General features: G+C 49.5%; 2 protein-coding genes across 2 annotated transcripts; both read right to left on the reverse strand.

The window, feature by feature from the left end:
- Positions 1 to 31,657: 31,657 nt before the first annotated feature.
- On the reverse strand, positions 31,658 to 96,450 carry FGF18 (fibroblast growth factor 18). The gene is made up of 5 exons (XM_054288021.1): positions 96,297 to 96,450; positions 95,985 to 96,021; positions 73,970 to 74,150; positions 47,409 to 47,515; positions 31,658 to 32,378 (listed from the first exon to the last, which is right to left on the reverse strand). The coding sequence occupies exons 1-5, from the start codon at positions 96,326 to 96,328 to the stop codon at positions 32,112 to 32,114; spliced, it is 624 nt and encodes a 207-aa protein (XP_054143996.1). The 5' UTR covers positions 96,329 to 96,450; the 3' UTR covers positions 31,658 to 32,111.
- Positions 96,451 to 106,576: 10,126 nt separating this feature from the next.
- Positions 106,577 to 118,422, reverse strand: NPM1 (nucleophosmin 1). The gene is made up of 11 exons (XM_054288091.1): positions 118,293 to 118,422; positions 117,533 to 117,612; positions 114,622 to 114,741; positions 113,788 to 113,881; positions 112,996 to 113,096; positions 112,472 to 112,533; positions 111,974 to 112,028; positions 110,898 to 110,987; positions 109,933 to 110,034; positions 107,897 to 107,971; positions 106,577 to 106,925 (listed from the first exon to the last, which is right to left on the reverse strand). Exons 1-11 carry the CDS (start codon positions 118,354 to 118,356, stop codon positions 106,887 to 106,889), a joined length of 882 nt encoding a protein of 293 aa, XP_054144066.1. The 5' UTR covers positions 118,357 to 118,422; the 3' UTR covers positions 106,577 to 106,886.
- Between the last annotated feature and the right edge of the window lie 25,113 nt (positions 118,423 to 143,535).

Genomic DNA, 143,535 nt, shown 5'->3' on the forward strand with positions numbered 1-143,535 from the left:
GCATGAGGGGCACAGGGCACGAGGGGCTCAGGGCACGAAGGGTATGGGGCATGAGGGGCACAGGGCCCGAGGGGCACGAGGGGCTCAGGGCACGAGGGGCACAGGGCACGAGGGGCTCAGGGCACGAGGGGTATGGGGCATGAGGGGCACGGGGCACGAGGGGCACGAGGGGCACGAGGGGCACAGGGCCCGAGGGGCACGAGGGGCTCAGGGCACAAGGGGCACAGGGCATGAGGGGCTCAGGGCATGAGGGGCACAGGGCACGAGGGGCACGGGGCACAAGGGCACAGGGCACGAGGGGCACGGGGCACAAGGGCACACCCTGTGCCCTCCTCCCCCTTCCCAAGGTGCTCCCAGAGTGTGCAGGGGCACGGAGGGAGCCCCTGCTCCCTGCCCCTGCCCCGGGGAGCAGAGGTGTTTGCCACGGCTGCGGGAGCGGCCGTCTCCTGCTCCCAGCCCTGTTACAGGCAGTAGCAAAACTCCCGGAGTTCAAAGGCATTTCATGCTCACTGAGCATTTTTCAGCAAGAAATCTGAGATTAAATAAACTTGAATCCACTCTGAGGAGAAAGCAGAAGATGGAGGGCGAGGAGCTGGCTCTCAGCTGCACAGCACGGTCCCGGTGTACCTTGGAAAGGTCCCAGGCGAGGTGCACCTCAAACCCACATCTGCAGGCCGGGGTTGTGCCTGTTGGCAGCACTGTGGGTCTCAGTGCTGGTGCCACGGCTGCCAGCCTGCTGCACACCCACAGACACCTGAGATGCCTGCCAGGCTTTTATCCCAGAGGATTGCTGAGGGTGGGGTTTACAGTGATTCAGATATTTTCTCTGTTTTCATCCATAAAAGATGACCAGTTAGCTTGTCACCAACAGAAATATCCAGCTTTCAGTGAGTACAGGCACGAGACCCTGCCTCTCTGGAAAGAGCTGAGCTATTCACTAGCAGAAGGCCACATTCCCCCCTAGGGCTAAAGAAGTAGGGCCCTGAGCACATCAGCACCCTGAAAGGTGGCTGTGAGCATTGCTCATCCAGGACTCAGCACAAAAAATTCAACTGTTTGATATTTTCCCTCTCCCTAACAACTCTGCCTCTGCGGGAGAAAGAAAATATTTGGGTCACACAGCTGACTGAAATGTCATTCCCACAGATGAGAGCTGTTTGTGCAGTCTCTGTGATGGAGGAAGCTGGAAATGCCTGTCCTGGGCAGCCCCCAGACAGCAGTTGAGTGCAGGTGAGCTGGGAGGTTTTATTCTGGATTGAAAGCATTCCCCAGAGCTGGGGTAAGGTGTGTGCTCAGCTTCCAGGCTGGGATTCACCCTCACCAGGCTCCAAAAGGTGCTGGTGCTCCTGCAGATGTGTCCAGGGCATGGAGCCCTCTGCCCCAGTGTGCCTCAGAGCTTAACTCCACTGACTTCCTGAGACAGACACCAGCCCAGTGTGGTCTGGAAAATCCCGTTAGATACCATTCCTCATCTTTAGGTGACCAAATACTTCTGAAATCCCATCCCAAACACCCTCAGAGACTTTGGATAGTCTGCACGTAAGTCTTGCCTGGGCTGCCCAGTTGAAAGTCACCATGGCTTTGCTGGAAAACTTTCTAGGTCAGGTCTGACTTAGGCCTGTACTTGAAAAAGCCATGGAACTGTGGAGCTGAGAACGCTGCAGTGGCAATTAGCACATCTCTGCTGTAGACAAGACAAGTCCAGGACAGATCTGAAAGCTTGAGAGACAGACATACAAGAGTGTTATGTCCTCTGTCTGAGAGCTGAATTCCAGGGAGGGTGGAAACAGCAATGTAGGACAGCTGTGAGTTTGCTTAGTATTAATATAAAATATAATGGTAATTCAAAACAGAGTCTTTTGGTACAGATCTGAACTACACGAGCCAAGTTATGAAATGATACTAGCAGCTGGATCTGAGGAGCAGCTGAGAGTAAGCTGGCCAGCAATTGCCATATGTCTCATCTGCAGAGAATATTTAAATAAGTAAACACAATGAGTTAATAAATACATGAAATAACTGTGCAAGATAAGCACCTAGTGGTGTGGCAGGTCATCAGAATGATCACATCCAGGGGAAACCCTGAAAGGGAAGAATGTGTATGGCACAATGCTGGATATTTTTTGAGTACTCAATTGACTGAACAGCATAACCCAGAATGGTGAACACTTATGGTGATCCTTATCTGCTGGCAGGTGAGAGGATCCTGTTGCCATTGCCAAAGCCTTAACTCATCTTGGAACTAAAAGCTGAAACCTTTTAAAGACCTTCTAGCTACATCCCTGTGTAGGCAGAAGGGGCTATCATTTTACCAGCATCAAAGGTATAGAAAGTCATGCTGCTTTCCAGTAATTCCCTGATAACACCTAGAGGGTGAAACAAACCTGCTGGTGGTCTACTCTGAACTGGAAGAACAAAAAAATACTAAACACTGACTCTGGGAAAGAAACTATTCCTTACAAACAAGCCAGACAGATCCAGTGTCCTGAATTCATCCTAATTTGTGCATGTTTCTAAATGTCTTCAGCAAGGGCTTAACCTACACAGGATTTCAGGATTTGACCCAAGGGAAGCTCTTGAAGGACCACCAGACTTCAGGGGTTTTATTAAGAAATCTCCCCCCCTTGAGCAGCAGATTGAGGGCTTGAGCATGAGGTCAATGGCTTCCAATTGCTCCACATCCACAGCTCCCAAACACATCCAACCCCCTGAGCAGTTCCCTCTGACTCTGAATCACATTCTTCTATTGACAGAGGAGGCAGAATATTAATTGCATACCAAGGACATTTTTGCACAGAATTTTTTTATAATCTCAGCATCTCCCTAGAAGATGTCAACAATTTGATTCTAATAGGCTCTGGCAATGCATGAACTATCAGTTTATCAGCCTCAGCTTTTTTGCTTTGGGTGGTACAAAATGGTACTGAAAATTAACACTGCTATTAATAATAGGTGCTCAAAGTGATACTTGCAGTCGTTTTAGAAAAGTTCAAAGCCCAAGTTTATTTTGGCTCTCTAAACTAGATCACATAACACTGTTTTAATTTAGAACAGGACCTTGCTTCAGTTCTTACATGGGCGGGTTCAAACAGGACTGACCATCTCAAAGATGCACAAGCTGAATCCTCCTGACTTCATTCTTGTTTGCTCTCCTTTCATGCAGGACAGGATAAATTTTGTCATTCAGTAGAATCAAACCACATCTATTCAGGTTTCCTGGGGTTTACTTCCAACAGGTGTAAAATCCCTGTTTTAACGTAAAGCAGCAGTGCCTCTCTCCAGCAAATCTTCCACCAGTGAGAAAGGTTTACTCCATGAGGGCAAAGAGCTGTGTCAAGACCTGATACATAAAAGCAGGTCTAACCAACCATCAGTATCACTTTTTCCTTGCCCCTTGTGAGTAATTAATGAACAAAGTGAAATTTTATAGAGGCTGGGTTGTGATGGAATTTTATAGATGAAATGATTGTGATGTTTGGAGGATAAGTTCTTTAGGATTCAGTCTGACTGGCAGAAGCTGCACAAAAAAATTCTGTTGCCACCCCATCATCCTCTCCCCAGTTTGCTCCCTCGTGGGCAGCTGCACATCTGCCAGGCAGGGGAGGCAGAGGAGCTCTGCACCGTGGGGCTGTGCTTGGGTTCACTACACCTTCCCACCTCTCTCAGCCCTGAGCCAATAACATGAGGGCTCCACACCCCCAGCAACAGCCCTCAAAGGTAATTTGCACTTTCACAGCCTGGTTTGAAGTTGCAAAGCATATTGAGGGAGTTAGTTAACGATACAGACAGGTATAAAATATATGCAAGTGCATAAAACAGAGGAGTAAAATGGCTCGAACCAACCAGCCAGAGCAGTCAGCCCAAGAGCACAAACACAGAAATATGATGGGTATGAAATCATTGGGAGCCAATCAGTAAGCTCCAACTTCTAAAGCAATTTCATAATTGAGTAATGGGACACAGCAGGGTCTGAACTATTGTGTATTATAATCTGAATGGAATGCTGTGAGAAGGCTGGAGCAATCTGATCGCACCGAGACCTCGCTCACAAGAAATGCCTTTGACATATTTCCTTAAAGCGCAGCAATAAGAGCAGAATAACTGCTTGTTAATGACACCCTGATGGGTTGTCTGCAGCACTGAAACTGAGATAGCATAGATTGGAAAGCATGTGCCTCTCCTTGGCTGGAGTTAACACAGCAGCCCCCACAGACTGCCCACCCACTGCAGCCCTAATCGCCGGCGTGCCTGTACAATCACCAGTTTCACTTCACTACATATTTCCTCCCCCAGAACCTTGCTTATAAAACAAGAGGCTCTAATAATCTGAGATGATCCCACGCCAGCCTCCTGTCATGGCACAGTGCTCCTGCTCCGTGCTGGCCAACCCATGGCTATCTGCACAGCTATGTGAGCTGGGCTCTGCTCCTTTCCAATGTTCTGTCCTTCCTTGGACACGTGTGCACTGACTCCACCAAGGAAATATAACCTCTTTCTGGTTTAAAAGACATCACCCATTCTGCCTTCTCTTCACCCCTTCCCTCTGCTCTACTTGCAGACAAGCCTGGAAAGAGGCAAAGCTGAGCTGTGAAGAGTTTGACAGTAGGGATGGGTTTGGGTCTGGATGCCAGGAGGTGCTGGGGGAAGCAGGGCAAACCCTCAGCCTGCTGTTGGGCAAAGACTGGAACACATCTCTGCCATTCACATCTCCTTCACAGATGTGCTCCAGTGTGACAGGGCTGTTCTGGGGCAGCAGACCTTGTCCTGCTTCCTGTGCTCCACAGTGTGGAGCGTTCTGGGAGCAGGGACAGGCTTTGTTGGAGAAAGCTGAGTGGGCGCAGCAGCTGTGGCAGAGTTTGCATCACAATGGCAAACTGGGAGGCTCCTGAAAGGGTCAGGAAGTGTGACTGTGGTAGGAACAGACTCACAGCCAAGCCTCAGAGGTGACACAAAGACTGGGAGCCAGAAGAGATCTGTGCAACCCATTGAGCCAGCCACTGAACCTTCTTTGGTTGCAAGAGACCCCCTTTTCTCCCTCAGAGAGCAGTTTGTGCTTTCAGTGCTTTCTCTTTTTCAAGAAGCAGCCTTGAGCACTCTTGCTCTTTTACAGCATTTCCACACTCTGAGAAGACATCAAATGTTGCTGCAGTTGGGTTGAGGGCTTCAAGAGCCTGACATGCTCCATCAGCCAAAGCCCCAGCAGGTGAAGAACAGGGAACGAGGGAGATTTTCAAAGAGTTGAAGTGCTCCTGGGGACAGCCAAAGGAATTCACGTTGCAGAACCAGATTTTGTAGGTCACTGAAGATACAAGGAGGCTCCAGCTGGGAGTTCATAAATGGGTTTCTAGGCCTGGGAACTGATGGCAGCACCACAGGACTGAATGTGCCAGGAGCTCCACTCTCAGCACCTCCCTGTGACAGGTGGCACCTGTGGCCCAGCCAGACGTGTGGTGGCTCTGGGGGAGAGATGGGCAGCTGGGTATTGCCAGGGCTTAGCAGGCAGGAACAGAGCCAGCAATGAGAGCTGCAGTGGGCAAACCAACACAAGAGAATGAAAAGAAAGTGGGAATTGGGCTTAGAAACTGGAAAGGCACTTTCAGAAAATTCATCCGACATAATTCTAGCCCTTTAAATACCAGGCTGGCTTCTCTCCTCTGCCCAAGAAGCTGTTTTCATAAAACCTGTTAAAAATCCCTTGCTAAATGCTGAGCTTACAAGGATGCAGCCCAAAGCTCAGTCAGGCTTGTTGCCAGAGGAGTTACTGGACAGGTTTGTTCCCTGAATGGACAAATGTTGAGCCAATATTGAAGAGTCTCAGCAAGCATGATGAATACCTATAGCCAGGAGCAAACCTATCCCAGAGTGTTCCTGTCCTTTCCAATGAGGAAGGTCCTCTCCACGGACCTTCCAGGGCCTGCCAGTGCCAGCAGGAAAGCTCCCTGGCTTTTAGAGGGATTTAATCAGGCCCATGTGAGCTGTGTGCACGCATGCAAGACAGCCTGGACTTGGACTATCAAACACTAACAACAAACTACTCACGAATAAGCTCCAGACCAAGATTTACTTTCTTTTCAGAGATTATTTTTTTTAAAAACCTTCCAAATAAGAAGTTTCTCAAAGAAAAATCCAACCTTTTCATATAGACAACTCACATACTGGAAAAAAAGGCATCATTGCTATTTAGATTGCTCGTTACAAATTACCCACCTATTTCTTGCTACCAGTGGTTCTTCTTGTATACCTGGAGCTGTGGAAAAGCTAGGGTCACCTCAGAGAAGGGTCACTAAATACAGCCCTGGAGTATCAAGCCAGAGGAGGATGATGGTGGGACCTCCTGACCTGGCATTTGTCACACGTGCACCAAAAATCTCCTTTTTAGCCCATCGGTTGTTTTTCTGCCCAACTCTAACTTTCAATCCACATAAAAAGGCAATCAGGAGAAGTTATCCAAGATGTTCCCAGCAAATCATCATAAAAATTTTAAAAAGAGAAAAAAAAAAAAAAAAAAAAAAAAAGAGCACCTGTTTATCTCCTAAGGGTCAGCAGAAGTAAACAATAGAACTTCACTGCAAAGCAGAGCCTTGTGGGTTTCCCTCTTGCAGTGTACGCTCTGTGTGAGTGGTGTCCCCACATGTGCTGGATGCTGCTGTTCACTGTCCATGCCCAAGGGCTGTGACTGGCAGGGCACAGCTTCCATCTCCCTCTCTCCAGATACTGACACCATGTCCCAGCCCACGGCGTGGCCAAGCTCCAGCACAAACCCACCCTGATCTCCCTGGGCTCACAGCGCTACAGAGCCTTAGGGCTCACAAATGAGCACAGCTCGTGTCATTGCAGAGTTGCATTCTACCTTCCTCAGGCATTCAAACAAGGTCTCACCTCCTACCATGAATCTGTCACACATCTTCCAGCTGTGAAACTCTTCAGACAAATCCTCCTGTTGTGTGATACTCTGAATGCACAACACTTGAAGAAACCACAAAGCGGGGGGATGTGCTACCTCTGTTGTCTTCCTACATTTTCCCAGTGTAGCCATGGCCAAACTGGGCCATGCACGTGGGTACCTGTGGCAGCTGCAGCTCCTCAGCTTGGGCTGAGTCTGGTTGAGTTTTTCCACCTAGAGACAAAGCACCACATGCTTATGTACCCAAAAACAGGGCACACATTTTTGTGACTGACAGCTCTTCTGAAGTGTTACATTATTATTATTTTTTAGCACTTCAGGTATATAATTTGACTAGTTTACAAGGAATTACAGGAAGTGAGGCAGTTGCGGAATTCAGCACGTTTGTTTCCTCTCGCTCTGAAGCTGACCACAGAATGAAATAGGCTTTCAGACTTAGCAGATAGTTAAGAATCATGTGCCATGGATGCACATGGAATCACCTAAGAGGAGATCAAGTGTCAGTTTGAACCAGCAATTCCTCAGCTCTGATGCTCTCCTTTGGTAGACGCGTGTCTAGCAGAAGACACGAGCTCGTGTTCCAGGAGGTCTGTTCCAGAGAACAGCTCCTCTCACTATCTTCCTCCTGCTTCCACAGCTTACATCTGCTCGGAATTTAGAGGCTGATTTGGGACCTGACTCTGGCTCCTGGCGAAGGCACCCTGACTTGTCAGTGTCTGTGATGGCTGTGAGAAGCCTTGACATCAGCTTGGGCTGTGTGCACTCCGCAGAGGCAGCGCCCGGTGCGGGGCCATCCCGAGGTGCCAAACGCTGCCGTCCTTGTCCAGCCCGGCCTCCTGCTCCAGGCCAATGGTGTTTGATGAGTGGCTGCCCAAGCGCTGGGGTTTGACCCTCACGTGTCTCCAGCCCTCCCCAGCAGTGACATGGTCTGCTCATCAGCTGTTGACTCAGTTTGCAAGAGAGCCAGCTGAAAATTTTTCAACAGAGCGATTTCTCATCCAGTAAAGTCTATTTAAAAATCAAAATATTTCTCGGCAGTTTGTCAATTTCAATGAAATTTTACACCAGGAGAATGTCAAAACACGGCGTTTCATCACCACAGCGCTGGTTCCTCTCAATGGCATTGACATGCTTCGTTTCATTCTAGTCTTTTTGCTTCCACTACTGCATAGAGCTGAATATTGACCCAAACCTTCTGGAGATTTTACATTTCTCACTGCCTAATGTCTTAGTTTTTCCTGATTTTGTACAATAGGAAAGTAGAAACAAATCACTTAAATGAGACTTTCTTTTCTGAACAGTTCCTAAATTTACATTTTGTGGGAAACTTCCAAATTTCACCTTTTTATCTTGATTCAATAACAAAAGGAGCTGGGGAGTGTCAGAGCTTCTCCTACAGGAAATTCCACCTTCTGAGCAACTCCCATTAACACCAGCCTGACCCAGCTGCAACCCTTGGGTCTGTGGGAAGGTCCAGGGCAGATTTGCTTCCCAAGCCCAGCAACAACCAGAGAACACAACTGGCAAATCAGCCCTTTGTGAATCATCACAGCTCTGATGGAGCCTGTCCTCCGTGCAAGGAAAATGTACCTCAGCAACAGAAATAAAATCTTAAATCAAATCAGACGCAGCTTGAAATATTTATCTACTGTTCTGGGAAGAGGGATTGTAGTGGAACAAATCCTCAGAGTTATTCTACTCCTAAGATGGAAAGAAGAAAAGAAAATCTGAATGCAGTTTTACCAAAAATGAGGGAGATGACACACAACTGTGAAGAAACTCTGGCCACTGAAGTGTCATATGAACTGAACAGGCAGCCTCCCCACAGGCTGAGGAGCTAGAACCCACACAAGATACCTCCAAAACCAGAGGAAACACTTGCTGGTGTAAGTCACAACACAAGTGCTTGTGAAGCACGAGGCTGCTCAATGCAGAGTATCAGATCTGGGTGAGATTCAGCCACTCTCCTCTTCCAGAACAGCACTCTTGGGACAGAGATGCTCCATTCTTTCTGAAGGTGCCCAGTGACTGATGGAGCTCATCTGCCATCTGCCTCAGCCCTGTTTCAGATGCTGCAGCTCCTTGCTGTGTGTTTGGTGATAACCTGGCAGGGCAGGAAGCAGAGGATGGGGGACATGCAGGCTGTGGCACCATGGGTGACAGTCATTTACAGAAAGACAGAGGAGCATGAGCTGGCAGGATGAGACGTGATCTAAACCACTGGTTCCACGCTTCTCTAGAGGAGCCATCCCAGAAACCCAGTAGCACCCATGGGATTGTTTGCCTCAAAAAGGGCTTCAATCATGTTCCAGGGGCAGTTTCTAAGATCACCCATAAAATGACTTCACCTCTGCAAGGCAAACTGAGGGTTACAGTCCTAAGAGATGAAGAACCTGGCCTGTAAGACAATTTAAAGTATCAGCTTCATTGATCTTGACCAAATGATTCCAGTTCCCTCAGCCTTTGCTCCTACACTCACCAGCATTCTGTTGCACCTAAGCCGGTTACAGCCTTTGGATCCCATTCAAGAGAAATGTGTCCAGTCTGTGACTTGCTCTTCTCTCCCCTTCCCTACAGCCTTTTCCCTGCTCATCCAGCTGGAGACGAGTCCAGCTGTGAAATGACCACACTCCCAACACAAAGCAGGGGCAGTGAGTTTTCCCTCTCATGGGTGCCCATTCCCAGCCAGAGGTTAGATCATAAGTAAAACAGGGTGGGAACTTCCTAGCAGAGTGAGGAAGCCTCTCAGAGCAGTCCAGTGCAGATAAACAAACAGTATATTTCAAACGTGACTGATGTGGAGCCCCAAATATCTGAGGCTGGGTACCCTGAAGCAGAGCCCTGAGGACCAGAGGCCCCTCTGAAGTGCAGTGATTGGATGTCATGTGAAAGCAGAGCGCAAAGTGACAGAGCCAGGCTGTGGTTTTGCAGCTGCACTGGCCTGGGCGATGAAATCAGGCCCAGACAGGAAGCAGTTTTCCTCAACAGTAAGCTGCTATTTTTACCCATCTCAGTTCTCCAATCAAAGAGACATTTGGAGTCAGTGGACTCTGTTCTGCTGCCTGTCAGGACAGCACCAATGTCTGGAGTGGGGCTGGGCAATGAGCACTGCTGGCTGCCCTCTCTATCAGTATCCCTCTGCTATCTCAACACACCCCTGATCATCTCAACATCCCCCTGAAGATCTCAACTGCCCCCTGGTCATAAGCGTTGCCTCCATAGGTCAGACCACTCAGGCCTGAAGCCCAGTGGCTGCATCTGCCCTGTGGAAGAGCACAAGTTGGATTTTCCATGGATCAAAGAGCCCAGGGCGAGCACAAGAGGCTGCAGCAGCCTCACCAGCCACTGACCCTGCTGCTGCACCACCCAACACACAGTGTTAGCCTCCAGGAATTACGGAGGAGGAGCTGCAGGGCATGGATGTGTCCAGTGCTTTCCTATCTCAGCTGCTATGTGAGGCTCTCATGTTGTTATTTATACTTGGAGGCGATGGTTTCCTTCAGCTCCTGCGTGTCCTGGCCCTGGTCACAGCCCTGGCTCCCACTCGGGGCTGCAGCTGGGTTGGGCAGTGCAAGCACGTCCATCTGCCACTTTGTGCAAGGTGACAGCTCTGTTTATTCCCCAATTCTCCTTCTCCCCACCCCACAGCAGCGATGTGGGCTGAGGGAGTGGCAGCACTTCCCAAATCCCAGAGCAATAGATCTGGAGTGAAGTCACGAATAACTGCTGCTTCACAGGAACGAGCTGGAAAATAGAGCTCGGAAGGGGGAACAAGCTGTTTATGCCAGAACCGCTGACATCCAGTAACACCAAGAAGCAATGAGGGGGAACATTACCGTCCCCTTCTCCAATGGCTGATTTTCTCCCAATTTCAGTACTTGTCTGTGGGAAATGTGAGCTCAGCTGGAAGAAAGTGAAGTGAGACAGGCAGGGGTTTGCAGCTCTGGCAGCAAAGAGCCCCTGGCCCCGAGTCCCACCGAGGGTGAGGCAGCTCCCTGCAGATCTGTGCCATCCTCCTCCCCACCAGGCACCATTCTGGGCTCTATTTCAGCTCTTTGCTTGATGTCTGTGCACATGCAGTGACCAGAACATCCCATTACACCTCCCCAACACTGTCACTGTCCTTTTCAGCAGATGTTTAATAGCAGAAAATGCTCTGTTTCCAGCTCTCTCCAACACTCCAGGCCCAGCTCTGTCTCCCTTGCTCACTGAGGACCCTGCCACACTGCATAGACAAATCGGGAAGCTGAAGACTAGACTTAATGAAAACATATAAATTAACATATGCCTCCTAGGGGGGTTGTTAGGCTCAGCTCATTAGTGGTTTAAAGCATATCCAATGCTCTAAGTTATTTATTTGTTTGTATTTTTGCAGCTGTCCTTAGTTTTCTTAGGTCAAGTAGAGGTGTGAGGTCCAAAATAGCATCGGGATGGCTGAGCTTATGTTTCCAGCCCTGAAAAAACAATGAAGTGCTAATAAAAAAAAAAGCCTTGTGAGAAAGATTTCACTCCAAAGTTCTTTGCAAACAACACACACAACAACATGGAAATGCAGGAGCCTTTGCTCCCCGGGGAGGGGAGCTGCTGCCAGCTGCTTTGGGAGGAGAAGTGGAATCTGGTGGCCTGGAGAGAAATTTTGGACACGGATACCAGAGTAAGAGAAGTCAGTGGATCTTTTCTCTCTGAGCATTGCAGCTCAGCTGGGCAACTGATGGGGTCAGAGGAGCCCGTCCATCCAGCCCTGCTGGTCACTGGCACTGAAGGCAGCTCTGCCTGCAGCAGCGCCCTCGGCTCCAGGAGCAGCCCCAGCCCCTGCAGTGCCTCTCTCCAGCTGGCACTTTAGCCCAGGCTTGTTCTCTCAACACAAAGCAAGGGGTGCATGTTCCCAAAACACAGGGACTGTGCTTGGGCTAGGGGAGCAGCTCTTCCTCAGGGGAGCTGCTTTGCCTCCATACCTTGCCCTCAGAAACAAAGAGATGCTTGAAGCAGACCTGTCCTGTTTTGAAGTGCTCCTCCCTTTCCCAGCTGAGCACAGCATTAGAAATCTGGAAGTGCAAAGGAATAAGTAGGCTTAGAAACCTCAAAAAATGCTAGAAGAGCTGTCACCCCTCTCTGGAGTGCACTGAGCCCAGCAGTTCCTGCACTTCCCTGTGCAGGCTCTGAAAGAGAGAAGATCTGACTTCTCCTCCAGTAGCAGTGTTGGAGGGGACCTGCACATTTGCATCCTGGAGTGGACAAATACTGAACAGTGGTTGAAGATTCCCATTTCTGCAGGGAGCTGAGACAGTTCTCCAATGGGCTTGGTCTCATTTGGTGAAACACCACTTGTTTGAGATCTGCTGGATGTGCAGCAGCACTGAGGGGTGCAGGCAGCATGAAGGTGGTGTAAGGGCAGGGCAGCACATTCCCCTTTGGGTGACATAAAATCAGACTGATGGTTCAGACAAAGCCTGCAAACCAAGTGGGAGCTTATGAGAGGACCTTTTCACTTGTTTTGGTTAACTCCACCAGGGACATGCCATCACTTTTAAGCAAAGAAACTCCACTAAAAATAAATGACACCTCAGCTTGTGATGCCTCTCCATTCCTGTGTATAAACACTGCTGGGAGGTGATGGAAGAACAAACCATCAAGCAACACTCTGATGGAAACTTTATCCCTAAAAATTGCCCTGAGCACAGCAGGAATTACTGCTGAGTGTCCTACCTTTGAGAAGAGGTCAGGGAGAATCTTCCCACTAGATCACTCTCTTTCTACAGCAGTCATTAATTGCAACCCTCTTTGCCATCAAGAGAAAAAACCCACATCTTTAGAGCCTCAGAGGTAGAAGCAGAGGCTTTTTCACAGTGTCCAGTGATGGGGTGACTTTTTGAGCAACACTGGGGCAGTTGGACTGTCCCTTCCATTTAACAGGAGGCTCTTAACAAGCAAAACCCTTTCCTCCCCTGGCGCTCCTGTCCCCACTTCCACCTCACAAATTTAATCTTAAAAGTCACTAACAGTGGTCTCAGCCCAGGCAAAACTATGACTCTGTGAAAGCCACCAGGATTCCCTTTTTTTTGGTAGAGCCAGAATCCCACCAGCCAGATTTCAGATGGGCAAGAAGAGGTTCACTCTCAAGTAGGAGAGATGCTGTTTGGCTGCAGGAGCAGTTGAGGAGACCACAGGCAAAGCTGCACACCCAGGCAAAGGCTGAGCCCCAATCCTACAGGCAGGACAGGAGCTGGGGCAGCCTTATCTCACACTGCTCAAACTCAAGCTCATTTCTGGAAAGTGTTGTTGTTTTGATCCTTCTTCGAGGGAATGAGCTCAGATGAAATTGAAGCAGGTGCTAATTAAAACCAGAACTATTCTTCAAACTGGGATTTTAATTACTGTAAATATATGTAAAGGAAAGTTGCAAAGAAAAATAGCAATTTCTTGTGCTACCTGCCATTTTCACTTGATTACCATCACACTTTTCTGTAGAGCAAAAACATCAGTCCTTCATAACAAACTCCTCTCTTGGGGGCTAGTGTGAATTGAGAGCTGTGAGGCCCTGCCATGGGTTCCAAAACTAGCAGCATAATGTCTGTAACAGACATGCTACCTAATTAAATTGTTAGGGAACAGGATTTTATATCTTTAACACCTAATTTACTATTGTTTCTTTGAAAGTGTTTGGCTTCCCTGTGGTTTTTTGTGCCTCCCTTCTCAGTTTTACGATAGCTTTTAAGTTTTTCGTGTGTGTTTCTACTAAATAACCATTTTGGAAGTTTTGTTAGGGTCCCGGCTCGAGTCGGACCGAGGGAAACAGGGGCCTGTTTTACTGTTGTTCATGCTGGGTGAGTTACCACTACTGTGCTAATTATGTAATTACCCTATTTTAATAGCTATTGTACACTACTTTATTGCTCACAAATCTGATTTCCTCTTTCTTTGCTCACTGATAGAACAGTAAAGACACAGGGACACACACAAACATTATACAACCCCATAAACATCAGCACCAGAGCTGGCAGGGCTCTAACCATAAACAAGCATCTTCAAGGCAGCAGGTTTAGCCAAATCTACTTCACACTAATGACAATATAATTCTTGCTTATTGGGAAGACACAAAATTGAGTTAATTTCCCAAGAGCCAAGTGCTCCACAGCTGTTGCTCAGGGAGTGTATAATGTGCTTGCCACAAAAATCAGGGGCTATACCTGATGTTTGGACTGTGCTGTACCAAAAATGAGTAATGAATGTGTTAATCAGCTACTTCCTCCCTTGTATTTGCGGGGGGGGAAGGAAATATTTGGTCCCAGAGAGGTGGGGGAACATATGTTCCAAAATATTCCTGAATTCTGCACAGTCATTTGGAGACCATGGCTGACAGGACAAGGTAGGGTACTCAGGGATATCAGAATGCAGATAGGCGGGATGAAAAGGGGAAATGTTACCCAATGTCTATCCCATACAAAATTCAATCATAATAGCAAAACCTTATTTTTCTGCTCTCCTTGTCTTTGCCCACAGCCAGACCCAGCTCTCATTCCCAGTTTATCTGAAGGAGAACCAGTCTCCAGGCAAGTAAAACATACATTAAATTCAGCTGGACTTTCAGCAATAAGTCATTTTGCCTGCTCCTTTCCACTGACACTGATGGGCCCCAGTGCCCTCCTCTGCACCAGGAAGATCCCTGCAAACAGCAGCAAGCTCTGACACTTCACATTCCTCCTTAAATCCATCCATTGCCAGCATATCCACCAAAAAACTGACAGCAAGAAACATTGCATTAGGCTGCTGGTGTGCTAAGACCACTGTCTATCATAGTGAGCAATATTGGCTCGGCTCTCCCTGCGCTCGCTCTCTGTCTGCACCCATCTGCTGCCTTTCCTCTCCTGCTCGTCACTGGGTCAAGGACAAAAGCTTTGGGATGCTGGGAGGCTACCAGTGAATACAGAGAGGCACACACATATGTGTATGTGTATGTGCAATGCTGTGTGTGCCTGTATGTATGTGTTTATGGATGCACACGCATGTATATGTATATATTTCTATATATATCAATGTCATGCATCAAAAGCAGTGTGAGCAGCAGGGCAGGGGGGATTCCCTGTGTCCCTGTGCTCAGGTGATTTCCCACCTGCAGAGCTGCCCCAGCCCTGCCCCAGCACAGGCAGGAGCTGGAGCTGCTGGGGCCAGGCCAGAGGAGGCTCCAGGGTGATCCCAGGGATGGAGCAGCTCTGCTGGCAGGAAAGGCTGGCACAGCTGCCATTGTTCACCTGCACAGGAGAAGCTTTGGGGGGAGCTCAGGGTGGCCTTGCAGGGCCTGAAGGAGCCCCAGGAAACCTGGAGAGAGACAATTGACAAGGGATGGAGGGACAGGACACAGGGAATGGCTCCCACTGCCAGGGGCAGGGATGGATGGGATATTGGGAATGAGGAATTGTTCCCTGTGAGGGTGGGCAGGCCCTGGCACAGGGTGCCCAGAGCAGCTGTGGCTGCCCCTGCATCCCTGGCAGTGCCCAAGGCCAGGCTGGACACTGGGGCTGGAGCAGCCTGGGACAGTGGGAGGTGTCCCTGCCATGGCAAGGGATTGGAATAAGGTGATTTTTAAGGTCCTTTCCAACTCAAATAATTTTGTGATTCTCTGATTCCAGGACTCTGGACTATTCCACAACACCATCATGACAACACTGACTGAGATCCACCTACAACCTCTGCCTTTCAGACCCCTTGTTCATTTCTCAGCCAGGCTTTTAGGGTGTCCTTCAGAAAGGTCCAAACCTGATCACTTGGTCACAGGCTGTGCTCCTCAGGGTTGTACAGATGTCAGGTTGCTGAGAGGAGATACCATGCACAAGCTCCATTCCACCAGCTTCTGCCTCACACCCTGAAGGAGTTAAGCAGAACTTACAGCATTTTTAACTTGTATTACTCACTTGTATTGAATTATTCTTGGATCAGATATTAAATGGAGATTTTCCATATTATATCTGTCACAGATGGAAAAAACCCCATCATCTATGGATGAGTGTAAGCCATTCATTGGTTTACGGATACAGTCCTCTCCAGGGATTGTCAGAAATAAACACGATGTCCCTGTTTGCTGGATTTTTGCATTTGGATTGCTGAGCTAGCTGAAAAAATGTGTGAAATCGCATGAAAGCCGACAGCTCCCTATTGACTCGGCATACGAACAAGCTCCCATGTGTTATTTATTCCAGCAAGCCCATGGACTGTGGCGTGTACATGAAATGCAAGCCCGCTCTGAAATTCGAGGGGATAATAATCAATAATGCTTTGTTTGGAACGCAGCTTTCATCTGCAGAGCCCGGAGCGGTGGGAGGGAGCTGGGGGAGAAGGGAGGGGCAGGCACACAGACCCTCACTCAAAAGACACAACTGGCACCTGTCTCTCCACCCTGCAAACCCCAGGGACGAGCTGCCTGCTGACAAGGCACCTTTGGCATCTCAGACACGCTAAATCTGTGGATTTTTGTTTGTTTGCTTGTTTTTTAACAAAACAGTCTCTGCCAGAGCAGCTTTCCAGTTACCTGTAAAGACCAACTGCGGTGGTTAAAAACTACTTGTTCTTTTGGGAATTCCTGGGAGGAATTAGGGATATCAGTGTGCCCAAAGCAAGGGTACGGCAGGATGGGAAAAGCCAAGCCTATTTCCAGCCCTTGCTTTGATTCCTGAACACGGAATTTGCTGCAGCATCCTCTTGCCAGGCTGGTGGCATCTGGGTCACCCGGGACGGGCTCACCCCGCTCCCTCGGCAGTGCTGCCTCGTGCTGAGCGCCGTGGCACAGCTCCAGGACAGCATCACCCTCAGCACACAGCTACCACTCGCTCGGGGATAATTAGTATTTCCCCCATCTGCTAGATGAGCCTGGGGAGGGGAGGCAGGGGAGCGCTGCCAGGGTGTGCTTAACTCTTCCATCCTCAGGCGTTTCGCTGCCGCTCCCACTCCCAGGCTCGTGGCAAACCCAGCTGGAGCCTCAGGAGGGCTGGGAAAGGTGGCTGGATCCTGCCTCCCACCTGAGCCTCTGAGGGGCTGTGGGAAGGGGAAGGGTCTGTCCTGCTCCCACGGGAGCCATCACCAAATCCCTGCCATTCCCTGTGTGTGGCAAAGCACCCACTGCTGTGCCCAGCACGGGCGGCCTCCAGATGAGCAGGTTTGAGTTCCTCAGCTGCAAAGCCCTGCCCTGCTGGCCCTTTCTGCCCTTCCCAGCCACGGCAGGGGCCCTTGTGCCCGGGACAGTGTGTGGGCACCCCTTGGAACGGGGCCCTCAGGTCCAGGAGACAAAGGAGGATGTTAACAACCACAGCCCAAAAGGCAGATGCAGGATTAGTGCTGCTCCCGGCAGCAGGCTCCTTTCCTGCATTAAAGTCAACACATCACCCGACACTTACTTCCCACCTTCCCTGGGGTGGCCAGAGAGCTCCCTTTCTAAGGTTAATGCCTCCTCCTCCCCCAACACCCTGAAAGAAACAGGATTATTTCCTAGCTAATTTGTATGTGTCTAATTTTCATATCAAAAAAGCAAAGTCATGATGTGAGGCTTTTTCGGCTTTGCTTTCTTTCTCACCACATTCCCGCCCTTACTGAGGCCGTTTCCATTCCTCCACTCCTTTCCCAGATTTCAGTATCCACAGGTTTCTGTGTTAACAACAAAATAACACAGGCTGGAACCTGTTCAGGTGACTTTTTTTATTAATTATTTTTATTTTCTTGCTTGGAAAACCTTTTCCCCTCTCTTTCACCCTCCCCGCCAGGGAGTTCAAAGGGACATGTTCGCAAACAGGGGCAGGGCAGCTCTCCACACCCACACTTGCCACCTTGAGGGAGGGAGCGGCATAAAAACTCTCTGGTGAACATTTGTGCAAATATTCATTTGGCATCTGCTAATGTCAAGTCTAGCTGGATTGGGGCTCAGAGCTGCAGAAAAGCATAAATGAGTCAGGCAGACAGCAAAAGCCGAGCTCCTCGTTATGCAAACAGGAGCCTCTCACAGCAGCTCTTGTGCACAGGGAAGGGGCTCATGCTCCTCGTCATTTCTGTCGTGCTTTGTCCTGCTCTTCAGTTACCATGACTTTTCTCATGCAAAGCTCCTGATGTGCTAAATGCTGGCCAAACCTCTAGCCCCAAAAAGCACAGCCTCATTAAACCCCGGTCCGACACAGAGCTTGGCAGGCACGGGCAGCAGCAGCAGCAGGGACGGGGGCTGCTCTCGCTCCTGCCCTCATGGCTGTTCTGCTTCATGGCTGTTACTGCCACAAAACCCTGGCAGGACTGAGCTCCTGGGACGTACACGGAGCTCCACAAGCCTTTGGTCCTGCCAGCTCCCTGGCTATGGCAAACGCAGCAGAGCAGGTAGCAAGGAAGGGAGGGCTCCCTGCCAGCATAAGCAAAATGCTCAAACAAGTGCAAATAACCCGCTCGCACGACGGCAGCCACAGCCGGGGCGTGTGGCTTGTTAGTAAAGCATCCACATGCAAAAACAGACCCAGCCTAAAGAATGGAGTCAGTTCCCACTCACTTACATGGTGACAAAACCTTCCCCGAAATCAGCAGGACCTCATGGGGCACAGCAGAGCTCCCACAGCCACAGGAGAGTTTCACTGCAGGAACTTCATCCGTCCCTTGTAAATTCAACAGCACCAATGCAGTGGCTCATGGACCACATAATCTATAATTTAGAAGTAAATTAAACAAGGAGCAGGATTGCCTCCTGGAAATGCTGCCTCCAGCACCAGGCACATGGATCCTGGGAAGGAGGTCACCGCACACCTTGCTCTGGTCACAAACATTTGGATGGCAAGAGCTGAACTGGCCATGTCAATACAGCCGCGATTAACCAAGCAGCTGACTTCCTCCCTGGTGCCCTGCTCTGGCTCAGTGCTGCCCTGCCATGGGTGACAAAGGGCTGGAGCCAGCAGGAGAGGGCCTGGCAGTGCACTGTTAACCATTGGAAAATTGAGCACTGCCATTTCAGATCTTATGAACTGAATAATTAGTGTAAGAGCTGGCTGGAAATCTCCACACGTTTACAGGTAAGCAAAAATGTTGCGTTGAAGGAAGCCTCTTTTTTTGTCAAAAGCAGAAAACCTGGGACCCGAAATGCATTCTTTTCACTTTTCAATATTTTCAGATTTTGTTTCTAGGCTGGAAAAACACAAAGAATTTTTCAAGAAAAAAAAGGTTTTAAAAATGCAAAACTTAATCCATTTCCTTTAGCTATACTTTCCAAGGCACAAAGGACAAAATTCCCAGTCATATTTCAGCAGACCCCGGGCTGATTCCTGATTTAATGTTTAGTCCTTGTTCAATCATCCCAGCCCAGCCCCAGGTTCAGCATGGCCTTGGTGAAGGTGTCCCCTGAGGTGGTGCCAGGACCAGGCACAAGGGAGGGTGTCCCTGTGTGCCCAGGGCAGGTGGTCACTGGTGTACAGTAGGGAGGGAGCTTCTCCAAGGCCCCAGCTGCACCCTCCATCCTTGCCTGGGTCACACCATGGTCAGAGCACAAAGGGGCACTGACTCTCCCAGCAGCTCCCACCGAGTCTGGCTCCCTTCCTGCTCCTTTAAACAGCTTCCCACTGCCACAGGGCAGGGTTAAATTAGATAGCAGGAGGAAATTGTTCCCTGTAGGGGTGGGCAGGTCCTGGCACAGGGTGCCCAGAGCAGCTGTGGCTGCCCCTGGATCCCTGGCAGTGCCCAAGGCCAGGTTAGATGGGGCTTTGAGCAGCCTGGGACAGTGGGAGGTGTCCCTGCCATGGCAGGGGGTGGGACCGTATGAGCTTTAATAACTGAACCAGTCTGTGATTCTGTGACACATCCTGGCCAGAGAAGCCCTGGGAGAAAACCCAAGCTCCCCCAGGGTGGAACAGTGTAGCTGTAGGTGTTGGTTGCAGGTCTTGGGTGTAGGTGAGCCAAGACTAGTTCCTTAATGACACAAACAGCTGATGAGTCCATGGAGAAGGGCAGGCAGGTGAGTCAAGTCTCCTGCTTTCTCCATTGCACAAACAGCCTGAGCAATGATGCCAGGATCCCCAGCAGCATCCCTCTTCACTCCCAGAGCAGCAGGGTTTTGAGTTCCTGGGTTTGACTGAAAACACTGGGGAGATGAAACTAAATTCCTTCTCATCAGCCTAAAGACTTCCTTATTATTTATGACTGGGAAAGATTCCCACCAGAAATGTGTAGCTGGTTATAATTTAAATGTTTCTTCTAACTCGGGAAATTTCCAGGAAGGTCTAGCAGTAAACACAATAACGTGGCCACAAGTTACAAGCCAGATATTCTGTTTTTTATATTCATTTGCCCAGAAAAATAATGAATACAAAATTGATGATGGTTTTTGTTTGTTCCCTAAAACAATGTTATTGGTACCTGCTCTGGTGCATTTTTACTGCAATTAAAAGGGTTTTTCCATCTGGAAAGTGAGCCAGCTTAACTTTCTTCTTTTAAACTAATGACCATTTAATGTCAGATAAAAGGTTTAATGGAAAGGATTAAGTACCACTTTCAACAGAGATGGTGGGAGATAATTGACTCAATTTACCCCAGATATCCATGCAGGACACTGAATGCATGTCTGAGATCCAGCAGAGCAAGGGACCCCAGCGGAGGGAGGTCTGCACTCCCCCGTGGAGGTGGGTGTTCACATTGTCCCCCTCATCGTCCCAGCACACCCAGCACTCCAGTGGGTGTCCCTGCACCCTCCAGGAAGATGCACTGCCTGCCCAGGAACCAGCTACACCTTTCAAACAGCAGAGATGTTGCTTGGCAGATGTGAAGCTGATAACGCACCCCCAAAAGAAGATAACAGAACAAAATGCTCCAGATATTTGTCAGCAGACAGAGGCACAGCCCTCCCCTGATTCTCTAACCTCCAGCCACAGTCACATTTTCACCTGCACCCACCACCACTTCTCTGGATACCAAATGACTTTTAATCTTTCATCCTGTGCACTCCTTTGATCCATTTTTTCTGCCATTTTCAAGGACTTGGGGTAATTCCTCCTGGAGCAATGATTTTCTGACCTCTTTGAGCAGGATAGACCCCACCAGCAGGGCTGCTTCAGGTATCATTGATCCCCTCTGCTCACAGCCAAACCCGCCCTGGAGCTGGCTGTCTGTGTCCCAGGTGCAATGTGGCCTTTCCCCTGTGGCTGTGAGGCTGCCAGGAGAGGCTTTGATTGCTGCTCTGGTGTAGGAACCTCTTGGCTCGGGTGGAAAGGTGTTTAATGAAGCACAACCGTAAGGCATTCACTCCATCACTGCTCCCTCCCTACAGAGAAGTCACCTATAAATTTACATGTCATGAATTCCACCTAAGGGCAGGGTTTTGGTTTATTTGCCAAGTCAGTCACTTCCTGAGAGCGATCCCTGCCTCCTGAGGTGGCTGGGAGCTGCCTGTGGGATCTGGCTTGCTCCCTGCCCTTGGAGAGTGATGCCCTGAGAGGAAGAAGGGCTTTGCTAGCTTGTGGCTCAGCTGCTGACAGGTGGCCCCAGCACCTGAGCGAAGCCACCCCATGTTTGGAGGAGCCACCTGGAAAGAGTGAGGGTCTGTCCTTGCTGTGTTGTCTCACAGGCCACGGTCTGGGTTCACACCTTGCACAGGTACGAAGCAAACCTCCAGCCCTGAATCATTTGGCTGCTGCAGCAGATCAGAGATTAGGGCACCTTGGGCCGCGTTCAGACCACCCACGGCAGCGTCTGCCAGCAGCATGTACAGCCGGGCTGAGCCCACAGCAGGGCCCACAGCCAGGCTGAGCCCACAGCCAGACCCATAGCCAGGCTCACAGCCAGGCTGAGCCCACAGCCGGGCCCACAGCCGGGCTGAGCCCACAGACAGGCTCACAGGCAGGCCCACAGCCGGGCTGAGCCCACAGCCAGACCCATAGCCAGGCTCACAGCCAGGCTGAGCCCACAGCCGGGCCCACAGCCGGGCTGAGCCCACAGACAGGCTCACAAGCAGGCCCACAGCCGGGCTGAGCCCACAGCCAGACCCATAGCCAGGCTCACAGCTAGGCTGAGCCCACAGCTGGGCTGAGCCCACAGCCAGACCCATAGCCAGGCTCACAGCTAGGCTGAGCCCACAGCCAGGCTGAGCCCACAGCCATGTCCACAGCCGGGCTCACAGCTGGGCTCATGGCCGGGCAAGGCCCACAGCCAGGCCCACAGCTGGGCCCACAGATGGTCGAGGCCCACAGCCACGCTCAGAGCTGGGCCAGGCCCGCAGCTGCGCTGCCCAGCCCAGCCCCTGCTGCTCCTGGAGAAGACACCAGCCACGGCAGGGCCCAGAGCTCTGGAGCCAGACTCACTCCCGCCCAGCAGCTGTTTGTGGTGCTTCCCAGCAAACCATGCCATGCAGCCATTTAGATTCCCAGAGCAAAGGGCCTGTCATGTGCAAGGATCTCCTCCTGAAATCATGGGAGAAATCTGGCTGTAAGTTGCCAAACAGATGGGACTTGAGCACCTAAATCCTCCAGGCCACAAAAGATCTCAGCCCAAAGGTGTGCAAGGAACTTGTAGGATCAGGCTGTGAAACATGGAGAACAAAAGTTGCCATGTTCAAGAAAAACAAGTAATCCCAACTTCTCCACCTCCACAATGGGACCACTTGTGCTCAGTTTTCTGGCTGGCTGATGTGAAAGGCAGTGAGGGCTGGGCAAAGTCTGGGTCACCCTGTGGAGGGGTAGGACAATTCTCCTCTCCAACTCCATGCAACACACGGCCATACATCCCTGCCACATCCCACACTGGAGCTATCTCAATGGTGAGCAAATGGGATGGTCCCTCTTTGACACAGGAAGGGCCTTGGAATCTAAAAAGCACCGAGAGAAAAAGCAAGGGTAGGGTTTGCAACCAGGATTGCCACATGGGCAAAGGTCTCAAAGGTCTCATTGGAAATAGGTGCCTGTGGAGCTTCTTGTGGGGATGGCAAGGTAAAAGAGTGAGGATGGACCATACAAGTGTCCTGCAAGGTCATCATGGAGCGTCTTTGCTGCTCCTTCAGGCAGCACAGGAGTGTGAGAACAGCAGGCCTCTGTGACACAGGACAGGGCAAGGACTCAGAGTCCACACATGTGGAGTTATTCTTTCTCCAGAGCTATTTAACGTAGGTGAAGCAAGGTTGAGCCCCAGTGGTTTTCACTGGGTGGGATGGGTGACGCACCAGTCTGTAGGGGGATGTGCTGCCCAGCACCCTGCCCCTCTGAGGCTGCTCTCCAGGCTCCCACTGTCTGAACCCAAAGCTAATTTCCATGCTACATGTTAATTTTCCCCAAGTCAAGAACCCCTCTCTTTCAGCAGTTTTGACATTTGCTGCCTTTCTTTTAATTTCTCTGCATTGGGAGGGCAGGTGAGTGGGAGATCCCAATTTACTTTCTCTGCAGTCTAGACTATTCATTACTTTTCTGTCTCTAAATGAAGCAGGCACAGTCCTTTCAATACCTACATAAAGCATTCCCCCACCAGGCCTCTAAGTATTTTCATTGTCAGCCTCTGAACACTTATTATTTCCACTATATCCCCTTTTGAGATCAGGTATCCAGAGAGAAGCTTGGTGTGTTAGCAAGGGTCTCCTGCGGATCTATGCTGTGAGCAGACAGGAATTAGGGAATATTTTACATCCCTCTCTTTAACCATCCTCATATTTTGTTTTACTCTCACAACAGCAAAGAGGGAAAAAAAAAAAACCAGAGTGCCTGTTATTGCACTCATTTTGTGAGTATAAATGATTACAATTAACGTGGAACCCGACAGAGTGCAGGCACAGCTCGAATTATTCTTTGCCATGCCTTGCCTTGCAGTTATCAGGGGTGAATTTTATCTGCCATTGTGCTGCCCATTCACCTAGCTTTGTGTGGTCTGACAATATCTCAACCCAAGGTGGTATATGGTTGCAGGCACTGCCGCTCTCGTTATTTACAATGGCTAATTAAGATCCTGCTACAACCTTCATCCCACCCTTAATTCTTATGAAGCAGCCAACAAAAGGTTTTGATTTCCTTTTTGGCTGGAAGACCTTTTGGCTTCTGCAAAAAGGGGATTAAGAATGAAAGCACATAAAGGTATGTGCACAATCACAAAGTCATAACAGCTCTCCCAGTGCAGTCTCCCAGGAATGAAACGCAGCATTAGCAAGAAGGGCTAATTGGGACCGGTTTAAAGAGTGCACATTGTGTAGCTCAGTCCGGTAACACTTTTGATCAGGCAGACAACACAGCCACAAATTGCTTTCTTCCCCCTCCAAAATATCTGACCCTGCAGGAAACGGTGTTTTACCTTTCCCAAGGAATCCAGACAGGCAGGCAGACGGATGGTGCACATGGAGCTGTGTGATCACCCAGCTGCTCTGCAGGGCACAGCCTGCACCAGCCCAGCTCTCTGCCAGCTCTGGGCAGATGCAGGGTCCCTATCCCTCGCCCTCAGGGTCCCCAGAGGCTGGTGCTAGCTCTGATGGTGATTGCCACTGTCACTGTCATGGCAGCTTTAAGATCAGATGGAGTCACACACAGGCAACTCACCCAGACTTTCCCTCTAGGGAGTGCTTCAGGCACTGCCATCAGCTGTGGGTTTCCAAGCAATTGCTCTCCATCACCTCTTTGCCTTCCAGATGAGTTGGGTCTCAGATCTCTGGTTTCAGGTTGCTTCTAGAGAGCCTCCCCATTGCACACCTTGCTTCAGAGCCTCCTCACTGCCCACCTTGCCCCATGGGGATCAGCCCTCCCCACTGAGGCACCCCATGCAGGCTCTCCTGTGGTGCTGTGGTCCTCAGAGCCTGTCCCCAGCCCAAAGGCCTTCACTCTCTGTCCCTGCATCCCCAAGCCAGCTCTGCAAGTCAAGCCTGGGAATCTGGTTCGTTAACTCTTGGCAATGCCACCCCCCAAATGTCATGGCATGCAGGCATCTATGAAAACCAGAGGCCTGGGACATGTGTTTTTATTTGTTTGCATGTGCCAACATTTCCAATGGCTCAGAAATGTGTGCCTGTGAAAGCTGCATGTGTGTTATTCATTTAGGATTATTTTCAGTCCTCATAATAGGAGGCTCATTTTATCCTTTTGAAAGCTCTCGAGCAGAGATGATCACAGCCCGAAAGCCTGCCATGGCTGTGAACATCTAAGCTCCACATAGCTGTCTCTCCTTGGAAAATGGTCCCACTAAGGAGTGGAAAGGTTTTCACTTTGTGCTCGTGTCAGATACACATATAAAGAGCAGCTCATTTCTCTAGACTCCTTTGTAAACCCCAGCCAAGATTTTTACATTCTGATTCATGCAAATCCGATCATCTGATCAAAGTAACGTGCTACCTCCCAGGAACTCAGGCCCTGCTAGCTGGGCCATGGCCCATCCCTCACACACCAATGCCTTCCCTCTGCTTCCTGGCTGCTCCTCTGGCCTCACACACAAATCCCTCTGGCCAGCAGCAGCTCCAGGCCTGTGCCGTGGTCACCTTCCAGCTGGCCATGGTGGGCTCTGCTCCTGTCCAGCTCCAAACTGGCCACCACAGGAGCTGCTGACTCTGCACAGACTCACAAGACACTGGGACAGCCTTTCCCTGCACCCTCGCTGCTCCACCCATGCCAGAGTTTCTGGTGGCACCTCTGTCCTGGGGAGTCAGAGGGGTGTACCCCAAAATGGGCACGTCTCTGAATCCTCAAGCTGCAAAGTTTTGAGGTGAAATTTCTCAATTACTAATTTCTCCCATGATTGCCATTGCTCATTGCATTCACTTGGGACAAAAGCAGGTTCGGAATTTCCTCTTCAGCAGAAAAAACCTGGCCCTTCCAAGACTGGGATTGCACAAGCCACTGCAAACACATTCCAAGGGAGGAAGAAGCCCTCAGCTGGGAAGGGGAACATCATCATCACCTGCAGTGCTTCCCCCAGCTGGGCCACACTGTCCTGCATGCAGGACATCCCTCAGAACACACCGCGAGCCTCAGGATGCCTGCGCTGCTTCACCCGGGAGGAAACTCCCATCAGAGGCTTTGCTGCGGTTACATCTTCTGTTATTCCTGGCCGCTGCGGTTGTTTTTTTCAAAACAAAGGCAGTGTTTTCTATCCTTTAGGCCTGAGCAGACCAATTCATCTCTCTTTAGATGGGTTTGATGTGGCTTGGGAAACTCAACCGGTTGTTTTCCAAGCCCAGCATAACTCAGTTATGCTTCCTGTGGCTCAGCCACGGGTCCTCCAGCCTGGCAGCCACTGGGATGCACAGACAGCTACCCTTTAGTCTGTTCCAAGGCTGGGAATCAGCCCTTGCCCAGGCAGGTGTCAGCCACCTTCATGCTGTACTGGTTGGACTAAACTTTCCACAATTTTCTGAGTAGAAACGAGTCCCACCCACAACAAACAGTCAGGGACTGGTGACTACAAGCCCAGAGCTCACAACTTGGCTTGTCTGTGTCAGTAACCACTAAATTCACAGGTCTTGATGGCCATGGAGCCCCCAGCATGTGCCAGACCTTGCTGAGGGACGGGGACTCTGGAGGATGCTCACAGTGTAGATCTCCTTCAGTTGGCACCTTAACACAGGCACTTCAAATGCCACGGGAGAAAGAAAACAGTGTTCTGAGCTTTGCTCCCATCAGCCAGGATTCAGCCTCTTATAAAAGGTGGGGAGCAGAAGGAGGGCAGCAGGAATGGGTGGGACAGGGAGAAGGTCTGGGCTCTGCACCCATCCGTGGGCTCCAGAAAAGGTTCCGCAGCGAGTGGAGAGAGGCAGCATTTGCTAAAGCAACAGAAAACTGCCAAAGGACTGAACGTTCAGTGGGGGGCTCACATCAGTTTCAACTGACAAATAGGCAGGGGAGACTATTTTACTCATCACATAATTGTTTTTTACCTTCGAAACTTCTATTTCTCTTTTTTTCCCCTATGAAATCACATGTATTTAAAGAAAGTAAATAAATCCTTAATAACAGTGAATTAAATGTCTCTGGTAAACCCAAATCACTCCACTCAGAACTTTGTCTCACTTAAAAAGAAAAAAAGGAAAAGTTTCAGTTTGACCTGGTTTTTCCTCCCTAATTTTTCAGCTCACACTGTTGGAAATAACAGTCTACATAGGTTACATCATTTGTGAGGAATCTCCTCTCATCTGTCTCCAAATGAATAACAACAAACATTCAAAAAATAATTGAAGTTTTATATATATCCCTTGGCCATTCAGGTGGTATGGCTGGCACAAGACATAGGCACTTTAAACAGCTGTTGTGAATCTTAAGTATAAACTTCCACCCTTTGGCACAGCACCAGGAAATTCTGCATAGGAATATACCTGCTCTGCCTCACAGCAGACACAACCCATGGTGTTTAATACCTTGAGAGTGGACAGCAGAGAAAAGCTGTTTTCCAGGGGACACCCCTACTTTGTGTGACCCTTTTCCCTCTGTTGGATAAGCATGACTGAGCAGTGCTTGAGGGAATGTACAGACCCCCTCACACACAGAGCTCCTCTTCCTGCTGCACCAGCAGATACTTGTGTTGTGTTACAGAGTAATGCAATGGCCTAAAAAAGCCCAACCACCACTACACACACACACACACACCCTATTTCACATACACGTTTCACCTATTCCAACCTTATTTCTCAAAGGCAGGCATGGTAACACAGTCTGCTCTGGGAGCCAAAGTAACCCATGTTTTCTGTTACCCAACCTGTCCCACTAGAGCTGACTTCGATTGCTCAGTCAGATCTTCCTTGGTGGACAAACTCTTCTAAACAACACAAAGACCAACTTCTCCAGCTGGAGTCTAAAATCATGGCTGAACTCCCATTCCACTGCTTTTGTGAAAATACAGAGACACCAAATTGAGCAGAGAATCAGGGAAAGCTGATGGACGTCACCAGGCACATGGTACAGAACACCACCCCTATGGCTCCATGTGTGCCTGTCAAGCCTGGCTTCAAGAGCTGGTCTAGGCTGGTACTTTGCCTAAGCCAGAGCTAACTTCCACCTTGCCATGTTTCCATAAGCAGGTAAATAAACTGCTGCAAAGACTGAGGTGGTGCAGCAGGCAAGGCCGGGCTGAGCTCAGGCCTCACAGCGCTTTGAGGGTCCTCCCCAAGCTCTGCCCCGCTCCAACACCCACCCACAGACACACAGGGCTCACAGGCATGAGGGCATCCAGCCTGTTCAGATTATGGCTTTAACTCCACAAGCCAAGGACATAGAAACTGGGTCTTCTTGTGGTTTAACTACTAGGGCAGCACCCCCTCCCAAAACTGCATTATTTTGACCTGACTGCTTCCTTCTCCCCTTGTCCCACCTCATGACACTTATTGGAGGATGGATCAGCCATGCTCCCAGAAGCTGTTATCATTACAGCTGCACAGATATCACACATATTGATGTGTAAGATGTGCAGCTGAAGAGATCAGTTTCTATCACAGGTAAGCTACACCTGGGCAGGTGCAGTAGGGCAGGGCTAAATCTGCAAACATGCTCCTGGAAGAGGCTGCCCCACTGCTTCACATCTGTGAAAAGTTCATCCAAACCGTCTGTGTGACCCAGCACCAGGGGGGTGATCCTGAGCTAAAGACTGCAAGGACAGCACAGGGAAACAAGCACGGGTTTCCCATGCCTGTGCTCCCAAGGGATTGTTGCCAAAAGCCAGCTGCTGGCCCAGAGGGGCACATCAGGCTCTGTTGGGCACTTCAGGTCAGAGCCTGCCATGGCACTTGCAGACACAGAACAGAACAACTCTGCTGCTAAGCAGGAAAGACCACACCAGCTTCGGGGCTCCAGGATGTGAACTCAGTCACCCACTGACAGCTCTGTGGCAGGGGGCAGGAAGACCAGGGCAGCTTGGCAGGGGGTTGGAAGGCACCTTGCACAGGGACCAGGACACTCTTGTCCTCTTGGCCAGTGGTAAGCCGCAGGCAGGGCACAGCACCACCATGGTTGGTTGTGGGGTGAAGGGTTTGCCGTGCCTGGACCAGACACTGGGCCTAGCTGAGTTGCGATCACTGACCCTTCACCTTCACAGGGATGGCACAAGAGATCCAGCACCCAGAAGGTCTCATCAAACAGTTCTGGTTCGTGCAACATGCTCAAAAAACTTGTACTCACAAAGCTTCCCTCCTGGGCTCAGTGGCTCCTGCACTCGACAAAGCCAGCCTGGCATTAGCAGCCCGTGCCTCTCTCTGATCTCAGCTATCAAAGCAGTGTGACTAATCCAGCAGTGTTTCTGAGGCAGTATCTCCAATACACTTGTATTAATGCCAATTAAGCAGAGTATTGGTTAAAGTGTGCCCGCTCAGAGCTCCATGCACATTAATGCCATCAGAGTGTTACGTCCCTCGCTCTTGAGGCGAATCCCAGAATAGCAATTAAATCCTCATTAACAATCTTCAATTATAAAGTAAATCAAATGCAAAGCCTCCATGGGAAATTTCAGCTCATATTCAGGGTGACTGAAGATTTTATGAAAGGACAAAATTAGGTTAAACACCACAGACAAGCTACTTCTCTGCTCTGGATGTCAAAAAAGGACCTGTCCAGCAGGGCTGCTGACAACCACCTCTAACCAGCTCCAGGCCTGACCCCTGAGCACAGCCCAGGCAGGAGAACCATGTGCCCCATGCACAGGGCTGTCCCTCACTGGGCACAGGATGGATTCCTCCTATTCCTGTTCAGTCTTTGAATGTCTCCTACCCAGAGCACCCTTCTGTCCAACATGAAGGTCCTCTGAAGGGGAATTCTCATCTTTGCCCCTGCTTTTGTTGTTAATAAAGCCTGAAAGCAGATGTTCAAATACAAACACTTAATGAGCACCATTAGCCAACAAATCCCTCCAGCATCACCTAATCCAGGTGAGCATCAATCTCCTCACCACACTGCCTTTCCACAGCCTGAGGAACCTGTCCCACTGCTGTCCAGGAAATACTCCTGTAAAGCGATGACATGAGAGACAGAGGCCCCAGTTGTATGCCAGTTGTATGACCCCTCACTCCCATGTGCCAATTTCGCATTGTAGGACGGGGAGCAGATCTTCCCTGATTGCTCCCAGCCTCAGTCTAGAAGAGGAGATCCCTTCTGCCTGCACTGCTCCAGCCGTTACTGCCCCCACCCCTTTGAATTTCTCCAGGAGCAAGTAAACCCTGTTGTTCTGACAGTGAAACCATCAGGGCCATGGCAACATTTCAAGAAGAAAGGCACCCATAAAACCTTTCTCACTCTGGAAATCGACTGGGTGTCTTTTCTTGGAGGTACTAACACATCAAATCTCCAGTTGCTCCCAATCTTCCACCCCAGCACTCCTCTGAACTTTCCCCAAATCCTTCCCACATGAATCAATCTGGAGACAAAGCTGGCAAAGCCTTCCAGCCCCCACCAACCAATTCCACCCTTGGGTCCCGCTCCTGTGCTTGTCTCCAGGTGCCCCAGGAGAGCAGCTCCCAGTAATGCCCTGGGACAGGGCCTGTTGAGTGACCTCCCATGCTCAGCTGGCATGAGGCATCACCTGCACAGCTGCCCAGCTCCTCCTGGAGCAGTGTGGAGTGACCCTGCTTAGCACTGCTCATTTTTCTCCAGGCTTGCAAGGTTTGGAGATTGGTTCAGATAAGCATCCTCAAGCTTGCATGCTTATCTGCCCCATCTCCCAAACAGCTTTGATCTGCAGGATTTGGCTGCAGCTCTCAAAGTTATCTTGGGAAAGCTTGTTCTGGGGAGAGTCATTCTCCTGATTAACAAGAAAATCTTTCTTAGTGGCTTTGAGCATTTCCAGCCCTGGCTGTACCCAGGGAATGTAGCCATGTCTGCAGACAGAGAGAAGGAAAAGCCAAGCAAGCTTCTCCTTAAAACTCCACTGGGGCTCCCTCAGCATTCCAGCTAAAATCTGAGGTCAGATATTTCATCTTGCTTCTTGTTCCCATTTTCTGTTTGTGGGGCACTTTACATCACCCATATCCTGTGCAAAATTCCTGGAAGGAAAGCTGGCTGGACTGACCAAGGAAACAAGTTCCTGGATGAGCTAGGTGAACCATGCAGGACAAGGAAGAGGGATTTATCTGACTGAGGGCAAGTTTTAAAAGGCACAATTTTGAATTAAACAGCTGAAAGCAGGAGCCCCTCTAAAAGCTCTAATGAAGGAACCACAAGCCACACGTAAGTATGTGTTAATGCAGTCAGATACTCATTTTCCAGTTTACTTTCTGCTTGGCCACAGCTTTAGGAAATATTCCTTGGACTGCAAGGTATCAAATGTGCCGCTCTTGAAAAACGCTGGCGTGGATTCCCTCACACTCAGCCCACCACCATCACCCTACTGAGACTGTTCCTTGTGGCAACAACCAGGGAGGAAGAGGAAGATGGTATTAAGGAACAGGAGGAACTACAGAATCAGCAATGAAGTTTATAGTGGGGAAACTGCCCCGAACATTTCCTGCCAGCCTCGCATAAAGGATAAATATGCATTTAAAAAACACTACTCAGGGAGGGGAAAGAAGTGTGAACAGCAAAAATATGTACATATGTTTTAAATAATTTTTTTTAATTGTTGAGGCAGTAATACTTGGTTCATGGAACTGCAATATACAGAGAGGTGAAATAAATAGCTTATATATATATAATATATATAATATAGCTGGTTTTAAAATATTCCCTTATCATTGGTGTACTAGGTCATCTTGTAGTCACTTGAATGTAGTTAGCAGCATTCTCCAGAAGTGAGCGGGATGCAGGATCACGGAGCCGTGACTCCCAGTGTCGTCAGGAGGGTACAGAGGGTCGGTGCGCCGAGAGCTCCGCGGGCCCGGCCCCGCAGCCGCCGCCTGGCCTGGCGGGCGCAGGCAATAAATACATTACTGCAACCGGCACTTGGCGGGGCAGGGTCTCAGTAACTTTGGGAAAGAACTTGGGTTTTCTTTGGTTTTATTTCTTTATTTTTAATAATTTTTTTTTTCCCTCTGGGGATATGCTTGAGAAGTTGTCCTTTCCAAAAAAAAGCAAAAGAAGCACCTGTGTGTCATCAACAACAAGAAGTCAATTTAAATAGAGCAGTTAATTTCATTTTTCAAGTCACAATAAATCCCGAACAGCTTTCCCCAGCATTTGCCATCTAGTCTTTTATTAATTTTTTTTATTTTTATTTTTTTTAAACACAATGTACAAAAATAGAGCTTCTTCCTTATTTTTAATGTAAAAATATTCCTCTGGTGCAGTTTTTTTTTTTTTTTCTTTTTGTGGTTTCTTATTGTGACACTATTTTTGTCTGTTTAGCTGGGGTTGGTGGGTCGTATTCTCTTAGTCCTCTTGGTGACTGTTGTGTACTTGAAAGGTTTCTGTATCTCCATTTGCCCCTTTGGGTATCTCTTCATAAAGTGTACATCTTGCTGATTTTCCCGGGTCTTGGGCCCTTTCCGTGGCCTCCCTTTTTTGGTGAATCCAACATACCAGCCTGAATATTTTGCAGACATCAGTGCCGTGTAGTTGTTTTCTAGGACTTTTTCAATGAAGACACACTCCTTACTGGTGCCATCAGGCTGAAAAAGGCAAAAAAAAAAAAAAAGAAAGAAAAAATAAATAATCCAAATGCAAGCTCAGTGACCAAAACCCAATTTGGCATAAATAAAATCATCACATCTGGACCTCTTTTTTGGTTCAAACATTCTTAATAAGAGCCATAACAAGCATCAGCTAAAATAGATTTTTTTTTTAAAGCATGAAAGCGTGAGGTCATAATTTCTTTTTTTTAAATGCTCTTATCCAAGGGGAGAAAACTTTTTCAAAGACAACAGTTAAGTTTATCCAGTCCAGTGCCTTCAACTGCAAGCAAAGCAAGACATCCAGCTTTGCTTTCTTCCCTTAGGGAGAGAGGATGAATTGAATTCGTGCCAGGGAAACATCATACTTAGTCAGAAAAAAACCAAACCCCAGAATCTCACATGGCCCAAACAACAGTGTTTGCCCTTCTACCCCTCACTCCTGAAATACCTCATGGGCTTTCACCCCCAACTACTCAAATCCCACTAAAATTATGACAAGCTTCAGTCTAAGCCTCCACAGCAATTTTAAAACTCTCCTCCATGTGATCCCAGGGCACCCCCTGGCACATGGACCACACATGGTGCTCCAGGGCTGCTGGAGCCACTGGGGACCCCAGCACCACTCCAGTGCCTGGGACCCTGGAGAGCCCTGAAGCCAAACTGGGCTCAGCTCAGCCTGGAGATCCCACCAGACCCAGAACTGGGCTTTGAACACGGCAGAACAAGGATCTCTGCATTCAGGATTCTCACCCAGCACAGGCAGCACTGGAGGGAGTGACAGCATCACACAACTGCATCTTCAAGTCCTTGAGCATAAAGGAAGTTCTTCTCAACCATAACCTTCTGCCAGAAAACATTTTGCCCTTTAACTGCTGAGTCACTGGTACTGTACTTAGAATGTCACATGATTTGATTTATGCTTCAGAAGATATTCAGGAGTAGATACAGGATAAGTAGATATAAACCATCGCACAGGACTTCATTTAAAGCTCAGCAAACTCAAAGGAAGGATTTCCATCATAGCCCAATTCAGCTTCCCACTGATATCAGATGAGTTTTTTGGAACTACAGGCCTACATACACTACTATGAAACCCTGCCCACCCAAACTAAACACTTCACCCATCATATCCTGGGGGGCAGGGAAGCTGCAGCAGCGTGAGCTTAGGGGCCCCTCTGGGCACAAGGCTGGGGTGAGCAGCCAAACCCTGCATGGTCACCATCCTTCCCCCAAGGGCAGCTCAGCCTGTCCTTCCAGTCAGCCATCCTGAAATGTGCTGCACAATCCCTGTGGAGTTTGCTGCAGTTTGTGGAAGGGCAGGGAATCACGGAACAGGAGGGAACCCCTCCAGGCCATGCCGCACAGGCTTCCCTGCAGCCCTGAGCCCCAAACACACACGACAGGGGAACCATCAGGCACAGTGACCCAGGCTGGAGGCAGCAACAGAGGAAAGCCAGGATGGCTGGTCATCACCAGCCCCCAGAGCCAGCCATTCCTCCAGGACTCCATGCCTTCAGCAGAGCTTTGGGTCCATCTGTGTGACAGAAGGTGATGTTTGCTCTGAAGTCAGCACCTCGAGGCTTTCGGCACCAGGGAAGGTCTCGTTAAGAGGGCAAATTCTGGCGACTCTTCCAACAAATCTGCCAATCCAGGGCCTGCACAGGGGCTCTGCCTTAGGACCAGCAGTCTCCATCCAGGACAGGCACAAAGGTCCTCATTTTACCATCCCCAACTGGAAGCTCACAAACGCTTTAATGAACAGCAGAACTGGGCAAAGCTCAGTGATTCCAGTTCCTGGGGGTGTCATTCTACAAGTCCTGGGTTTGATCAAAGCCACATGAGTGGCAAAGGGGGAAATCAATCAACACCACAGGGTTCCACCAGAATTCAATGGGAAGCCATAAAACCAGCTCCAGGTTTCTCAGGGCCCAGCCCACTACAAACCCTTCCCCAGTGAGTGGAGAATTTTTAAACAATACCATGGCTGGGATTCAAATCCACCCAAAGCCAGGTGCCTGTGAACCGACCGGATCTGTACCGCAGGTAATTGGAAGGGTTGTTCCCCCCATGCTCGTGGGAAGGGACTGGATTTGAGCCCTGACCTTGTTGCTAGGAGAATTAAGGGTTTTTCATGCAATTTGGGAGGGTTCCGCTTCTACTGCAATGTCAGTTTTTCACGGAAAATGAAGACTGGAATGAAAAGAAAACATGTGTGTAGGAGGGGGGAACTTATTCTATTAATAACAAAAAAGTATTTACTTATACCTTCAAATTTGCCGACAGAGCCTAAGACGGAGACAGGAGGTGGAGGAATAACAAGGTGCAACTTCAGGCCAACCTCAGGGCTAATTTGAAGTAAACAAGGTGCATGAGATAAAATAACTTCGTTCTGGAAGAGGAAGAGCTAAATGGTTTGATAACATGAAATTACAGCAGCATTTACAAGTACCTAGAGATAAATCAGGATAAGGACCTCACTTCCCCAAACAGAGCATTCCTGTATGTGCTAAGACACGTCACAGACACACAAATGATTTTCAAATACTGACAAGATAATTTTACAGTTTCTTTTATAATCCCCAACAGGATAAATCATTCACACAAGTTACCTACACCATGAAGAACTGTACTCACAGCAATCTATTAGGGGAAAAATCAATTTGTGAGGGTTTTCAGTAATTTTTAAGCATCAGGTGCCCAACGTTTAAAATTTAATAAGTTCCCTACTTGAGCCATAGCAAAACACTTCTTGGGTCGGTCAGCCATCCCCTCACTCCTCCAAAGAGAGGGGGGTGAAAGAGAAAAGGGAGACAGCTTTAGCCAAGCATCACTCCCTGCTCCAGCCACGGGCTCACCCTTCCCCAGGAGCTCCTGGTGCAACCGACCCAGGGCTGCACCCTCGGTCACCAACGCAGCTGGGAGCTGCTGCCAAGCCACATTTCATACACACTGCGCTGGCAGGGATGGGCCCTGCAGAGCACTCACTCTCCAAAACACGGAGCTTTGCGTTTTCAACTGATTCTTGACAATAAAGAAATTCTTGAAAGCCTCAGAGCTGCACAGGGGCTGTCTGGCCCAGTGCAATGGCCTGGCCACAGGACAGAGGAAGCCCCACAGCCAGCCCCACATCCCTGTCCCCTCCACAGCAGGAATGAGGGCTTCCTGTGCCCCTCATGTGCCCCACTGGCTGCTCCTGCCTTTTGGTCTCATCATCCCACTGGCAGCAGCTCCAGCCACGCTCCCTGCTCAGAGCAGGACACAGCAGAGGCACAGCCCTGCTCCTGCAAAGGCTCTCTGCAAGTCAGACACCAAATTGTTGGGGTTGGCCAAGGGGCTGCTGCCTGGCCATGCAACAAGGCCGTGCCACCTGGCAGGTCAGTTCTTTGCAAAGAAATCATTCAGAGATGTTTTTGTTTAAACACAGCCCAAGAACTTTGGGAAGATGTGGTATCTGTTAGCCAAATTTCTGATAAATGCCTGTTTTAAATGCCACCTTTCAGGGAAAGCTCTGGGGCGTGGCCCAGGTCTGTGCAGAGTGAGGGGAAAGCGCAGCCTGAGAGCCTGAGCAGCGCCCAGGGCTGGCTCCAGCAGAGCATCTCCTGAACGAGGGCTGGGGAGCAGCCCCGCTGGCACTGGGGCAGTGCCCGGAGCAGGCAGGGAGCTGGGCGGTGCCAGGGTTTGTGCAGGGCAGGGTTAGAGCAGTGGCAGCCCGGGCTCACCCTGCACTGAGGGGTTCGAGGAGGGTTTGTCACCGTGAGCCCGCTCCAGCCCAGCCGAGCCCAGGGCCGCGCCGGGCCGGGCCGGGCTCTCCGAGCACACCGAGGAGCAGCCCCGGATTGTTTGTGCAGAGCATTTGGTGAGGGGCTCTCCAGTCTTAAACGTGAAACGTTCAACTGACACTAAAGCAGAATTAAGTGCCAAAGCATTTGCTGCTTCTACAATTACACTCCGGAGCGCTTTGGTGCTCCTGCTCTCCTTTTATGACCCAACTTGGTCTTATTGTAGTTTGGCTTTCTCGTTTTAAGTTCTCCAAATGGAAAGGATCAAAGAGCTCTTTGTTGTCGTGGCAGGAGCGCTCCTCGGAGCGAGGCATTCCTGCCACGAACAGCTTGCGGCTCAGGGGGGATTCGCGGCCGCTCTGTGCCACCAGCCCGAGCCAAGGCATCAGCAGGTGCAGCCCCCGCGCTCCCCGCAGCCAGCCCAGCCACCTGAGCAGCTCTGCGTGGCACACGGGGCCGGGAAAGGTTTTCTCATTTACGCTTCACAAATCTGGCACCGGGAAATCCAAACTTCCCTCGGCTCTCGCAGCAACAATGAGCTCCGGCAGCAGCTCGGGTAACAGCGAGGAGCGGGGAGAGAAGCCTCCAGGACGGAGAAGTTTCTCTGTTTGCAAAGATCGGGGTTAGCTAAGCTTAGGTTAAAACACTTCCTCTCCTCAAGTGCTGCTGTATTTAGGAGCTGTCTGGGTGAGCGACTGACTGGTAATGTGCTGCAAATAACAAAAAACCCCAAACACCACCAAACGCGTCCCTGACATCCCAGAAATGCCGGCTTGGCACAGGGCACAGCGAGTCTCAGCACTCCAAGTGAGAGGGGGCTGAGGCTCTGGGTTAATTATCACCTTTTCGGCAGCTCAGCCCCCAGGCTCGAAGTCAAACTGTGGTGACACCAGCCCTCCGTACTATGGAGAGCATCTCCCTCTGCGAGGGAAGCAAGACCCCGCCTCCCAAAAATCCTGGAGTAGGGAAAGCTACCACCCAAGCAAAAGGTTTCCAAGAGGTGCACGCATCCAGGCTTTTACAAGGAAAACCGCTGAAAAGGGACCCTTCCTGCAGCCATCCTTCTCTCTCCCTCCACACATGCCCTGGTACCTCACTGTGCTGGTTTTCATGCCACCCCCAGGTGTGAGGCACACCCACTGAGCTCAGCAATCATTTCAAAGGGCTGCTGAAATCCCCTCGGACACTGACACTGTTAGATTCACCCACTGCATTACACGGACAAAATCCCACCTTGTGTCTCCTAAATTTCACAGCTGACAGCAGGGAAGGCTCGGGTTTCTAGGAGCAGCACGGCTCAGCACTCCCCGTGAGCTGCTCCTGAAGGATGCCCAGCTGAGGAGCCAGGGCTGGTGCCCCAAACACCACTGATAACCCCTGGCAGCCCCAGAGCTGTTCCCCCAGCAGTGCCCAGAGACAGGAGGCTTTCAGGAAGTTCCATCTCTGCAGTTTTGCACAAGCTCAGCTCAAAGCCAGAGGGCCAATGCTCGGAGTCTCCTCTAGACTTGCTCCACATGGCTTGGAAAATCCCAAGTGGAAGGAGGCAATACAGGAGCAGGGTTAATGTCACAGCTTTTAGCACGGCCCCTCTCCCCCTTGACACACACACACACCTTCTAAAGGCAGGTCAGAAAACACGATGGGGAGGTGAGCACAGCCCTGCCAGAGCTCACAGTTCTGGGGTGGCAGAACCTGCTCACTCACAGCAGAGAGCCTGAGTGCTCAGCCATCCCCTGCACTTTATGGCATTATCAGGACAGATCCATCAGCAGCATCCTGATGCTCAGCATCTTGGATTTATGACAAAGCATCCTGACCACAGAGACACCTCTTGACCCAAATGCACATTCCTGCTCCTAGAGCAGGCTGTAAATCAGGGAAGCTGCATCCATAACTGCCAAGAGTCGCTCAGCCTCATGCGCGTTTCCTCCAGCTTTCTGCCCTCTGAACCTGCACAATCCTCCGAGGAAAATACTTAGGAGTCATGATGGGCAGTTCAATAAAAGTGTCTGCCAGCACAGTGGAGAGGTTAATTATGTATACAGGACATCTAAGTGCATTCACGAGGCAGGGAAGTAACACAAAACCTCGCGGAGGAGATGCTCCGTGGAGGGCACATCTCCCTCCAGAGGCCCCGTTCCAAAGCAGCCCTGCCCACGTTTGCCCCCAGCTGCCCCCATGTGCTGGGAACACCCCATCCCTCCCCAAAACAGGCAAAAATGGGCACGGTCCTGCATGTGCGGGTCAGGACATGCAGGCCGGGCAGAGCCCTGTGCCTGTCTGTGCCAGACACAAGCTGCAGGAACTGAGAAAGGAAGAGAACAGTTTAAAATTTTTATTTCCTTCCACCTTCCCTTCCAAAATTCCCTTTTTCTAACTAAGTTCAGTAATCCCCACATTGCCCTGGGAGAGGTCTCTGTCACAGGATGAACTGGAGGACACAGACGAAGGGAGTCTCTGTAGGCTGGACCAGGCAAGGCTGGGGTTACACCAGGACAGGCCTCCTCACCTGCTCCTTCCGTCACTGCCACAGCTCCTGCCAACGCTGCAGCAGGGTGGCCACAGCCTGAATTAGGGCAAACCAGGGGGCTTCACCTGGGAAGATGCACATTTACTTGACAGACATTCCTAACTGCATCTCAGAGAGCTGCATGTACTTAATGAGGAGAAATATCAACTGCTTTTAAAATGAACTTTATTAAACCAAGAGAAAATGTAGGAAACTCAAAACTGCAGGTTCCCTGGAGCAGGAAGCTGTTGCTCTTCAGGAGGTATGAATCCCCAGGCAGGTTTCAGATGTGATACCTGAGCAGATCTATGGCATCTGCTGTTATCTGCACCCACCAGGTCCAGTTCCATGGGAGCTGGGAGGGGCTGCACGTGGTAAGGGATGGGAAGGTGTTTTTACCCCTCTGTACAAAGCACAACCTGCTGCTGAAGGGCTCTGCTGGGAGCTCTTTTCCAGCAGTCATTTCCAGCCTCCACAGGCCAGTCCTGAACTTTCTAGAAAAGCCATCTAAGAGCAGCCGCATATTTCATGTAGCATATTTCATATTCAATTCAATATATAATTGGAGCAAGGTGGGGGTCACTCTTCTCCCTGGGAACAAGCGACAGGATGAGAGGAAAGAGACTCAGGCCTGGGGGAGATCCAGGCTGGGCATCAGGCGAGATTTGTTCAACATGGGAAGGGGCTGCCCATTAAGGTAGAGTCCCCAGCCCTGGAGTAACAAAGGAAGGCCTGGAGGTGCTCTGGGCTGGGGACAAAGTGGGCACCAGGCACAGCTTGGACTCAGTGGTCTGGGAGGGCTTTTCCAACCTCAGTGATTCTGTGATACAGAGAGTTGTGCCACTACAGGAAATGTTTCCTTAAAAATTTGTTTAAAACCCAGGTGTAGATGATGAGTGGAGCAGCATAACAAGACTAGAAGAGTTGCTGACCTCATAGCAAGCTGTGTTTGTCTCAGATTTATTCACATTAAACAAACACGCACACTTACTGTAAGTTATCATTTCAAACAAATGCAATTTCATCCAGCCAAGATTCCAGTAGTGACACCACTTTCCATGGAGCAAGCTTAAATGGGGGGAATTTAGAACCAGAAAGGTCATTGTTTGTATGCAGGATGGCATTAGCTCTCTTCATGTCAAGTCATATTACTAAGAAAAGAGAGAAATCCATCATCAAATCAAGTGCCATCCATAAAAAATTATCATCCAGATTTGTTCCAGCCTGTGAGTGACCAGCTTCCATCCCTATGCAACAAATGCAAGGCTTGAGACTTGTCCTCCCTAGGGAAAACTTTGTATCTTTGGGTATCCAAAAGATAAGGCAAGAGGATCTCAAGAACAACAATGTATTTAAGCAGAATCTACTTTTCTTGGACCTTAAATATAGTTCAGTAACTGACATATCAAATAGACTCTATTTTGCTACTGTTAGAGCACAGGTTTTATTCTCCACTGCAGAAATAGCCTCTGTCTTCTCACCTCCTCTCCAAAACCAAACTGCAAGCCAAGGAGAAACAGTCCTTGAGGAGCAGGAGTGCCCTGAAGGTGATCTCAGCTGCACCCATTTGAGAGAGACAAGGCTGCACTGCTTCCTTCCTTCCTGCAGTTAAATACATCCATATATTTGCTAAGCAGTGCTTAGAAGAAACATCACCCTCAGCTTAAGAGATGCTCAAGACCAACAAAAAAATTGCACTTAGGAGATGAAATGCTGTGAGGAAAGCAGTTAAATCCAACTTGATAACTGTCAGCACAAGATGCATTCAGCAGCACCCTCTCCACCCAGACAGGACAAGGCATGACCTGGGCTCAGGGATCCCCATCAGTTATTTTAATTAACATTAAACCTTTGGGAACTGAAATAGTCCACCAGGACACACAGCTGCAGCCACCACAAAACAGGGGACAGGAGGTCAGCAGCTTTAAGGTGACACTTGCTTCCTGAGGACAGCAAGGATTAAATTAAATTATCACACAGCTTTCAAGAAGATGGTTTTCTTCCCTGGAAGGGCATGGACACCTTCCAGCCATGGGATAAGGAAACCATTCAGAGATCAAGCTTACAAGCTTGGGCTGCAAGCGAACCTTGACTTTGCAAAGCTCAGTCTGAGAGAGAGCTGGGGCTTCTTAGAAATATCCAAAGGAAACATGACATTTCCCAAAGAGGAAACACAGTAAACCTGTAAATGTGTTACTCAGCTCTCTGGTGCCCTGACACAGCCAGGATACACAGTGCTCACGTCCCCAGCAGAGTACCTGCGAGTCCTTATCATAAAAATAATACTATGAAGAATGTTTATTTTTTTTTTTTAATAAAAGGACCATTTGCTTTATTTCAGAGCAAACACTTGAAAAATTAGGGCTGTGCTGAGAAGCTTAAGTTAACTGGAGATGTTCACATACAGATAAAAGTAGTTTTGGGCACCCAAACTGCCCCAGCCCTGGAGGTGAGGCTGCCCCAGCCCAGAGCAGAGCAGGACAATCCCTCCCTTGCCCCTGGTGTCCCCAGGACGGGGATGTCCCTCCTGGCTCCAGGGCACTGCTGACTCAGATCCAACTGGCCACGGACCAGGACCCCCCAGATTCCTTCTTGCAGCTCATCTCCAGCTTCTCAATGAAATTTGGGGTCTGAGAATGGAGGAGGGTGGTTTAGCTTCCACTTTTAATTTCATGAGACTCTCAGCTTCTGAATTTTCAGAAAAATAATTCAATTTTTTTTCCACAGGTTGCAGAGGAAAAAGCCTGATCAGGTAAATGCAGAAGATTCTGATGGCCCAACCGAAATAAAAGTGGTTTTGTCATCTGATTGCTTTTAAGACCTTTGCAATCCTGCAGGCTCTGATTCCAGATTTTTGGACACTTGAGACAATTCTGGATCAGGTCTCCCTGTCCTAAGTATGGCAATGTCCAAAGCTGCTTGGTTTCAGGGTCCGGTGCATGTGTTTATTTAGATGACTTAAACTAAAAAAATAACTCACAGGAGAGTGAAGACCCAGACTGCACTTCCAAACGAGATCTGATCTGCAGCAAAAGCCATGGCAAGTTCTGCTTTTGCATGAGATGCCAAGTTGGAATGGTTTATGGCTGAGCATGTCACAGAGAGATCCACAAAACACGTGCTATTAAACCTGACACCCCACCAATCCTGCTCATGTTTATGTTGCAAATTCAGCATTCAAAAATGTAAGGTTTTACAAGCCCCTTTCAAGCAACCCGAATGCTGAGCAACTCCTGGAAAAATCCTGGATAAGCATCAAACTCCAGTGAAACTTAGAGTTCTGCCCCAAATCCAAGATGCAGTTAGGTGTGGTTTTAAATATACAAGCTGAGGAGGGCAAACACTTCATTTACTGCACCAGAGTTCCAAACTGCAACCCCGGGGTGCCCCTGCCCTCTCCACACACTTCCTGGCACCTTTACAGCAGCCCTGGCTGCCAGGATGGCCCTGGCACGGAGAGCTGGCACCCAGATGTCACACAGGACTGGGGCATGTGGAGGGCACTGGGCTCGGGGCTCATCCTGGAGTGTCCTCACCTCAGCCCCCGGCCCTGCAGTGAGGAACTGCTTCTCCACCAGCAGCTTTTCAAAGACAGCTTTCCAAGAAAGCTTAACCTCACTCCCAGCCAAAGCCAGCTGATGAAAACCTGCTCCGGGTACAGCAGAAAGGCTTTGGAGGATCCTGGGGTGTCTCCCACCCAGATGAGTCTCCTTCCCTCCTGCTGAAGCCTCCACAGCTCCTTCTCCCATGGGGCCAGAGGGTTTCAGGGGCCCAGAGCACATTTACAGGCCACAGTGGGCACCTTCAGGCTTTGATGCTGTCAAGAGTTTTTTAGCCAACTTTCCTGACTAAACACACACATGCCTCAAGAAAACCCCTATTTTAAAGCTGTAATGTAAACAACTTCAAATTATTACTATCCCCTAAAGGCTACTGCTGGCAGGCATCAGTGATAAAGCTCTGCCAGAGCAGTCTGGCATCTAGCAACAATTTGTTTGTTGTCCTGCAAAAATACAGAGAGCCTTGCCATATGGTATTAGCAACTTTCTGGTAACATTAAGAAATATATTGGCTTGGAAAGCAGTTATCACACCAGCAAAAATGCTGTGTCTGAGAGGCAGGTCTCTGCTGTGAGTGGCACCAGCACAGTGGTGCTGGTCAGGCTGGGAGAGGCACTGGTGGCCAGCCTGGCCGTGCCACCTCCTGTCCCCTGTGCCAATGACATGGCCCTGGCACAGCCAGGCTTTGGCTGGCACAGCTTTTGTTCAGGAGCTGGGCTGTGCCTGGGGCCAAAGCTCAACACTGCAGTGCAGGGAGGGCCCCAGTGCTGCAGACGTGGTGCCAGGGACACATCCCCAGGAGGCACCCAAAGGATCTGACACCTGCCTGGAGCTCTGCCTCAGCCTCAGCTGCCCACAGCCTCCTGCCCTTCACCAAACAGCTTTTCCCCTCTGCTCACACTCAGCTCAGAGAATGGAGGAATAAAATCAAACTCATTAAAATGCTTTTACAAAAATAATGCCCCTATATGCCCCCAATACTACCTTGATTTTGAGAGTGTGTGGACACCAGATCACTGAGGATCTTTGAAAGGAGGTGGGGTGTGAAGAACCCTCCCCAGGGATACCTGCTGCAGCCTGAGCACCAGCACTCACCAGATTGCCTCATCCCACAGGGGGTGTCAGGGAACTTCCCTGGAGGCAGTGCTGGGCTCAGGAGATGCTCTGCTCTGTTCCCCATGCAGCAGCCACCCACCCTGGCTGTGCCCAAAAGAAAGGCAGGCTCTGGCCATCCTTTGGTGCTTCAGGCTTCACACAGACCCCTGACTGCAAATGTTCTCCTGGCAGAGGATGGCACAGGGCAGGGAAAGGCAATCTCTGCAGCATTCTGCAGTTCTAGGGAGCTGGATGTGTGTAAGGACAGGCTCAGCAAGAGCAGCTGGAGCCCAGCTCAGGTAGGAGCCACCTGCTCAGCCCAGGCTGCTCCTCACTCTGGGAGACTTCAGTGACTTAGCCTTGCCCTTCAGCAAACACAAATCATCCCAATGCTAATGCATGAGATAAGAGAAGCTGAGGCAGAGAGAGAAAACACAGAAGGACTCCCCAGGAGAACCAGTTAGAAGCTCAAGAGCACCTCCAAAGAGACCATCAGCTCCTCTTTGCCTCTAACAGTGAATTATTGCCAATATTCAGAGTTGTTGTGTTCTAGATGACTTGTCACAAGTGGACAAGTCACATTGTGCCTCTCCTTTGAAGAACTGCACTTTTGAGTCCTCTTCCCCTTGTGTTTGTAAAAAGCCTGATATAAATAAACAGGTTTAATAATTTTTTTTAAAGACAAAAAAGTTTCTCAGAAAAGCAGCTGGCATTCTTGTTCTGAATTTTCATATTTTCCTCTCTCTCCTGATTCCACCATAGTGTGATTCCACCATAAAGCCTGGAGAAGAGAGGGCTCTAGGAAGAACTTATTGCAGCCTTTCAGTATTTCAAAAAGGTCAAAAAAAACCAGGGACAAACCTTTTAGCAGGACCTGTTGCAGTAGAACAGGGAGTAATGGCTTTTACTAAAAGAAGATAAATTTGTACCAGATATAAAGAAGAAACTCTTTGCTTTGAGGGTACTGGCACAGGGTGCCCAGAGCAGCTGTGGCTGCCCCTGGATCCCTGGCAGGGTCTAAAGACAGGTTGGACACTGGGCCTTGGAGCAGCCTGGGACAGTGGGAGGTGTCCCTGCCATGGCAGGGGTGGAATGGGATGAGATTTAAGGTCCCTTCCAACCCCAAAAATTCTGTGATTTTATAATAAAGTTCAATGGTCCACAGAAAACCTCAGGAAGACCAGATAACTCAGGACCTACAATTTTTATGTAGCTCCAAAACACCATGGTCTAAGAAACAGACGGGCAGAAGTAAAAAGAAAGAAATTTAAATGTTTCTTGGGCCTTCTCCAAAACAACACCAAGAATCCACAAAAAACACACTCTAGTTTGTTTTCCCCAGGCACTGCTCACTTGTAACAGAGAAGTGACTGCTGTACAACACATCCCCTGTCTCGTTTTCCAAAGCATCCCAGAGTGCCAGTGACCGCAGCAGCTGCTGTTCTAACAGAGTCAGGAGCCTGCCCAAACCAGCTCCGAGCCCTTTGGTCACTGCTGCCTGTGGACACACACAGCAGCACCTGAGACAGGCAAAACCCACAAGGTTTGGGGCTCCTGAGCAGGCTCCATCCGAGGGCTGTGCTGGGAAATCATCAGAAATAAGGACACAAAGGCTGCTCTTTCACCCCCAGGGGGCTAATGTTAATCTGCTTCCCTACAGCACAGCCAGCTCCAAGGTGGGGAAAAGCCCTGTCCACCTCTGGAGCTCTTGTGTTCATCACCAGTTCCAGCTGAGAACAACAACCTGCTCCTGACCGTGGCACTCTTTGTAGGTGATTATGGGACACAAAAGGGGCTGAATTCAAAGCAGGTTTTCAACTGGGGGGGATCCAAAACTGCTGAGTGAGGAGGAGAACAAAGCCAGATGGCATGTGCTGGTCTGGTTGGGGATTCTGCAGGGCAAGGCAATAGGAAACGTGCAGAGGAAAGGCCCAGGTTGGTCCCATGGCTCCTCTCCTGCCAAATGAACATAGCAGGACAACCATGGAACAATCACTCCGTGGGCTTCATTCCCCTCCACCCCCAGACTGAACTTAAATATTTGTATAAGCCCAGGCATAACTTTTATCTCATGTTTTCCTTGGGGTTTACTGGCTGTTTAGAGCATTCAGGCTAAAAAGCATTCCCTCAAACTCTTGCCACAAAGAGAGCTGAAACCATGACACTAATTAAAACCACACTCTGGTATCAAGAAGACATGCTATTGTTTTCTTTTGTTGCTCATGAGGAGCTGTTAATATGGGCAACACCTCTGGAACATTTTCCTGCCCAGCGTTCCCTCCAGCCCAGCTCGGCTGCTTTGGGAAATTGTCACAGCCTGGGCTGGGAGGGCAGCAGTATTTACAAGAACAGACTTATTTATTCTTTGTAACAAAACATTTGCCAGCTTAACACCATGAAAAGCATGAAAAGCACACGGGGGGGCGGGTAGAGGTTCACGCTGCCTGAAAGGTGACAAGTGAAACAAGTGTCCTGCCTCAGTGCCCAGTGGGCCAAACCAAGGGATGAGCCTTAAATACACATTCCATATAAATATATGGTATGTTTGGAAAAACTGAGTGCCCAGGAGCATCCTGACTTTGCCAGGATGCTCCAGGGCACTCCATTCAGAACAGGAAAGGCTGTGGGCTGCCCTGTGCCACTGCTGACTCACCTGCGGCAAGGTCTGCTGAAGGAAAAGGATTTTTCTAAGATTTTGTGCTCAATTTACCCCACCTGAGTGCTTCTAAGGTCTCCATGACTGGCATCAGCACCTCATAAACATTAACAACATTATCCTTACAACATTTCTGGGGAAAATGCTCAGATCTGGGGAAAATGCTATGAGCAGATTTAAAGGATGGAAAATTAGGGCACAGAAAAATCTCAGGTAGGTTTGTGTCCAATGCAACCTTCAAAAGCATCCAATATGGTTTAAAACCAGTTAAAATAATTTCCCTGTCCAAGACCAAACAATGGGGTCCCATGCAGGGTGGTAACACAAGTGCAGGAAGCAGAGACAATTGGCTGCTTTCCCCCAGCCCTCTCAGAGTGCTAATTTCCATTTCTGCCTGATTTTAAGCAGTGCCCTGGATGCCTCCTGCCTCGACAGGTAGCTCCAAAGCAGGTGAGGCACAGGGCCCTGGCTAGCAGCAAATAACCTGATCTTGGGCTCCACAGAGCATCTGATCCCCAAGGAAGCACAAGTGGAAGAGGGAGGGGTCCTCCAGGAAAGGCAGTGTCCCACAGGTGTCACTCCTGGGACCACAACAGCAAATAATTTTTCATCAGAGCCATTTGGTCTCTGGTTTCTGTTTGGGAGCATGGCTTTCACTGCCTTGACTAAAAACAAAACTCTGCTTCCATTTTTCACAGCCACAAAGATGCTCGATTGGAACTCCTGGTGGTGCAAAGTGAGCACAGCCGAGGTTTGAAGGCTGGAATATTCTATTTGACATTTTTTTTTTGGTGGCAGTTCAGCTTTGCACAAGCCTCTTCCTGGTTAGCAAGCCTCCAGCCTTTCCAGCAATAAAGAAGGACTGTGTGAATTACAAAAATACTACTTCAGCACACAAGTTGGGCTGAAGGGTGAATACAACTGTTAATAACATGTAATTTGTTACATGCTTCCATTGGGGAGGCATCCCCCAACGTCCAGATTCCAGCCCTGGCTGTGCCATGCCAGTCCCTGGCTCCTGGAGGGCAGGAAGGAGCTTTCTGCTGCCCAGCACAAACCACAGCACAGTGCTCTGCCTGCCCTTCTACTCTGAATTTGTCCCAAAAGGAGTTCTGGGGGAAATTCATATTTGAATGTCCCCCCAAAGAAAGGCCAGGTGAGGAAGGTGCTGTGGAGGTGGCCATGCACTGGGATGCTAAGGTGACATCTCCCATGAGGCACAACCCCATGCACACCTGCAGCAGCACTGGAGAGCCCTGTGATGCTGCAGGGCTCCTCTGCAGCGTGGGGGGACTCAAGAGCTTCCCTGCAAACTGTCCTGCTCCTCATCTGAGGCTGGCAGACAGGGCTCAAACACAGCATTACAGCCTTGAGGAGGCTGCTCAAGGTAACACTCAGGTTACAGATGAATTAATAGGAAACACTTACCTTCCCCACTAGCTTGCCTTTCCTGTTCATGCAAAGGTAGAAATCTGTCTCCTTCCCTTTGATCCGGACTTGACTTCCGAAAGTGTCTGTTTCCACTAGAAGCTGGGCTTGGAAAGGAAGAAGAAAAGAAAGCATTTACCCGTGTGGTCCATGAAGGCACAGGGTGCAGAGCTCCCTGGGCACTGTCCCAGTGCCCAGCTGGACCACACCATGCCCAGGTGCCCTGCAGGGCACAGCCCCAGGGAGCACCAGGGGCCGAGCTCGTGGCTTGGTGCAGGACTGACACCTCTCCACTCACTCCCACATAGATACCCCAGATTTAAAGCTGCTTTACCACAGAATAACCAACAATACACACAATATAACCACACGTGTGGGCTCCATCTGTCACACCAACCCCACCACCACCAGCAATATTAACTCAGTGTTAATACAACCAGAGAATTGCTTATGTTGGAAAAAACCTCTGAGATCATCAAGTCCAAAACTGTTCCTCCAGCACTGTTGAGGCCACCACTACACCCTGTCTCCAGGTGTCACATCTACATGGCTTTTAAACACCTCTGGTGATGGTGATGCCACCACTGCCCCGGGCAGGCTGTTCCAATGACAGCCCTCTCCTTCACACTGCAGGAGGGTTCTTGGAGGCTAAAATGTGGATTTTATTCTCATGAAGATGAAAGATTAGCATGACGAGAAAGAAAATCCTTTCCCCACAGCCAGCAGCCCTCAAACCCTGCACAGAAGTGGTTCAGCCACACACTCCAGTGCAAAACATCACAGTGACCTCCTGAAGGTCACCACAACAGCCAGCAGGGAGAAATTGGGCACTGCTTGTTCTGTCTGATGCACACCCACCCTGCACAGGTCCTCCATGCATTGTTGTGCATCCAGGAGGTCAGAAATTTCTTTCTGGCAGTCCAGACCGAGATCTCCAGCTCTAGCTGGGAGAAATGTGGCCAATCTCAGTGTCTTGCAGGGTATTAGTGCCAGAGCTGGTTTGCAGCAGGAGCCAGAGTAGAGGACAAATTTCTGCTGCATCTCCATAAATGCCCTGTTCTGCCACAGCTGTACCTGCAGAAGGGGCCAGGCTGCCACCCAGACAAGCAGCATGCCATCATCATCATCTCAAAACCCCAGACAGATCCAAATCCAGCCTTTTACTCCATCTCTAATCTAAACACAAATTCCAGTCATGCTCAAGATTCAGATTCCAGGAATTTCCCCAGAGAGGCAGGAACAGGCAGACTGGACATTTTGGTTCAGATCCATCCCCGCCATGGAGGAGGAGAAAGGAGACATGGTTGAAACACAATGCAAGAATGTGTGAGTGTCAGCGAGTGCAGCTCCACGCTCCTGCTCTGGAAATACTCACGCCTGTGAGTGCTGAGCCCCACCGTAGAAATACAGCTTTTGCCAAACTCTGGAGAATGTTTGATCTGTGCTGCAAAAAGTCACATTCTTTTTGGCATTCATATTTCAAACTTTAAAGCCCTCTAAGAGCAAATATGTTCATTGTAAGGATTTACCATGGGGATAGAAATAGGAGTTTGTTTCATTTAAACACATTAATATTTTTCCCACTTGTAAAGTCAGCTTTTGGCTTCTGCAGCAGTGCAAATATCACAGACCTTTAACTCACAAGGGCCCTAAACAATTTTCCCCTCACAGCTCAGTCACATCTGTAAGTTCAGGGGTTTCCAGTTACTAGCTGCTTATATTTATTTAGATCTATTTGTTGAACCTGTTATCACAGGGGATATTTAAATTATAACTGCTTTCTGACAGCAAGTGGAATTATGTCTGTATTACAGCAGGATATCCCTTGCAATCATGCACAGATACGGATATTTATGGAAGTTTTTCAGAAACACCTCATGGGTTTAGGTACCTGTGATGGAGAGCAGCCTGAAGCAACAACTGGGTGCTGCCCACTTTGTCCCTTCACCTGCCAGGGCAGTACCCAACCTGTGACCACTTCTGTGAGGAAGGGCCCTGAGCCAGAAATAACCCCTCAAAGGGAGGCTGTCAAGGTGAGCCAGCCAGGAGGGAGTGATGGCACAGGGCCAGGCCAGCTCCTCCAGGGCAGGCTGGAACCCGGTGAGTGCCCATGGCTCCAGGAAGCTCAGGGAGGCTGCTCAGGTGCAATGCAGCATTAACAGACAAGGGAACAGCAAAGGTGGGACTGTCTGCCTTTAAAGAGGTGATTCTGAAAGGGCTTCTCCTCACATGAGCAGAGGATGGAGTTCAGCCTCAGAGCGGGAGTCCAGCAGCCAGCACATGAGCAAAGGTTGTGGAGCCAGCAAAGCCTGGTCCAGGAGCCATGGCCAACACCCAGAGCACCAAGGAGCTCCCCACAGATGTGCAGTGGCCAAACCACCCGGGCATGAACACTGGTGTGGGGCCACCCAGCACAGGGCTCAGACAGGGCTCCACACAGGCCAGAACAGGAGAGCACAGCTCCCTCTGAGCATGCGGGGCATTCCCTGCCCACTCCAGCCTCAGAGCAAAAAGCTGCTGAGAGTGACTCTGAACATCAGATACAGGCTGTGGCCAGCCAAAGGAGGAGCCAACACCGACAAAACCCTCCACATGAGAGCTGTGGTCCCACGGGACTGGCAGCAGCTCCCACCCTCTGACGCAGGTCCCCGTGGCAGCCCCTGCTCAGAGGGACAACACGGGGCACACTGGCTCGTGCTCCCCACCCCCTCGCTCTGCAGCCAGTATGACTAATATCCAAGCTGATTTTAATTTGAAAAATATCACCTTAAAAAGATGCCGGTTCCCTGCTGTGAAAATTAAAACCATCTGGATGGAGTGATTTCAAATAATTAATGTAGGACTCCTTTGGCACCGCTACTAATTAAAATATGATACCTTCCTCCCCTTTTTTAAATAAAAAATTTAACTAAAGTTTAAAGATCTAATAAAATAATGTCATAATTTAGAAGTAGATGGAAGTCACCTTTCCTGCAGGCTGCAGAGGTTACGGCAATTACGGAGGTTATTCCTCCCAGGCAAGTGCCACAGCACAGCCTGAGCACTAGAGGATAAGCAGGCGTCCAGGGAGATATTTGTGCTGCAAACACAGCAGCATCCATCCCAGGGCCCTGAGAGCCAGCCCAAACCCCCAGGGACCAGCCTGCACCCCGTGCTGAGGAGTGGGAACAGAGGCCAGGGGGGTTCAGCAGAGGATGTCTGATCCCTGCTGTGACCTGAGCTGCCCCAGGACAGGCCAAGGCCTCACAGAGGTTTCCCACTTCTGCAAAATCTGAGTCTTAAGATGTAGGAAACATCTTATTTCTAGGGATCCCTGACCCCCTTTTCTACAAGAGAGATCAGTGCAGCTCTAGGGTGGGTTACAACCTATAACCCAGGGATCTGCAGCACCCCTGACACCTGATGCTTCCTTGTGCAACAGGCATCTCCCTAAGTTCTCTCAGAAGCAGGGACAGGCACCTTAAACAGCACATCTGAAATCCTCTGGGATGAATCCCAGCCCTGAAGGATGCAACCAGAGTTCCTAGGGGGTGGAGGCTGACCCAGCACCCAGGGGCTGCTCATGTCTCCCCTTCCACTCACACACAGCAGGAGAAAAGCTCAGCCAACACATTTACATTAATTCAAACTGGACTTGAATGCTGTCCTGTCCTGTGATAGGTATGTCATGGCACAATGGAAGTGCCAGAGAAAATCCAAGAGAATGTACAGGAGAGTTCGGGTGAAATGAGAGCCACCATGCCAGAGCAGCAGCCCCACAGCACTCTGCTGCTCAGCACCCCTGACTTCCAGCCCCATCTGTCCCTGGACACACCACACAGAGACTACAATCTTTATTTTCAAAGGCCCTGTGCTCCAATCTTCAGATCAGGTGTTATTGTTTAAATTCTTTGACAGCTAGATATTCTGATATATTTTCCAGGGGAATAAAATAAAGAGCAAAAGAGAAAAGATGTCTTTAGAGGGTGAGATCTCCTGCTACATGTTTTTCCTTATTGGCCCATTTAACCTAAACCTTCCTGAAAACTCCCACTGGAAGAGACTGGAATTCCTCACAAGTCTAGGTGAAAAGGATTACATATATATATACATACATATATGTATGTTGAAAAGCTATCTACCAGCTAAGAAAACATGAAGTCAGGGAGATATGTGAAGGTGGCAGAAAATATGCCAAATTATCTTTCAGATATTTCCTGGGAGTGGGAGGACAGGAGCCAGAAAAGCACAGGGAAAGAGGAGAAAGAGGGCACCTGAGAAGTGTAAGGTGTACAAGTACCAATCACAAAATCCTCAGGTCCAGATAAAGAAAGAGATAAAGGGGAAAACACAAGAAGGGTGCAGAAGGAATAGCTACTTCAAGTCTATCCACTGGTTTGTGGTTTTTTCAGGTGAAACCCTTGCAAAGGGAGCCACAGGGAGAAGGAACACAGCTGCTTACACTGTCCACAGGCACCCTGCAGTTGGCAAGACACTGGGGAAAAGGATCTCAGAGGGGACAAAGATTTTGTTGCTTTGGTTGCACTTCTTTTTCTGAAAAGTCAGGGGAACCATTCTCAGACTTGAAACCATTTCCAGCTAATGAAGAGGATGCACTGACACACTGAGGCTGGGAGCACAGCACCTGGGATGGAGGGCAGCTTTCCCAGTTTGTTACCCTGGAGCTGTGAACCAGGACATTCCCATCTTTCACAGTGCATAGATCACATCTGATGGGAGAGCAAAATCCACTCTGCTGAGACTGAATCTTCTCCTGAGACTCCCAGCATGGGCAACAGTGCTTGAAATAGTTGAAATCTGTTCAAACACTGCCTACCCCTACCAAAACCACATGAATCCTTTCCACAACCACAACATAGGAGAGAATGACCCTGTCTCCACAGTCATGATGTAATGATGAGGGAATAACACCAAAATTAGGTAAAGTCTGGCAGGTCTAATGAAGCCTGCAGGCTGTGGCCCAGTGAGGGAATCAAGGCTGCATCCCTAAGTTTTGTCTGCACACGTGCATAGTCCTGCAAACTGAATGGTATTTAGTAGTTATAATCCACAGAACCCAGCTCCCTTCTCAAATATTCAGGTGCAAATTAGGAGTAACCACCCCAATCAGTGAGGCTGGTGCTCTGACCCACATACCACTGCCCTGAGCTCATCCTGTCTCTCCTGAGCACAGCATATGCACATCAAATTATTAAAAGGTATGTTTGTGGGAGGAAGACTAAGAGCAGTTCTGAGACCCAGGCTCCAGATATTGTCTGTTTTAAGCCACCGTGTTTCAGGCGCCAGGAAAGTGCTCGGTGTCAGCACAGAGGCTGCCCAGGGAGCAGCTCCAGTCCTGCCCAGGGTTTGAAAGATGCTGTTACACTAAATGAGGATTTCTTTTAAACGCTGTAGCTTTCACTCGGTCAGCACCCTAACTGTTGCACCTGGGGATAAAGACTTTTTGGGGTGTAAGGTCCTCAGGGCACCAACACATCCACCGAATGCCAGGTCCCGGCAGGTTTTCCTGCCCCATCCCGGGCGGGAAGGGAAGCGGGAGCGAGGGCTCTGTGTGCACAAAGGCTGCAGACACAACCTGCCACCCGCACAACTGCCTCAGTAGCTCTCAGGAACCAGACAGGTTAAATATTTGCATGGGAGACATCTGAAGAAAATCTATAATGCAGCAAAGACCTCAAAGCCATTTGCACTACAGCAACCTGATCTTGTAAATACTTCCACACAAAGGACTTCACACACATCGGAAGTGCCTCGAGTGCTGATAAAGACCCTACAGGCCGCAGGGCCCCGCCTCTGCCAGCGGCGGCAGGGTGGGAGCACAGCCTGGGACGGGCTTTGGGGACAGCTTCCCCCGGGGCTGGGTGCTGCCCACTGCCCAGCCCGGGGCTGGGTGCTGCCCACTGCCCACCCCGAGGGAAAGGTGCAGGATCCCGGCACGGAGCCCCCTTCCCCTCCTGGCAGCTCCCTCGGGCCTCCCCTCCGCAGCAGCCACGGCAGCCTCGGCCTCCGGGCCCTGCTCTGGGCGCTGCCGCTGCCACAGCCCCGCCTCACGCCCGGGCGGCTCCTGTCCCACATCCAGCGCTCTGAGCTGTCCCTCGGCGCTCCCTGGGCTCGGCCGCGGCACTCGGGGCCAAGACACGCAGGAATCTCCATGCTGGTGCCAAGCACACCAGCCCGAGTGCCCAGCTGTGCAGGCAGGACACGCTGTGCTGCAGTCAGCCCAGACTGCACGGCCCGGATGGTCAGCACAGAAAGTAGCGCTCTCAGGCTCTTTGGTGTCATTCTCCACTATTTAATATCACTGACACACCATTCCTAGAAATATGAAATCACATAGTGGTTGAGTTGGAAGAGATTTTCAAGCTCAGCCAGTCCCACCCCCCTAGGCAGGGGCACCTTCCACTGGACCAGGTTGCTCTAAGCCCTGTCCAACCTGGCCTGGACCATTGCAGAGCTCTTACCTGTAGGGATGCCCACCCAAAAAATTTCCCTACCACTTCAGCAGTAGCTAACAAAACACAGCCAGGAGATGATGCTGAGCTGGTGTTCCCCAAGCATCTCAGGGACCATCTCAGGCAGATTCTGCTTCCCCGCCCTGTAGAGATGTGTTGTTTATGCCAGAATGGCACTATCAAGGTAAAAAGGACGTTCTAAAACATACAAGTCCTCTTCCCCAGACTGCCAGGCTCCTATAGGATGACAAAGCTTCCAAACATAGTCCCTACAAACTCACTCTAGTCACCACATCTTGCGAGAAGCTTAAATGAAAATGTGCTAATTTGAGGTCTTTTATTAGCCTACACATATGAAAATTGTTTGAGAGTTCAACAGATATAAGACCAGAATCAGACCAGAATAAATGCCAAGGTAGGCCTAAGAGATTTTTGTCCAACTTAAATAAAACTTTAGTAAATCCCTGAATTGGTAATTCTGTGAAAAACAAAACAAATAAACACACACAGAAACACCCCCCCATCGGAGCTGTAAGTACCATATTACTGGCCCAGGCTGGTACTACCCAGAGGCTGGTCATCCCTTAGCCATGTGAGAAACGAATGCAAAATACTGTCATTCTAACAGGGAGCCATCTGCACCCTTTTGTATATCTAAGAAAACAGGACTAAGCAGTGGGAATCAGGCTTGACCTCTTGCAGATGTTTTATACATAATTCACCATAAGAGACACTAAAAATATTTTGGCAGTTGCTTCAACGATGGTGAATAAGTTTCTCTAGACAAGATTCAGTAAAAGGGAGGCAGGTAGCTTGTGTGCTTTAAAAACGCCTGGGCAAGGACAGCTGTGAACAAATTCTGTCCCGAACTTTGCCACCTGCAAACTTGCCATGACTAAGAAATAAGCCTGGAAAGAGAAACGTTCAGAATGTTAGCACAGAAATTCCTCTATCTCACCAGGGTGTCCCGCTGCCTCCAAGCACAGCTCAAGTGGACAGTATTTCTACAGAGGCAGGAAAACTGCCTGACAAGCTGCCAGGCTCTGAGTCTGGAATTACTGAAGGATGAGCCTCAAAAAAGTTCAGAAGATCTGTTATGCTTGAAAAAGCACCTAAAATGAAAAATAAAGGGCCAAACCTTGATGTCTTTGATCATTCTCATTTGAATAAACTCCTACTGACACAGTCAAGCCCAACAGACAACGACCTCAGAACCTGGCCCTGAGCTCCTCACTGAAACGCATCCAAAGCGCTGGAGTCTCTCGGGTCTGGAAAGAGTGTGAACCTTTCCCGTCCCCGCAGAGGGTTAGAATTACTGCAAGAACAAACCCCAAGGAAGGTATTTTGACTCTCTTGTTCCCAGTCTCAGCTGGACCCAATAAAAACACTGGTGTACACAAAAATAACAATAAGGAGAGAATGACCAGCCCAGGAGCCCATGTGCTCTCGTGTCTCTGCAGAGCTGCTCCGTGTGTGCCCAGGAGCTCAGGGCAGAGCACAGGGACCCTGCAGCACTGCCCACCTCCCTCAGGCAGCTGCTGGCGGGCTGCTCATCCCCAGGGATGAAGTAGGAGTGATGTCAGCACCACCACCTCCTCTTTCCAAGGAGTCCCAAACACATAAATCTCTCCCACATCCCAACACCCAGCTGGTTTCACCCACTGCAGCAGCCAGCCTGTCCAGGCTCCACTGCTGTGTTTGTGAGTGCTCCAAAAGGGGCTGATCGGGACAAATGTGTCAAGCATCTGCAGTACAGCTTGAATTATCAGACGTGCCCAATACACAAAGATGTTAAGTTCTACCAAGCAGGGTTCTTATTCTGCACCAGTAAAAGCTGAAATTAGGATAATTAATTTTATGAATCAGAGTAGAAGTGTGTCTATGCATTCTCTCAAAGGGACTCATTGTAACATTCACTTCTTTCAGCAAGTGAAAAATATGCTGAAAATAAGGTTGCAGGATGCCCTGGTGTTTTAAGTGGGATTCTTGTGGCTCTGAAACCCAAAGGAGCAAAGGCAGCAGCGCAACCTACCAGAAGAAAATGTTCTGGCACACAGGGAAAATTCCTTTCTGTTTTAAGATTTTAAGCAGGATTTGCTCTTAGACATGGTCACAAACACAGTTTCAATGATACCTGACTTCTTAATGCTTGTGTTGCTGAAGCTCCCTTTTGCCAGATAAAAGACAACTTATTAAATGAAGTACAGAAAATCGTTACTCTTGGGTCAGAGGATATAAGAGTGTGACTATTTTGGAGTAAGGGTTAAAACACCTGGGCAAGGACTGATCTTCTTATAGCACCTGGGGACACCTGGAACCAGCTGCACCCTGAAGAGTGCCTCAGGGGAAGGAGCATGGAGAAAAGACCTCTGCACCACCCCCTTTGGAGAGGTTTCTCCCTACAGACACGGCACAATTCTTACAACTGCTCTCAGGGCATGAGCAACAGAAATAGCGCACCGACCACCAAAAATCAGGTATCAAATTAACTCTCCCTTTAACACCTTTGGTTTCACATATTTATTTTTGGAAACATTTATCACGGGACTTCTCTTAAACTGTTACCCCTAGTCCTCAGCATATGTAAGACTATATACTTCCCTTTTACTGCATTTTAATTGCATGAGAAGTTTTAAAAGTCTTTTTTTTTTCTTTCCTGAAGTCATTTGGGACAAAAGGCATCTGGCACTGGGTATTTAAATAAGACCTGTCAGAACTGTAAAATTAGTTTTATGTTTTAATAAAGGTACTTTAAAAATCTCAAATATAATTCTGCATTCAAACCATAAATGTTTGGATTAAGAAAAGCAGATCCCATGTTAAATCTTAATATAAAAAATAAGTCAAGTACAGAACTAAGCCAGTCCTCATCTGTGGCATTATAAAGAGCAGCAAAGAGGTGATATCTCCAATAGCTTTTTTGGGGGGCATTCTAAGTTTACAGAAGCAGTATTGACAGCAGAAAATACTATTATATTATATTATATTATATTATATTATATTATATTATATTAATCATTTGCTATTTATTTCAGTTTATCTTTAAAGCTACCTTTAAAGCTCAGACTCAGCCTCCTGTTTCCATCCAAAATTCTCTCAACTCTTTCTTATTCTCCTTGGGACAGACCATCCTGCCCTCCTCTCCCCACCCTGAAGGGTTGGCCCCAAGGACCTGCATGGCAAAAGATCCCTGGAGGTGCAGGTGCCACATTGGCAGGGGACATTTCTGCTGTAGGTGTGCAGCCCGCACCCATCCAAACTGGGATTGACAAAGCTCACTTAGCTTGGAGGGCTCTGTGATCAGCTCTGCAATGGGCACAGAATTCACTTCAAGGACCTGCAGACATATAGACAGAGGACAAACCCAAACCTCCTTCCAACACTCACTACCCTACACCAGCGAGCACATCCCTCCTCCCCACCAGGACACCTTCTGACTCCCCTTCTGTTACCCCATCCAGTCTTTGGAGTGCACAGAGAATTGCCCACTCCTACACCTACACAGACCTGAATATTTTTCGGCAGCCCTTGGCCACGTCTGTGTGCCAAGCCCGAGCACTGGGCTGCCCCCACCTTTGGCATGGGAGGACAAAGACACCTTCAAATGCCACCAAGGTGACCAGGTCTCCCCATGTTTGCCACGACCTGAATTCAGCAACTGCTGGGACACTCATGGCCAGCACCACCAGAAGAGAGGAACCCAAGGATACACCACAGTGGTGGGACAAGAGACAGCCTCTGGCCAACACCACCTTGTCCAAGGGCTTTATAGGCCAGCACAAAGCTTCCGCCTGAGCTGTGCCAGGAGGGAGCCACTTCTCCATCCAGGACCCCAAAGGAGCAAAGGAACCAGCTAACACGGACTAAGGAGCTTCAGTGCAAGCTCCTGGTGGGGAACTACCTGACCTTTACGATCCCTTCCAAACCATTCTTCCCTTCCTTCACTGTTCTGTGACTCTGTGGAGTGGTTTTCCAGGTGCCCAGCAGGCCTGGCCCTCCTCCGAGGTCACGGTGTGGATGAAGGGAGCAGGCAGGGAAGTGTCACAGGTGCAGACAGGCTGGGGCAGCCCCCATCCCCCAGGCGTGCTGTCACCTCCCTGCCGCCAGCTGCCCAACCTGGCACTTCAGCACAGGTCACCTCTGGTGTGAGGAGTTAACGCTCATCCCCCAGCAGGCGCGATGAAAAGGAGACAAAAAAGCAGGATGCTGGTGAATGACAGCAGTGGGTGGCCCAGCCCTGCACACAACAGGCACAGCCAAGTGTGTCTGGCACCAGACAATGCTCAGGCTGGAGGTGTGTGGGGCGGCAGCGCCAGCGCCGTTCTCACGGCGGGGCACCCGGCCATGTCGCCTCACAAATCCACTCTTCTTTCGCTCCCAGCTCTTCCCCGGGGTTGGATTTGTTTTTTTCTGTGCTGTCCTTCCTGTTGGGACATTTGCAGCCCTGAAAAGAAAGCAGGTCAAAGCCCCTCAAATGGTGCATTTAGAGCTTCCCCTTGGGTTCCTGTGGCTTCCTTGCCATTTCCCCGCTGCACTGGGACGTGCAGCTGGATTTTGGGGTAGCAGCCTGACCCCTGGCTGCTCGGGGCCTGATGTCAAGTGCTGCTAATGCGTTTTGCATTTGTGCTCGGGGGCAGGAAATCTCAACTTCCAGTGCCAAGGGGTTAATTATAATTTATATAGCAAGATCTCAGGCTGTGGGAATTTTTTTCTCCAGCTAATTAAGAGGTGCAATTACCTTTGAGAATCAAAGGGATATTCTGGTACCCAGCTCTGAGAAGCAGATTACAGGCACTTAGGACACAAGGACATCTTTGCTTTTCTACATATTCTTAGTTTTTGATGTTGATCATTAACAAGAATTTGTCATATTTCTGATCCATCATCACCACGTCCTGCTGACCACATGCTGAAAACCACTGCAACAGGGTAACACAGAGCATTGCTGCTTTCCCTGTGATTACCTATCCTTCCAGCAACATGCTCAGCTGGCCTATCACCTGCTGCTCAGGACTCCCAGCAAAACTTCTTGCTTATTAATTAACAAAGCTTCATGATGACCTTGAGGTGGGCAATACCTAACAGCCCAGTCTGTGCTCAGACCACAAGCTCAGGACTACTTACTCCCAAAGCAAGCAGTGCACTGACGAATGTTGTATTAATTTAATAAAAATGTTTTTATTAAATTGTTAAAAATGTGTTTATTTGTACATATTATTATAAGTAATAATTATAAATTGGTACAATAATTATAATAAGTATTGTATTAGTTTAGTAATAAATATGACTAAACTGTCCCATGGCAGCCGCTCTGCATTGCCCTGTCCTACCCAGTGGTCCAGTGCAAACAGGAGGACACCATTTGCAAATCCACCCCCTCACACAAGCTCTTCCCATCAGCTCCTGGCCTTCGTGTTTGTGCAGAGGCTTAACAGTTCCAGCTCTCTCTTCTCACCACTCCCGGAGATGACTGCTGAGCCATTTGCAAGGGGCTAATGTAATTGAATATTCAGATGTGGGGAGTGGGGCTTTTGGCTGAAGACAGCAGGGAAAGGTTCTGGGGAACTCTCAAAGTCCTGCTCTGGGGTCTCAGCAGCATTACACATGCAACACAGGCTGCAGCCTCAGCCTGGCCCAGGGTGCACAAATAAATCCTCAGCCATTCATTGTTTTTAGGGATGCACTGGGCCATTGCTCTCAGTGAAATGGAGTGCTTAAGTTAGAAACTGGTGCCATGCAGTTGTCAGCAGCCCACACACACAGCAGGGCTCACACACCCGCAGCAGCAGCAGCCTCCACCCTGACCCAGAGCACAGCCAGAAGCAGAGGTGAGGCTGGCAGTGGCAGGAAGACCAACCCTTCCTCTGAAGAGGGGATTTCAAGAAGAAGCTCTGTCTGTGTGGGTTAGAAATGAAGTTCCTGCTGGCAAAGGCGATAGGGGAGCTCAGCAGCTGGTACCCAACATCAGCAACTCTCTACCATGACTTGATTACTCTGTGGCAGCTTTATCAGGCTGCCCTTTGATGTGCTGACAGCAGCAAACTGCCTGTGTTGAACTTGTGGCCACGCAGGCTGAAGCACACACCCCAAACCCACAGCACGTGAGGCGTTCTGTTAAATGAGGAGGCGATAACACAGATAACACAGCTGACACCTCGGCATGGAGAGATGCCTACTGGCACTGCTCACCCCACAGGGAGCTCCAAGAAGCTCCTTTAGACCTGACAACAGACTTATCCCACAGGTATTGCCATCCCTGGAAGCCATCCTTTGGTACGTGGCTACCAGAGAAAGGGCACATCAGTTGTCATAAGCCATTTTACAAGAACATCTACAAAACTACACAGACCTGTACCAAGCAGAGCATTTCCAGGACAGCCAGTCCCCAGAAAGAATAATCTGTTTCTCTTCAGGAGACTAAGCAAAAATCAGGAAGGCTTTCCTCTGCAAAGGTTGAGAATAATCAGGGTAGAAGAGAGGATGGCAGTTTTTAGAACATTTATTACTCTACACAGGAAGGTATTTTGCTCCTTGTTGGTGCAGGCAAGAGGTTGGGAAAGGACCTGTCTGAGCCCTGGAAAAAGCAAGAGAGGGATTACAAAACTATGCTTGCAGTCTCAGCTTAACCCACGAATCTGCACAGCATTCAATGAAAAAGGTTGTAAATGCTTCATCAGCAACATGACCAAGCTACATAGGAAAGAAAAAGAAAGGAAGGGCAGATCCAAAGGGAAATAAATTTACTCCAGCATTACCTTTCCCTACAGCTTGCTATTTATTGAAGAAGCAGCAAAAGCTTCAGCGTGCTTCAGGATACAAACGCTGACACGGAAATTCAGAGCCCTGAACCACCTCCAACAGGGAAAATATACTGACCGCAGTCTCTTTGGAGGTCAAACAAAATCAATAGCCTTTCTCTCCAGTCTGTCTCTAAACTAAGCTTCTTTCAAAGACATCCAGAGAAAATGGATCATCTTTTGTTGTTGTGTGTGGTTTTGGGTTGGGCTTTTTTTTGTTTTGCTTTTTTTTAAGTGGTCAAACATTCATAGAAGCATAAGAACTCCTTCCTCCCTAAGCATACTGAAAGGATTGTATAGAAGTCAACACTGCCCATCAGTTTTACTACACAATAGATGAGTTATCCACTTCTTGGGGAGGAAACCAAGCTGGAAGCTGCTTAGTGCTTGGCAAGAGAGGAAAAAATAAATCAATGTGTTTGCTTGATTGGGGTACGTTTAAAGCTGGTTGTCAATTAGTTCAACACAGTTTGCTGTTAGAGAGCACAACAGTTTAGCCCCAGGAGCTGAAGTTTGCTGCATTTCCTCAGATTCCTCCTGCTGAGAGACAGATATTGGATGCAGCCAGGTCAGGCACAGAAGAGGAGAAGGGGTGAGGCTGAAGTCACAGCCACAGAGTGGGAGCCTGACATCAGATCCAGCCAGTGGGGACGGCTTCCTTCTGTTCCGAGCACACAGCACACCAGGCTTGTGTCCAGAGAGCAGCAGAGATGAGAGCTGGGTCTCACCCTGGTACACAGCATGCCTCTCCCCTCCCCAGCACACATCTTCTGAGAAAATACAGCTTACACACTCTTGTGCAGATGGTATCATCCATTCCACACAAGGGGGTCACCCCAAGCTGAGCAAAAGGGCAGAAGAACCAAAGCGGGAGGATGAAAAACTTTGCCTATCTCCAATTTTTAATGTAATTCTTAAAAATCTCAATACAAAAATCACAAATGGGAGCAAGCCACAAAAGTCACTTTCTAAGGGTCCCTCTGAATGCATCCAAAGGAAAATCAGAGAAAGGGATCACCAATGGCTTTACCTGCCAGTTCTATTCTGACAATCAGTGTTGCAAGACACTCATTCAGGCTGAGAAGGCTTTGAAGAGGTGACCCCGCTCAACCCTCTGCTTCGAGCAGGACCACCAGGGCTGGGGACCATCACTTCTCAGATGTGTTCCAGCTACCCTGCAACAGGTCACTCTCTGAGCAAGTGACATCCTGACCTAAGCACACCTAAGGGTGGCATTAGTATGTCACAGGCATGGCTGGAAAGGGACAGACACATCTGCAGCTGACAGGGGTCCCAGCACCACCAGCAGGGCAGAGCACTGACCCAGCAGAGTGAGCTGCCCCCAGCCATGACCATGAGGCCCCGGTGCCCTCACAGGCACAGGGAGTCACGTTTGCCAGGAGACACCCATCCCTCACTGCTGGGCTGTGCTGGCAGAGCCTCCACAGGCTGTGCTCAGGCCTCGGGCACCCATCCCTCACTGCTGGGCTGTGCTGAAGCCAGAGACACTCATCCCTCACTGCTGGGCTGTGCTCAGGCCACAGGCACCCATCCCTCACTGCTGTGCTGTGCTGTGCTGTCAGAGCCCCCATGGGCTGTGCTCAGGCCACGGGCACCCATCCCTCACTGCTGGACTGTGCTGGCAGAGCCCCTATGGGCTGTGCTGAAGCCACAGGCACCCATCCCTCACTGCTGGGCCATGCTGAAGCCACAGACACCCATCCCTCACGGCTGGGCCGTGCTGAAGCCACAGACACCCATCCCTCACTGCTGGGCCGTGCTGAAGCCACAGACACCCATCCCTCACTGCTGGGCCTTGCTGAAGCCACAGACACCCATCCCTCACTGCTGGGCCTTGCTGAAGCCACAGACACCCATCCCTCACTGCTGGGCCGTGCTGAAGCCACAGGCACCCATCCCTCACTGCTGGGCCTTGCTGAAGCCACAGACACCCATCCCTCACTGCTGGGCCGTGCTGAAGCCACAGGCACCCATCCCTCACTGCTGGGCCGTGCTGAAGCCACGCTGTGCCTGCCGCCGCCCTTCAGGCCCAGCACACCTGCCTCACGGCCGGCCTGCACTCACACCACGGGAACGAGGGTTTGTTCCCTCGAGCGATGTGAGGGCCGCCTCATTTCCGAGCGGACACATTTAGCATCCTATCGTTAGGATCTTAGTCCCGTGCCCACACGGGTCCAATGGTGCTGGGAAATCCTGGGGAAGATCAGAACAGGCTCCAGCAATGGTGACCATCAAACGTCCAGCCCAGCTCCAGTAGCAGCAGGAACAGCCAAGGCTAGGAGCTAGAAACAAAAGCGCTGCTGCTTTGTAATGCTTTTTTATCTCCCCTCCTCCAGCCCCCCCCAGGTGGGACAATTTACCCGGTGACTATAAAGCTCTTACATGTGCTTGTTAGCACCCCCAAATTAGTAGGTGTAAAGTCAATATCCTTTTGCCTATTTACTCCTAATGAGTCACCAGTCAGAAACGTCACTTGAAAAAAACGGTTACAAATGCAGATGCCGAAGCAAATGAAATAAAGGCAAGAATCACAAACGTTGCACAAAGGCAAGGGGTTGGGCACACCACACAGCACCAGGCCATTGTCACCGGCTCAAACCTAACAGCTTTGATTTGCCTCCCACCGGCTAAAATGGTTTGAAATGCAAGGTCTGAACAAAGGTGCAAGACACAGGAGGAATGGGAGGCACTGCTGGGCACTTAATCTCCTTTCAGTCTCACACAGGAGCTCCAGGAATGGCTCTGTTGAAGTCGGTGGAGTTTCGGGAGTGTAGGAAAAAGGATAATCAAGCCTTGGCTGTAACAGAGATCCAGCCCTGTGATCCCTCCATGCAACCAGCAGAAACCTTATTAGGGATTTGTGCTGAAGTTACCTTTAGGCGAGTTCCTTTGGCACTGGAACCTGGGCCTACATCACTGATGCCAAGAGGACAAGACCAGCTTTTGGGAGCTGCAGTGTTCGCCCTCTGACTAACCAAGTATGTGATTTGAAATCAGGAGCCTGAAGCTTCCCCCAGTCTGTTTCAGCACTCACCCCTGCAAACTGTGAGCCTTGCAGCTGTCTCTGGCCAAGCACTGGGGACACCTGGGCAATATTTTTTAGATTTATCTGGTGCTTACATGCCATCCTATTCCTAGCCCTTCCCTGCTGCTTCTCTACTCTACGGTCCTCACAGCCTCCAGAGGCTGGGGGTGACATCCCTCTCACAAAGTACCTCAGAGCTCCCCTCTCACATTCCAACAGCCATTTCCTCTCCTGCTTGTGCTTCCAAAGGCACTTGAGTACATCAGATATAAACCAAAGCACACCAAATCGAAGCCAGGATCCCAAGCATGTCACCCACCATGTGGGTCAAACACCAAAGGCTCACATCACCATCGAGCTGCTCAGGAGCAATGTCTGCTCCTTCTCTGCCCCACCAGAGAAGCCCAGAGCAGCTGAGCAGCGCAGGAGAACAAGGACTCCTCTCCACAGTAATACCTGGGGCCAGACCCCTCCAGCCAGCACAGCTGCTGTCACTGCTGGAGAACACCCAAAACTCATCACAGCTGAAAGAGGCAGGGCCACAGTGGATGGTGGGGTTTTGTTCGTATTGCTCTGGGAAGAAAGGCACCTTTTTTGGCAGTTGCAAAGGCAGAAGAGGAGAAGGTCTTCAGGCACACGTTTCAGCTCACAGAGAGAAGGGCAAAAATATCTGAGCACTACCCAGTCACGCTCCAAGCTCCACCACTCCAGGCAGCATCAGCAAAGGACAGGCACATCCCCAAGGCAGCTACAGCACAACTCAGGGACAAAAAGCTCAGGATATATTGAGAAGGTCTCAGCCCCTGTGTTCACCATGAAAGCATGAACTGTCTATTATGGGCATTCAAAAATACTGAAAGCTCTTCAGGGACCAAAGTGGGCACTATTTATTGCTGACACAGCTCATTAAAAGGGATGCTTGCTGAGTGCACCTCCCTTGAACCCCAATAGTCCCACACTTCCTCACTGGAAGAAAAGTAGGTGTTTCTTATTTTTTACTGGGACTTCTCACTGCCTTTACATCCAGCTCACCTTCCACTTCTTGCGAGCACTGCGACCGCAGACGCTCCACACGTGTTCTCCTCTGCATCCGACTGGCAAGCAGTCTGGAAAATGCCAGTATTGGAACGGCCTGCATTCAGCGGTTTCTGAATGCTGATCGGACACTATTTCATTCAAGCCACAGATAGTCATTTTTGGGGGGTATTTTCAGCTCCCTTTCTGGACTCTTCCAGCTTTCCAAGCACCGTGCATCAGCAGTTTCTCCTCTTCACAGCTTCGTTATTTTTCACCTTTCTGCCGAACACCGGTGCAGTTCTGCAGGGCCTGGGCTCTTCCCTGTTCTGCAGACAGCCAGGCAGTGCTACTGGCCTTGTTAATGTTTGCTGTGCTCCACCTTGCAGCTGCGGAAATTCCTGACTATCTGTTTTTTCAAAGAGCTGAGGTGAAATCCGAGTGACTGAAGTGCCTTGTTTTTTATAAATTGAACACCTTTCTTGAGGAAACCCCAGCCTGAAAACAGGAAGAGTCTCACAGCATCTCAAAGCACCAAATAATTACTTCTACCCAGGCTACCAGTATGGTCTCCATTAGCACTGTCTCCTCAGCATCTCTCCTTCTGCAAAGCTTTCATCCTGCTGGCACACCGTGGACTCAGGGGGTTCAGGGCTGAGGAGGGACACATGAGGACACTGAGATGATGAAATTCATGCTACTTCATTATACATGAGGAACAAAGTTCCTTCTGTGTCCAGTGTCTGAAGGGTCCAGCCCCAGCATCCCAGCACCCCAGATCACCCTTCCTGGAGTAGGAGATGCTCCAGGTGAGTGAGTGGCCAATGCCAACACCACCATGAGTCTCCAGGAGTCTGACTTTAGGAATCTCAAACAACAGGCGAGTGAGGTTCCATGATAACTTCAAGGAGAAGTGTAATCTTCACATCAAGTTTTGTATTCCCCATCCTGTCTTTAGTTAGGCAGTTTTTAACAGGGTTATTGACGTTTCTCATTCTTTCCAAATGTTTCTTGTGAAGGAAAAAAATTCTTTGGCCACTTGACATCATGTATGTGAATGTACACAAAGCAAAATGTACAAGAGCATTTGTTGACAATGTTGTCCTTCCTTCTTCTTCAAAGTAAAAGCAATTAAAAACCTTCTTGGAAATGCAGACTATTTGTAGGGTACTTTTACTTGCACCCCAAGAACCGACTTGAATTAATCAAAGACTGGCCAAATGCTTAGACATGGGGAAAACCTCAGAGAGCACAAAACAAGGTTTGGTAATAGGCACCAACACAAAACAACTGCAGTGAACCCAATGGAGCTCTCAGCATTTGTGCACAGAATCACTCCTGGCCTAGAAATATACTTAAAATTATGCAAACTTCTTCCAGAACTTCATCGCAGAATGATTTGGGTTGGAAAGACCCTGAAGGTCACTTCCCAGTGTCCCCCCAGCAGTCCCCAGCACAGATTTCAGACAGAAGTGATCACTACACTGACAAGCACAGAGCATTTCCGGAGCCATGGAGGAGAAAGGGAAGCCCTAAGTTTGTTTCTGTGTTATTTCATCAGAGCCAGGGAAGAACATTTAACAAAGCAGATGCTTGACCTTCATGGGAAAGCACCATAAACACAGCAAGGCAGGAGCAGATAACATCATATTGACCTGTCTTCAGGGGCTGGCATTCACATTTTCATAAAGTGTCTAAGAAGATAAATCACTATACTAACAATATTTGTATTGATTATCTAAACTGAAGCAGCAATCGACTCCATTGTCTCACTTCCTCTTAAATTGCTCACAGATGGGATCCTATTTCCTATTCTGCATTTCTAATGGGAACACTTAAATCACAGTGCGGAATTATACACACACACACAAACTGTTAACAAAAACCCTTTTATGACTCACATGCAAATAAAGATTTTTCACTTTGTAGCTCACTTTCCACTCCACACAAGAATTAAAAATGACAAATTATCAGCAGATCCCTAAATTACCTCTCCTCGTTATTTCTGAGTCTCTAATATTTGCTGACAGACAGGCCTATGCTTTCCAAACCCTGACCGGTGCTTGTGGAGACTTGTGAAGTACAGACACACAGTTAAAAGGAAAGTCAAGGTTCTTTAAGCTGTCTCAAGATCCAGGAGTAGGGAAATCTAAAATCAGTGCAGTGTCAGAGGGAAAATAAACTTAAGGCTTTGCTGTTATGCAGGTACAAAACAAGGACTGGTGCAGACTGGGCTTCAGGTGTGATGCTGGTTGCAGCAGGAGCTCAGGAGAGCAGCTATCAAAATCAAAAGTAAAGGAAATTGGTAACAAATTAATTGTTCAAAACAGGTTTGCCGTGAATCAAAAAGGCTAGGATTTTTCTCAAACTTCTCATCCTGCCTAAGCAAGGCTTTTCCCCACCCTGGCACAAGCACAGAATATGGCAGAATAAAAACTGAAAATGTCTTCAATATACAGATGGTTTGTATAAGATGCTAACAGTGTGTTTCAAATAGAACTTTTCAGAGCCACCAGGAAGGTGAGAGCAACCAGGAGCCCTCGCTGCCCAGAGCAAGCTGGAAGCGCCAGCCCCATCCCCATCCCCAGCTCAGGTTTCTGCCTCACACAGGAGCTCCTCCTGGCTCAGCAAAACCCTGAGCTGCCTCAAGCTTCAGCTCATCCCCTATCTGCTTTCAAGGAACAGTTTCACCACTGCCCCACTGCAGATGAAAAGGGGAGACGTTTTAAGGAACAAAATATAATACAGCTCTCAGGGATTTCTGGGCAAGCAGGGAAAAGCCCAGAGCCACAGCACAGCCGCTGGAGGGCAAAGGCTGCTCGGCTCAGGCCTGTCCCCAGGACCCATCTGACTGTACAGCTGCCATGGTGAATGATCATCCCCTGCGCTGAGGTCAGCTCTGCCCCCGGGCTAAGTAAGTGAAAATAAATGGTTTAGAAGATAAAAGGTCTTTTAAAAAATTTATTTGTCTTGTTGTGATGTCAAAACTGTAATGGGAAGAGACTGGAGGCAGCGATACGTCAGTAAAATGGGAAACAGCCATTCTGATGGGTCAGCACAATAAATTACAAGGCAGATCCCAGCTCATGTGGGATTTGGGGCTGAGCTACACTGACAGACAAAACCTTGCACGCACCTGTTCCTGGCAAGAAAAACAGCTTGGAAATACATGTGGAAAAACTGCGGAAATACAGCGATATTTCACAAATCCAAATTGATGTTCGGACTACATCTCTTATCTTGCTTGCACAGAAATTCTGAGCCTTCCAGCCACAATGAGTTTTTACTCCTGCTCTTTCCAGAAGATGGATCAAAATTGATTCAAACTATTCCAGGAACGGAAAGGGTTAATCAGATTTCCCAAGGCAGCTTGCTGTTAAGGTGCCAGAAATACTGAGGGAAAGAATGACTTGCTAAAGATGGGACAATGGCACTGGTATTTTGCATTTGTTTCCAGGCTTTCAGATAGAACAAATGGGAGTCATTAGTGAAATGAGTTTAGGGAGTTCTAAATTAGCTGTCAGGCTGCCAAGCCCGAAGAAGTGCTATGTCAGCCATTAATTCTGGAGAGCACCAGATTACCCAAACCTAGGAAGGAATCCTGCAAAATTTAGAGTCAATTAAAGGAGGCTATTTTGCTATAATATTTTCCACACATATTACACCTCCTCATGGAACAGAGCCCACTTCTACCACAAATGAAATCTCTGGCAGGATGGAGTGTGGCTGATGTCTAGACAGCAGTAATGTGCTCTCCGTGGGCAGGTCCACTGGCATCTCAGGGCAGCTCCAGCCCGAGCAGGAGGTGGAGGCTGCAGGGCTGGGGCGGCCCCGGGCAGTGACACCCGTTTGCCTCAGCGCCTTGCTGTCCCTGTACCACCCAAAGCAGCGCATCTGTGTGGGGCGTGATGTCTGTGCCCAGAACGCCCTTCCCTTCCCCTTCCCCTTCCCCTTCCCGTCCCCTCCTGACCCCCCGACAAACCCAAAGACCCAAACCCATCCCTCGGGGTTCTGAGCCGAACCCGCTGAGCCGGGGGAGCCTCCAGGGGCTGGCACGGCCTCAGTGCCCAGGGCTGATGTCCCACCTGTGCCCTGCCCCAAAAAAGCCTCCCCGCTGTAGACGAGAGAGCTTATCGGTAGGCAGGTTTATAAAGCACAGGGTCTGTAACCTCCTGAGGGACCTGGGAGTGTTTTTGAAGCTGTGAGGAATGGATGCACGGAGCACACAGCACCTGGGATGGACGCACGGAGCACACAGCACCGGGAATGGATGCACGGAGCACACAGGACAGGGAATGGATGCACGGAGCACACAGCACCTGGGATGGATGCACGGAGCACACAGGACAGGGAATGGATGCACGGAGCACACAGCACCGGGAATGGATGCACGGAGCACACAGGACAGGGAATGGATGCACGGAGCACACAGCACCGGGAATGGATGCACGGAGCACACAGCACCTGGGATGGATGCACGGAGCACACAGCATCTGGGATGGATGCACGGAGCACACAGCACCGGGAATGGATGCACGGAGCACACAGCACCGGGAATGGATGCACGGAGCACACAGCACCTGGGATGGATGCACGGAGCACACAGCACCGGGAATGGATGCACGGAGCACACAGCACCTGGGATGGATGCACGGAGCACACAGGACAGGGAATGGATGCACGGAGCACACAGCACCTGGGATGGATGCACGGAGCACACAGCACCGGGAATGGATGCACGGAGCACACAGCACCTGGGATGGATGCACGGAGCACACAGCACCTGGAGGTGCCGATCAGGGATGCACCTCTGTGCCCAGCCCAGCCCCAGGACACCCCACGCTCCGCACATTAAAGTTCCCTCCACCGAGGGGAGCAGGGGGCTCTCACACCTCCGCACTGATGGCTCTCGCTGCTCCGTGCCCCGCAGGACAGCAGGACTGTGAACAAATTAAACCAAAAACCTCTGAAATACAAATGAGGCAAAAAATGCCTTCATCCAACCAAGAGGGCTCTGCCTGCCCAACTGCGCCGGATACACAGATCGTGAACAAACAGGATAGAATGTCTTCTGCCTTTTGTGAAATGAAAATAAATGAAAGGATCTAAGGTTTCAGGTCACTGATCCCTCTCTTCCCTATCTGTACCATTTATCGGAAGTAGATTATAAAGGTTCCAGGTCCTTTTTTTTTTGTCAGCAATTTAATGGTTGTTTTTTCTCCTTCACCCTTTCATTTTCTGAATGAAAGGACCACTTAGGAACCTGTAAAGCAATAATAAGCTTATAATAGAAATATTGTTTTTCTGGGCCAGTGCAAATTCTTTCTGAATAGGTTCAAGGGATTAAAGTAAAAATGCAATTTGTATATACATCAGTCCTTTAATTAGTTTATAGTCTGTTAAGAGATAATATTTTGCTCACACAGATCATCTATTATCTAAAGATCTCAGAGCACTTTAGGAACATCAATTAAGCCTTTAAAAAAAAACAACCTTGGGAGATAGGTAAGTGTATTTAGATTAATTAGTGTTGCTGTGAGCAGCAGGCATTATTATTAGATTTAATTTAGTCCAATAATTGACTTATCTGTTAATGGATTCTAATTCATCTGAGAAGGGATCAGATCCATCTGATTAAATGGATTACATCGGCTCAATTAATTCTATTAACTGACTTAATTTGACATTTAATAATCCGACACACAGGACCAGATCTTGGCCCCAAAGAATGCATAAACCAAAAACTACACACTGGAATTGTTATGGCAGCAGAATTATGCATTGCAGAGCATGCATTTTGCCTTGCACATGGCATTCACACACCTGGATAAAACAATCAAGGGGATTCCTCTGGCTGGGTCCCCCCGCCCTGCAGCAGCATTCCTCCCTGACCAGGGCTGGCTGCTCATTTTGCTCTACTTGGGGTGGCTGTTTGGAAAGCAGAAGTTCCCTGCCTGAGATCGGCCACCTCCCCTCTGTTCTGGGCATTCTCTGCAACCAAGAGGTGAGAAGTTTTACAGAAGTCATAAGCCTTGCAATAAAAGTAACCTCCCTTCAAAGGCAAGACAACCCTCCCATTTGGAAGCTGGATATGTGGAAAAAAAAAAAGGAAAAAAAGAAACATTTCTTTCAAAGAAAAGAAATATTCACTGTTGTGAATATAAGGGAAGACGGGAAAGAGGTGTTAAAACATTATTTATTCCGCTATCCTTAAAACGGGCTGGTGCTAAAGGGCTGGTGATGAGCACCAGGGACCTTCGCCCTGACACAGTGAGCCCTGAGCCGGCGTGGCCCTGCCCGATGTCACCTTCTCCTGACCGGACCGGGCTGTTGAGAGGATGCACGGCTGGAGCCAGCTCACGGGCACTTTGCCCACATCTCTTTCCTTTTCTCAGACATTTCTCAGACGTGTTTCTCCTCCTAAAACCTTCCCCAAGCTGCAGTCCTTAGGCCACCAGCCCTCACAGCCCTCACCGTGCGCTCCCCAGCAGGGCCGGGGCAGGAGCCGGTGCCATCTGCGAGGGTGGCACAGCCCGGCTCTGTCACGGGCAGGGAAAGGGCAGGGGGACCCTCAGCCATCTGCTGCGTGGGAGGAGAGGTGTCCTCCTCCAGATGCAGACCTGACCGGCAGGACGGAGATGTGGATCAAAAGTTTACAACTGTTGAGATCCCCAGACCCGGTTTAAGCCTCTCTCTGGTCTTGATCAAAGGTTACTCCATAATAATGCCTCAGGGGGCGGGGTTCCTGGCACATAATGAACCCTGTGTCATTGCTTTTGTGTCCAGGTTGGGCTGTAACACAGATGGTTCTCACTCCAGTAACTCCGACATCTCTCCCCCCTCCATTATCCCAGACAGGAGCTTTGCGTGGTTCCATCCCGGCCCGCCGTGTCCCACCTCACTGTCTCCCCGATTGTCATGCTCCGAGTGTTCCGTGCCAAGCAGCACCAAGAGCAGATTTCCATAACCTTTCACAGCTCTGGGGGCGAGGAGGCTCCGCAGCCTCGGCGCGTTTGCTGAGAGGCTCTGGGGAGGGAGCTGGACGGGGTCTGGGGGGGCAGGCAGGGATGGGGAGCAGGGTTTGGATGCAGGCAGGGATACAGGAGCGGGGTTTGGATGCAGGCAGGGATGGGGAAGAGGGTTAGGAGGCAGGCAGGGATGCAGGAGCAGGGTTTGGATGCAGGCAGGGATGGGGAACAGGGTCAGGAGGCAGGCAGGGATGGGGAACAGGGTTTGGAGGCAGGCAGGGATGCAGGAGCAGGGTTGGGATGCAGGCAGGGATGAGGAACAGGGTTGGGATGCAGGCAGGGATGCAGGAGCAGGGTTTGGAGATAGGCAGGGATGGGGAACAGGGTTAGGAGGCAGGCAGGGATGGGGAGCGGGGTTGGGATGCAGGCAGGGATGCAGGAACAGGGTTTGGATGCAGGCAGGGATGGAGAACAGGGTTTGGAGGCAGGCAGGGATGCAGGAGCAGGGTTGGGAGGCAGGCAGGGATGGGGAACAGGGTTAGGAGGCAGGCAGGGATGCAGAAGCAGGGTTTGGAGGCAGGCAGGGATGCAGGAGCAGGGTTTGGAGCAGGCAGGGATGCAGGAGCAGGGTCGGGAGGCAGGCAGGGATGCAGGAGCAGGGTTTGGAGCAGGCAGGGATGCAGGAGCAGGGTTTGGAGCAGGCAGGGATGCAGAAGCAGGGTTTGGAGGCAGGCAGGGATGCAGGAGCAGGGTTTGGAGCAGGCAGGGATGCAGGAGCAGGGTCGGGAGGCAGGCAGGGATGCAGGAGCAGGGTCGGGAGGCAGGCAGGGATGCAGGAGCTCCCGGCCGGGAATCTCGGGCTCTGTCATGGCAGCAGCGCCCTCGGCCACGAGCGCGCTCCCGCACGCGGGGTTTGTTGTTCAGACACGATTGCATATGTATGAAGGGGACAAGATGGGCTTTGACACATAAATTAGCACTTGTCAGCTGCTCCCGGGAACACTTCCCTGCTGCACCCACTGTAAATGCCGCCTTCTTTCAGCGAGAGGAAAACTCCATCACGGCACCTGACAGGCACCGCGGGCAGCAGCCGCACCGGGCGGCCGCGGCAGCGCCCAGCGCCTCGTTTACACATCAGAGCTCAGGAGGATGAATGCCATAAAATGACACAATAATTAGCAGCCAAGTGGCACTTTTCACTCCTGTAATATCTGGGAAAAAATTTGGGAATGACAAAGGGCAAGGCTGACGAGACGTGAGGGCAGGGCTTTCTCTGAGAGAGGGGCTGACCCCGCACAAGCGCTTTGGGGGTCACTCCCTCCCTGCCCGGCGCTCTCTGGCTGTCGCTTCCCGCGGCGCAGATCCCGCACCTGCAGTGGCAGCGGCTGCCCCCAGTACTCAGCGTGTGCCTCATCCCTCCCGAGGCCTCCCGAGGGAACAACCGCTCCCAGATTTTGACCTGCCCTCCTCGAAGTTCGGCTCCACCTCACCAGTGCTGCAGACAATCCCATGCGAATGGTTGAGCCAGCAAACTCTACACACACTTCTGCAGCAGCACGGGAACGCACAGGCTGCACATCCCAAACACGGATAGGAACAGTGCTCTCAACAGCCCGCAACTCCTCCCAACAGCCAACTAGAGTAAAAGCATCTCAGCAGAAACCATCTCAGAATAAACCAGAAATACAGCATTTTTCATAGCCCAGGCTCTAGCGGCGTTTCCAGCATGTTGCTTGTGTGCAAATCACAACAAGAACAGCTGAATGTGCTGTCAGCACGGGGTAAGTGCTGTTTTTCCTGCAAGATCCACACACTCAAGAGATTCGGCTTGAGCTCTGGGGTATTCTCAAAGCTCTCAAAGTCTACGTTCAGTTTAAACCAAATATCCCACCACCCGAAAAGAAGAAAGTGCTTCATTCAAACACTGGATTCACCCAAACATGAGCCCAAGAGTTCATGGGGAAAGGACTTCTCCAACCACCAATTTAGGTATCATTTATGAATTGCAGTAAACACACTGTGAGCTCATGGCCCGGGGAGAAAGACATTCTTTTCTTCAACCATATACTAATAAATTGGGGCATGGCAGTATTGTGGGAACTGCCTGCAGCTGGGAGGCAGCACCAGCAAAATAAATCTCATGTTCTTAACCTGGAAATGTTATTTTTCCTTTTATTTTGGTTTTTATTGCTCTTATTCCTTTTCTCCCAAGAGGTTCTTAGCACAACACCCTGGATTAAAGCCTTTGACCTGAAGTCTGGGGGATCCCAGTAAATATTCTTACCATATTTATCTCCATCTTCTCCTTTGGCACTGATCCTCCTGCCGAGCACTTGGATGTGCTTCCCACTTGTCCTGCTGTAGAGCTGATAGAGCCGGAGCTGCTTCCTGCTCACATCGTCCCTCGCTCGCGTCTGGTTCTCCACGTGTATCCGAAAATCCACATTCTCCTCAGCAGCAAACATCTGGGATGGTGGGGAGTGGGGAGAGAGCAGAACAGAGCATGAGCACAACGGGCTCTGGGGCAGAGGGACTGCACACTGGCCTGCCAAAGGGGGGCTCAGATTTGGCTGCCTTTCATTTGGCAACAGTGCCAGCAGCCACCCAGAGCTGATTCTCCACAGCAAACCAAACCTGGGCCATTGCAATCAAACTGGGAGTTTTCAAATAAAAACTTCTGCTCCTCCCGGGTTTGATTAAATCCTAGTCAGCCATGCTGACCATAAATTAGGCTCCCCACTGCATATGCACAGCCTCTACCAGGTTACACAGGCACAAACTGGAGAGTGGAGACAGCTGAACCCTTCTCAGAGATTTGGTGCATCACCTTCAGCAGCTGCACTGATTCTCTGAGTTAACTGCAGGAAAACATCAAGGGAAAAAACTCTTTGTGTTGCCCTTAGCAGTCTGGACTTGAACTTCACACTGGCATAAAGTCCCCTACAACAGAAGTGACACTTGTACACTCCACAGCTTAACTGTTTGACAACTCTGCTCTGCAGTGAAGCCACCTCATGATCACCAGCCATGGACGTGTTTCTGTCCACCTCAAAAGGGCCACAGGAGGAGTGGTGAGAATCAAACCAGCTTTTCCACCAGTGGCTGTGATCAGCAGGGGTCTGACAACCTCAGCCACCTCATCTGTTTGTTCTGGCCAAGGGAATAAATTAACCTTAGTTCACTACAGCTTAAACTATTACCATAAACTTTTCATTTTGTTTCCTATTTTAAGTATCCCCAAGAAATATCAAAACAGGAGTCCCACTTTTCCTTCCAAAGAGTCATCCTGACTTGCCCAAGGTCAGAGGACCCAATAACACCACTGTTCTCAAGATGCCTTCCCAAAGGGGAGACTGGGCAGCATGCACCCAAAATGCTCTTCACACCTAAACAACAGGAAGGCCCCAAAATTGCTCCATGAACTGTCCATCTATGATCTGTGGAACATTTGCACCACAACATCCACATCATCCACTCCAAACTCACAGATGGGCAACATTTTGGTGGCAGACTTTACAGGACAACAAATGACATGGAACATGGCCTGCAAGCAAAAGTGTTCTGATGTATCAGTGTGGGGAGGGAACTGGCAATGAAAATGGAAAAGGTCAATAAATCCTTGTTCAGATCCACTCCAGACTAAAACACATAAAGAAAGTGGCCACAACACACCAAAGAGCCCCACTTCAGCCTCCTGCACATCATCTCATACCAGCAAATACAGTGAAGCCTGAAAGTCAAAACCTCAATGGAGCTTTGCAGCATTGCCACTTATCCTGGGGACACCCAGGCCTGCAGCAGGAAGGAAAGCTCACTCAGGCAGGCAGTGCTGCTGAGCACCAGACCTTCAGAAAGCACCCTGGGCCAAAGCCCAAGCTCAGCACAGCAGCAGCAATGAGGTTCCCAGTGATGCTGAGGGATTGCCTTCGGTGCTCTTAGTAAAATCTGGGATTCTGGTATTGATGTTTTGAGGAGAAAGTGATTTATCTCTGATTTGGCTGTCAGAAGCCCATAGGGAGCTGAAGGCACAGGCAGAGGCTGGGCAAGGGAGGCTCAGGGCAATGCTGGGACATTCACAGCGATGTCAGAGGTGACAGACAGGGGTCACAACACTTCCCACTCAGAAAACAGAGGGGCCAGGAGCTGTGACCCAGAGCTGGGCAGTGGGAGGAGGAGCAGCCCTAGCCAGAGGGCATGGCAGGGTGCCACATCAGGATGCTGACAGGGCTCTGGCCAGCAGAGAGCAGGGCTCTGCTTGCCCTGCCCTCCCCAGGCACCACAGCTACACCTGAGCGAAGCACACAGCGCTTGACTTTTGACAGAAATCACATTAATTTATTTTTCTCCTTGCTATGTCTTTTCTTCCTTTCTTTTCAAATCCCATTGTTGCAAAAGATGCTGAACTACCAAACCCAGAAAGGTTCCAGTCATGCTGACAGTCTGCCTTGTGCCCACAAAGCAAGGCTATTTGCAGCTAAAATTCTGGCTCCATTATTTTAAGATTTAAAACAGATTTTAAATCAAGATGACGTCGTTACATTGCTTTCACCACATGTTAATGAATTTCACATTTTTCTAGGAAAAAACCAAAACAGGTGGGATTTGAAGTGGGGGGAAGGGCAGGTTGCTTTGCTTTTTGGAAACTCCCAACAGAAAATGCGATCTGTTTTCCAAAACACGTTTTAATTCTCTTCTAATTGTCTCTGGAGCGCTCACAGTGCAGAGGCTGTAGCTGCAGTGCCTCGGTGGGCCCAGGAGCACCCATGAGCATCCTGCACAGTGCTCAGCTCCAACATGTCACCAACACACCTTTGTCACCGCTGTCCTGCCTGAGATCAGCTAATTAAGCACCCCTTCCCTTTGCAAGAAGGGCACCAGCAGCACAGGGGTGCCATCTCCTCCTCCCCTGTCCAAGGAGCCGGCTGGCCCCACCATTAGCCAAGAGCTGAAGTAGCTGATGCAGGAATCAGCAGGTGATGCTGGCCCTGAAACACAGCCAGCCCAGCCTGTATCACTCCAGCACTTCCCTAGAAGTGCCCAGCTCTGAGCCAGGGCAGAAATCCTGGAACAGGCTGCAGGCTCCCCTTGCAGCTGAGCTGTCTCCTGGCCAGAAGCCGTGGCAAGAGCAGCAGTGAAACCACCCGGATTTAGCCACCTGCTTAAAGATAAGCTCACACTTAACCACCCTGTGGAAACAGGATGCTCAGCTGGACGGTGGCCAAAGGGAATTACCCATGCCAGCCTGGGCTGCATCTGGCCTGCAGCACAGAATATCAATACCCAAAAAAAAGTTTCATGCAGTGTTGATTTTATGAGATAAAACTTGTTTGATCATTGCTAAAATCCACTCTCACAGGACCCCTTCCCTACAGGGTACACTCCCTCAAGCAGCAAACTTCTCTGAGATAAGGAAGTCCATGTATATATACCAAAAGAGAGACTCTTCTATAAATCCCATAAAAATTAGTAACATATGTCTCCTTTGGCAACTGATGGCCAACACTCAGTCAGGGAGGTCACCTGAAACCAAGTACACTCACCCTCAATACACTTGAATTCAGAAATGTCTTTAAGTCCCTTAAACTGAAGGGCTTTCACTCCTGTTCACCAAAGCAAGATTTCCTTTTTTGTTTTGACTATTGAAATGCTATTACTGCACATAACACATCATACACAAAATGAGGCCCTTTTTTGCCTTTCAGTCTGATCATCCACACCTCCATACAGGCAGCAAAACAGACCCTGGGTCCAGAGCTCACACAACAGGTCCCTGAAGGGAAGGGCTGCGTGCACCTTCCAGCTCCTGAGCAGCACTGTGGGACACAGGAGACAGGGCTCTGTCCTGTCTGGCGTCTGTCCAGCTGCTATGGGCTGCTGCCTGTGCATGTGGATTTCAGCATCTCAGGATAGTGGTTTTGTGTAACTCCATCTCATTCCTTGGCAACAATTTATAACCTGCAAAATTCCAGCTGTTAAATCAGAGCATTGAATTTCATTTCATTTTCACTCTGCCTCTCTTTTCCTTTTCCATCACTTTCTTATCCATTTTTTATTTATTTGTCACTATTTATCACCTTTCATTGATAATGTCCAGCTACAAATACAGTTGGCTATCCAAAGTTTATACAAGGGAATAAACAGCATTTACTGTAAAAATAACCATCACCTCCAGCCCCAAAAGCAACAGAAATGCCTCACTCATGAAAGGAAGCTGCTCTCCCTTGTCTGCTGTCCTTGCTCAATCATTCAAGGTGGAGCATTCAGTTCTACCTCCTTTCCCAACAGCCAAAGGAACCAGAAATTACATCTGTCTTCCAGCAAGTCCACAATGGGAGATTTTCATGTGCTTTTTTGCCAAATGAGTCTCAAATAAGAGTGGATTTCATTTTAAATGGCTTGACAATGATCCTTCAGCTTAAAGAACGACTGCCCTCTTTGTTAAATCCCAGACGGAGGGTGAGGGAAGGACCATTTTGCTGATGCAGCCTAAGGTTTCAGTGTGCATTAATCCAAGAAAAGCTCCAAGAGCAGCTCTGTGATGTCAGCCCTGCACGGCTCGTGCCCCATCTCTGCACTCACAGATGCCTCCTGTGCACGGAGCAATCCCAGCCCCGCCAAGGTCAATGGAAGCCGGGCCGTGCCAAGCCACGTCTGCAGGATTTGGCTTTCCACCCAACCAACCTCCAGCACTCTGGATTTTTCTATTTCAAGCTTTTCAGTAACGGGGGATGTTAATCTGTTATTGTTCGTGTCATAAAGCGTTACAGCATGAGATGTCCAAGGCCCACAGCATACCCAAGTTAGCTGGGAGCTGGACTTGAGAATTTCTTGGTGTTTTGCTATTTATGCTACAGAGCACTCAATAGAGAGCTCCCTATGTCACTCAACCATATGTCATTCCCCCAGCTGAACCAGGAATACAAAATCCCTCTAGCTAAGGGCCATACCGATTGCAAAAGATAAACAAATCAGACTATTCCAAGTCCTCTCAAACCCCATCTGATAAGCAGGAAATACTTATTACCTTTCAGCCATCAAATCAACCTAATATTAATGATTTTCTCCATGACCTTCTAAACACATGAAAGTTAACTCAATAAGGTCAACAAGAGGAAATCCAAGACAGATCTCTCTCAAGCCCTCAAAGGCAAGTAACAAACCACTTTGCTTCCATGACTTTGGCAGAATTCCTGTTCACAAATCACAGCAGGATTTGCTAGCTCCCTGTGACAGCCACCCTCAGCACACACTGAAACACAATGCACTCCTTTTTCCTCCATTTCACTGCAAAGTCAACCCACCGCCAGGATGTTGTTACCATCGTGTCACAGAGCCTCACACAGCTAGACAGGAGAGGATGAGCAGTGCTTGGTGTGGTCCCTTCTGTGGCTTTAGGTTTGGAAAAGCAGCTCCATGGTCAGATGTGCAGAGAAGGTACTTCACAGTGAAGCTCTGGACATCCAATGGGAGAGAGGGCATGGTCCAACAGTGCCAGGATTCCACAAATGGAGCTAAGCCTTTCCAAAGAACAGAACTTAGAGCTTTGCTTTGGTGTTTGTTTCTTCCCAATACCCATGGAAAAATATTTTTGTCTTGAAAAACAAATATCCAAAAATTTAAGCCGCACTCTTAAACTGTGGGAGATGTCACCATGGATGGTGACTGTGCACCTTTTGGGATAGTCTGTGAGAAAGGGCATGGAGCACTGTGGAAGTGGCTGTTCAAAGTGATCAGATATGAGATTCCACAAAAAACTTTATCAATGGCATTTACATTGAAATGCTTTTTGGTATTTCTTTTTGGTGAGAAAGTGGAAAAGGAGAAAGAAATGGGGTGATGCGGGGGTCAAGCCTGCCCATCCCTTTGGATTTCAGAAATGTTAAATAAGACCCAAGGAGAACACATTTCCAGGGCTTGTAAAGGGGACACAGCTCCATGAGGTGACACATACTTGGATCCAAAAGCTGCTCTGCAAGCGAAGCCTCCTTTCCTCCGGAGAGCTGCCTGGTGCACTCAGAAAGGGAGATTGAATCTCCTCGGGCAGTGCCAGACCTCTGTTCCTCTGAAACACACAACCTCTGAGAAATTCAGCCATCACTCAGCCAGCCACACTTCCAGCAGCTCAAGACGCCGCTGGCTGTCCAAGCCATGCACCACTGCAAAAGCAACGCATCTGTCGGCCTTGGAATGGCAGGCACGGTGTTACTGAGCCTGGTAGGAAACCAGGAGGGAGGCTGGAGGGAGTGCCAAACAACTGGAACCTGAGAGTTTGAGGAAATGAATGTTTTATGGCCCATCAATCAGTATTTGAGAAGAGAAAGATGATGCTACCTTCAAGAAAATGAAGTTTCTCCTTTTGATGGTGGAATGAGCCGTAGCCAGAACTGTGAAAATGCACCACGTGTGATACGCTGAGATTCTAAACTTGTTGCACCCTGGGAAATGGTTAATCCTGGGGAAGAGCAGGGTTTCAGCCTTGATGAATGGCTTTTAGGAGCCCAGCTGGGGCTCATGGCCTCTCATCACCCCCAGCCTCTCATCTCCCCCTGCTCCTGTCTGTCCTCACTGGCTCACAACAGGTCACTGCCAGCAGCTCCCAGGTCACCTTACTGACAGTGTCACCACGCTCAGCTGCCTGCACTGGGCAGCCCCGGTGCCCCCCGTGCCCCTGAGCTGTGCCCTGCGGCTGCAGCACCAAAGGGGCCAAACCAACCTCATGCACCTCAGCTGAGGGAGATCTGCGAGAGGCCACAGCTTGCCATGGGCTCTTGACAGTTCCAGTCTCCAGAAATACAGTTTAGACCTTAACTCTTTTTCTTATTTTTCTCCAATTCTGATATATCTTGATGATAATGATGGTGATGATTATTAGTTAACAGCTGGTATTATTTTACCATGCTATCCATCAGGCAAGGAGCAAGCAGGGCTTTTTCTTTCTTTCTTTCTTTGTCTTTTTTAATGCTTGTTACATCTCTGCTATATACTTCCTCTCCACACAGAAATATCCCTTCAAAGCTTGATATTATTGAGCAGCTTTCAACCATGCCCAGCAGAGCCATGTATTCTCTGCATTTGTCTGGCCTTTGTTTCTAGGAATGAAATACCAATGGCTGAACAGTGTGACTTCGTTTCACTCCTTCATTCCAATACTTGTTCTATTTCTATCCCACTGGGTCAAACTCACCTATTGTGAGACCTCACCGATTTCAATTACATCAGGGATTAATTTGTTCCATTGCGTTGAAGCTGTTAATACAATCCTGGCTGGCTCTAGATTAGAAAAGGCACGGTGAGACCTCCCTCACAGGCAGTGTGTTTAACAGCAGTCTTGATCTTCAGTTTTGTTCGGCAGTGGGGTGGGTTTTTTCTTCCCTTTGTGCCCCTTTGCCCCTCTTTTCACAATCTTCCCCTTCCTTTCTAAATTGCCCTTATCAGAACTGGGTGGTCCTTGTGCCTTCCCCTGCGCCCGGCCAAGCGCTGCCGCCCCGAGCCGCTGCCCAGGGCTTGCCAGGGAGGTCTGGGCTGACACCACACAGGTGTGACCACTGCAGCCTTGGCACCTCATCTCTGCATGGGGCTCCAGAGGCAGTTTCTGTGCTCATCCGTGTCCCCTGCACTCTGCTGACCAGTGGCAACGTCCTCCACCCTTCACATGGGCCACGCTGGGCCCCACATCCCTGAGAGGCTCCGTGCTGCTGTCCTCACTGCTCACTCCAGGACACACAGGTTTGTTTCTCAGAAGTCATTTCGTGTCCCTGTCCCTCCTCACAGCATTGGTGTTGCTGCAAAGAAATCTGCAACAGGCTTTGCAGAACAGCCCCAACCATCCCCTGTGAAACCGTGGACCAGGGAGCTCGGCATGCTACAGCTGCCTCCACTACCTTAACAAAAAACTGAATTTTCTTGATGGAGAAAGCACTCCTGCTGAAATAACCTGTCCTGGTATGCAGGAATTAAGCCCTTGCCCAGCACAGGTGGCTCTGCACAGGTGAGCACAGGGCTGAGGGGCTGCCTGCCCCACCCGAGGGTGCTGCTGTCCCCAGGGCTGCAGGAGCCTGGCTGGCCACAGCAGTGGGGCTGCAGAGCTCCCAGTGGGGTGTTCCTGGCACAAAAGCTGCAGCACCCACTAAAAATACTGACCAGCAATTTGTTCCCCTCTTCAATTGGACCCGAGTCCAACTACTGAGAAAGCTGCCAGGTTCAAAGCACCCCTGACCTCGTCTCCCCTTTGCCCAGGGGAGATGCTCCTGCTGCAAACCCCTTTGGCCACAGCAGCAGGGCAGAGCAGAAACCCCAAGCCCACTAGCCTGAAACTGGTCAGGCATTTCCTAAACCCTGGAAAAAGGCAGAGTTTTTCATCACAAGGACTTAAAATGTCAGTTTGAAGCATGGGCCTGCCAGGTTCAAGGTGCCATCTCTGCTCTTCTGCTTGATGCCAGCCCAGTTGAGACCGCCACAAAAACAGGAGCAAAGGCACAAGATACAGAAAACCTGAGGGTTACTCAGGAAAATCCAAGGGTTACTCAGGAAAACCCTGCCATCAGAAGGAGATGGAAGATCATCCAAGACCAGCCTCCCCATAAGAGAATAAACATTTGCAGGGGCAGCACCTCAGCGGTGATGCCGTGCTCATCCTGGGAGCTCCTCTCATCTGGTCCCCTGACATCCTCCAAGGAACACAGATCCCTGCTCCCACTGCAGAAAAGCAACTCCCTCTAGGGTAAAACACAGCAACTACCGAGCAGTGCACACAGGGCAGAACTCACAAAATACCTTTCTGCATTGCATTTGCAAAGAAAACAGAGACTTGGCCACCAACTGTCCCCACAGCAGCTCCCAAGTCCTGACCTCAGGTGAGAGATGGCTTCTCTAAAAGCTGATTCAGCAGAGACACCTGGGGACCTGACTGAATTATCCCAGCATCACCTTCCTCTGTCAAGTGTCCTCTCTGGAAATCTTTTACTAAGCTCCAGTCAGTTCCACTGCTGCTCGTTCTGACAAGGTCACACCCAGTGACCCTCTGTGGGAATGGTGCCAGGGGAAGGGACCTCCTCAGGAGTCCCTGCCATTCACACCAGCCCTGGAGCTGCTAACAAAGGGACCCAGCAGCAGTCTGGCATCCTGATTTCCCTCTGTGACAGAGTTCCCTTCCTGAGGGACCACAGGATGGATCATAGAATGACCTGGGTTGGAAGGGACCTTAAAGATCACAGCTCCAATGCTGTCATGGCAGGGACACCCACTGTCCCAGGCTGCTCCAGCCCCAGTGTCCAGCCTGGCCTTGGGCACTGCCAGGGATCCAGGGGCAGCCCCAGCTGCTCTGGGCACCCTGTGCCAGGGCCTGCCCACCCTCACAGGGAAGCACTTTTCCTAATATCCCATCTATCCCTGCCCTCTGGCAGTGGGAAGCCATTCCCTGTGTCCTGGCACTGTATCACCTTGCAAATTGTCTCTCCATCTTTTCTGTCAGCTCCCTCACTGCCTCACCACTGCCTGCTCCTGCCTGAGCACTGATCAACTCTGCTTGCACAGAACCCTCAATGCCAGCCCCAGTCTGTTGTCCCAGGTCATGCTTGGAGCATTTTTGCTCCAAGTTATGAACTCTGCTCCAGGCTGTCCATGCAGTGCCCACAAAACCCATCAGCATTAACAGGGAGAAATAAAAGATACACTGGCTGGGTTGGTCTGTAAAGGCTCTTCCTCCAGCACACCCAGGACCACCCCATACCTGCCAGCAGTCACGGAACTTCTCCTTCCCCAAAAGCCCTTTGAAATACATTCTCAAGCCCTGTTATCTCTCCTGTTTATACCACACTCCCTCTATCATTGAGAAATCTCCAAATAATTTATAAGCCCACAAGCTCCTGCACTAACAGGGCCATAAATCACATTTATAAAACCCATCACCTGCTGTTCCAGGCCTGTGGCTCCCCAGCTCTCCACAGCCACACGTTCTGAGGACAAGGCAGCTCTGCACCCGCCACAGGTTTGTTCCCAAGCATTCAAGAGGATCCCAGCCCATGTCCTGCCTCACTGTGCTCTCCCCATCTGACCCCAACACAAGCACACAAAAGAGGGTTTTCTTTGCACAAAATCAAACCGAGGGAGGAGGATGTTTCTGGCTCCTTTCCTCAAGGAAAAAGGTTGCCCATCTAATAATCCCTAAATGAGCAGTGGGTTGTTGGGCTTTCATGTTTGCCTTCGAGCCTCCCCTTGCCGTGCCAGGTCGCTGGTTTGCTTTTCCACGGAATTGCAAAACCCCTGAATAACAAGATTTGTGCGTGGAAGTGCTGACACAACCCTTAACTACAGCATCCTGAACATGATACCAGAATAAGGACGCTCCCTGTGTGGCCCAGCCTATGGATAAATAAAGCATTTCAGCAGCCAGCACCGACAGATCATAAACCTCCACGAGCATAAATACCAACAACAACCCAAAAAGATTAGAGGGCTTAGGGGCGAGGCATGCTGGGATGATTTAGAGTTGGGGTGGAAGGGTCATTATTGCTGAATAGGTGGGGGTGAGTGGGCCACAGAAATCAATAAACCATTCTGCTCCCAGGGAAGGAAGGGGCCACGCTAATTGTGCAAACACATTTCCATGGCAGGCCGGAGCCCTCGGGATGCAGGAACCCCTCCACGGGCTGAGGGACAGGGACTGAGCCCATCCCTGTCCCAGCAGGGCCACTCAGGGCACAGCTCCCTGAGCCCCTGGCTGGGCACACCCTGCTGCTGCAGGCAGCCAAAACGAATGTGCAGATGCAGGCAACATTCAGCTCCACTAATTCCACTTTCAAGGGAGTTCATGTACAGCTGGCACAGGTATCTCACTTGCTTTCAGCATCACCATCGAGTCAGAGCTTTCCCAGTGTCCAGTTCCAGCACTGAACAATCACCCAGTGGGTCCTGCCAGCACCAGTTACCCTCAAGCACCAAAGACAACTCTGGGAGCCATTTAATCCTGATCAAATAATCCCATTTGGAAGTTTCCACACTGGCATCAGAGATGGAGGTGGCCACAGAACGAGCCACAACAGCTCTCTGGATCCTCCAGTGAGGACAGGCCCAGAGCTGTGCAGATGGGTTTCCAGGCACAGAGTTCAAAGGCAGTGAGCAATTCCCAGCTCCTCCTTGGGTCCTCCTCATTTCCAATTTTTCTACTTTTTTCCCCCACCTTCTTTCTAGGAAACACAGTAATGACAAAGAGACACTCACTTTGGAGAGTGAAGCTTATTTATAAACAGGATGAATCCACACCATACAAATACACAGCTGTTTGTACCCAAGGGTAACCAAAGGCCATTCTGGGGATCACCAAGGAGGGAACCAGCAGCAAGTGGCAATGCCTGTCATTCCCAGGAAGAACCCTGAGCTCACAAGCACATACAGGGGCAAATGGTGGCAGTTTTTGCTCCTGCTGGTGGGAACTGGGTGCTGGTGGTAAAGCACAGGAACCTGCTCTGCTCCCCCTGCATGAACCAGTCTCCTCCCCTCTGCCCTTCCAAAGGTATTTAAAGAAAACACTGTCTACATCAGTTAATAAAATAGCCTGAAGTTTGCCCAGCTCACATCAAGCTTACAGCTTGCAGTTAATGGATTTCAACTTGACTTGGGATTTTAAGAGTTTTTAAAACAAGAAATTTCATCTTCCCTCCAGAAATAAATTCTTCAATATCTTCACTGCAAAAATATTCCCAGGAATGGACAAGTCTACTACTTATGTACTAAAGACAGCCTGGAAAAAAAATCAGATTACTACTGAGCCTTATCAAAAATATGGCATAAACCATGTGTTGACTTTAATCCAAACCAAATTGTCAATCTGCCTTCAGGATCCCATATAACAAACATGAGCCTAGGGCCAGAAAAGAAAAGCAGAGTTTGTTTTCTAATAGAAGATTTGTTCTGATCTCTATTAGCCACACTTCTGCCTGGAAATATTTACACTGCAAACACCAGGCAAATAGGATTTCTTATCTTTCAGCTTTGTTGAGTTAGGGAAAAGTCTCATTTGGTTTTAATTAATTTAGATTGCAAGTTTCCCATTTTCAGGAACAATTCTCAACAGTTTTGGAAAATAAATCTGTTTTTTAAATATTTTAAATAAGGGGAAAAATAAAGTGGTGTTAAAATCGCTGAGGTTTGGGTGCTGCATCCCTGCCCAGCTTGGGGGTACCAGGGAGAACCCCACACGTTTTGATCCGTCCATCACCAGTCACCAGCAGTGGGAAAATGCTGCTGGGGGAAAATTCAGGCCAGCCATGGGCAGACACAGCCATGAGACGCTGTGGCCTGAAGCTGGGGATCCCCAGGAGCCTTTCCTTGAGCACTGGGGTGTGGAAGGCCCCGTGCCTCGTCCAGACACCCCCCCGGTCCCTGCCTGCTCTGGGGACACCCTCAGTGCCACCCCCAGGGTGTGCCACCACCCAGCACAGGGCAGCTCTGCCAGCTCAGCCCTGCTGACATCGCATCAGATTTGCACAAATCTCCTTGGGAAGTGAAAGCCCACAACTGACCCTGATGGTGCTCAGCGTCTGGGCTTACACGGTGATGGTGCACACTGGGGAAATCAGGCTCCCAGAAATGAAAGCTGAGCAAATCAATTCCATTTTCTTGTTTGCTACATTTAAATAGCAATTTAATTCCTATTACCTACTCCTTCAACATAAACAGCACAAAGCAAGCCGTCTGCCTTGCTGGCAGACTGCTCCCATTTATTACAGGACAAGGGGGAATGGGTTTAAAGTAAAAGAAGAGATGTATAGATAAGATGTTAGGAAGGTGGTCACACACTGGCACAGATTGCCCAGAGAATCACAGAATATTCTGAATTGGAAGAAACTCATTAGGATCATCTAGTCCAACCCCTGGCCCTGTACAGACACCCCAACAGTCCCACCCTGTGCTGTCCAAACACCCCTGGAGCTCTGGAGCCTCGGGGGGGTTCATTCCTGGCAGAGTCCCAGGCCAGGCTGGACACTGGGGCTGGAGCAGCCTGGGACAGGGGGAGGTGTCCCTGCCATGGCAGGGGTGGCACTGGGTGGGCTTTAAGGTCCCTCCCAGCTCAAACCATCCTGGTTCTGTGATGAGCAGGGCAGACTCTCCATGCTGGCCAGAGCTGCCCTCACTCCTCCCTTCCAGCCTGAGATGTTCCAGCTTTGAGAATCCCAATGGAAACACACAAAGAGTCCCTCCCATGCCCACAGCCTGGGCTCAGGCTGGCACAGCCCAGCTCCCAGCACAGAGCTCCAGGTGGAATTGCACGGGAAGCTTGAAGCACTGCCTGCTCCCTGGGACAAAGGTGCCAGCGCCTGCAGCAGAGCTGCTGTCCTGCAGCAGCAGCAGTGCTGTCCCTGCAGCAGCAGCAGTGCTGTCCTACAGCACCAGTGCTGTCCCTGCAGCAGCAGTGCTGTCCCTGCAGCACCAGTGCTGTCCTACAGCAGCAGCAGCAGTGCTGTCCCTGCAGCAGCAGCAGTGCTGTCCTACAGCACCAGTGCTGTCCCTGCAGCAGCAGCAGTGCTGTCCTACAGCAGCAGCAGCAGTGCTGTCCTACAGCACCAGTGCTGTCCCTGCAGCAGCAGTGCTGTCCTACAGCAGCAGCAGCAGTGCTGTCCCCATCGATTGCTGGCCCTGCTCTGATCTCAGCTGGCCGGACACTCCCAATCACCGCACGGTCGCGACCACGGGGTCAGAAACCTGCACCTACATACATCACAATTTATTGTACAGCTAATCAATAGTGCCCTGCCCCGTGCAGTCCTACAGTGCAGCCTCACATCCAGGCACTGAGGCTGCTCACGCAGGGTCGTAACCCTCCAGCTTGGGAGTGTAAGGGGGCCAAAAGCAGCTTCGTGTTAGAGCCGAACACGGCTGGAAAAAGAGCACAGACTCCACTCCCTGCTCGTTCCTACAATGCAGTCCAATTCCACCTGTGGTTTGAATTCAGCTTGGGAAGGCAAATCCAGTTATCTGACCAGGACTGTATCCCATACTCCAGTGGGAGAAGCGATGGAGCCGTGTTGTGAGGAGATCACCCCAGGTGTGACAGGAGGGAAGTGACCCCAGTCCTGGTGGTGACATCACTGCCAGCTTTCAGACCACCGCCGTCCTCAAATGGATAAAAACCATCAGAGAAGCAGCAAAATGCCCTTCTATCAAAAATGTCCTTCACCCACTTCCTAATTTATCTTCCCAGGCCTTCCCATGCCAGCAGCCCTGCCTGCAGACACCCAGCACACACACTGCTCACAGCCATTGACCAGGCCCACCGCTGCTCCCTGCCTTTTTCTGGTAATTCTGGATTTCTGTGCAAGAGCAGCTCAGGGTATTCCAAAAGATACAAAAGCTTTTTAACAAGCTGTCCTTCAAAATTATGCCAAAGATAGTATTCTAGCAGGTAAAAAAGGGATTTGAAATACAGGAGAAAAAGCAGAAAAAGGAACCGGGAGGACTAAGGAGTGCTGGGAATATCTTGTAGGAAAAGCAATCCGTTATTAATTGCTGCATCCTAACATTTCTATCCACACAATATGCACTTCTCTGGGACCTTCACCAAGATTTAGCATCCATCCATTTGGATTTGAAAAGACGAGTAGAGGAATCACAGGGCACACTCGGCCCCTCTCCGCCCTGCTTTCCCTCAATGCCAGCTCCTCCTTGTTTCCAGATCCAGCCCCTTAGCCTGGCACCATGGGGGTCTAGGTGTGCCTGGGCCAAGTGCCAGCATCCCCAGCCTGCCCCCACTGCCATCCCCACATGGGTGAGCCCACGGGCCGGGCTCTGCCCCATCTCCTGTCCATCACCAACAACAGTGAGCAGGATGTGCTGGGCCATTCCCCACGGCCCACTTCTTATCACACACTCATTTAGGTTGGAAAAATCCTCTAAGATCACCAATCCACCTGTTAACCCAGCACTGCAGGCCCATGGCTAAACCAGGTGCTTGAGTGCCACACCCACATATCTTTTGAACACTTCCAGGGATGGTGGCTCCACTCTTCCAGTGCTTGACAACACTTTTGTTGAAGAAATTTTTTCCTAATATCCCATCTAAACCTTCCCTGGCACAACTTGAGGCCTTTTACCCCAACGCCACAGCCTCAAATCTTCCCCTCTTCTCCCACAGCCTCCAAAGCAACGTTGACCTCCAGCAGCAGCAGCAGCACCAGCCCAGGCAGGGAGCCATGTGCAGGACATTGTCAGAGCTGTTCTGCTCCCTGAGCTCCAGAGGTTAAACGTGTTCTGGCTCTCCTGGCTGCAGCAGAACCAAGGCAGTAACTCCATGAACAGGCACAGGGAGCAGGGTGTGAGGGAGCCTGGCCAAGGGGAGGATGCGCTGTCCCTGCCGTGTGGTTCAGCCTGAGCTGCAGCTGTTTGTGCGGGCAGAGCCGGCAGGGGCTGGGGCAGCGCTGCCCAGAACCAGCCCCACATGGAAGCACCGGGGCTGAGCAGAGCCCAGAACCAGCCCCACATGGAAGCACCAGGGCTGAGCAGAGCCCAGAACCAGCCCCACATGGAAGCACCGGGGCTGAGCAGAGCCCAGAACCAGCCCCACATGGAAGCACCGGGGCCGAGCAGTGCCCACGGAACCAGCCCCACATGGAAGCACCGGGGCTGAGCAGAGCCCAGAACCAGCCCCACATGGAAGCACCGGGGCTGAGCAGAGCCCAGAACCAGCCCCACATGGAAGCACCGGGGCTGAGCAGTGCCCAGAACCAGCCCCACATGGAAGCAGCGGGGCCGAGCACAGCCCGGCCCTGGAGGGGAAGATTGGCAGCCGGCTCCCACCCGCCGCAGCCCCTGGGGCTGTGAGGAGGTAGCACAAAGGGAAACACACAGACCATGACAGGCTAAGCCTCCTCCTTCCTCTCTGTTCCCCTTTCTTTCTCTTCATGCTATGGCGAGGCTGCTGAATGGCAACAGCAAAATACTTTTGCAGAGCCAGACGGTCTTTTATATTTTGGAGTTTTTTTTCTTGCTTTCCTTCCAGCTGCTTTGCAGGATGCCTAATCCTCCATGGACATCTGGAGAGGCATCAGGACACAGAGGCGACATGCTAGGTAGGCAGCACATTGCACAGCTCTGCATAATTTCTGCTTGTACCTGCTGTTATGGCACAGCAGGTGACCAAAACACAAAAACCCAGGGAAGGAAAGAAAAACAATCATGTCTGGACCTTCCAGGCCACAAGTCCCCAGGTGGAAGCCTCCTGGTTTCAGCATCAGAGCACAGGAAGGCCGTGCCCTGCAGCGGAGCATCTCACAGGCAGGGGGGCATTGGGTGCCTCCCTGGGCCCAGGGCTCCCAGCTCCCCCAGCACAGCCCACCCCAGGCAGTGACCCTGGCACGAGGTATCCCCATCCCTGTCCAGGCACCAACAGCAGCCATTCCTCTTTTCCCTTTTAAAATCATGTTCCATGAACGCATTTTTTCACCTGCACTTATTGTAATAAAGTATCTAAATCTGTGGAAAAACAAAGCAAAAGAAGCTCTGCAAGGGAGAAGAGGAAAGAGCAAAACAGAGTCCTAAGGAAAGGAAGAGCATAAAAATACTCTCAAGGATCTGGGGAGCAGCTTATATATCCACAAAAATGATTTTCAGTCCCAGATGAGTCTCTCTCTTGAGCTCAGTCTCACACAGCAGAGAGGCCTGGCTGACCAGCTCGGTGCTATCAGCTTACAGCAAAATCAAGTATTCAGTGTGGCTGCCCAAGCCCCCAGTGCTGCTCATCCTCCCTGAGCCTCCTGCAACCCTCAGCAGTCACTCACAGCACCAGCTGCATCCCACATGCCAGCCACAGCCACAGAGCTCGGGCAGTGCCACCCTTTGCCCATTCTGCTCTTTTCTCTCCCACCTTGGTGTGCTACAGCCAAGCTTCTATAAGAAAAACTAATTCTGAGTTTGAGCAGGAATTCCTCCCGTGAATCCCACTCCACTCCAAACCCAGCACTGCTCCAGACCCCACGCCCCGAGCCCCCATCCAGTCTTGTACTTGTCAGGTGCAACAAGGAAGGCAAAAGCAAAATACAACACAACCATCACACTGCATCCAATTAAAACCTGAACTTCATGGTGTCCTTCTAGGCACTCTCCTCAACAATGCCCATGTCCATCTCTATTCCTCTGAAGCACCTCACACATCTCTGGAGCTTTGGAAAAGCAAACTGCATTCATGCAGGGGTGCAGAGCAGAGTCCCCAAGGAGCAAAGCCAGGCCCCCAAATGCTGAAGCGGCTCACGTTTGTGTCAGCCTCGCTGGGGTGAGAATCTGGAAACAGCTTTGCAAATCTTCCTGCTAAATGTCTTTGAGGGGTCTTTGTGGCAGAGACCCCGTCCCAGCACTTTGAAGGGCTGGGGAGCTTCAGTGAGAAGCAAAGGCGTGGTGTGCCCAGGGCAGGCAGCTGGTGGGGCACAGGCTGCACATCCCCATCTGTGAGGAGCAAGACCCACAGCTACGCTCACCTGAGCTAGGCTGAGTCTCACCCCTCCCACAGGAGCCCAGCACACACCAGCCCAAGCACCAGCCCACTGCCACTCAGCTTCCCTGCTCCAAGGTGTCTCCTCTTCCTCCACAAGCCCAAGCTCTCCAAAGTTCAGGAGGCAGAAGCAGGATACACGGGGCAGCTTCAGGACACAACACTTCGTATTCTGGTGCAATGAGTCAGCAGCAGGGAATAGAAATCCCTTGTGGAAAGCCACATGGTTATTTCCTGGAGAGCAAGGGCATTTGCAACTGGAACAGATGCTCTCATGTACAACAGGACCCTGCCTCTGCAGGCCAGCAGAGCCATACCATCAGGAAGTGCATCCACCACTGGGAGTCCAGCACAGCACAGAGCCAAAGCCAGGGCCCATCCCATCAGCTCCAGCCCATGATGGGGCCAAGCACTTCCACATGGCTGAGCTCCTCTGCTCATTGACTCAGGCTTTGCTTACACAGTTTCTCTGGTCTTCTCACTGCCTAGTAATCAAGGCAGGTGCAATCCGAAAAATCAACAGAGAGCTGCCCAGCCTTGCACAGATCACATTTGCCATATTCTGTCCTTTTCAGGATGACTTCTCCACCCACATGGAGCCGAGGCAGGTACTGGCACAGGAGTGCTGTGCTGAGGACGTGGTGCTCCCAATCCAGGCTGACCATGGAGAGCAGGCACGGGATCACCCAGCCTGGGGGGCTCTGGGCCCCAGGGACTCTTGGCATGCAGGGCTTGACCACAAGGAAAGAGCAGCCCACGGAGGCACCACCTGCCCCATCCCACAGCGCTTCAGGAGCAATGTGGGGATGCCCAGAGCTCCATCCCTGGCAGCACACGCAGCCTTGGCACCGCCTCAGGACAGGCACGGTGCCACCCAGAGAGTACAAGGGCAGGTAGGTGCCCATCTGCAGGGACGGGAAACATGAGAATAACCTTGTTGGTGATGTGCAGTGCAGCTCCCTGCCTTTGGTGCTGTCACCAGCAGGGCAAGGACAGGGCAGGCAGGCAGCTGTGGCTCTGGCACTGCTGCACACCCGCAGAAGGAGTGGCCAGCCAAGGCAAGCTGGCCGGCTTGTGACCAGGACCTGCTTTGGCTTCAGTCCCCAGAGCTACCTGGTGGCACTCACCACCCGTCCTGCCTGTCCCAGGGAGGACAGCCATGGATCAGCAGGCAGGGAGAGGGGAGGGAGCTGCTCTGCTGCTCGCGCCTCTGACATGTGCTGCGTGTGGCTTGGCCAGACCGCAGGATCTGGCTCGCTGAACGTGTGGAAGCAACGCTTCTCCGTGTCTCACTTTACAATGTCCCAAACAATAACTGTCTGTCGCTGCACAGGAGCTTAGGAGAAACACAAGTTGCTATTGGCATGGCACACAGCAGCCTTCCTCTTACACAACACCAGCAGATGTGAAAATAGCCTAGTGCTGCCTTGTGCATTCCTCTGACCTCCTGTTTGCTTCTGGATCAGATTCCAAAGCTGGATCTTAACCTACAAGAGCCATAAAAGCAAAGGATTTGGCCCTATCAGGGACCTCTTCATAATCTAAGACAGATGCACTCCGTGTAGGAGAACACAGCGAGGTTGATCAGGCAGGGAAGGGGCTGGGGCAGGACCACCCTCTGCTCTGCAGCACAGCCAGGGCAGCCCACGCTGGCACTGCCCCGTGCTCTGCCTGCCCATGCACCTGACGTGGCTCAGGGACAGAAGAGCTGGAAGCTCTTGCAATCGAGGACAGCACTCAGAACCTCGGATCCTACTGCTCAACTTACACTGAAGCTGCCTCCAGCCCCCACGTGCCCTGGCAAAGGGGCCCTCTGAGATCTCATGTCCCCACATTTGTTACCCTCAGGGTCACTGGTGCTGCTAGAGCCAGCACAGCATGGGGCAATCCCCTCCAACCCTGCAAGGTGCTTCTGGGCTTTCTCACCTGCTTGTAGAGCAGAGATTGACTCCGAAGCCAAAGTGAAACCCAAAACCGCTCTGGGGCATAAAGAACAAAAAAGCACATGGAAGAGAAATTGCTCCTGGAAGTGTGAAAAGGTAGGAGAATAAACTGAAAAATGCTAAAGACATCATAGAGGGAGAGTTCAGTAACCATCAGTGAAAGAACATTCCTAAGAACAACCTGCATAAATAAATTATTGTCTCCAGGGTCTGCAGGGGTATCCAGTGTCCCTGCTTTGGAACTGTAGCAACTCCAAGCATCAGAGTGACTTCCTAAGAGGCAAGAGAAGGAGACAAGACAGGGGCATTGCTGTCGCAGCGGAAGGTGACTGACCTCTCCTCCAGGCAGCCCTGTGAGTCCAGGGCTGCTCCCAGGGCTGTGCTGCACCCTCTGTCCCACCATGTGTCCATCCCTGCGCTTCTTGGTGCAAATGTCACACGATGGCAAAGCCCTGGAGGAGCCCGACTCGTCCAGGGCTCTAAATCCTGCTCCTGGAAACTGCCAACCCTCCGACCTCCCTGTGGCCAGGGCTGGGCAACACTTCCCAGGGCTGCCACAACCTGCCCACAGGAGATCCTACACCTGCCCCATCAGGAGATCCTACACCTGCCCCATCACCCCTGGCGGCTGCAGGGCAGCCTTGGGGTCTCTGAGAAAGCTTCTGGCCAGAGCTGAGCCCCCAGCACAGAACTGCAGCAGCTCACACGTCAATGCATCACAGCCCTGTACAAAAGGATCCCCAGAACACACACTGCATACCCAAACCATGGTGTTTTGTCTCAGAATCCCTCCAGCCCCACACACACTGGGGGGATTTCTACCTCTGCACACAGAGCCACAGGTACCAGGCAGCAGCACAGCACAGTAATTCTAAGACCAGCACACAGGACGAGCCACAGATCATGGCTTGAACGCAGGGCAAGAGGCAGCCTTAGAATATAATCCCCTTCAGGAACTCTTAAATCTCCCCAATACAACACAGAGCCCTTTAAGCAAAACTAAACAACTTCCTTTAGACTAAATAAATATTAAACCTAAGTGATGCATTAATTTACTCCAGTTCACCAAAGGCTAACTCCTACCCAAACTGATCATTATTAAAGAAATCCTATAATCCCTTGGTCCCATTCAGGCTCAAAACATGTAATCCCATGAATAAATCCAGAAAGAAAGTGTAACAAAATGGGCAATAAAAACTTACAGCATTCACATCTTTTCATCTACCATTAATACTGTAAACACTCACTCGAAGGCCCTCGAGTACGACTAATCTAATGTTTTGGCTCCCCACACCAATCGCCGGAGGAGCTCGGTGTGCGTGTGTCACCAGCGAGCTCCGGCTCCGCCGCCTCTCCAGCCCGGCCAGGACACCTCCGCAGAGCCCATCCCACCCCACAGCCCCCAAACGCTGCAAAATCAGCACAAAAGGTAGCAAGTATGGTTCTAATAGCACCAGAGCACAGAGCTTTCTTCTTTTTCCCTTTTTTTTTTTTTATTATTTTATTGCTTTGGAAGCCTGCAAGCTCCAACTGTATAAATGCCAATAACTTTGTTTTAAGGCTGCTGAAGTAAGAGATCAGATTTTAGCAAGTGCTTTCCAGGCAGCCAGCCAAACTTTTTCTGATTCACTAAAAGCACCGAAGGGAGGGGGAGAGGAAGGGGGCTGGAGGGCTGATTAACTTCAGTTACCGCACAAGCGCAAAAAAACCTCTCCCCGCTGCAAAGGGTTCCGGCGCTGCGAGCCCTGCGCAGCCCGCGATTCCTCGGGCTGCAAAAACCCGCAGCGGAGAGACAGAGCAAACACCTTCCAGCGGCAGGGTCATTCCAGCTGCGCATCCTCCCCTGCCGGGGAGGCTGCTCCACCAGCGGAGGCTCTGCTGGTGTCGGGTTCGAGCTGCACTTTTTGGAGGGGACGAGGAAAAAAATGTGATCGGGCATTTTTTGGATAGGTGGGAGAGCAGGGGATGGGGCCGGTTCGGGTTTTAGCTCGGCCAGAGGGATGGAGCCCCTCCAAGGCTGTGCTCATCCAGGACCATGCCCTGCTGCCGCTGCGGATCCGGAGAGGCTGAGCAGGTGCAATCCCGGCCAAGGCACAGCTCAGGGCCGAGGGTGTCACAAGTGTCCCCCAGCTCCGGCGGGAAGGGGCCGGAGCCACCCAAGTGGCACCTGCTCTGCTCAAACCCCCGGGGCAGCTGCCATCCATCCCCAGCCGGGGCACCTGGGCTGCAGAGCCGCGCTCAGGGTGTTCCTGCAGCGGCCTCATTCCTGCCGAGACAGGATCAAAGGCTGGAGCTGACTTGGACGGCGTTCTACTGAATAATGGGGAGGGTGCACGCAGCCTCCTTCTCTTGGCTAGGAAAACTTGTGTTTTTCAAAGCATCGGTTTTTGGGAGTGAGTTACCGAAGAGGGAAAAAAAAAAAGAAAAAAAAAGAAAAGAAAAAGAAAATTTAAAAAAAGAGAGGGGCGGAAAAAAAAATGGGAAAAAAGGGCGAGCAGGAGAGCGCCTGCTCTTCCAAGGCAAGTGCATCAATCAACATTGTGCAAGGAGAGTCCAGCACTCCCTCTCACATCATTAGCCAGGCTAATGCACTCCAGAGGATGCTGCTACGGCAGGCTACCGGCGCACCGGCTGCACCCCTGCCCGCACCGGCGGCAGAGCACAGCGGGGCACGGCACGGGAGCTGAGCACAGGGGAAGCCCCGGTGCAGGGCAAGTGACACTCCAGCATCTGGTGCGGGGCTCGGTTTAATACAGCTATAAAAACTAGAGGGAAACAAGTGAAAGCCCCAGCCAAACCTGCCTGGCACTCGAGGTCAGCACGCCGCCTTTGTTTCTATTTTACAACCAAAAGCGAGAGAGGACAGAAAGGACACGTACCTGTACCTGAAAGCACAGCAGCAGGAAATGTAAACATCTGGAGAGGAGAAAAAAAAAAACAACAAAAGATCAAATGATACGGTAGAATGATTAAAGTTGATTTTTGTTTTGTTTGGTTTTTTCTTTGTTTTTGTTTGCAATTTTTAAAGGGTTCAGAGCGATGCTCTGCTTATAAAAAGGCTCAGGTCCCCATTACCACCTGGCTGCAAGGAAAATGCAACCGGAGCCTCCAGAATAGAAGTTAAAAAAAAAAAAAATTAAAATATTTTTAAACATTTAAAAAAATATTTAGAAATATGCCATAATCCTTACAGGCAAGTGCAGGCTGAGAGCAGTGAATACATCGCTGGGCGCGGAGGGGGCTGGCCGGCGGCTGGTCGCTAGCGGAGCGCAGTCCCCCGCCGCCGCGCTGACATGGGAGCGATCCGGCCGGCGAGCTCCGATCCCCGCCGCGCTGCTCCGCGCCGCTCCGCGCCGCCGGGAAGTTGTGGTACCGCCCGCTCTGCCTCCGCCGAGTGACTCGTCAGGCATCAGCTCTCCTCTCCCCCTGTCTCTCCTCCTCCTCCTCTCCCTCTCTCCGCCTTTGGGGGGATGAAGGTGCTTATTGTCAGTAACTTCCGATCATCAGCAAGTGCCCCCCCGCGTCCCCCCGGGCCGGGCCAGCCCCGCCGGGCGGATGGAGCCTCTCGGCCGCCGCCGCGCCCCGCTCCGGGCTCCGCCGGGCGCCCCGCGCTGCGCGCTCCGGGCGGGCGGCATAGCGATGCGCGGGGCGCGGAGCGGGAGGCGGGACCCGCCCGGGCGGAGCGGGGCTGGCACCGCCTGCGCGGAGGGGGCACCGCCCGGCCGCGGGCAGCGCCGGCCGGGGAAGCGTTTTCCACAGAGAAAGCGAGGGAGGGGGTCGGGCTGCCCCGAGCCCTGCCCGGCCCGACAGAGCGGGACGCGAGGGGCTCGGAGCGCCCGGCACGGCGGCCGCTGCCCCGTCCACCGGCACGGGGGCCGCGGCTGCCCGGAGGCCGCTGCGCCCTCACCTCCGACGGGGCAGGAGCGCGCCCCGTGCCCTCGAGCCCCGGGCGGGCGGCAGCGGGGCCCGGCAGCCCCGGAGCGGCGCCTCGCGGGCCGGGACAGCCGCGGCCGCCCGCTCCGTGGGCCCGGCTCCGCTCCCCGGCGGGACGCGGACGGCGAGGTCAGCGCGGCGCTGCCGCCGCCGCTCCGCACGGCTCGCCTGCCCTCCAGCGGCCGCGCCGCCGCCCCGCACCGCCCGCGGCCCCGGGGAAAGCCCAGAGGCTTCCTCCGCCTCAGCTTCGGGGAGGGCTTTTTGTTTGTTTGGAGGTTTGCTTTTTTAGGAAAAAAAAAAAAAAAATCACACGCTGATAGCGTGTGGTAACTCTTTCCTCGTGTCTGAAAGCTCGTTCATAGCAGACAAGATGCCAGGAACCGTCAACCTCCACACATAGCCGAACTCTCCAAAGAGCACCCAGCGTCAGTTAACACCTTATTAAGTGAGAACATAACCCTAGCTCAGAACTCCGAGCTTTCCAAATTCTCCACTCAAATAACAGCGTGCATCAGCGCAGCGTGTCGGGCCCAGCTGCTCCCACCTCTGCAGGGACTGAGGTGCTCGCTCCCCCGGCACTCTCAGCCACAAATCAAGCAACATCTTTAATCCCTGGAGTTCATCACTGGGGAGCCTTCAGGTATCAAGTCACAGGGTTTTTCGGCCCATAGTTTCAGGCTCAAGAGGCTCAGAAAACCTTAAGTTTTAAAGCAGTGATCAAAGCAAGTCCTTACAAAATTTCCAGCACTAACACATGTCTGTGATGTATCTAACAGACTTCACACTTCTGGTCTTATGGATCTGCAAGTTAAAAAAAAAAAAACCAAAAACCCAAACTGCTGTCAATTGCTGATGTCACCAACATCAGAGGCCCCATGCATCCCTGTCCTGGCAGTCCCATGGCACCTTGCCACAGCTGAAAGCTGTTTTCACACATGGCCAAGAACATCAGAGCCACCATCCCGAGCCCTACAAGTTGAGCTCACCGAGATGCCTACCCTGAAACAATTCAGAATTTGGGGACTCACAAGATCATAATATTTAACTTAGATGTGAAAATATTCCATATATCCCTAATCATCACCAGTACCTCATTTCTTAGAAGCAGTTTGGGTGGCAGAAGCCCAGCCTGTGCCATCTTATGCTAGTAGGTGCTGCTCAGCCCCCAGGAAAGGTACAGGGTCATGGCCACCACAGCCCCTCACCTTGCTAACTCCAGTATGTGCTGCCCAACGCACACAGGAGTTCTGCAAAGCCAGGGGCAGTGACTCCTCCAAAAGCCTCACAGTCACCTGTCAGCATGAGCTTCGACTGCTCCTCAGGCTTTTCCATCACTTGCCTCCAAGAAAAAGCTCCACAGACGGCCACTGATGGCTCTACCCAATACCCAAGGTGGCCCAGGGCTGCTGCACCTGGCTGGAAGAACAGCTCAAAAAGGAATTTGTAAAGCTGCTGCTAACATTTATCATCTTAATTGCCCCAACAGCACGTAAAATTACAGCAGCTACAACAGAGCTGTGAGCTAGGCATGGAAAAACTCATCCCAGGTGATGCTGGCCCAGAGCACGCTGAGGAGCCATGTGCTGGTAGCACAGCTGCCCCCACAGCCATGACCCCAAGGACTTGGATTCATACAGGCCAGAAGGACTTGGACATGTCAAAAACTGCCAGGGCAACACGAGGGGTTGTTTTAAAGAGGGCACATGAGGGTTTTCTTCTTTCAATTATCGTATTTGTAATCACAAAAGTTCCTTTTTAAAATAGATCCATCCTTTGTGCTCAGTAGTCTGACAAAACCTCTAAATCTTCAATATCCAAATAGTTACCTGCAGAATAATACCAATATTGGGTGAATTTCAGACTACCAGTCTTGAACAACACAGAGGGGGCACAGAATAGAGAAGAGGCAGCTCATACATGTCTCTGAAAAAACAGAAATATCATTTAGCAGCATGCTGTTATGAATATATACGAGCGTGTATGTGTGTGTGTATATATATATATATATATAAAAAATATTAAAAGCTCCACAGCCAAACCTGTTGCTCCACTGCTGAAGGCTCCTGTGTGATCAGATTACCAGCACAAATCTAGCCAGAGAAGCTGCTGCCCACTGGAAAACCTTTAAGGGTGTTTATTTTTCTTCCCGCACGCCCAGGGTGTGAGGGCTGGCACAGCAGTTCCCGAGAGCCTGACGTTCTCAGCACTTTATAAACCAAGACAGGGCCAGGTAGGCGCGTGCACTGCAGGACACCCTGGGAGCTCCTGGGGTTACTGCCTTCCACTCACCCTTGCAAATGCCTGAATCAAGGCTGTGTCCTGCAGTCCCTCGGTGGCTTATTGGATTAGTGAGCGCCCTTCAGCAGCTCAAATCAAAGTCTGAGCAGCCTGACCTTTCCCTTGCAGGGCAGTGAAGGTGCCCCCAGTGAAATGAGCTTCCCTCGCCCTGCTCCACTGGTCCATGTCCCACGAGGAGCAGGCATTTCACAGAGCATGGAGCCCATTCAATGGGGCCAAGGACTTAAGAGCATGCTTGAATGGGAAGCCTTCCTACCCCAGATACCCCTTTGGAATGTGAAAGAGAAGCCAGCAGGAATGGCCAGGATCTGGCCCTGCTGCATCTGGCACACCAAGATTTAAATTAAACTCAAAAACCTGGGCTGATGTTGTGCAAAGACCAAGTTCAGCTCTACATCCCAGCCCTGCTGCCAGTGAGCAAATCCGTGTGTGGTTTGCTCCTGTTATCTGCATCTCCAGCCTTGTGTTGTTCTATAAGCAAACTTTTCCTTACAGAGAATCCAGCTGAAGACGTTTTCTGAATCTGAAAGCCTTGGTAAAAGGAAAGACAACTTTCAGACTGACTGGGGTGCATGTTCTGCCTTTATCCAGTTCACACACAGAAAGACAACTTCATCCCAAGGTAAGGAATGCTTCTGCCACATAGTGTGGACACTCAGGGAAGGAGGGGATGCTGTGCAGTTACTGCCATTTGACAGAAGAGCCACCTCAAAATGACCCTGAGCTGTCCAGGAGGACAGGACTTCAGCCTCAGCTCCACCACATTCAGGCACAGTCTTGGAGAAGGAACATGGTGAAGAACAGTCAGGACTTGGATTCAGCCATCACAGCTTGGACTTCTTGGGAACAGAGGCAACTGCAGCATCCCTTCCAGCTCTCAGCCACAGGGATGTCTCGTGGCCCCTTGCAGAGGGAGAACCCAGCATGCTACAGCCCTTATTCTGATGTGTATCATTACTTCCTAAGAGAAAAGAAACCCTAGAGAGGCAGGCATTGTCCAGCAGGCAGGGTTTCAGAGTTTATAAAGGTTTTACTCCACTGGAACACCCCTTGGATTTTCAATGGGATTTGGGGACTGAAACCTCAGATTCCTCTAAAAGCTCCAGCGTACTCATAAACAAATCCCAGTGTTTTATCAGCAGAGCAATGAGGGTAATCCCTGACAATGATGGACATCTCAAGCTAAGGGCCAGACCAGTGGGTTGCTTCAACACCCTGCTCTGCTGGGTATCCAGCCCCTCTGCAGTGCCCAGGGCCCCTCAGCTAGAGCCTGCCCCAGCCTGTGTCCCCCAGCCCAGTGTCTGGCACAGGGGGGACACAGACATGGGCCTGCCTTGGTCCCAGTGTCCAGGAGCATGGCAGCTCCCCTCTGAAAGCATCACACAGCTGCTTTTGAAGGGAGGCAAGAACAGGCCAACCTCTGCAGACAACCCTACACAAACCAGTGGGAAATTCCACTTCTCAGCCTTTGCACTGCATTAAATCTGAGGGCTTTGCTCCTTGGATTTATATTCCTCTATGGTTTCACTTTTCCCCCCCAAAAAAAAAAAATTTAAAAAATCACAAGCTGTTAAGCTTCAAAACTTAATATTTCCTTAACTTAGAGCTTTTCAGCTCAACAGCTCTTAAACATAAACCTCTTTGACTGAAGTCTTCTGAATCAGGCTGTCTCCAGCAAGTCCCCAGCTCAAGCCCTGTCTGTGGGATGACCCATCCCTCCCCACAGCACCGCCCTGGGCTCCTGCCCTCTGCCCCAGGCAGGACCTCACACCGTGTGCATGGGCACCCCTGTCCCCACAGCTGGCAGGGACACTGCAGGGCTGATGCCTGCTGACATCACACACCTCTCAATGCCCTGTGTCACCAGCCCCAGAGGTGACACAAGTGACCCTGGAGGAACTCAGGGTGGGCTCAGGTTCTGCAAACATCGCTGGAAAACCTGTGTTTCTCCTGATCTTTCTGAAGAGGAACTGCAGCCACACTTTGCATCAGAGGATGGATTTAGAAAATGTCATCTGGATGGATTTACACAAAAAATATTGGAAAATGCCATTTTTCTGCAATGTCACAGATCAGTAAAGAGACATCTCTGGAAGTCCCATTCTCCTGGGGCATGCACAAACATCTCCTGCAAGCAGAGGAGGTACAGCAGCAGGGCTCTTATCAGCATTCTCCACCATGGGCACAATGAGGCACCAGCCACAGCTGGGCTCTCAGGGACACTGCCAAGCAACCCAGACAGGGCACAGATGCATGCAGGAGCACCATGTTTGCCATGGTGTCCAAGCTTTTCCCAGAGATCAGGGAAAGGCCATGCTGCTCCAACAGACTGGAGGAGGAACTGAAAAGGATCAGAAGACTGAAAAGTCTGAAGAGCAGTGAAGGACTAAGCAAGAAGGTTGTGGCAAGATGTAGAACTAGGAAGGAGTTGGAAAGGACTATTTAGAACCATGAAGTCAGAGGGAACAAGTAGAAGCATCTGTCCTAATTCAAGACCCTAAAAATGAAGCCAAGATCCCCCAATCTCCCTGATCTGTGCTCTCTGGAGATCACAAGGACTGGCTGAGGGCCCTGCACTCAGTGGTCCAATTACACGTTATTGCCCTTAGCTACAATTACTGAATTAAAATCTATTTTCCATGTAGAAAATTGGAAGGAAAGGCTTGGAAGTATGGGAAAAATATTTAAGAAACGGGGAAGAATGGCCTAAACACCAGAGGTGGCCTTATTATTAAATTGGAAGCTTTACTTATTAGCTGTAGCTGTGCACTGTTGTTGGTGTCCTCACACACATTTACACCCAGGGAACAGCTTTCCACCACTCCAAGCAGTGCCCAGATAACATTCAATGCCTCAAAATAGCACGATAAGGGCTGCTAGGAGCCTTTCATCAAGGACATTCCTGGGAAAACAGCACAATTACAAGCTTTGGGACAAATGTAAGGAACGGTGGGAAAAGTTTCATGAACAGGCACAGATAAAGGTGGCTGCAGTGGTGAAATGCCAAATACCTCAACAGCTACAATACATCTTTAACTCTCCCTGCCATTATTACTCATTAAGAAAAACCATAACCAATGTAAAACCTAAGGCTTAATTTGAAAACAGGCAAGAAAAACTGTTTTCTCTTAAATACAGTAAGTCAACAGAATTGGATGAGGCTCAGCAGGCTTCAGGCCCCCAGCAATTGGTTGAGTAAGACTCCAGGACCCTTCTAACAAAATTGCCTTCAATTGCTTTCAAAGGCTATTTCTAGTACCAGTGTAATCACTTGAGGTCAATCAGGCGCATCAGCTCTGAGAGCCCAGCTCTGCTCCTTCTCTTTGCCATCTGCAGTACGAGCAGGGCGGTGGCCATGCCCTTGTCCTGGACAAGGCTCCAGGCAGCAGCACAGGGCGCTGGCATGGCCAGCTCAGTGAGGGTTGGCACTGTCAGAGGTGCCCTGCTGAGCATCCCTCGCAGGGCCTTCACTTTTCACATTCTCACTTTTGACCTTTGGCCACCTTTCCCCCCTTGTTTTATTCATTGCCCTTTCTTGCTTGTTTTCTCCCAGGATCCTTTTCCCATAAAGGCTCTTATGGCTTGGTCAGGGAGAGGTGACAGAAGTGGTGGAAGAAGAGAAGTTTTTGAAGAAAGGAGAAGAGCAAAAGTCATCTTCATACAACTGGATGCAGGCCATACATGTGGTCCCCACAGCACACATCTTAATTAACATTTGATATATTTGATTGATTTACTTGGTCCCAATTAGACACTGCTTAAAATTCATTTATGTAAGACAATGCAAAGGCCAGTCACTGAAGAGCTGATCCACATCCACAACACAGAATTGTTCCCAACAGTGTCCATGCAGGTAAGCCAGTGAGCAGCCAGGAAGGGTGTTCCCTGTGCTACCTGCAAACTGAGGACAAGTCAGGCCCTTGAGGCACACCTGCAAATCCAGCATCACTTTTCCTGCATCCCATCACACACACTCAGCTCTCTGTGTTCACATTGAGAACCAGGCTCAGACAAGGCAATCCTTAATAAATACCAGATCACAAAACCTCCAAACCTCACTCAACACAATCAATTGCACTTGCTGTTGCTTGCCAGAAACTACTGCCCACTAGCCAAGGGCAGGAATAAAGGCACTGTGCTCCATCCAACACTGAGCTCCAAACCACCCCATTCTTTTGTAGCTTTATCTGACATTTCTAAGCAGGATCCAGTCTTTAACGCCCTTTTGGGAAAACAGCGAGAGGAATAAGGATCTAGGTGGTGGTTGCACAGAGAAGGAAGGAAAAGTTGAGAGTTTGGCTGCTAATCAGTAATGCACATGCAAAAGAGACAGGACATGGCTTGGGGTACCTGGGTAGGAGCATGAACTCAGCCCCTGAGGGACCGTCTGGGTGGCAAGGAGCCCAGAACCGCCACCCATCCTGCCCTGTTTGCCATTACCTCAGCCCACACACACTCCCACCCTGCTGCCAGCCAGGCCTGAATTGCTTCTCTCCAAAGGCTGCAACCATTGCTGAGCACAGGCAAAGAGCCTTGCACTCCTCACAGCCCCTGGACTCTGGAAAGCCATTCTGGCAGGTCTGCTGGACCACAGGAGCAAAGAGAACCCCAGGAGAGACCCAAGGCGGCCACAAACATTTCTCTTGAACACCCTTAGGAATCAGGCACAGACTGAGAGCTCCCAACAGGATGGTGCCCTTCTGTTATCACCCCTTCTGGAGAGAGATGCCAAGAGAGATCTGTATGGAGCAGCTCTATCTGCAGCACACACCCCCACTCAGCTGGGTGGCCTGCCCTTTGTCCCACACAGGGGGACACCAGCTACCTGTTCACTGTAGGGAATGAAACACTTGCAGAAGGAAATGAAATATGAAAAAAGCTGGAACAGAGAGGATCTGCAACAGGAAGGGCAATTCATGTACAAAGGAAAGGCGAAGGCACCACTACCTGGAGAGGCATTTCATCATCCTGTTGTTTTCCCATCACAGTGCTAGGAAATAGCAATGCATCTGGCTGCAGAGCTCCACGCTCTCAAATAAGCCATCCTCAAGGACCAGGATCACACAGAGGCTCAGAACCCCCAACACAGCTATCAAAACACTACGGCTTTGCTGCCATCATTGCCATGGCAAGAACATGTTTCAACTCTGCAGAAGTCAAAAGCAGTACTTGAAAAACCCACATCTGTTATTAGTCTTTTCTCTTCAACAGGTATTTTCATATCTGAGCTTATTTTAAAATCAAACTTTGGGGCTCAGTTCAAAGTGAAAGAACTGGCAGCTGCATGTGAACATCCAAGAGGATACAGCTGCATCACCAGATAGCCAGTCCCAAAAGGAGCCAGGCTTTGGAGATGTGAGCAGCACAACAGCAGAGGTAGGGAAAAGGCCCCACAGGCAGAAGTGGGCCAGTGACCACCCCTAACTCCCCATGAACTGGCAGAGAACAGTGTGGGACCCAACCAGGGCCAAGTGAAATTATTGTTCTGCCACCAGGGTGCCTCAAAGCTGCCTCAGGAGGTTCAACAGCAGCTGACAACTTGACCTTCATTGTACCTCAGCACCAGCACAGCAGTGATTTCCTTCAGAGCTGCCCATACAGGCTCTGCCTTTCCCCCACAACGCTTCTGCAGAGCAAGGCTGCACCCCAGACCTGCTTTGGTCAGTCACCTACAGACAGACAACACCCTGGCTTCTCTTAAAACTTTAGCAATCAGAGTATTTTACTGGCTAGCAATTTCTTGCTGAAATTACTGTACAATTTTCACTTCTTTCAGCCAAAATTGAGGGCAATTTTGCTTAAATAAGCCTGTCTGTGCCATTAGCTGTTTCACCAGGGAAATCTGCTCTCACTTGTGAATATGACATCATCTATTGACATAACCCCACCAAAACAGGCATTTCAAACTGTTATACTCTGCCATTTCACATGCTGCAATTATACTCATGCTTAAACGAATCTTTGACACAAGACTTGCAGTTTTGCTTGTCTACCATGCACTTCCCTTGGCTTTACTTTCCCCAAAAGAACTATTTGCTTCTGGAGACTTGCACTGCTTTCCACTGCACCCAGCATCTCAACTACAGGAACTAAGGGTTTTATAACAGCAAACATCAAAAAATAAATTCAGTGGCAAACCAAATTATCTATGCTACCTAAACAACTTGTAAAGAATGCTCAGTAGAACAGACCCCATGCCCAATCAGCACAACCTAGTGTGTGTTCACATGTCTTGCAAAGCCACTTGCTGCAAGACCCAAGTGTCCCAAGTCCTTCAAGTGGGAAAAACTCAACCTGTTTTACTCAAGTTAGGGGTTTTCTGCCATGAGAACACAAGTCAGTTGTGTTAATTCCCAAACACAGCAAGGATTAAAGGAGTTTGATAGTTACCATTGAAGTGTTTGAATGTTTTCTGAGTATTCCTCCAGTCTCCATGACTGCAGTTACTGGACACAAGGTGGAACAGTCATGCATTGGAAGTGACAGCAGACAGCTTTGAGTCTCATCCTCAAGGCACAGACATCCCTGCTTCCCTTCACCTGAAAGCCCTTACAAACACTGATGTTTTCACTTCATGTAACAATGGCCCAAAATCTGAACTCTGGCTCTGAGCATCAAGTGAAGGCCAGAGAGGATTTCCTGCTCATCTAAGCTTTTGGATTTGTTGGAGATCAGTCTCAGCATTCCCAGGAATTTATCCACAGGCTCTGAACTCGCTCAGTGAGCTCTCTAGGCACACCCTACAGCATTGAAGCTAATTCTTCTCTCCACAAAATCCTCACAGGAATCATTATGGGAGGCAGCCTCAGACTCTGCAGCTCCTCAGAGGAATGGCACAGCCAGCAAATCCCAGATCAAAAGTATTGCATTTTACAAGTGCAGTTCCAGGCCCTATAAACCCAGTAGTTAGAGAGAAACCATAAACCAAAGTGCAGTGAAGCAGGTCAGAAACTGAGATGCAGGAAGGGCTGTTTTAGGCAATTATATAATTAGTGGTCACTTTCAGACAAGAATAAAGCCCCCTTGCCACTTCAGTCTTCTTCCCAATCATTGCTCCATAGCTCCAAAGCTCATGGAACTGGAGTTGCTTTTGAAGCTGACAACACAGGATAGTTTATGTGTACTTGCTAAAGAGAAGCAGCTAAAATACTCAAAGGTAGTTCCTCAGAGAACTTTCAAGCCCAATTATCTCTGGGTTCAGTATGCAGATCACCCTCATTCATAAAAAAAGAAACAATAGTACTGTATCAAAATACTAAATTTTATTTTTTTCACATACATTTAGTCTCCCCGCCATTTCCATTTGTCTGACCACCACCATGCCTTATCAAAACATTCCATACATACTTAAAATGAAGCTGAGGGTGGAGTCCTGTCTTTAAAAACTAAACAGGCATTTTGGACAACACATTCTTGGCAAGGTAATCTGGATGACATTTATCAGACACAGGAGGGAAAGCTCTTTCAGTATTTGTAAAAAGAACAGCCAAATAATGGTTACAGAAGTAAGACTGCAGATTTTAACGAACTGTTTAAACTGTTTTCTTTTCTTACAGAGTCTGTCTCCACTGCCAGAGAGCTTGAATGACCTGGAAGTGTACACAGAAAGTTAGAAATTGAAATCCATTTTTAAAAATTATTTTTAGTTTACTATCACCACTTATTTCATAAAATACTGACAAGAAATTGCAACAAAAGTACATTCCTTTCAGAGAAAATCAAGTTGAAAGCATGACACTGGATCCTTCTGCTAGAAGATAATTATTCACACTAGGTCACAATAGTAAGAATTCAGTGCAGGTTGACTGGGAGGATGGGTGTGGATCAGTGAGGCAAACACTGGCTGAACTCTGCCCACCCTGGCTAATGCCACAGCAGGTCCAGCAGCTGAGGCTGATGCTTTTCAACATTCCTTCAGGAACATATCAATTTGTCCATCAGACAAGTTTACACCAAACCACTGAGGGAAGCAGGAAAGCATAAGCAATTCTGTCACTGCAAAACTGACTTGGTGGAATTTTGATAGGGAAATCTAAGACACATTTTCAGCTTAGCCTGTGTTAAGTAATAACTAATTCAGAAACTTGCTTCCTGATATCACAATTTGGCTTGTGCTCTCTTCAAGAGCTCTGTTGATTCTGGGAGAGAATGTGGCAAGAATGCCATAATCTCCATCACAAAACAGCTCTGCTGTCCCAGACAGCCTCCCCAACAAAGGGCTGAGCACCAGACTGGCTGAGGTGGCCAAATTCAGCAGCAAGGGAAACCACAGCTCATTTCCTTAGCCAATATGGTGCCAAAAGGAAAATTCTGTGGGTTTAGTAAGCAAGAGATAATTTACCAACCATATAAAAGCTGGAAAAATGTAATAAAATATTAGCTTTCCCATCTTAGCCAACTAAAACCCTTAAAACCATTCCCATATATTTAACCTGAAGTATTGTTTGTGGTTTGCAACCCTTTAAAACAGTCCAAAGCTTGTAAAGATTAAAAAGTGGAAAAGAATCCCCAAGGTTATAAGAGTTTTTGGACTTTATCAAGCTGTGATGAATCCTGTTACCTTCTGGTCCTCCGTCCTGAAGCAATTCTTAACATAGTTGGCAAATTTGGGCTCCAGCTTAGGAAGGGTAGTACCCTATTTGGAAAAAACAACAAGCTTTAGGGTCTGCAGGTCACTTACTGCTTTCAACATATGATGCTGAAAACCCTTTGCAATACATAGAGTTGGAACTCACCTGGCAACTTCCCACACCAGTCTGTTTTAAACCATTTTAGGAAGTTTGTTTTTCTACCATGCTCAGCTATTTCTGACAGAAGTGGCTACAAACTGAATTGCTGTGTAAGATTCTTTGCTGATGCTCAAAAACATAACAGTGTTCACCACTTAAAATCATTGTTTGTAGTAAACAGTCCCATGCTACTCGGGTAAATTACAATAAATTCTTTATTTATGGACTCTTACTGCAACACACAACCTCAGACCACCCTTCACAGGCAGATTTTTAACTTCAGCTCTCTAAAGCAGAACATGAACTGACCTCCCACCTATCTTTTAAAACTCACTAATACGTGCCTTGTATTAGATTAAAGAACTGTTCTGGAAACTTCCTTGTAATCCCTGGAACTGTGTTTGCACATGCTCAAATGTACAATGCAGATTCAGTTCCTAAATCATACATACAGGTTTATCATCTTGTCTCCTAGTATCTCCAGGGAAAATAACACAGCATGCTATTTTAGGAGACACTGATTTCTTTTCCATGTCCCAAAATAAATACTTCCCAATTTCTCAGGTGAATCAATTGAAATATTGCATGTCAATTAGGACAGCACACTTAGCTGCTCCCTGCTGGACAGCATTCTCTGTAGAAGCACTCTTCAGCACCAGGTAATTTATTTTAGAGCTCTTTTTGCCAGTTATCTGCTCTGCATGCTTCCCTCTGCACGTGTCTACTGTGAGCAGCTCAGGCCCTTGTGCTCACCCTGCACAAGCACCACTCACCATGGCCCCTGAGTCATTCCTACAGCACAGCAGCTCCCTGGCTTACTGTGACCCACCATCCATCACACCAGGCTCACAGGCCAGGCTCTGCATTTCCATCCTCATCACAGCCTGTCACTGCTCATTCTGCATCCACCCTCTATTTAAACACTTGTGGTCTCATTTTGCATTCCTGGAAAAAAGCAGCCCCAAAACACTAATGGATCTAAGCAGAAGATGATCCTAATTCTTTAGGTGACCTTTGTTTGCCATTTTATGGGTTTAAGAAATGTGTTATCTTGAATTAAAAAACCCCATCAGCAAACCAGCAATGCTTCCTAGCACTCACTTCAGCACTTGTGAGCTAGCCAAGAGGCAGGCCCTCACTCCCATCTGCTCCAAGCACAGGGATGCTCAGAACACAGCCCTGGCTGGCACACACACCTCAACCCTGGCTCAGGAGGTAAAGAATCACCTGCTACACCCAACCAGCCTGCAACTGGATTGTCTATTTTATACTTAATTAGCTGCTAATAACACTACTGACACCTGCTAACACCCAGAGCAAGTGACTGGCCCCACACCTTAGAAGGGTGAAGCATCCACTGAAGGGACTAAAGCCCAGATCCCTGCAGAAAGCAAAAGCTTTCAGGTCTGCAGCAGTGCTTTAACTCATACCACAAGCACCTATCTCCCTCTTCTGGAAGTTACTGAGCCTTACAAGCATCAGGATACTGCTTCAAGACCAAAGCATTCCAACCACGTGAAGAACTCACTCCACTTTACTTTAGCAACCCAAACTGCATGTGCACTATTTAAGTCATCTTAACAGTAAGTATAGCCAAAGAGGTTTTTTAAAATTTGAACAGAGACAGTTCACCAAGAAATACCAAACTAATCAGCACTACTGGAAAAATACAAACAAATTGGTTTTGTTTCTCATGAGTAGAGGCTTTTCCCTGCAAATGTGTTTTCATTTCTCTGAGCTTCAACATCAACACCCACTCATAGTAACAGGAATCAGCAACATCATAACCATTTACTGAAACATCCAATTCTTCTCATCGGTGGAAGTGTAAAAGAAAGGCTGAGAAACTTCATTCCCAAACACTCACCTTATCTATAGATGCTTGCATTTTTGCTTTGATCTCCTCTAATGACAGAGGGACTTTTGGTGTTTTTGGAGTTAGAGTTTTATCCTTCTTGGAATCTGGAGTCTGAAAATTATTTCATTAGTAACTTGCACATAAAAGTTACAGAGAATAGAAGATAAATTTTATAAAACTTGCTATCACACTGATAGTCCATGCAGTTTTTAGACAGTCACAAAACCTAAATTTATGCTTCCCTCACATTCTTTAGAAGTATGAAAAATCAGGATTTTCAAATCTGGAGTTATTAGAGTTAGCACAGCTGGTGTCTCATGCTTCTGGGCAGGTGCCTCCACAGTTCTTTGAATAGAAATGAAACCAAAAATAGCCAAAATTTTTAGTGATTCAGATTTTCCTCCACATCTGCAGCCAGATTAGGTCATGCTTTAAAAGGCATACCTGCAGTGCTTCTCACATGTTGTCCTGCCATGCTCATGTCTGTGTGAACCCTCATGGCATGTCAGAGTACATGCAGCAAGGAGAAGCTGCACAAGGCATCAGGACACAATCACACAGCATTAGCAAGGAAGGAAACTGCCAGTCCTGCAGTGGGTCATTGTCATGGGAGCCCTTTTTCCTGTGTTTCCACTGGAAAACAGCCTCCAGTGTTCTCCAGTGGAAACACATTTGGCAGTCACCCTCTTGTACTAGGTGCTGCACAAAACCAATAGATTTAGCGTTTCAAAGAATTACCAGTATTCCCAAGGGACAGCATGTCTGATTTCCGATCCAGACTGTTGTAGGTACATACTGATCACTGAAGAATTTCACAGAAAACATGAAGCAGTGAACAGTACCTTCACCATGCTTCATATTAAGATCTAAAAACCTAATTTGGATGTTAGTATGTTGTTTGAAGTTACCATTAGGCAAAAAACTAGCTTCCTCAGTAGAATAAAGCTTTGTTTTACTCAATTGTTTTCACTCACTTTTGATTTAGATGCTGGTGTGGATGGCTTAGAGTCTTTTCCATTCTGCTTTGCTTTCTGCATATTTTTCCCTGCAACCTCACGAGCAGGCTGAAAGGCAAGCACACAAGTTTATCTGTCAAACAAACTGCAAGTAAACTCAAGACAGCATGTTACAGGAACCCAAAGGAAAACCTCCTCCTGCAGAACAGCAACACACCCAGGAACAAGTTCTGTTACATCATTCAGTGCTGTCTTTTTTCTGTAACACAACCATTATCTCAATTTGGCATTTCATCCAGAAATACTGTCTGGGATGTGCATGGGACATGATACCACATGCATATCTAAGACACAGAGTCTACAATTCCTGTATCAATCAGGACCGTTTGGTTCAGTCACCCCAGATCACCTCACATGGCTGGAATCTGCGTTTCAGACTCACTACCAGGCCACTGTGCACTGTCTCTTATGGCAATTCAGTAGGGAGGGCACAGCACATGGGGAAGTAAAACTATAAATATCTGGTTTTAAACAGTAGGTATGAACATAAAAATTCAAGCTGAAGTACACAAGTGTGAGAACAAGCAAACGCCTCCCCCCCGCGCGGTGCAGCTGCCCTGCAGTGCGCTCACAGCACCGCCAGGTGGCCCCCGAGGGCCGAGGGAACAGCACTCACTCCCGGCCCGTCCCCGCCGCAGTGAACCCGGCCCGAGGCTCACACCTTCACAGCCTTTGGGTCTGAAGTCGCTGACAGCTCCTTTCCACAGCCTGCAGGACTAGAACTGCGAAGCACAACCCCCTTCGAGCAGGATTTCATTTGCTGTTTAACAGCCATCCAGGCCCACACCAGTCTGACAGCTGCATCCCTGTGCTGGTAAGACCCAGCCACCCCTTTGCAGTCAAGGAAATAGAACATGGACTGGATGGGTGCATTCACACTGAAGTGTTTTCACACCCTATTACAATTTCTTCACACAGGCTGAGCTAAACCTAGTGCATCCCCCATTCACACATTCCAGAGAGCTGTGATAAAGCTCACTGATTTAAGGGACTACCTGCTGGATTACTATAGTATCACAGGATTAGCCACTTACTTTCTTTACTGGTGCTTTAATTTCTTCCTCATCATCCTCTAAGTCATCCTCATCACTACAATTAAAAAGGAAGTCACTCACCATAACTCAAGATCCACGTTAAGAATTGATCTTCCCCCTCCCTCCCAATAAAATGTTTTATTCATGAAGGAAGCAAGCAATCTTTTCAAGTTTACTTTATACCTTAACACATGGCTAAGTGCTAGGGCAAGCACTACCTTTGAAGCAGTTAAATGCACTCCCTTCCCTTCAATACTGAAGGGATATATCCTAGGGACATCCACTACTACCTTTAGAAGTTAATGAGTAACAGGAAGCCCAGTATAACATATCTGAAGAACATTAATTTACATAGCTTTGTAGAGATAAGACAAGGATGCCTTTTCCCCAGTCAAGATACAGCAGCTTTTTCACTTAGCATCCAGTTGTGTCACACAATTCATGTTCTGAAAGTCAGCCCTGTATTTTAAAACACATTATCAAAACAGGAATACATACTCATCATCGTCATCCTCATCTTCATCATCATCCTCATCATCTTCTGCTAATTTTAGTTTTTTCTTTAAGAAAGAAAGTCTGTTAAGTGTTGATACCATTTTCTGGTAATAAAGAGCAACTGCCATACAAAACAACTATGGCACAAGTACAAGGCTACTTTCCATCAATTTAGCTAAACCCAGGAACTTACAGCTGCCAAGTCCAAAGCTATTGACTAGTTCACTGCATATGCTCTGAGCCTAGGAACCTTTCCTTGTTAGGAAAGTCCAGTGCTTTAATCAGCATCAACTCTTGCAGTACACTGATGTTTATACCAGAACGTGCAGTTATTACAGGAGACAGAATTTCCACTAAAGCAGCCATTCTATCTACCCCTTTAAAATTTTGGGACCTTCTGTAATTTAGTACAAAATAACCCTGTCCCACTCATAACAGCAAGGCATTTAACTACTTCCTCCTAGAGGCAGCACTAATACCAAACTAGAAGAAAATGCTGTGAACAAAGTGACTGCAAGTCCATATACCTGTGGTGGTTTAGCTCCTCCACTTGCTGGTCTCTTTGTTGAAGCATTAACAATTTTTGCATCATCTTCCTCCTCATCTGATTCTGGTTCTTCATCTAATGCTGATAAAGCAAAGGCAAAGTGTAAAAACCTCACCTCACTTAACAATATAACGCAAGACTGCTAGTAAGAAACAAAGAGCATTACCCATAACTGAGTAGGTTTGGTCTGGCTGAGGTGCTGAACTGGTATCAGGAAGCTTCCCACTAGTGACCTAACCTCTGACTAGGAGGCTTTCCACCTGACTGAAGCAGGTACCACTACAGGGAAATCCCAACCAGGGGAACTACCATCCCTCACACTGGCCAGAACACTTTTCACACACAACAGACAACACAAAGTCAAAAATAATGTTTTCTCCAATCCTAAGGAGACATTTTTGAAAATTAGTAGAGAAACGTCAAAGACATTTTCTCAAAGGAGAAGACTAGTCCTGGGTTAGTTTAGGTAAAAACCAGAACTATTTCATGGGCAGTCTTCTCACACCCAGCTGATAAGCAGAAAGCCTACAGTGGGACACCAATGTTCATTTCTAAGGGAGAAATTAGAACTGAAATTCCAAGGATGACAAATGCCTCTTATCCATACAAAAACCAAGTGGCAAGCAAAGGCATGCAAGCACTCCTCCCAGCCTCTGCCCTCCAGCCCCTTTATGCTGAGGATGTGCCTTTAGAGTCAGAGGGTCAGTACCAGCACAGGCACTGCTGGTTCTGCAGGTGCTGCCAGGCCACAGCAGGGAGCAGCCATACATACCCACGAGGTGCTGCCCACTGACGTACACGGGCCCTGAGCCACATTTCAACCTCAGCACCACTGGGGGTGTGATCTCGAAGCCACCCAATGAAACCTGGGAGACAAAGCATTGCTATTCAGTCACATATTCCAGGCAAAGTGTATTTCACAGACATTCCACCCCAGTGGAAACAGCATCAACAGCTGGAGACTCCATGGCTAAGTTACTCCAAGTTCCCTTTCAAAGGAGTATTCTGCCAGTGTTAAAAGGTCAGCTCAGTGTCAATAAGCCACACACAGGGGTTTACTACACTCATTGCTTATCCCAGTCAAAGCACACCAATTTGTTTTTACTCAGCAGCAATGTCCATTTGAACATCATCCATCCCACCTGCCCCAGCATTGTGTAGTAGTACACAATCAGCAGCTGAGGCAAACTACATTCCAGATAGCAGAAATGACAACAAGGTGCCCTTCAGAGAGGAGCAATCATCTTCAGAGTGGCATTAGAGCTTGGGACCTGGAGAAAAATTAATTGCTCCCATCCCAGGTTTACAAAAAGCAACACAACCTGAAGATGCATCTGCTTGCATATGCCTGGACTTGTCTATCTATAGATGGCATGAATAATTGCTGTTGCTTAAAAATATGTCATTTGAACAAGTCTGTTATCTCCACATGACTCAAGTACTCTACCAGGCACAAAAAAGATGTATTTACTACATGCAGTAAAACAGACACTTCTCTGAACACACTGTTTAGTTTCACTAAAATTCAGCTGACTCAAGCCATTTTTAACTTTTTTTCTCACTAGAGACCAAATTTACAGTAGATTTTTGAAGTTTCTGCACTTACTGTAGGCTGCACTGACATTTTCAGAGATGCCAGTACTACTTTTGTAGGGTTGCCTTCATAGTCCAGTGCTTCTGCTTCTACAATGTGTAATTCATCTTTGGCTCCAGCACCTAAAGTAACCTGTGAAGTCAAGAACAGGACACAGTCTGAGCATCCCAAATATTTTAAATCTTCTAAACTCCATTCACTGTTCTGCATCATTAAATACTGAAATTTGCATTTCTGACTACAAATTATTCCATCAGACTCCATCCTAAGCTGACACCCTTTCTCCACAACACTGAAACTTCCAAGGGGCACCTCCAGGCATGTTCTGATGACAGTGAAATCAGGTCACTTGCTGCTGGATCACTGCACCAAAAAGGAGCAGTGGCAAGTTCAGTCAGCTCTACAGCTGGTCCAAGGAGAGAAGTATAAACACATTATCTTCTCTGCAGAATCACACCTATAGCTTTCCCCCTCTTGCCACATTTTATCTGCCAACTGCTTCTCTTTACCACACTGTGCATCTTTTGCTTACTTGACATTCCCTGAGGATTTTAACAGCAGCTTAGTTGAATACTGTGATTTATGCACATGCCTTTTGCTGTAATTCACCAGAGACTAGGAACTGCTGTCCCAAGGCATTTCTAAACTGAAGTACCTGGATCCCTTACTCTGAGTCTGGCACTTTCTGAAGAGTCAAACTCTGCAAGGAGACAATGAGTGACAGACAGTGGTCAGGCCTGAAACTCCACTGAACCTTGGGCCCCTCTAACAGGGGTACATGCAGGAGATGTGAAAACCACAAATACTTCGTACTGCAACTCTTCTCAACAGCAGTGCACAAGGCTTTGTGCTTCCTTCCCTAAACAAAGAAAGCTTTCCAACCCCCAGGGGAGATGTGGGTGTGAACACTTCAGGCAGAGGCACAGAAGTTTCTATTCTTCCAGAGCTGAAGAGCTTTAATGAGGCTGTAATGGTCCACACTTAAGAGGTATCAGACTGAAGGCTGGAAAATAGAACATTGGATTCACTACTTCTGGCAAATTTTGTTATTAGCAATGCAAAGAGGTGAAACTGCAGCTCTGATCTCACCTCTCAAATGTGTTGTCAACAACACTGAATTGCTCAGCTATTTATTTTGTGGGACACAAATTTTAGACCGTGTCCTGTCATTTGCCCCAGTTCAATACTATAGCACTTTTTATTTATTTCTCGTGTTTGTCAAGCATCCAAGCACGTGCTTTAATTTCTACACTGAAGGGATGCACACCAAATAGGTCATGAAGGATTGACCATCCCCGTTCTTAGCTGCCATTACTAAGACATTTACAAGAATTCATGGCACTTTTACCTCCTGCATCTATCCTCCTCCTTCCCTCTTTGCTCCCTTTTCTCCCCATCTTGCTCATGCCCAAGTCCCCCACCACACTTGGTGGTGTAAAGACCCAGATCTGGGAGCACAGAGCAGCCCCCAGGTATTTGCTGCATTTACACCTTTTCTTTAAATCCTTCCTCTACTCAAAAAGGTATTTTTTGTTTTAACCATGTCCCACACCTTTCAAGTCTTAAAGTCTCTTAAATATTCCCCAGTTTGTCCTTTGGTATGTTAATTCTATTTCTCCCGTGCATCACCCCTTTTAATTCTAGAAGAGGTTACTGACATAAGACTTCATTCCCCCCACAAGCCTAACAACAAAGCAGTGGTGTGAATTTTTACTTCATCCTTTAGAGTACAACATCACAAGACATGCTACAGGTAATTTTGAAAATATAATTAGAAAAAGAACTTTGAGTAAAACAATACAATTTAAGTATCAGTAACTGCGTAACAAACATTCAGACAGAAGTCTGCATGTGGACTTGCCCTAAACATTGCTATACTCTTCTATCAAAAGAATTTTAATTAAAAACAAATTACTCATTGTCAAGTCCAGGCTGTAGTTTTCATAATATACAAGGATGAAAAACACATGATTCACATAGCCAAGACAGAAGTGTTTTAAGTAACAGCACGAAATGTTTGGAGGTACTTGTTATGCAAGTGACCTCCAGGAAGCAATTCTTCTGTAGCAATTAGTCTACACTTCAAAGACTCTCTTGTTTCCAGGTATAAAAGTAAAAGCATTTCCTTGCATTTAAATAAAGACAGCAACACACCACAAAGATGCTATAACTCTTCAATTTCTTGCCTGTTAGGATGGGGAACATTACTGTTTTGCTATTCAAAAAAAACAGGCTCAGTCGAGAACAAAAGCCTTGAAATATTGTGTCTGACTTGTGTGGCACCAGAAAGACTTAAGGACCCATCCAGGAATTCCCTGGGAGTCTGTCAGATGGATTATCTGAATGAAAGACAGGGTTTCCCAGTTAATCCTTGGAGAGGGCAACCCAAGGACAATAAATCAAAACATAAAGTTTCTGCTCTCTTCTATGGATTTACTTATTATCGCTTCTAGGAAAGAAAAAGAATCCCAGCTATGCTTGTGAACATACTGAAATGATTTTTAAGATTCAAGTTCCTAGTAATCCACAAGAGTGTGCCTATGTATGACTCTCACAAGTCGATCCCTCCCCCTCTGCTCCTGTAGCATCAGCACTGTTTGCCTTAGGGATGCCTCAGTGCATAGTTTAGCATTTAATTCCATTTCGCATATTCTTATTAACCCACTGGAAGTTGATTTTTAACCTTTTCCAGCCTTGCATTTACTTGCTGTCTACAATGAAACATCAGTGGAGAAACATTTTCAATGCAGAAAATACCTGAAATAACAGAATATGCTCCACTGCCAGTAAGAGATAGTTATTTTAAACAGATTTATGTAACAATTATCACCGGTATTATAACTGGAGAAGTAAATAACACGTAAAAAACCCAACATCACAGCACACCACTACATTTCAAACGGAAAAGCTAAACACTACTTGCCGTTCTCAGAGATAACTGATGTTCATTTTCTTCATCATCTACTTTAAACTGAAACTCTTTATCCGCTTTAAGCTCGCAGCCTGTAAGAAAACAATTTAATTATAAGCTTTCTGTTTCACTGAAGCCAGAAGTATTTGCTAACCCGTTACTTGGCAGCTCGCTGCTTCCAGGCCTCGTTCTCGCAGGGAAGTAGCGGTACACTCCAGGCACGCACGGAGCGAACACGTGGGGAGAGGAAAACCCCAGAGAGCGCGGCCTGCAGCCGAGCACGCCGCTCCCCGCGCGGCCCGCTCGAGCCTAGCACTTTCAATCAAACCATCCCCGCCCGCCGCGGTGCCCCGGGCCACGGCAGCTCCGCTCCGTGGGCGGCCGGGCCTGCCCCGGGGCTACGGGCAGCGAGGCGCGCGCGGCCGCGGCGCTCCACGTGCTCCGCCCCCGGCCGCGCTGCCATGTGCTCGGCGGGCGCCGCCGGGGCGCCGCGTCCTTATGAACGGCGGGAGGCACCAGGAACAAAGCGGGGACAAAGCGGGACGGGCCCCGCCACGTGCGGGCCGCGCGCCACGTGCGAGCGCGCGGGAACGGCCGCTGCGCGCCCCCGGCCCGACCGAGACCCCCCCGGCCCTTCCCCGCGCGCGGAGGGGCGGCGCTCGGCCGGCACAGGCCGCGGCCCTGCGCGGCACCCGCACGGCGCTCGGCCGCGGGGCCTGCGGGGGCGACGGGGCCAGCGGGTCCCGGGAGAACGTGGCGCGGCGAGCGTTACCGAAGAGGAAAGTCTGCGGACGCAGTGGGCCCATGCTCTCCATGTCCATGGCGCTGTCCTCCATCGCGGGGTTGAGGCACGACCGAGGGAGGATGCTGCGCTGCGGGCGGACGCGCACTAAAGGAAGCCCCGTGCCCGCCCACTCGCTGATATAGCCTCGTGCTCTCGCGAGAGCCGCGCGCCCGTCCCTCAGTCCTCCGCGCCGCCCCTGCGCACGCGCACACGCTGACGGTGGTCGCGCGCGGGGCCGGGCGGGCCGCCAGGGGGCGGCGCGGGGCCCGGGGCCGTGTGAGGGGGCCGGGGCCCGCCCGGTCCTGGGGCCGCCGCGATGGAGCCGGGGCCGCCCCGGCGCCGCGGGGATCGCAGCGTTCCGCTCCAGGGCCCCATCACACCTGCGGCAGAGCCACGGGTGGGGATCGCAGCGTTCCGCTCCAGGGCCGCAGCACACGTGGGGACAGCCCCGGGCCTGGCTCAGGGCTTGCAGCCGGAGAGCCGTGCTGCAGTGGAACGTGCCCTCCTCGCTCTGTGACGGCAACTGGTTGTTGATGTCATCTTTGACTAAAATAATAAATGAACGAAAGCAGGTCCCTTTCTGTGCATGAACAACAACACGTTAGGATGAGCACCCACCCTGAGCTACTGCTCCCTGTGCCGCTGGGTCTGAAGGCTAGGGACAACAACACTGTGGGAACCTCCTTTTCAGCTGATGTGATGGAAGCAAACCACTTTTTAATGTGAATTGGCACACGGGGAAATCTGTCACAACAAACCTTAAAGTCACGGGATTATTTCATATGTTCTATCTTTCCAGGATACCAGTCCTGGAAAGACTTGTTTGCCTCAGCGGTGGGAGCCCATCAGCGGCCCTGGGCTGGGCTCACCATCCACACATTCCAGGCCGTCGTGTCCCGGGGCTGATCTGCAACAGTCAGGTCCCTTGAGTGCTGATCTCACACTTACCTGAACACTTACTCTGCAAAAATAAAAGCGTGTAGGCTCTTGGTACTCTTATCTCTCCACTGATTTGTAATGCGTAACTTGTAGTCATGTTACCTTCATTCACATTGACAAAGGAACAACATTAAATGGTGTTGCTGAAAATGAGACAAACTGAAGAATAACTGTCACAATGGGAAAATTAAACTTACCCTGTGAAAGATTCCCCTTCCTCACTCTTCCATGAGGCTGGGCCCTTTGCAAACAGCAGATGCAGTTCCACAGGATACACGTGGTTTCATCAGGTTATGATCCCCTACTGTCCTCTTAACTTTAGAGCAGGTTGTCCACTGAGGTGTTTCAGGTGGGGTGCCACAGGCTGACTAAAATTCAATATAGTTAAATTGTGTGTGAAAACAAGGTACAGAAATAAACTGAAGCGCAGCTTAGCATATGAGGGAAGACGGATATTCTGTGATTCTGTGATTTACTCCCCTTAAAGTCTCACAAGGAACCAGAGAACAAACAGTGTTTATTTCATTTTCTAACATTTGGTTTGGTTAATTCCTTATTATCTTTACAAAGTAATTACTGCTGAGGGTGGCCCTTAGGGTAGGAAGAGTGGCAGCTATGGGAAGATACACCCAGGGATCTGTGGAGCAGCAGAGAAATCCCACCAAGTGCAGCTGCTGGTGTCCCTGGCAGAGAGAGGCATCATGAACTGATCAGACACCTCAGCCTCAAGAGCTGCAAAAATGCAAATGAGGCATTTGTTTGGGTTGGATTGAAAATGGGAACTAGTATCAAAATTTCAAATGAAGTTATGGCATGACCCAGATGTCAGCCAGGAGCTGGAAGGCGAATCCTACACAGCAATAGTGGAAGGGAGTGAATGATGTTTACCTGTAATGCCCACAGGAGGACATGGCTGCTGGTCAAACCCACCCAAAGCCCTGCCCTCAGGGCAATGAGCAGCTCACAAACTGCAGCTCCAGAGTACACCCCGCTGGATTGCATCCTGCTGAAGGGAACAGTGCAACCACGGCATGTCCTGTGTGCAGAGTCACTTTTAATACAATCACAGTCTTCCATTATGGAGGAAATAAATGTGGGAGGAAACAAAGGACAGACACAGAGAAGCAAAACAGGGGTAGGAAGTAGGAGATATATGCTTACTGCGTCTCATTTGGCTCCATAGGGCTTTAGAAGGGCTGTCATATATCATGACATTTATTATTTCTGCCATGGTACTAGAATGAGAAGTCCATTACAATATCGATCATTTTACTTTGCTCGGCTCTGTGCTGTGTAATACTCAGCATGGCAGAAAAGGCTTACAAGTGATTTAGAAACAGCTGTACAGGGACAACTAGGGGAAAATCAGAGCTTCCCTTAATGGAATTCTCTTTTTAGTGAGCTTTTACAAAACTTGGGAAATAGTATTTTAAGCATGGTTAAAACCACAGCGCAGTTGTAGTCAAACAATCAGAAGCTATAGAGACAGAGATTTCCTATGCAATCTTAATTTACACGCTGACATAATGAAATAATCTTCAGCTGCCCCATCCCGTGGCTGTCACATAACCTCTCCACCGGGCTCCTCCTCCCTTCACCAGCCAACAGCTTCTGTCCCAGTGAACGAAGGGCCAAAATCGTAACTGGCATCAAAACGCCCTTCTTGATCTCAAAAAAAGATCACTTGCACACCAGAAAATCGAAATATTTCACTTTAGCCTGAACTAGCTGCACATTGCCATCCCCAGATGGGGCAGCAAGAGGCAGGTGTTAGCTGTGCTCACCCCATGAGCTGGGGGTACCTGCAGGAGCAATGTGCTGGCTGGGCACTGCGCTGGCAGCACGGACAGGGCACCCGACTGGGTGCCAGGTGAACACCCTGAGCACAGGGAGAGACACCCTGAGCACAGGGGAGAGACACCCTGAGCACAGGGGAGAGCTGCATCTCCTGGGGCTGCTTCGAGAGGATTTGGCCTTGTGTTTGTAATTGTCCTTCACCTCCAGGCTGGTTTGCAGCCAGCTCAGGACAGGGAGCTGTGATGGAGGGACCATCCTTACCTGGTTGTCTTCTTTCTTACCCACAGTCTGCTTTTTGCTGCTGACCCTGCTGTAAGTGGCGCTGAAGTTTTCTTCATCTTCCCTCTTTCTGTAGTGCCTGTTCCATCCCCAGCTTTGCCTGTGGCATATTTCATGCAGAGCAGCATAAACAGCTGCATCAGAAGGTCCTTCAGCACCAAAGAATGCTGCTTAAGGGGAGCAGAGGGAGACTGGTGACCCAGCTTCTGCTTATAGCAGCACAAACTGGTGCTGCTCCATCTCTTCTAAGTTTTGCACAGACCTTTCAGGGGATCCTTTTCCTATTAAGGCCCAATTTCAGACATACAACTGTAAAAGGGAGGAATGACAGGTGAGCCAGGATGTCCACAGGGGAGGCACTCAGGTATTGCAGTGATGAAAAGAGGTAAGGTTACACAGATAGATTACAGGTGTCAGTGTCCCAGTGTCCACAGCAGTAAAATCGAGATAGCCTGAAATTTCTCTCTCTCTGTTGTTTTTTTGTTTGTGGCTTTTTGTTGTTTTGGTTTTTTGTTTGTTTGTTTTTTGGGGTTTTTTTTTGTCCCTTTTCTTTAAATATTCAGCACAGAATAGCCTCTGGGTCTTGGCCATCTGGCCATGACCCTTCCTGGCTACTGCAAAAATTAACCCTGTCCTGACTGGAATTGGGTGAAAAGCCAAGATACTTTAAAACTTTAAAACTTTCTGTCGCAAAAGTGAGGCCACCTCCCAGTAGGAGCAGCAGGAGTTTGGAGTGGGTGAGGCTGACACGGGTCAGGAAGGGGGTGGCAGCAAAGAGCTCCATCAGCCCTGTGTGTGTGAGGCTGGTGAGGCAGAGTGCACCCAACGCCCTCTCCCCAGCCCTGCCAGATGCCCTTGTCCCATGAGCTGCCCCTGCAATATCATTTGCTGCTGTGTACTGATATATACCTGCTGCCAGCCCATGGCACTGCTCTGCTTGTTACACCCCATGAGCTCAATCCCAAAAATATGTTCTGCATCACTGCCAGGGTACATGGGTTCTGCTGACCACCCACAGGCAGCCAGGACCGTGGAGATGGGAGACAACACCTGCTACTCCACATCAAAGCAGCCTGTTCTGGTGGTCCCTTTTCACATCTACTCCTACAGCAGCACAAGCTTTGAAATATTGTCCCTGTGCCCCATGGTTCCTGCAGGGCCTAGAAGAGCAGATATAACGCCACAGAGTGGGGCACAGCACAGTTGTGTCCCGCTCCTGATTTTCCTGTGTTTGTTATGCTCCATTTCCACAGCTTCACTGCCAGGGCCCGAGGGGCAGGTCCATTTGGTGTTTGAGTAACACACAGGATGCTGTTAGTCAGCCATAACTGTGTGAGGATGCTCTGGCTCTAGGTTCAGGAAAGATGTTCCCTCATCTCAGCACTGTCACTTCCCATTTCAAGGTCGACAGCACCATCTAGTGATCCCTGATCAGTTCCTACATGGCTGCCTGCCATGTAGGCAGGTTTCTCAAGTTTCATCCATGCCCCAGGTGTCCCAGGTGGGCTTTGCCTGTCTATGCCTGACTACCACACCCTTCCTGCTAGAGGGTTGTTTGCTGGAAGGTCTGGCATGGGGAGGCTGATTGCCCCTGGCCACAGTCACAGACCTCAGAGATGGGATGGCAGGATCCAAACTAAATCCCAGGCCAGAAAACATGGCAGACCCCATCTGGCTCAGTGAGAATCTTTCCTGCCCTCCTGGGCAGATTCCACATTTAAAATAAATCTGCCCAGGGAAAGAAAATAATCACTCTCATTCTTCCCTTGGGTCTCTGCTACGTTTGACCTCAGCCACCCTGATGTGTAAGGACTTCAAGCACACCAGTCAAAGGTGGCATTTTGTCTCCAGGGTCCCACTGGCATGGACAGTTCATAGCACAGATGTCAAGAGAGTCAAAAGCTTGGCCAACATTATTTCTGATCTCCCAGCTTAGAGCACAGGCAGACAGGCAGCTCCACACCTCCAAAGTGCAGTGGGCCCTTCTGTTCTTTTCCCATTGCACCCCCTGCAAAATACCCTACAAAAAAAAAAAATCTGCTGGATCCATAGACAAGCCTGGAGAGGTTGCTGTGTTGTTATCATCCTGCTCCTGCACTGCTGCATTTCACCCTCTCCACAAGAGTCTCTGGGGCCCCTGTGGTGGATAAAAAGGCAGAAGGGTATCATGTTGATGTCAGTATCATATTGTGCCTCTACTTTTCCTAGCTGGGACGATGTGCAAATTTCACTGTTGCCTTCTCTCAATTCCGTGGCACTTCATCAGGGCATCTTGGAGGCTCAAGGTGCTGCAGGGGAGGAAACAGAAGGACACCAAGTTTCTGACTGCTCTTGCTAGGGAATTGTGATCCATCAAGCACCTCCTCCATCAACGAAGGCGTGCCAGGAAAACCATACTATGTGGGATTCATGTGGGATTCAAGCTCTTGTGTTTCTACTTGATTGTTAGGCTACAACGGTTCCACGTTCCCAGTTTGTGCTAGAGGACACTCTTGGAAACCAGGAATCTGAAACCATGTGGTTATACACATGATGTGGATCACAGCTCTCACATTTGCAGAGACAAACCTGGCAAAGTTCTTTCAAAACCATTCCAAAGCCATGCAGAACATGATGTATATTTAAAGCCGTACATGTGAATAAATTTATTTCCTGGACTTCCCTGAGCTTATCTAATGTGAGCAACAGTGTGAAACCACTCTGCAGGCTAGGACGAGTGTGTCCAGCTGGGGCAGCAGGATGGGGTTTTATCATCACAGCAGCATTCCAGGGTGGGTTACTGGCTCCTGCACAGAAAACACCTGCAGATCATTTGATATGATTGTATGTATATCAATATGCATATATATGTGCTTATAAGCTTCAGCAAGCTTTTAGACAAAGATATTTACTGAACAAATGAACATTTACCACATTTTCAAACTACAGTTTTGAAAATCTTACAGATGAAATAATGAGCTCTGGTTGGATCTCTGATCACAAGTGAGTTTAGAGATGTAATATGTAGCTGTATGATCTGTGTGAAGCACTGCAAATATCAAAAATCAAAATGAATAGTAGGAATCTCTGGGAGATAAACAACAAATATCATTAGGTCAGTGTATGAGTGTGGGGTACAACCACATCTTGACTACTGTAGGTAGCAATAGGCATATTGGGAAAAAAAGAGACAAAATAAAGGGCTATTCAATAACAAGAAGCATGGAGAGCAAGAAACAAGTGCCTGATGTCTCCCCTAATACAAGAAATAGAGGACATAAAATGAAACTTGTAGGTGTCAGATTAAATATAAAAAAAAATAAAGAGGCAGATCCTCAGCCAAGACGTAGCAGAGCTGTGCAAGTCACTGCCACAGGATGCTGGGGACGTCAGAATTTCATGAGCATCAGACATGCTCATGGGAAAAGAAAAAGCAGCAAGGGAGAATAGGCAAAAGGCACTGTTCTGTGACTCAATAAATCCTTGAACAGCTTGGAAGATATTCTGGGGGAAAGATCACTGTAATCTTAGTCTGCTCTCACACATTTCTTCCAGGCACTGTTGGAGGCGCTGGGCTGGCGGAGCGCTCAGCGTGCCCTGGTGCCACAGGGACAGATGTCCCCAGCCCTGGCACCCAGGCTGGGCTCCAGTGGGCCCCACAGTGCTGGGTGCAAGGCCCACATCCAGAACAGAGTCCATTTTGAGGCTGCTCACACAGAGCAGAGGTTTAGGATATTCTGGCCAGCTGTTTCCATCCAGGTGCAGCCAGCTTTGGCAGTCCCACAGTGCAAGGCTGTTCAGTGACAGCAGAGGCTCCTACATGCCTGTACTGTCACCTGCATTGGAAACCTGCTTCAGATGAAGTCTCTGTTGTTCTGCTGGTGGTAATCTGCAGCAGGTAAAGAAAGGTGACAAAATATTCACACAATTATCTCAATGTTCATCTCACGACTCTATCCTATAGTGGGGAAAACTAATCCCTGGAGGAAGGTTACCTAGGGCCCTGGTTCCTGGATGACACAAATGAAAAACACACAGACCCCGTGTTTAATTCTCTGCATTTCCCAAACCATCTGGGAACCTGTTCGTGAATGGTACGTGTTTGAGAGATGTAGGCTTTCAAAAAGTGGGTGATGGGTTTACCAGTGGTTGGGGCCCTGTGGTATGTTAGCTCTCAGGATAACTTATAACTTCCTTTCAGAAAGGCTTTCCAGCTTCCTCAAGATTAATTCTTCAATTTCATCTAAAATTTGGAAGTCTGAGTGATGACAGCAACATTAAAATAAGAGTTCCTATCTGTCTTGTACATGCTGCCACTGTGTCACACCCCCCTGCTGTCACTGTGTCACACTCACCTGCACCATCTTGTATGTTCTGGTCTTGGCATGTTGCTGGAACAGCTCCCATGTGCCCAGGCATCCCTCAGAGCAAGTGGCACATGGCAGTGCTGCAGCTGAGCAGGACACCAAGTGAATCAGCTCCTGAGGGTCCACGAGGTCCACGATGCCATCCCTCCATGTGCTGTCATGGTCACCGTGGGGTCCACAACAGGTTGTATCAGACACAATCTAAACAGATGCAGTTGCAAACCACAATTTATATGTTGGCCATAGAGGAGTCAGCTGAGGTGGTCTCTGACACTCATTTGTTAGACCTGGCACACTTTTTTATTGCCACCTGCTGCCAGCATCCAAGGTCCCTGCAGGACCATCGTGCTCCTAGAACCATCCCATAACACACCTGCTCCTCCCTGTGCTGCTGAGGCCTCTGGCCCACAGAGGTTCCTCTGGCTTTGCTTTACAGCACATAGCATTGTTGAAGACTTATGTTTCCAAAAATAACAGACCTTTAAAAAAGTCATTCCATGTAATGAAGAACAGATCAGAGTCTCAGCTAATATAAATGTCATTAGTCTCTGTAAGAGTATCAACCTAAAGATACACCCACTGGATGTAGAGCAAGGATGATTTTGGCTTATTGGTTTCTTATGAATATATTGGAATACTTGGATGAGTTCTGCAGCCCCATTCTGCCCGGGATCTCCACTGAGTGCGAACAGTGTCACCACTGAGCCAAGGCCCTGTGCTCCAGGTTTTCTCATCAGTAGCAACATGAAACCATTTTCATCACAGCTTTGGGCTCTGATTATCATCATCAGATCAGCAGAACTCTTCCCTAACTAATGCAAAGTCTGGGAGTTCCCGGGGACTCAAGCCGAGGTCAGGCTCAGGGCTCGCACCTGCGGCCCCTCGTGGGTCCGTGGGCCGCCCGCGGGTCGGGCATGAAGGGGTTAAAAGCGAGCGCTGGGGCAGGGCCGGGCCGGCGGGGCCTGGCGGGGTCCGGGCGCCAGAGGGCGCTGTGGAACCGCAGATCCGGCACGGAGCCGGGAACGGAGCCGGGAACGGGCGGGAGAGGGACCGAGAGCCCGGGGGGACAGAAATGGGGACAGAAACTGGGGACAGAGAGCACGGGGGGACAGAAATGGGGACAGAAACTGGGGACAGAGAGCACGGGGGGACAGAAATGGGGACAGAGAGCACGGGGGGAGAGAAACTGGGGACAGAGAGCACGGGGGGACAAAACTGGGGACAGAGAGCACGGGGGGATAGAAATGGGGACAGAAACTGGGGACAGACAGCACGGGGGGACAGAAGTGGGGACAGAGAGCACGGGGGGACAGAAATGGGGACAGAAACTGGGAACAGAGAGCACGGGGGGACAGAACTGGGGACAGAGAGCCCGGGGGGACAAAAATGGGGACAGAGAGCCCGGGGGCAGAGAAACTGGGGATAGAGAGCACGGGGGACAAAACTGGGAATAGAACCTGGGGACAGCACCTGGGGCCAGAGAGCCCGGGGGGACAGAACCTGGGGATAGCACTGGGGACAGGAACTGGGGATAGCACCTGGGACAGCACCTGGGACAGAAACTAGAAACAAGAACCTGGGGACAACACCTGGGAATGGCACCTGGGACAGCACCTGGGGACAGCCCCTAGGAACAGCACCTGGGACAGCACCGGGGCCAGCACCGGGGCCAGCACCCTAATTGTATCCCCATGGGAGCGTGGCGTGCAAACACTGAACCCTGTGCTAGAGAAACACAACATTGTGCTAACAAAACATTGCCAAAGTCTTGAACTCAGCCTCAGTCCTTGCAGTGTCCAGGTTCTAGCTGGATTTACCTTGCTTTTATGAAGGTGTAACTTATCTGCAACTGTGCTGCAGTCAGGCCAATTTAATCAACATTAAATTTAGCCCTTTGGATATCTTAAGCTGTTACAGATGACTCTTATTTTCGGCAAAACCAAACTTCCCAGTACCATAATCTGTCCTGAGACTCTATGGAAATACAGTCACCTGAACCAGGCAGGGAGCACCAGGAAATTCCTTGGTAAAATCCCTGTGCTCTCCAAGAGGCCTGAATAAATAAATGGCCACGATTGCAGGGACTGCAGCAGCCAGACCTTCTCTGGGTGGTCTTACTGCTAGAGAGCAACAACAAACACACACAGGAGCAGATGACTTATCCAAAGTCTCTGCTTCCAGCCCTGGAAACCCTTCCAGGAGCACACAGCATTGCCACCCTCAGCTCTGCCAGCAGACTTCTCCTCTCAGGATGAGCACAGTGTCACACACTGTCACCAGCGTTAGCACTTCGGGTGATTTTCTGCTTGTATGCAACAACTGAACCGTGGAGCAGCAAACACAGAATGGAGGAGGTTTGAGTCACAAAGCCAGAAAGGACTAAATCTGCAGCAAAGTGCAGGGCTGCCCAGTGGGTTCGGGTGAGCCTTGGAGCAGATCAAATCCTGCAGGTTTCCTAGGGAAGGGAATCCTGGAGCTGGAGGGATCTCTCTATGTCATTCCAAGGATCCCAGCTCAATAACAGAGAGACAGATAATAGCATTTGAACACTATCTGCTTCAATTCAATTGTATTGATTTATTGCCTGTCCAATGAAGCCATCAAGTGTACAAAATGGTTAATCTTATTTTTTTTCCCCTGCTGTCTGTTCAGAGGAGTGAAGTTGTAAACACTGATCCATGCAAGAAGGGTGGCAGGGGAGATGCACTGAACTTTTTTCAAGGCAAATGCTGATTTGTGTCTGTGCAAAGCGAATCCAATTTTAGCACAGGGCAAAGGAAGGACACAAGCCCTTCCCACTCCAGACTCCCAGTGGAAAGCTGCTCCACCTGAGTGGTTTGGACCCACCTTGCTGACCCACCTCCCTGGCATCACCACACCCACTCAGCCTCTGGGAGGTGGCAGGAGCCCCAACATCACCAGCCTGGGTCAAGTGACCCCAAACCCACCTGGGGGCTGTGGGGCTGCCTCCCTCCTTGTCATACACAATCACCTCCATGATTTACCTAACTCCCAGCCTTCCCCAGATCAGGGGGGGAAGCAGTGGTCCAGCCCATCCCAAGCAGAGCCAAGTCAGGCAGGACATGGCTGTTGTTTGAAATGCACCACTGCAAAACAGAGAGGGACGTGTACAGTGTGGCCAGCGGGTCCCTGCTCCGGTGCCTGACGCCCAGGAGAGAAGGAAAATGAGTTATTTTTTAAAAAATATTTTCTTTCAAAATGTACATTTGCAATTAAAGGCTGAGTATACTCTATATTTTATTAATGATGTGGGATAGTGAGGCATTTTAAAGCTTTCTATTTTGATGATTTTTTTAGGAGGAGGAAGGGAAGGAATTGAAATGGAAAACTTAACACTTATGATTTCAAAAATTTGGCTTATATTTTAGGTTCTGGTAACATGCAATTACAGGCACTTAGAAAGAATTCCCTTTTTTATACTATGCCCTAGAGCATAAAATTAAGAGGCCAATTCAGGCTTTGTACTGCTTTCAGAGGCAGTTTGCTGCAGCATAGATCAACACAGAGACTGACTGTCGCCTTTCTATTGAATTAGGTCTATATTTTTGACAAGTATGGCAGCAGTATCATCACTTTAATCACCAACAATCCGTTGTGTCTCTTTATGCTAATAAATAAAACATTCTGCATTAAATATTTCCCAGTAAGCACTTGAAGACCTGAAATCACCACTCCTCCTATATACGTTCCCAAGTAAAATAATATAATGGTAATAAAATCAAATGATGTCTAGGAGTTTTATAGACAACTAATAGCAGTTATTGCAAAGTGCACATCAGATACCAATTGAAGGTTACATTTCTCTTTAATATAATATAGCATGCATATTTCACTAACTGTCTCTGTATATCAAATGAATTAAGCAGTAGGATGATATCAGTCAAAAATGGAGTTCTTAAAGAGAGGTCTTTAGGCAGAAGAGTTTTACTGGAGCTGTGTGTTAAGAGTAGGAACGCTGACTGCAAAATATGGGAAAATCATCCCAGGTTACTGAGGAGTTGCCCAAGAAACCTCCTGACAGTTCCAGCCAGCCCTGTCTATGCACTGGGGCTTGGCTCCAGGGATTGATGTGTGCAAGGGTCTCACAAATCATCATGGAAATGGGTGGGAGGGACCCCCAGCCCATCATCACTGGAGCCATAATGGCAAAGCAGAGGTGGAGGCCTTAGAATGAACACACACGGGTGTGTGAGCCCACAGAGACACCCAAGCTCCTGCCATGTGCTCTCCAGGGCTCTGGCAGCAGCTCAGCCAAGCTCAGGGATGGGCTCCTGCAGCCCAGGGTGTACCATGGGGCCACTGTCTGCCCTCTCCCGTGCCAGCACTTCCCTTTCCCCCACCATCCATGGGGCCCTGGACAGTCCAGATCCTGCTCCCCCTTGCTGCTTGGCCATCCCAGGGCTCCTCAAGCCCTGCAGCCCCTTTGCTGCTGGAGCGACTCCACAGCAGCGCTGGGAGCACGGCAGAGTCCAGGACACCCAGCACAGCTCCAAAAGCACACCTTGTCCTCAATCTCCTTGATTTCCCTGGCTTCATTCCCCCACTTCACTCTGGAGTCTGAGCCTTGGAGTCACCCTAAAGAAACCCTTTCCTAAACTTCAGATCTGCTTGTTGAGAGATTTTTCCCATACCCGTTACTAACATAGCTCATACATTCAGGGGGCCCCGCCTCAGTCAACATGAATTGTAAACCATTTCTCTAATCCCCTCAACAATACCCTTCCCCAAACCTTTTTTCTATCTTAATTAGATATTCTATCCCTTTGGTTTAAAATAGTATTTAATTTCACTTAATGATTTCAACAAAAAATATTAGGATTCCCCAAACAGACATGTTCCCTCTGAATTCTCTCATTCTTTTTTCCAAGGGCTTCAGTTTCATCTTTTTGTTGCTTTGTCAAAACACAGCTAATTGACTGTCCTGAAAGTACAATTTTAGTAATTTCTCTCAATGAAGCATTGCTGCCTCCTCTATTAACACTGTCTAATTGGACTTTGAATCCCCAGCCAGTGACTTCACCCATGCTACAGGCCCAGATCACTGCAACAGTAAATATCAGCATCCCAGTTAAATGTAGGTTGGCTCACATTCCCCCAAAATTGGCTTTCTGCTCCTTAGAGTCCAATCTGATGTAATATTACATTAACCATTTTTTTCTCAGGGAACTGGAGGGAGGGAGGAGAAGCTGCAGCGCAGATCTGCGTTTCCTCTGCTCGCAGAGCGCGTTTGCTCCCGGCGCCGGCGGGGAGGGAGCGCTGCGGGCTGGCAGGAGCTCTGCAGCCTCCCAGCCCTCATTTCCACCTTCTCTGTCAGCAGCTTCAGCTGCAGACAGCACAGCAGGCAAGGACACGGCAGCGCTGATCCCCACAGCTCCACAGGGGTACCTGCCACCCAACTCCATCACCCAGCAATGGACCCCAGCACAACTCTCCTGTGGGCAGCAGAAGTCATTTCTTTTTTTCTGCCCTCCTTCTCCATAATACAGGCCGTATGACATGTGGCTTTCAACCATCGAGGGTTTGGCATGTACTGGGGGGCTGGGAAGGTTGAGTGGCCGTGCCACACTGCAGCAGCAGCAAACCACCCCCAGGCTTCATCTGCAGCCGCTCTAATTATCTCAGAGCATCTGCCATTAAAATGCAAGATCAGGCCAGCTACAAGTAGGAAACAGAAACAGAACTCTTCACTGATGTCTGTAACAGGCACCAAAGGCGTATAACTCTGCATAATTGCTAATTGTTATTACTATTGCAGTTGATGCCAGAATTGCCCAGAGATGCCTCTTGCTCCTTTGTGCCCCTGGGATTTGTGGGGAGGCTGAATCCCACCACAGCGTCCCCAGCAGGGATCCCCCATGGCGAGGTGTCGGAGCCACCCCTGGAGCCTGCAAAGCCCTGTCAGAAACCCTCAGCAGGCGCCGCACCAGCAGCCAAAATCGCAAGGGACAGAGTTAAGTGCGAGCTCAAGCGCGATGAGGGCGAGCGAGCTCTGAGGGCCCGGCCCCGTGAGGGCCCGGCTCCGTGAGGGCCAGAGCCGCACAAAGCGCCCCCGCTGCGCCACGTCCGCGTTCGGCTCCTGCCGCCAGAGTTCCGGGGCCTAATGAAGCCACTTGACCTCTTGCTACCCCCATTCTCCGATCTCCAAAGAGGGAATTAATGCTCCTGACACACAGGCAGGCAGGGGGTGGGGGTGGCTTTGACACGGGCTGTTCCAGCCCTGCTCACAGCTCCGCAACAGCACAGCCTAAAAACATCCTAAGACGCCCCATTCTGTTGTCTTGAAGAGGTCCTTACAGTACACAACACTATCAGATGTTTTTTCCCCTTTGCCACTGCATTCCTGTGCCCCTAGCAGGGTTCAGCTAGGATATAATTTTGTATTTCTGAGCTGAATTTCCATTGCTCACACTCAGACTACTTCAGCACCCACACTGCTCCAGGTGTGAAACCCTCATAAACCCGACCAAACAGTGCCATTTCTGCTCTGTGTGTGCACAACCCACTTGCAAACATCCAGCTGGATGATTCCTGTGCTCCCCTGTAGTGACTCACCAACTGCTTCTCCTTGCCCATGCCCAGCCTGGAGGCCCAAAGCTCCAGGATCTGGTTTGGAGCCTGGTCCAGGTTTGAGCCCAGGACCAGGCTGTGGAGCAAAGCAGGACCCCGCTTTCAAAGATGTTGGGATCAGCTCTTTCTGTGCTGCAAGCAAACACTCCAGCAATTAATGTTTCTTGTAAACATACCGTAGATGGAGGTAAAAGCCCGCAAATTGAGAAGCCAGAAGCTTTTTTTGTGATTTAGCTTCTTATTGGAATATGCTACCGAGGAAGAAAAGACATCTTTGATAAGACTGACATTAGAAGCAGCCAGTAAAATAAAACTCCGGGGAATGGCCTGCCTTTTTCTTGTCAGGCAGGTATAGAGATTCCCTGCTGAGCACTTCAAGATGCTCATAAAGATACACTTTAGGATACTCATAAATGTTAGGGACAAAACTTTCAAATAAAGAAGGGAAGGGCTTCTGTTGCCTTCAGTTTTGGCAAACCAGTTTCAGATGCTTTAAAGGGCCTGGCTTCAATCTGAGTACTCCTTCTGCTGGCCCAGAAGGGGACCCAGCCCCAAGAAGGCACCAGCACACCTGGTTTTGGGGCTGGAGCATCTCATGTTTCTGCTGCCTTCCACAAGCTCTGCTCTAAATGATGCTAAAGAAAGCCAGTCTCAGAGCCCCACAGTGAGCTTGGAGCTGCATCCAGAACTCAACAGCACATGTACAAAGAGGATTGATAGATAAACCCAGTTCAAACTCATCCCCCCTTATATCTACAGGCTTGTGGAGCAGGAGCAGGAGGACTCAGGAGCTCTAAGCTCAGAGGTGCTGGGAGTTTTGTTCCTGGACAAATCTCCAGTAACTTCTTGGAGCTCAGATAAATGCTTTGCTTTATTCTCATTGGCCTCATTCTCTTCTTTCATTTTTACAGATTATACCTTACCCTGAAAGCCCATTTTTTCACAGTGGTGAACAGCCCATTCTGTGTCTGAGCTCTTTATCTCAGGACAGTGGGGATCAAGCTTTTAAATTCAGTTGTCTTCTCCCCAGTCCTGCTGCCAGCAGCATCTTCCAGCTTCCACCAGCCTGGCACAGAGAGCCCTGCTCCCGTGAGCACCTTGCCAGCATGCACTGCACACTCATGGATCTAAATGAGCACCATTCCTTGTGCTTCCACATTTTAGAAATATGTTTAGCTTGTTTATAAGATAATAATCTTACAGCAATCTTGCAGTAAGCACTTAAATTATGTTACAAATAAGCAGTTGTGTATGTGTTCAATGATAAGCACAAGGGAGGTGAGGTGACTTAAACCCACCCCTGATTTTGCAGTAGCAGCCTGTGGCCCACATGCTGGGCCATGGAGTCATAGCAGCAGCTAGCCAGGCTCACAGGAGGGCTTTCCTAATAAATTCAGATTAATAGAGAACAAGTTCCTCCTCCCCACCCCTTTCACAGCCTCTAAAACCAGACACCCAGGCCCTCTCTGACACGTGTGTGCCACCTGAGCCTCACACCAACATTACATGTCATTAACAAAACATAAACCAGTGGTCACATCTTAACGGGAAAAGTGAAATCTCTTTATGCAGTTAAATAAAGATACCTTGTCCAGTCATTAAGAAGTGATTAACTTATCTAAGAAATAACAGCACTAGGGCTGTCAGACTGGCACAAAAACACTAAAAAGAGCAGGGATCAGATATCATATTAGGCTAATTATAAAGAGAAGAAAAGACAGGCAGAAGCATAAAATAGCCATGTGGACAGTATTTTGCTGGAGTTTTTCTTTACACAGAAAAGGCTGTGAACATGTTCTGCAAAAAAGACATATGGGTATTAAAACAATTTCTCTCCTCATTTCCCTAATTTACTGCTGTACATGAGGAGTCAGCACATGTTCAGACAACCTTCCAGGTTTTGTGAAGCAGTGGCCAAACCTTCATACAGACCAAGCTTCTTCAAACGAACAGAAATCCTTAAATCCCTGCACAATCAACCTGGAGCACAATTCCAGGTTCTGGAGGCTTTGCAGAGCAGAAGTGAGGCAGCCCAGCCCATCCCACCCACCTCCTGCTCACCACCCTGCCACGGCCATGTTCCTCCTTTGGAGCCGCCACAGAAGCCCCTGAGATTCCTGGCGCCTGGGTGCACTCAGTTCCTTATCAGCCTGGTGTGTTCATCAGTCACACTGCCCCAATGTCCAGAGATGCTTGATTTCCCTCCAAGAGAAACTGAGTGCCTTTCCTGCAATTTCTGCCCTAGTAATACTCCCAGAACTGAGGTTTACCTCTCTGACCTGGTTTTGGTCAGGCTATTCCATACCACCTCGTGTCATTGTTGGGGCCAGGGAAAAAGGACACTCTGGCTTCTGAGAAAAAGCACATGGCTACCAGTGGGAAAACATGGCAGCATTGTCCACGCTTCTTCCTTGCTCGGGGTCCCTGTAGATGCAGCCTGCTGCACACAGCCAGAGTGAGGTTATCTGTGACAGCCTTTGGCACCTGCCAAAATCCTGGCACCTGAGAGACTTGGGAGGCAAAAAGCAGGGAGCACAGCACTGGGAGGAATCTCTAGAATTAAATGGAGGTTGTGAGGATCTCAATTATAAATTTAGGTTAACATCAGTTAAACATCAGTTTAGTGGGAGCAGATGAGTTGCAAACCCATCTTTAGGCAGGGGGCTGCCCACTGTGCTCTGACAGACCTGCCCTCCCCTTCCAACCATGGACAGCTACAGCCCCCAGCTCTGCACGATGTGCTGCACAGTGGGACGAGGGGTTGGATGTCCCTCAGTATCAGCACATCATACACAGCAAAGTGTTCCAACACAACCAAAGTACTGACCTGACAGCTCAGCACCTGGGAACAAATGGCTGGGCCAGCCAGAAGTATCTGCACTGTTCAGGGAAAAGGGAGGTGGGTTTCCATTTTTAACACTAGCATTCTCTTTAAAGCTTTTTCCCCCCCACCTAAAACGTAATATTAATAATGATGGCTGATCCTACTTTCCTTGAAGTAATGCCAATTTTAATGCATTTTTTTTAATATAACTATAGTGCTATTGAGGAACAAGTAGTAAGTGATAGATACTTTAATGTGAGTCAATATGTATTTGTATGTGCTTTATGACTTAATCAATATTGCTACATTAGCAAGAATAAATATGGTGTTTCCTTTTCTGTCCTTGGAAAGAACAAATAAGGAAAGTCACATGCTGAAGTTTAGGAATGAATAAAATCTCCACATTGCCCAGACAATTCAGTAAATTTCTTGACATTCATTTGTTCTCCAGGGCAGAGGAAATACATCCTAGGCTGCACAGGCAACACTGAGGACTCAGCCTGGGACTCCAGTTCAGGTTTTTCACAGGGAACTTCCTCAGACGAAATTTAAAAAAGGAAACAGGCCCCAGTAGACAGTGCAGATCCACTCCAGCATGCTGAGTGTCAAGGGGAAGGGCTTGGCACCCTGAGCAATGAAGGCTTTTACTGCTGAGGAGCGAGAGGAGTTCACCAACCCTTCCCAAGCTGTGCCTGGCCCAGCACACTGGCAAAAGGAAATGACAGAGTGATCCTGGTTTACTACTGCTGCAGCCATTTACTGCTCCAAAAGCAAAGCTTGTGACATGGATAAGACATCCAATTTTGTAATTGACACAAACTTTTCCATCAATTATTTGTTCTGGAGTACTGGTCTCATCCAATGCAGCAAGGAAGCCCAGCCCCAGCAGCAAGACATTCATCTTGGACTCAATGATCCCAAGGGTCTTTTCCAGCCTAGTTAATTCTGTGATTCTGTGATCTTACACATTCTACACAGTGGCAGGCCTTCAGCTGGAGCAAATCTGCTGGGAATGAGCATTCTCCTCTGCCCTTGCTGCCCCTCAGGTCAGAGTCACACTGCTGGCATGTGCAGGTACTTGCCCTAGGTAAGGCATTCACTGTGCACCATGCAGGGAGGGAGATCCAGCTCGTGTTGTCTGTGCTTGAGCCCCCTGATGGGATGCAGAGCAAGACTGGCTTCTGATACTGGCTTTGAGCATCCCCAAACTGTGCCAGAGAAGTCCCACTCGTGTCTGTGCTGCTGGGAGACAAGTCCAGGCAGCATTCAAGAAAACAACAAAGATCACAGCACTTGTTCCTACTTCAAAATCCCCCAAATCCAAGCAAGCAATATCCATTTCTGCTCAGAATCTTCATGTTTCCAGTATCACATTTTGGGGCTTCATCTTGAAGACACCAGTGAAATGTGCCCCCCAGGCACATTCTAGGGGGTTTAAGGAAGGATCTTAATTTATCTAATCTGACTAAATACCCTCAGAGCAAGTCTCAGCAGTGACCAGTGTCCCTTGATGTTCCCCCACACAGCTCCTTTCCCAGCCACGCCATCCATAGAGTTGCAGAGGGTCTCTCACTTGAGATGCTCACTCCAATGTTCAGTGTTGGATGGATGCTGTGGTGCTTTCCCTCCCCAGCCCAGCTCTGAGGGCTCCTCTGTCTGCAAGGTGCATCTGAGGTACTTGGCACTTGAGAGGCTTTCCAGCATGCTCCTCTTGAGGAAATAATCTCTGAAAATTCAGCCACTGCTTTTTGCATCTGCCTTTGGCTGGACCCAAGCGGATTCTGTCTGCATCCTCTGCCACTGGCCTTCTGAGCTACTTAGAACACGGACTGCTTTCCTAGAACTGGGCTAAAAGGTAGTGCCAGTGATGCTGGAGCTCAGCTAAACCCACCTGGGGCTGGCTGCTTCCAGCCCAGCGGCACCAGCTGAGTTCAATGCAGTCTCTCCCCCTGCCCTGGGTGTCTCCTGCCCTGCTGTCACACAGGATAACCCCCACGGCTATCCTCCTGCCATTCTGGATTTACTCTGCTTTCCATGAGGTCAGAGCCTGACCTTACATATCGCTGAGCCAGGACTCACATAAGGGCAGGAGAAGAGAAAAAAATCTCCTCTATCCTCAATTTGGAGAGTTTGGCAGCATTTGTTTATTTTTAACAGATCATCACCACCACATTTCAGCCCTTTTCCTGTTGTGATCATTAGAACTTTTAACTGGATCATAAATCTTTTATTAACATTTGGTATTATACTAATTAAAACTGTTCCATGTATGTATTATTAATTTCTCCAGCACTTCTTGTGAGGGTGATGGTTTTAGCTGGCTTAGCAAAATTCACCATAGTAAATAAGGAGAAACTAATTTCCAGGCAATTAGGCTTGCAGAAAAATAAGTTTCTTAATGAAGGGGATGATCATTACAAATTTTACCTAAATAAACAGGGTTTCTTAATGGTAACTCTTCAAGCTAAGTAAACGGATTGGTGTGGTAATGTCCTAAGCAATACTTAAATGTAACTGTTTAATAAATTGGTAAATTACTCATTTCATCTTAGAACAAAATGGTAATACTGCAGTAATAACCTAGTATATATTCTGTAAATATGAAGCATTATCACTTTAGCTCTGAAGAAATCACCACAGTGATATGTCAGCATTGATCTAAAACTGCAGCATTTTATCTCAAGTTTATTACCCATTTTTGAGAATTGCTGAGATTTTCAGAGCATAATGGCAATAAAAGAAGATTTTAAAAAGCGCTTAAATGTGCATAAGTTAATCAGAGGTATCCTCAGGGGGAAAAGGAAATTTGGTAAAACATGAATTATAAGCATCATTTAAACTTACTTTGGACACTAGAGATAATAAATGGCACCATAATTTAGAAATAGCTTTTAACATCAATGACTGTAAGAGGCACTTTACTGTTCATAAGAATTGCAAAGCAACGGTGCTGAGGCCAATTTTATTAGCCATTTTTTCCTTGATAAAAGCAATACAACCATTTCCAAAATGAGCAGACAGGAACAAGAGTTACGTGTTAATATGCAAAATGCATTTCAGTTGGGGTTTTGTTGGTTTTTTTTTTTTTTTTTTTTTTTAATAGCCAGCAATAAATTTACCAAAAGATACAGTCTGGAGACAATTGAATGATCATTGAAGAAGAATAAAGCCTGTTCAGAGTTTACATGTTTGGGAAGAGCGGATAAGAGGAGGGAAAGAGAATCGTTCATACATCCCTATTTACTGGGGAATGTCGCAGCACTCCCGAGCTCAGGGGAGCCGCCGTAAATCAGCGGAGCAGCGCGGCTGGAACAAGGCTTCTCCTTGCGAACTTTCCCCAGCCGGCAGCGCACGCCGGGCTCGGGGCCCGCACAATGCCCCATTAACGCGCCCCTCTGCCGCGGCAGAGCCCCACAATGCGGCTTTCAGAGCCAGCCCTGAGCAGCCCTCGCACCAATAAATTCTGGCGAGGCAGGACAAGAGCGCTTTGAGGAGCGGCAGCCCGCGGGTTACCGGGGTCCGGCTGCCGGGAGCGGCTCCCGGGAGCGGGACCGGCCCGGGTGAGCTCTGAGCCCCTCCCGGGGAGCGAGACCGGCCCGGGTGAGCTCTGAGCCCCTGTCCGGGGAGCGGGACCGGCCCCGGTGAGCTCTGAGCTGATCCCGGGGAGCGGGACCGGCCCGGGTGAGCTCTGAGCTGATCCCGGGGAGCGGGACCGGCCCGGGTGAGCTCTGAGCCCCTCCCGGGGAGCGGGACCGGCCCGGGTGAGCTCTGAGCTGATCCCGGGGAGCGGGACCGGCCCCAGTGAGCTCTGAGCTGATCCCGGGGAACACGGGCCGGTGTCGCCCCGAGCTCTGACCCCGCTCCCTGCCCGGCCCAGCAACACAAACCATCCGGACTCGGCTTTACCCTGAGGCGCCGCGCGTATGCTCATGGAACTGGCGAACAAATCCAGCTCAAGAATTAAACTTTAATTTAATTGGTTTCAGACTACCCCCGAGTCTCGAGAATAAGAGAGATTAATATTCTTGAGACTTTCCATGTCTGAAACATCCAGGATCCTTGACACATGAAGTAGCCCTGCTTGGCAGATTGGGCTGTTAACGCTGAAACTCAGGAGAAAGCAAATATCTATATTTTAATTATTTTACTCCTGGCCACTTAGCATAATCAAGATCTAACTACAGTTCTTATCCCAAACGACTACAGTGCCAAAACGACTCCTTCATGGTCTCAGAGCTGCTGGGAGCAGTCTCAGCTCTCCAATTTGTCCCCCACTAATCTCTGGGTTGTAATGTGGTTTCACACCATCCCAAGATAAAATAAGGTCACTTGTATCATTTCCTAGGGAGCCAAATTTAAGCCATTCTGGTAACAGGTTGTTGGCTAATTTTCGATGTTGGCAAAATTAATTCAGCCACTGGAAGAGCCACAGGACAAAACCTGAAGCTGTTCAAGAGAATATGGGAGGAGCAGGGAAGCATCACACTTATTCCTGAAAACATCCTCTGCTCCAGGACTTTGCCTTGGCTTCCAGCAACGCGCATTTGCAGCGGGAGAGATCCCTCTGGAAGTAAAGACAGAGGATGGGAACAGTTTGTTAAGTTGAACAAAGAGAAACCAGGAGGTGATGTGAACCTGAGTCTCCTGTATAGCACTCAGCAGCACTGAGTAAACAAGTGTGCCATTGGTTCCAAGGGCTAGAAGCTAGAATTATACAAATCTAGGGGAAAAAAACCCAAAACAAAACAAAACAAAAACAACAACCAAACAAACAAACAAAACCAAATCCACAAAACAAACAAACAAACAAACCAGGAGCAATATATTAATTTTTATTGTGGCTGTGATTAAGTACTTAAATTTTGAATCGATTCTTCATCATTAGGGATATTTCATTCAAGACTGGATTACAATTTAAACGAATTATCTTAGCTCAAATAAGGCTTTATTTGGGAGAAATTTAATACCTGTATAATTAGACACTGAATTAAGATGACCTTGTCATGGAACAACTACATTTTAATTTACTCTTCATAATTAAAAGCAAATCTCTAAATACCTAAGGCTGATTTTTTTTAAACACCCATTTAAATCTTCCTGTTGTTCAAAGCGAACATCTGAAAACGCCGGAGGTTGGTACCAAAAAACGTGTAACCCTGAGATCCCTTGAAATCTGGAAATACATTTTTAATTAGAGAACTCAGGTGCTGTACTCCGTGAGCCGGGCGAGCACGGCTGAAGCAGCGAGCCTTGCAGTCCTTTTCAGAAGCAGTTGAACACCGGAGGCATGGGGAGACAGGAGGACGGACAGACAGGCTGTGCCCCCCTGAAAGGTGCTGCACCCCTCGAGCTCCCAGCAGGAGGAACAGCTCCTGTTTCACAGCTGGCTCCTGTGAAACCAGCTCTGCCATACCGTATCTGGCATCAGAAACAGCAACGTGGAGCTTGGCTTTTGCACGAAGACAGCAACATTTCCAGCCTCTCTTTCCCCTCCCCATTAGCGGGGGGGTTTGGCTGTCGCACTAGAAGCAAGCCTGTTATTTTAATGCCACCATAGCAGAAGGATCGGGTGTGCGTTCGCTCCCTGCAGCTGCGCGCAGCTCAGCCCGAGGCACCCTCGGCAGCGCCGCCCTCGGGGGCTCGGGGCCCGGGGGGAGCCCGGGGGAGCCGGAGCCCGGGGGGAGCCCGGGGGGAACCGGAGCCGGTGGGGAGCCGGAGCCCGGGGGAGCCGCAGCCCGCGGGGAGTCAGAGCCGCCCCCGCCGCAGCCGCTCCCGCCCGGCGCTCGCTCCACACCAGCCTTTGGACCCGCCACCAGTCAAACCGAACGCACGCATTTATGAAGATGAAAACTCAAACTGAAACGTGCGCTGAAACATTTGGCAAGCAACGGGATTGTGAAATGGGGCCCGTGAGCCAGATTTTCAGTAAATCAGAACAGCTCTATGAACGCTCTATCCCAGCATACGAGGCATCGTCGAAGAGCTCCGAAAAGACCTGTGCAGCAAACATCACGACACAGCGAGTTCCTCGTGCTGCCCCGAATCTGACAGACCCTGCTGTTCCTGGCACTTAAACAGAGAGAAGGGGGGAAATTCCCTCCTGGCTCTGCCTGGGCCACGACAGGGCTGATCGGGGGTACATAGTCCGAGTTTATTGGTGTTATTCAGAATTCACTTTGGCCTCTACACCAAAGCTGACTGCTGCTCGAGTACTTACTGAGCTCGGTGCAGAGGGCTGCATCCTCGGCTGCTTCAGTCGCTTTCAGCCCATTCACTCCCTGGCAAGAACGATGCCAATTCCGATCAAACCCTATTGTACACTAATGACATTCAGGCGGCACCAGCCAAGCGCTGGGAGCAGCTGAGCTCTCCCACTGCCTGGTGGGTTCAGGAAGAGTTACAGGTGTAGGATTTGGCTTGGCTGCTTTGTTTTTGCCTCATCTATTTTCATACACGTTTGAGCCTTCCGTGACACGTCACTGAATTCCAGACACAAAAATTATCTTAAAGGAGATTTATTATTTTGGGATGAAGAAAAAAAAAATGCTGCTGTCTACCCGAGTGAAACCTATAAAAGGTACGAGCTCGACCCTTCCGCAGCTGCTTTAAGAGCCCGCATGGTGGGTGTCCGTGTCCCTCCGTGCCCAGGGGCGGGCTCGGTGCGGCGGAGCTGCCGCGGGGGACGGGCACGAGCAGGTGGCTGCACACGCTGCCTCTCCCACCTGCTGCCCCGTGCCGAGGCACAATGAACTTGTCAGGCCGTGCTATTGTCACCGAGAGCAGATGTCGGCTGGGCAGCGCGGCCCCGCTCCGCCCGGCCGTGCTCCAGCCGCTCGCTGCGAGGCGCTGCTGGAGCCGCTTCTCGGAGCTTCCCCTTGTTCGGGGGGCTCGCCTGCGTTCCCGAGGGCCCCATTTCTCTCTCTTGCTTCCACCCGCTTTCTTCAGCTGTTCCGTAACCCCTGCTTACTGCACTCTGCGGGATTTTTGGGTCCTTCTTGCCGAGTTTTACCCTGTTTGCTGTTTTCTGTCTTGCCCGGTGGGATGGTGATTTCTCCACGGAGCTGTCCCAGTGCTCGCTATCCAGTGGGACCCTAAAACACTGCACAGTGCACAGTGCACTCCCTCCCTGCCCCTCAGCAGGAACTCATGCCGAGCGATTTCCATTTCTAAGGCAATACCTGGTTGCTTGCTCACATCCAGCCCCACTGCACTGACGTTTCAAACACACAAAAACTTCCTTTTCCGCCTGAAAGTCCAGCAGAGCCGAGCGGTGCAGCTTCCCGCTGCTCCAGGCATCCTCTTGTCTCTTCCTCACCACTGCAGCTCTGCACAGCCCTTCCCCTGCTCTCTCCCAGGTGTTCCCATCACTTCCAGCTTTGCTCTTGTTCATTCCTGGCTTTCCCCCTCCTTCTCAGTTTTCTGTGCACGCTCAGAGGTCCGGGATGTCTCCTTTCTCTGACCTCCCCCTGCAGCTTTCCCAGTTGCTACATTTCCATCTCTCCAGTCCCACCAGCTCGTGCTCCATTCCCCTTCAACCCATCAGAGTTTTCTCACCTCACCCAGTGCCACAACCGACGCGGTCAGAGTGTGGATCACACCTCGTGCATTTCTGCCTCTGCCCCATTGTTAATTTGAATTGATAAGAAGGAAAAGTCTTGGCCGGAGAAGAAGACAAGAGCAAAGCAACAAACACCTCCGAGAAAATGAGCCAGCACTGTGGGAGGTGTTCCAGCTGCAGCTGGGAATCTGGCCTGGCATCCAAAGCAAGTCAGGAAGCAGAAGTAAACAGAGATGGACCAGACTGAGGGAGGGTCTCTTTTTTCCATCTGAACTAGTGAACAGTGATTTGTGTTGTGCACGTCAGCCCAGTTTCCTCTGGTTTCACTCCCACCCATGGAAGTCTCATCTGTAGGACCACAAGTCTGGATGACAAAGGACTGACAGACTCTGCTGTGTGCGGTGTGACAAAGGCCTTTGCAGACCTGTCTGGGGACCCTGCAGAGCAAACAGGGGAAACCAGTCGTTCATGTGAACCTTGAACAGCACAGGGAGGTAAAAGCTTTAACAGGAAAGAGAGATTTGTGCCAGAAGGATCTCTCTCAGAGCAGTTTGACAGAGTCAGTCGCACAGGGCTTGGAAGCTCCATCTGAGAATGTTTTTGGAAAACTGCCTGCAGCTTGAAGGAAAATCCTGACATGAGGAAGGGACACAGGCTGCTTTATTTTCCTGCCTTATTCCTTCTGGCAGGGAGAAGGGGCAGTGGTTTCACCCCAGCCCCTCCATGCAGCAGAAGTACATGTTTTCTCCTCTGAGCACTTGGCTGCAGACAGAGAAGGTCAGCTTCACAGAGATCAATGTAGGAAAGCCACGAGCATGACAAGGCAGAAAAAAACCCCTAAACCCCTACAATTTCTACCCTTGATTTAGAGGAGGATCACATTTCAGATTTCCAAAAAAG

Source organism: Melozone crissalis, unplaced genomic scaffold (assembly GCF_028551555.1).
Source record: "Melozone crissalis strain CALT ecotype California unplaced genomic scaffold, PUWL_Pcris_2 ptg000061l_1, whole genome shotgun sequence".
Lineage (NCBI taxonomy): Eukaryota > Metazoa > Chordata > Aves > Passeriformes > Passerellidae > Melozone > Melozone crissalis.

Coding starts and splice junctions, on each gene's coding strand:
- FGF18 (XM_054288021.1), bottom strand. CDS start 96,328: ATGTATTCACTGCTCTCAGCCTGCACTTGCCT. Junction 74,151..95,984: donor TGCTGTGCTTTCAGGTACAG/GTACGTGTCCTT, acceptor CCACCATCCCAG/ATGTTTGCTGCTGAGGAGAA. Junction 32,379..47,408: donor AAGGCAAGCTAGTGGGGAAG/GTAAGTGTTTCC, acceptor TGCCTTTTTCAG/CCTGATGGCACCAGTAAGGA.
- NPM1 (XM_054288091.1), bottom strand. CDS start 118,356: ATGGAGGACAGCGCCATGGACATGGAGAGCATGGGCCCACTGCGTCCG. Junction 114,742..117,532: donor ATCAGTTATCTCTGAGAACG/GCAAGTAGTGTT, acceptor TTGACTTCACAG/GTTACTTTAGGTGCTGGAGC. Junction 107,972..109,932: donor TGCAAGCATCTATAGATAAG/GTGAGTGTTTGG, acceptor TTTTCCAAATAG/GGTACTACCCTTCCTAAGCT.